At 43.1% G+C, this 121,896-nt stretch overlaps 2 protein-coding genes across 5 annotated transcripts; one reads left to right on the forward strand and one right to left on the reverse strand.

The window, feature by feature from the left end:
• Window positions 1–21,893: 21,893 nt before the first annotated feature.
• reep1 (receptor accessory protein 1) lies at window positions 21,894–98,729 on the forward strand. 3 transcript variants are annotated; one of them, XM_052041716.1, is made up of 8 exons: window positions 21,894–22,143; window positions 37,789–37,861; window positions 43,274–43,350; window positions 47,107–47,227; window positions 56,312–56,425; window positions 81,219–81,378; window positions 91,526–91,671; window positions 97,340–98,729. In XM_052041716.1, exons 1-8 carry the CDS (start codon window positions 22,112–22,114, stop codon window positions 97,409–97,411), a joined length of 795 nt encoding a protein of 264 aa, XP_051897676.1. In that variant the 5' UTR covers window positions 21,894–22,111; the 3' UTR covers window positions 97,412–98,729. The 3 variants fall into 3 exon arrangements, with proteins under 3 accessions (XP_051897676.1, XP_051897687.1, XP_051897698.1); XM_052041727.1 differs by lacking the exon at window positions 91,526–91,671; XM_052041738.1 differs by lacking the exon at window positions 97,340–98,729 and having other exon boundaries at window positions 91,504–91,635.
• Window positions 98,730–108,153: 9,424 nt separating this feature from the next.
• mrpl35 (mitochondrial ribosomal protein L35) lies at window positions 108,154–119,658 on the reverse strand. 2 transcript variants are annotated; one of them, XM_052010140.1, is made up of 4 exons: window positions 119,556–119,658; window positions 117,730–117,922; window positions 116,922–117,063; window positions 108,154–108,570 (listed from the first exon to the last, which is right to left on the reverse strand). In XM_052010140.1, exons 1-4 carry the CDS (start codon window positions 119,578–119,580, stop codon window positions 108,382–108,384), a joined length of 549 nt encoding a protein of 182 aa, XP_051866100.1. In that variant the 5' UTR covers window positions 119,581–119,658; the 3' UTR covers window positions 108,154–108,381. The 2 variants fall into 2 exon arrangements, with proteins under 2 accessions (XP_051866100.1, XP_051866099.1); XM_052010139.1 differs by having other exon boundaries at window positions 119,535–119,598.
• Between the last annotated feature and the right edge of the window lie 2,238 nt (window positions 119,659–121,896).

Below are 121,896 nucleotides of genomic sequence, written 5' to 3' on the forward strand. Positions count from 1 at the left end.
TCAGTTTGCTTGGTGAACAACTGCAAAGCTTTGCATAATCCATGCAATATTAACAAAGGCAGCAAATGATCTCCTAATTTATGAGAATTAACAGGCAGTCCCCTCCTTGATGCCGGGAAGTGTGAGGCTATAAATAGACAGCTTCTAGGTTGGGGTAATCCATACACACGCCAAATGGAGCCTGCAGCCTACAGAAGGTAAGGCAATAAATTTTTAAGATTACAAAAGAATGCAACAGTAAGAGCCTTGTCAACAATGAGCGCTCCAGGAGGAGATAAATCTCCTGTCAGTGGGAGGAACTCAGGTCATGAAAACTGTGAGATGCAAGGAACACTGCAATCGGCTCCAATGACAAATAAAATTGGTGTGCAGACTTCGCTGCAAGAATGCTCCGCCCAAGCAGAGAAGGAGGACACGAGCAGAGAGCAAAAGAAAAAGAAGAAAAGGGAGCCGAGAAAATGGCTGCAGAGACTGACTGAACTCCGACTCCATTTGGGCCCTTTCCCTCTTGCAGTGGTTTGTGGATTTTGAAGTCAATCCACTGAGGGACTGCTGAAAGTCAGCATGGACAATATAAAGTGAAACAGACTTAGTGCGGGGATAGAACATTGCAACGAATAAAAATTTTATAGCACCATTAACATCCAAGGCTGTGCACAATGATGTTGTCAAACAAAGTAGGACACCAAGTAACATATAGAGATAGTAAGACTAAAGCTTGTAGAATCATACAGTATTCAATAAAACTCCAATAATCTGCTATCTGACGATTCAAAATCACCCTCTGGCTCAGTGGGAGCTGATTCCTGGGCTCACTTTCACACATCACGTCCCTGGCTCCAATAATACAATATAATAATGATGGAGTTATACTCATAGAGTTGTACAGCACAGAAACAGACCCCTTGGCCCATCATGTCCATGCTGCCCATTTGTCTGTAGTAGATCCATGTCCTGCTGTGCCTTGCTGATTTAAGTGCCTGTCTAAGTGTCTCTTAAACATAGTAATTGTATCTGATTCCACCTCCTCCTCTGGCAGTACGTTCTGGATATCAACTACTGTCTGTGTGAAAAATTTTACCCACGGAACAAGCTGCCAGAGAAAGTGGATGAGGCAGGTACATTAACACATTAAAAAGACATTTGGATAAGTGCATGGATAGGAGAGGTTTAGAGGGATATGGGCCAAATGTGGGCAAATGAGACTAGCTTAGGTGGGCATCTTGATCAGCATGGACCAGTTGGGCTGAAGGGCCTGTTTCCGTGCTGTATTACTCTGTGACTCTATGACTCATATCCCCTTTAAAACTCCTTCCTCTCACTTTAAACTTATGGCCTCTTGTTTTTGATACCTCTACCATGAGAAAAACATTCTGACTATTGAGTCCACCTATGCCTCTTAGAATTTTATATACGCCTCTCTAGGTCACCCCTCCAGGGAAAACAAATTCAGCCTATCCAATTTTTCCCTGCAACTAGAGTCCTCCAATCCAGGCAACATCCTCTGCATTCACTCCTGAGCAACCACATCCCTCCTATATGACTAAAGCTGCACACAGTGCTCTAGTGTGGTTGAATCAATGTTTTACAACACAATGTCTTAACTTTTATACTCTATGCCCTGACCTGTGAAGGCAAGCATCCATACAGTATGCCTTCTTCACCACCCTATCTACCCATGTTGCCACTTTCAGAGAACTATGGACTTGAACCCCAAGGTCCCTCTGTTCATCAACATAATATGATGATACAGCACAGAAGGAGCCCATTTTGCTCATCATGTCTTAATGGAAGCAATGGCAGTAAAGTGTGAAGTGATACGTTTGATTAAAAAAGTAATAACTATACATTAAAAGAGCCATTTATTTAATACAATTTTCCCTCACTTTTCCCACGCCCATGGAAGTACTGGCGGCACGGTAGTGTAGTGGTTAGCATAATTCTATTACAGCGCCAGCGATCGGGGTTCAATTCCCATCTCTGTCTGTAAGGAGTTTGTATGTTCTCCCTGTGTCTGCGTGGGTTTCCTCTGGGTGCTCCGGTTTCCTCCCATATCCCAAAGACGTACGGGTTGGGAAGTTGTGGGCATGCTATGTTGGTGCCGGAAGCGTGGGGACACTTGCGGGCTGCCCCCAGAACACTGTACGCAAAAGATGCATTTCACTGTGCGTTTCGATGTACATGTGACTAATAAAGATATCTTATCTTACCTTATCTTATCTTATCTAATTCCCAAGCCTGATCAAGGTAGGTTAAAAGGTTTAAAGAGAAAGGAGATACATTGATGCCTCATTTTCACCACTTCCAGTTCTCCAGCCCTGACCACCTCACTTTCGCATGTCTTCATATCTTGACTCCATTCTGTCCCCCTTGGTTCAGTCCCTTCCTACCTATGTCTGTGATACTCTGCATGCTTTCCATCACTTCAATGACTTCCAGTTCCCCAGCCCTGACTGCCTCATTTTCACTAACCTGATGGCCTCAACATCGATTTCTCAAACTTCTGGTAACCTGACCCCTTTTTTTCTTCCCTTCGCGCCCCCCCCCCCCCACTCCTTTGTCTTTCCTTGTTCCTATGGCTCCCTTCCCCTACCTTGATGACCTGCCCATGTCCCTTCCCCCATTCTTTATTCCATAGTCCACCGCTTTCTCTTACCAGATTCTTCCTCCTTCAGTCCTTTGCCTCTTCTACCTATCACCTCTCAGCTTATTACATCTTCTTCCCCTTCCCCACCCACCTCCCATCCCCCTCTCACCTGGACTCGCCTATCACCTGATCTCACCTATCCCCTGTCTGCATGTGTTCCTCCCCCTCCCCCCACCTTCTTATTCTGGCTTCTGCCCTCTTCCTTTCCAGTCCTGATGAATGGTCATGGCCCGAAACGTCAACTGTTTATTTCCCTCCATGGATGCTGCCTGATCCTCCAGCATTTTGTGTGTGTTGCTCTAGATTCCAGCATCTGCAGAATTTTTTGTGTCTCAGTATTGACGCAGATTTGTGTATGGAGGGAAATTCATAGCTTAGGGGCTGAGTAGCTGAAAGCACAGCCACCGTGTTTGTTGAGAAGTCATTTGGGAAGTCATGGAGGGAAGACATGGAGTTTTCAAAGCTTTGCAAGGCTTGAGGTTGAATTCCCAATGGACTGGGAATAACAAAACATATACAGAAAGTAAGCTAAGGATGAAGACTAAATAAACTTTTTAAAGAATTGTAACACTACTTTAAAATAAACTTAAACAAAGCAGCACAGGTTCAAACATCAACCTCTACAACATGAATGTCAGAGAGCTTTTCACACCAAGGATGATTCAAGTAATACAATGGTAAGGCATTTGAAACCATTTAAGAAACAATTAAATAAGTGATTAGAAAAGTAGGTTCTTCCCAGGCGGATGACAAAGGATGGGCGAAATGATCTTCCTGGTGTGTTTCTAGTTATAAATTCTGGATATCGCTGGAGGACATTGATGGGTCCCGCAGGTGGCAGTGAGAGATTAGAACAAAGGAAAAAACTGGAGAGAAGGAGAGATAGCAGAATGGAAAAGCAGCCCAAATCAGTAAAAAGGAAGTGAATGTACACCAGTGAGAAGAAGCATACAGATAAAATAAAGGGAAGTCCAAAGTCGAGTTTATTGTCATATGCACAAGTACATGTGTGCACAGGTGCAAAGCAAAACTTACCTGCAGCAGCATCACAGGCACGTGGCATCATATAAGCAGCATTCACAAGAAAATCATAAATTAAACATAAATTATACACAATTTTTACAATGAAGAACACAATTAGAACAAAAAAAGTCAATTTCAGTGCAAAGTGATCCAAGTGGTCATAGTGCTGGTAAACTGTAGGGATTAGGGTTGTGCTGGTTGTTTCAAGATCCGAATGGTTGAAGGGAAGTAGCTGTTCTTGAACCTGGTGGTGTGGGACTTCAGGCTTCTGTACCTCCTGCCCAATGGTAGCTGTAAGAAGATGGCATGGCCCAGATGGTGGGGAACTTTGATGATGTATGTTGCCTTCTTGAGGCAATCCCTCTTGTAGCTACTACCGATGGAGAGGAGGAATGTGCCCATGGTGTATTGCCTGAGTTCACTACTCTCTGTAGCTTCTTACATTCCTGTGTATTCAAATTGCTGTACCAGACCAGTCGTCAAATTGCCATACCAAATGCAACCAGTCAGGATACTTTCAACATTACATCTGTAGAAGTTTGTTAGAGTGTTCGATGACAAGCTGATCTTCTTTAACCTCCTAAGACAATAAAGACACTGATGCGCCTTCCTTGTGATTGCATCTATGTGCTGGGCCCAGGACAGATCAACCGATTTGGTAACGCCCAAGAATTTAAAGCTGCCAACTCTCTCCACTGTTGATCCCACAATGTAGACTGGCGCATGTTCCCCCACCCCCCTTCCCCTTCCTGAGGTCAACAATCAGCTCTTTTGTTTTTCTGATGTTGAGCGAGCAGTTATTGTTGTGGCACCACTGAACCAGGTGTCCTATCTCACTCCTGTACGCTGACTCATCACCACCTGTGATTCATCCAACAACAGTGGTGTTGTCAGCAAATTTGTATATGGTAGTAGAGCTGTGTTTAGCCACACAGTTATGTGTGTATAGAGAGTAGAGCAGGGAGTTAAGCACATAGCCTTGAGGTGCACCTGTGTTGATGGTCAGCGAGGAGGAGATGTTGTTACCAATCCTCACTGATTGAGGTCTGCTGATGAGAAAGTCAAGTTTCCAGTTGCAGAGGGAGGTACAGAAGCTTGATAATGAGTTTGGATGGGATGACTGTGTTGAACGCCAAGCTGTAGTCGATGAACAGTAGCCTGTTGTATGAGTTCCTGTTGTCCAGATGGTCCAGAGCAGCGTGAAGAGCCGGAGAAATCGCATCTGCTGTTGACCTGTTGTGGCAGTAGGCAAATTGAAGCAGTTCCAGGTCATCTCTGAGGCAGGAGTTGATTTGCACCATAACCAACCTCTCGAAGCACTTCATTATGGTTGATGTAAGTGCTACCGGACGGTAGTCATTGAGGCAGGTCACCACGCTCTTCTTGGGCACCGGTACAATAGGTGCCTTTTTGAAGCAGGTGGGAACCTCAGACCGCAGAAGCCAGAAATTGAATATGTTCGTAAATACTCCAGCCAGTTGGTTCACACAGATCTGTAGTACTCGGGCAGGTACACCATCTGGACCAGGCGCCTTTTGTGGATTCATCCTCTTGAAGGATGTCCAGACGTTGGCCTCAGAGACTGAGATTACAGGGTCATCCAGTGATGTGGGAGCTCGTGTGGGTGTGTCATTGTTCTCTTTATCAAAGCGTGCATAAAAGGCATTGAGCCCACTTGGGAGCGATGGGCCATTGCCACCTATGCTAACCGACCTCGCCTTGTAGGAAGTAATATTGTGCAAGCCCTGTCACAGCTGTCGAGCATCCATCTGTGATTCCAGTTTATCCAAAATTGCCTCTTTGCATTCACAATAGCCTTCAGGTGGTCATACCTGGACTTCTTATGTAACTTTGGGTCACCAGCTCTAAACGTCATAGATCTAAACCTCAGGGAAGACTTGGAACATAGAACATAGAACATTACAGCACAGTACAGGCCCCTCGGCCCATGATGTTGTGCTGACATTTTATCTTGCTCTAAGATCGATCTAACCCTTCCCTCCCACATAGCCCTCCATTTCTCTATCATTCATGTGCCCACCTAAGAGTCTCTTAAATGTTTCTAATGTATCTGTCTCCAGCACCTCTGCTGGCAGTGCATTCCATGCACCCACCACTCTCTGTGTAAAAAAATTACCTCTGACATCCCCCTTATGCCTTCCTCCAATCACCTTAAAATTTCCCCGTCGTGTTAGCCATTTTCGCCCAGGGAAAAAGTCTCTGACTGTCCACTCGACTTATGCATCTTATCATCTTGTATCAACTCTATCAAGTCACCTCTCATCCTCCTTTTCTCCAAAGAGAAAAGCCCTAGCTCACTCAACCTTTCCTCATAAGACATGCTCTCCAATCCAGGCAACATTCTGGTAAATCTCCTCTGCACCATCTCTAAAGCTTCCACATCCTTCCTATAACGAGGTGACCAGAACCGAATACAGTACTCCAAGTGTAGTCTAACCAGAGTTTTATAGAGCTGCAACATTACCTCATGGCTCTTGAAATCAATACCTCGACTAATGAAGGCCAACACACCATATGCCTTCTTAACAACCCTATCAACCTGTGCGGCAACCTTGAGGGATCTAAGGACGTGGACCCCAAGATCCCTCTGTTTCTCCACACTGCTAAGGGTCCTGCCATTAACCATGTATTCTGCCTTCAAATTCGATCTTCCAAAGTGTATCACTTCATACTTTTCCAGGATGTTTTTCTGGAATGTTTTTGTGGGTACACACTCTTCCACGCATGTCCTTATGAAGTCACTAACAATTGTGGCATAGTCATTCGAGGCTGATCGTGCAATGTAAATAATGTTTAAATTCTATATTTTCAATGCATTTTATTTTTCCTCTTTGTACATAACACTGTCACTCCACAGGATCGTTGACCAGGTCAGCATTTATTGCTAGATCATTCAGGAAGCAGTAAAGAGTCTAAACACTGCTGTGGGTTTGAGCAACATGGAAGACAGATTGGGTAATAACAGCAGGTTTCCTTTCCTCAAGAACATTAGTGAACCAGATGGGCTTTTAGAACAATCTGGTCGCTTAATGGTTATAATTACTGACGATAATTCATTTAATTACATGAATTAAAATTCCCCAGCTGTTGCGGTGAGATTTGAACTCAAGGCTCCAGTTCAGTGGTCCAGTTCTGCTCGATACCGGTCTAATACCTTAACCATAATGCCACTGCAGTAGCTTTCTAAAGCCAAGAAACATTTAGGAAAAATTCATTTCCCATAGAAAAGATCCAAACATGATCTCAAACATTAATGAACAAAGCTGGTAAGGCTCAACTGATCATATTATTGAAATTTTGAATATGATACGGCCAAGTCAAAGATGATTTAAGATCAATTTTAACACTTGTTTTTCTCTCTCTCCACAGATGCTTCCTGACCTGTTGAGTTTGTCCAGATAGGATTGAGTAAAAATTCATTAAACAAGATTGTACTGTTGAATGAAAGGGCTTGACCCAAAACATCGACTGCCCATTCCCTTCTCTGGATGCTGCCTGATCTGCTGGGTTACTCTAGCAGTTTGTGTTTTTTCCCTCCAAATTCCAGCATCTGCAGTCTCTTGTACCTGCAAGAAATGATATGAGGTGGGTGGAGGAGTGAGGTAGAAGGTATCCAATCAGGACAGTACAGAGAGTGGGAATGTGGGACAGGCTTGATGGACCAGAAATAGAATCATGGCTGTTGAATACCACCATATTTGGATTGTGCTAGACCATTTTAATTTTGTTTTGACACCAAGTTCATGCCTACCATAAATTAGGAATCTGTAAAGTTCTTTTTCTGGCTACTAAAGTTGAATCCACATTGGGCACCTCTCCTCCATCAAGTTGCCTTCCTTGATGAAGGGGTCCAGATTCTAAATCATTATCAGGCATTAAACAAAGGTGATCACAAAGACTGATAGAATGTCAGATAGTGTCTTAAGGGGGCCAGGACACAAATGAAGAAGATTTTGCTTCTCTTCTAAAGAGCCGTGGTCTGACCTCATGTGAAAGCTTACTGTATGTGGGACTTAGAAGTGGGAGCAGCGCAGATCCATCAGAATCTTTGGAGAGAAGAAGGATGAGAGGAGACTTGATAGAGGTATACAAAATATTAAGAGGAATAGATAGCATAGACAGCCAGCACCTCTTTCCCAGGGCACTAATGCTCAATACAAGAGGACATGGCTTTAAAGTAATGGGTGGGAAGTTCAAGGGAGATATCAGAGGAAGGTTTTTCACCCAGAGAGTGGTTGGTGCATGAAATGCGCTGCCTGGGGTAGTGGTGGAGGCAGATATGTTGGTCAAGTTCAAGGGATTGTTAGATAAGCATATGGAGGAATTTAAAATAGGGGGATATGTGGGAGGAAGGGGTTAGATAGACTTAGGCATGGTTTAAAGGTCAGCACAACGTTGTGGGCCGAAGGGCCTGTATTGTGCTGTATTTTTCTATGGTTTCTATGGTAATAATACTGATGCGGATTATGCAGATGCATTGCATCAACATAGCTTGAGTAGGGAAAACTGAGGGTAATATGCTCAAGTTGGGGAGGGATTTCTTCAGCCAGATGGAGGTGAATCTGTAGAATTCATTGTCTCAGAGGGCTGTGGAGGCCAAGTCATTGGTTATACTTAAGGCAGAGATTGATAGGTTTTTGATTGGTAAGGGGTTTAAGGGTTACAGGGAGAAGGCAGGAGAATCGGGTTGAAAAAAAATCAGCTATGATTGAATGGTGGAGCAGATTTGATGGGCTGCATGGCCTAGTTCTGTTCCTATATCATATGGTCTTATGGTCTAAGGTGTTTCAAATGTGAAAAGGATTCAGTAGGGTGGATAAAGGGAAAAGAAGGAACAAGTGATTATAATGTTAACATTGGTATTTGACTATTAGGAGCAAAAGCTCCCTTATGTACAAAAAAGGTAGCAGAATTTTGATATGTGATGCCCAATGGACTGTGAATGCTGGGACAATTGAGGTACCTAAGATGGAGATTGGTAGATTTCAGCATGTAAGGATATTATGGAATTGGGAGCCGGGGTGAGGGAGGAATAATGGGGGTGGGAGTAAATGGTATTAAGATGTCAGTCAGCTTTGACCTAATTGAATCCAGATCAGGCTCGGAGGTCTGAATGACCATTCGCTGCTTCTTTGCCACCCTGAACATTCCCTCTTCTCCCTCTTCCCATTGGGCAGAAGATACAAAAGCTTGAAAGTACGTACCTCCAGGCTCAAGGACAGCTTCTATCCCACTGTTATAAGACCATTGAATGGTCCCTCAGTGCGATAAGGTGGACTCTTCACCTCACTATCTACTTCATTTTGGCCTTGCACCTTATAGTCTGCCTGCACAGCACTTTCTCTGTAACACTTTATTCTGCGTTCTGTTATTGCTTTCCCTTGTACTACCTCAATGCACTGTTTAATCAAGTGTTCTGTATCGACGGCATGCAAAACAAAGTTTTTCACCATACCTCGGTACACGTGACAACATAAACCGATTTACCAGTTTAATTCTAATGATGCATCACGTAATTTCTGGAAATTAAATTTGGTCCAATTTATATATTCCCTTTGTTCTGATGTTCTTCTTTTCTGCAAAATAGACAAAATGATGCCATGATGGTATATCTCAAAGCAAGATGAATTCATCTGGATTGTTGGTCTGTGTGTGAGGGAACATGCAGGGGGAACAAAATAATGCAAGGAAATGGAGAAATTTTAAAGCAACAAATGGAGCTGCAGTGCAAGTCTCAACAACTCGCACACTGCAACATATTATGGAGAATCCCTGTGGGAAATGAGACCATCAAGGTAAATTGATTTGAGCGCTGCAGCCGACACAAAGGTCAGCATTGAATCTCTGTGTGAAACTAAAGTAGTGTTCCAGAAAACTATAGGGTAAAAATAAAGGCAGCAAACAATAGCTGTATATCAACCCATGTAATAATCAAGAATGTTGCAACAAACTTCTCCTGAGATTTGGGAGCATCACAATGATCTCTGATCACAATGTCTATAAAACATACCAGTGCTGCATTAAATCACTGTAAAAATTGGCATAAAATAAACCTTTGGAATTTCCCCATGAGAAATGAAATCACATCAGTGAATCACTGAGGGGCTGAAGTAACTGTGATGTGGTGCAAGATGCAGGGATATAATGAAAAGAACATACAAGTGAGAAAGAACAAACTAAAACACCTTAATGAGCACCTAAATCATTGCAACTGGCAATTTCATGAAATGAAAGCATCAGAGAGAAGCATTGGGAATCTAAAACTTACAAGGGCAAAATAGTCTGCAGAAAGGAAGTAAAAAAATAAATGCAAAAAAAGCTGGAAATACTCAACAGGTTCAGCAGCATCTGTGGGGATCACTGATGAAAGGTCATTTTGGCTATTATGTTATCTCTTCAACATTTTTTGGGTTTTATTTACTGAGTCGACTCTAGATAAAGAAGGATGATAGAATGTTTTGGAAAATCTCAATCCAATCATTCTCCAAGACAAATGAGAACCCCACCAAGAGATGCAACTTAGGCTCTGGAAAAGGAGTTCCAAATTCCTTGAGAGTTCCAACCTTTATCTCAGCTTCCCTTATCTACCGTTCCTTAAATTCATAAACCTCCTGTCCTCCTTAAACTCTAACCTAGTTCCATTGTAGTTAAATCAGGATATGACCTCGTAGGGCCAAGCTATGAAAAAAGTACTTGGTGCAACCTGAGAGCCTGTAGATCATGTCTAAGGTAATTGAGGAGCTTGCCTCTATCTTAGTCCATGGCTCTCCCTCTTGGTGGCTATCCGCAGCCCAATGGCATGCAGTACCTGATGACTGAGGTCACCATCTGAAAGCTTCCATACCTGAGAAGAGGGGTTCCAAGGTCTGACCCTGGACCAAAGTAGAAATGGGATCTCCTATCGCCCTATTGTAATCATTGCAGTTTGCATGGAACTGCAGCCTGGTGCCATGTAAACTCAGCCTGCTGACATGTTGGCTCTGATTCTTCAGTTGGACGGTGGTTGAAGAGTGTCAACATTCTCACCTTGGTTATTGGGTGAGCTCACCAGAGGTCCAGGGACAGTAGTGTAGGGATCATGGAACAGGATCATACTGTTCACTCTCCAGACAGCAGCATGGCCAATCCTTTCCCTGCTATTCCATCATTGCCATTGTTTTTGAAGTCACCCAGGCAGCTGTCTGCCGAAGCTCATGCTGAGATGGGGCAGTTTCTGTCAATGCCAGCACTGTTCATAACCTCTTGAGGGCATCCAGGAGAGCATCCAAGTTACCCTCTTTAGATCATCAGCAGCCATTTAGCTCACTTGTTGCTGCCATTGGGGTTGGACTGCATGGAACCACGGGATTGCACAATAATATGTAGATAGCCATTAGGGTAAGCACCAAGGGAAATAATTCAATATTTATAAGTGCTCTGTTGAGTTTCGATTCCTTGTTTTTGATGTACACAAACAGTGACTGAGGTAAATAGGGAGAGGTGAAATTGGAGTTCTTTTTTTTTGATTGTGCTCTTCTTTGGGAAGAGGTTGAAAGGGTTGAGTGCAGAGAACGGATAGCCTGATGGATTCCAAGACATTGTAGACACATCATGTTGCAGGATTGCTCTAGAATATGATGGCAGAGCATTGTTCCCAAAACTGCTGTTCAATTAGATGGAAGTGAAAGCCTTCCCACATACTTCCCCTGGTCCTCCTACTCTTCTCCTCCTCATCCTCTTTGAATGCCTCTTGAACTTAACCTCTGTTACAAGAGCCGTGAATTCCCACTGGCCTGGGTACTGCAGGGTATCTCTTGATTGGTCAAACTCTAATCCAGGATCCTAATGGTCTGCTCCTAATAGCAGTTGGGGTCTCACTGTATGAGATATCAGCTGGTGTCTGGGGTTTGGAACATGGACACAAATGGCAAGATCCTTGTGAAGGTGGTGGTGAGCGGCATCTTGAATGGGAGGAATCAGAGATGGACCAAGTGAAGATGACAGCATAGCAACAAAAGCAATGATGGTTTTGAGTTGTCCATGAGTGCAGGAAGCAGTTGATGCACCAAAAACAGTTAAGGGAATGGGCTTGAGTAGGATCTGTGCTTATTTGTAGATATTTAGCATTGAGTTTCTGAAGGCTCTTAGCTCAAGTTTATTTAATTTGACACATAACTATTTCACCCATGTTTACTGTGCTTGCAATAAATACTTTTGATGAGCCTCTGGAACAACAAGTTATCAAATTCAGTATGTGTGAAGGGGAGCTCAAAGAGATGTCTAAATCTCACTTTGTTGCACTAATCTTCTTTTGGTTCATCCACTGATAAAATGGTCCATTGGAAAGATTTTGAACCAGTCAAGACCAATTTCGGAGTTATGAATTATTTCTTCAGAATGGAGCCAGGAAGAAAGTGGCAAGTTTAAACAGGTAAGTTTAGGTTGTAGAAGTAAATTAGCTCTGTTAAATAAAGAGAATGAAGATTGTAAATTAAGAAATATTACTGATTAAAAGGTGGTTTCATCTTATAATGAACTATCTCAGAGGTATATAAGAGGCTTCAACAGTGTGAGTTAAAATCTCTACGGAAAATGGTTATTAAAGAGAGCTCCTCATATTTCTACCAACCCAGGGATTAATTTTCTCAGGTTTACTGTACAATTGGAAGTTTCAATTTTATTTTCAGTGGATAACTTCAATAGACACAAAAAAAAGTCTGGCGTTTGCAGATAACAGCCTGGTATGTGAAATTGCCTGCTCTTCAACATCAGCTTCTTGAAAGCATTTTGCAATTTATGCATGGTCCCTTTGCACACATTAGGAACGGCAAAATCAATAAACTGATTTGTTTTCACATGGATGTCATGATTATACTATGTGAAATCAGTAAGCTATCTGTTTTGCTTTTCTCAGTCTGAGCTTTTATTTGTTCACAGTGTCAGGGAATTGTAAACTACAGTCAGATTAAGATGGCCATTAATGTACACAAGAACCAGCCTTCAAACTACTTCCACATGTAATTTGCAAGCACTAATTGGTTTTGAAATGAGAAGGGTAGCTACACAAACAAACATCATTGTCTGTGTAGGGAGCAGGCTATCAACTCACAGCAGAAGGCCATTTAAGAGATATGCTATGAAAATTGACAATATTTCGGACAGAAGGACTGCAGATGCTGGAATCTGCAGCAAAGAAACAAACTTCTGGAGGAGCAATGCACAAGAAGTGCTGGAGAAACTCAACGGCTCAAGCAGCGTCTGTGGAGGGAAAGGGATGGTTGGTCTTTTGGGTCTGAGAGTGTAGAGGGAAGATTGTCAGTATAAAGAGGTGAAAGGGAGGGGTGAAACAGGGGCTGGTGGGTGATAGGAGGGACCAAGTGTGGTGGGGGATGATAGGGAGATGGAACCAGGTGGGGGAGGGGGAGGGCCGAGTCCTGAGACGGAGGCTGACGGGTGATAGATAAGGGAGGGATTTTGGGTAGGTGGAACCAGATGGGAGAGTGAATAGGAAGAATAGGCCAAGGGAGGAGAAACCCAGGTAGATAGGTATGTGGGTAATGGGCAGATGGGACCAGGTGGGGAGGTTAACGAATCTAGGTTAGGGGAGGGGGTGGGGGGGGAAGATGAACAAAAGGACAGGGTATCTGGATGGACGGGAAGGAGTGGAAAAGGAACACTAAGGGTATGGGTTACTTGAAACTGGAAAATTCAATGTTCATGCCATTGGGTTGTAGGTTACTGAAGTGGAATATGATGTTTCGGAATGGGAATGGGAATTGAAAAGAGTTGCAACTGGGAGCCCGGAATGGCCTTGCAAACAGAGCGCAGGTGTTCCACAAAACAGTCACCTAGTCTGTGTTTGGCCACATCATGAACACTGTACGTTTTCACTGTGTCTGCGTGGGTTTCCTCCGGGTGCTCCGGTTTCCTCCCACATTCCAAAGACGTACGGGTTAGGAAGTTGTGGGTATGCTATGTTGGCGCCAGAAGCATGGCGACACTTGCGGGCTGCCTCCAGAACACTGCGCAAAAAGATGCATTTCACTGTGTGTTTCGATGTACGTGTGACTAATAAAAAATCTGGATGCAATAGATCAGGTTGGAAGAAGTGCACATGACTCTGTCTCACCTGGAAGGGCTGTTTAGGTCTCTGGATGGCGGTGAAGGAGGAGGCGTAGTGACACGTGTGGTGCCTCCTGTTGCAGGGGAAAGTGCCAGCAGACAGGAAGATGTGGGTGGAGAGCGATGAGCAGACCAGGGAGTCACGGAGAGAGTGGTCCCAGTGGAAAGCAGAAAGAGGTGGAGAGGGGAAGATGTGACTGGTGGTGGGATCACATTGCAGCTGGAGGAAATGGCAGATTGCAGAGGCTAGTGGGATGAAAGGTGGGGACTAGTGGAACTCTGTCTGTTCTGTCTGGGAGGTAGGGGGGATGAGAACAGACATCCAGGAAGTGGAGGAAATGCGAGTGAGGGCTCAATTAACTACAGTAGAGGGGAAGCCACGACAAGACTTAATCTCTCAACAGAACATGCATAAACAAAGCCAAACAAAAACAAAACAGAAATAAAAACAAAAACACATACATAAAGATATGTGTTAATTGGGAAAAAGCAAATGTGGCATAACCATGAGACATTTTAAATGCATTGGCCAAATGTACAGTCACCTTCCTGAGATAACAGAACTATGCTAATTGTACTGCATCAAAACTCCAAGCTATAACTATACTGAGAAACAATGTCCCTCTATAGGGGATACGATAGATAAAGGGGGCCTGAATCTCCAACCCCGAAATGAGATCAAGGGAGGTTCCAGAATGACTACTTTGGCACCTGGTACATCAAATATGTACTGTCAATCTTTATTTGGGGTACTTATGCATCCAAAGAACCACCCTCACAATACAGTGGTTAAAAAAGAAGGATGTTTTGGATGTATGGGTTTTGTACTGAGAAACTTTTAGACTATTGCCATGAACTACCTTGTCTCAACAAAGGTGTTTGAAAATTCAAACCTGATCTAGGGTTTCAATTCAAAACATCGATGATTCCTTTCTCCCCCAGATCCTGCTTGACCTGCTGAGTTCCCCCAGTATTATTGGTTGTTGAAAATTCAGAGTTAAGATGTGCTCCCATTTCAGATGGATAATTCTGCAGAACCATCTGTTCAAATCCAAAATATTGAGGTAAAGTAACCCACTGTAACTATTGAAAATGTATTTAATCACTTGTTATCGTCTTTGTACCTGAAAAGTATAAAAACATGTAGTATTTTGAGCTTCGGGGATTTTTCCACTGGGTCTCCACTGTTTGCTTGTGCTGAGTAAAGGCTCATTACATCCAAGGCACTGGATTCCATGTGGCTCTTCCAACCACAAAGCACAGAATATTTATTGCCCACAGATATTTGTACATTTTGCAAATTTGATATCACGTGTTGGTGTAAAAGGTTCAATTTTCCTGAAAAATATTGGGAAACTCATTTGATTTATGCATCATTCATTAAATTTTAGAGTAAATTTTCCAAGTGCTGATCCATAAATTAATTTAAATTTCATGTCTTGACATTGGGAATGGGGTTATGGGGGGGGGGGGAGGGGGATTTGAACACAAAACTTGTCAGTTGCTAAAAACAAAATTAAACTTAAAATAAAAAGAAAAGGGTGCTGGGGAAACTCAACAGGTCAAGTGTTGAGAGAGAAACAGAATGAATATTTCAGGGTAATTGAAAATCTCTTAGTTTCTTGTATTTTGGATAAAAGGCCATTGACTTAAAATATTAATTTTGTTGCCACGCAGAAGCTGTATGACCTGCTGAATTGTCCCATCATTTTTAGTCTATTCTATAACAACATGAGGGCCATAAACAAGGTGAAAGCACATAGTCTTTTTCCCAGGGAGGGGATGCTAAAAACAAGAGGGCATACTGTAGGTTTAAGATCTTCACACAAAGGATGGTGCATATTTGGAATGAGCTGCCTGAAATAGTGGTTGAGGCAGGCACATTAGCAACGTTTAAAAGCCATCTGGATAAGTACATGGATAGGAGAGGCTTAGAGGGCTATGGGCCAAATGTGGGCAGATGGGACTAGCTCACTGGGCAACACAGTCAGTGTGGATGAGTTGGGCTGAAGGACCTGTTTCCATGCTGTAGGACTTTATGACTCTATAACAATTCCTTTACTGTACCCAAAAGTCATTCTCTGAGAATGCCCAGGAGGGATTAGAGCATCTGAGACACTGCCTGGTTTTGACTTGTCTTATGTCTCGAATAACTGAACAATAACTTGATTTTTCTACCACTTCTGTTTCCCAGTGCCTAAGCCTGACACACCAAGTAGACATTTTCTGTCCTGACCTTGCCTTCTCTTATAAAGGTTCTGCGTCACACTGGTACCTTGTCATAAAGCACTTACAGACAGTCAGTGGGCCTTGGCCATTAGTTCCTCATGACGTATCACATTTCGGTCTGCCTCTGTCCTCACCTGCTGACCACACATAAGACTTCCCATCAGAAATCATCTGATGGCAATCAAGAGTGTAAACCTTTCAAAATTCAGGAATACAAAGGCAAATTCTGTGTTCTGTTTATTCTCTCCATAGCTTGGACTGGTTAACAGTAGGCGGACCAGGGGATTACTCAAGGAATTTCCCAGTCTGTGTGCCCAAACCTCATCCCACAAAATTTAAAAAACAAAATTCATGTTATGCAGAGGACTCCGGCAAGAAAATTTATAAATATGTAAATGGTAAATGCATTGACTTTAGAGTCATGGAGCAATACAGCATGGAAATAAGAAGATAAGAACATAAGAAGTAGGAGCAGGAGTAGGCCATCTGGCCCATCGAGCCTGCTCCGCCACTCAATAAGATCATGGCCGGTCTGGCCGTGGACTCAGCTCCACCTAGCTGCCTTTTCTCCATAATCCTTAATTCCCCCACTATGCACAAGTCTATCTAACTGTGTCTTAAATATATTTAATGAGGTAGCCTTACTGCTTCCCTGGGCAGAGAATTCCACAGATTCACTACTCTCTGGGAAAAGCAGTTCCTCCTCATCTCCATCCTAAATCTACTTCCCCAAATCTTGAGGCTATGTCCCCTAGTTCTAGTCTCAACTACCAGTGGAAACAACCTTCCTGCCTCTATCTTATCTATCCCTTTCATAATTTTATATGTTTCTATAAGATCCCCTCTCATTCTTCTGAATTCCAGCGAGTATAGTCCCAGGTGACTCAATCTCTCCTCATAGGCTAACGCTTCATCTCTGGAATCAACCTGGTAAACCTCCTCTGCACCATCTCCAAAGCCAGTACATGTTTCCTCAAGTAGGGAGACCAGAACTGCACGCAGTACTCCAGGTGCAACCTCACCAGTACCCTGCACAGTTGCAGCATAACCTCCCTGCTCTTAAATTCAATCCCTCCAGCAATGAAGGCCAACATTCCATTTGCCTTCTTGATAATCTGTTGCACCTGCAAACCAACATTTTGCGATCCATGCACCAGCACCCCCAAGTCCCTCTGCACAACAGCATGCTGCAATCTTTCACCATTTAAATAATAATCTGATCTTCTATTTTTCCTTCCAAAGTGGATGACCTCACAGTTACCAACATTGTCCTCCATCTGCCAGACCCTTGCCCACACACTAAACCTATCTATATCTCTCTGCATACTCTCTGCATCTTCTGCACAAACAGGCCGTTCAACCCACTGAGCCCATGCTGACCTTCAACCACCCTTTTACACTAATCCAACACTAATCCCATTTTTTATTCTCCCCACATTCTCGTCAAATCTCCGCAGATTCTGCCACTCACCTACAATTTACAGTGGTCAATTAGCCTACCAACCCACACATGTTTAGGATGTGGGAGGAAACCTGAGCACCTGTAGGAAACACACATAGTCACAGCAAGCGCCACTCAGACAGCGGCAGAGGTCAGGATTGAACCTGTGTCTCTGGCGCTGTGAGGTGGCAGCTCTACTAGCTGCACCATCATACCAATTTTGATGGAAGCCAATAGGCGGAGACCCATATTCCAATATATGCTGTGTGCTGATTGCTAAAATTGAATTACTTCAATCACATGACGGAATTCAGAGATCAGCAATTACTGTAGGCAGGAGTAAGATCACCACCTCAATATTGAAATAGATGGTATTTACAGTACTTGCAAGTTCATTAAGCGTAGCTCGCAATAAGCCCACCAGGGAGCTGTCTGGATTTTCCTGAGCTGTCAAATGTGCTCTTATACTGTAAGTGTTGCTCTTGTTTCTGTTGTTGTTACAGCTGAAACCTGGGGCTAGAAGAGTCTCGAGAGCAGCTGAGTGCAGAATTTCCCCGGTGCACTGTCCTTGAACTTGTGACGATGGTCCATCCTTTGCAATGTTCTTTGGCAAGGAATTCCAGAACCGGTAGTGTAAGGAAACTAGAAGATGTATCAGTAACCAGGTCTGTGTTGAATTAGGTAATCTCAGCTGGCATGAATCTAGGTAAAAGTTACAAGCCAAAGTGTCTGTGGATTAGCAAGAAGAAAATTCAAGCTTCTTTGATCTTTACCAAGTTATTGCTTGTGGTTATTGGAGGAGAAGAGGACATCTCCTCATTGGATGCTCACCTGTCTAAATTTTTCAATGATAGCATGTGAATAATGGTCGCTTACAAACATCTGATTTCAAACTAGGAGCAGACCACTCAGCCCCTTAAGCCTGCCCCACCATTTGGTTCTTCTGAGTATAATCTCAATTCCACATTCATGGCTACCTGCAGTAATCACTCACCTCCTCCCCACTCCCCTGCTCATCAAATATTTATGTACCTTTGTCTTAAAAATATCTGAAGGCTTTGCTTCCACTGCCCTACGAGGAAGAGAGTTCTAAAGGCTCACGATCTTCTGAGAGAAAAGTTTTACCTCATCTGAAACTTATCTTTAAGCAGTGATGCCTCGTCCTACAATGTCCCGCAACAGAAAACATCTTCTCCACATCCATCCTGTTGAGACCCCTAGGGATCTTATATGTTTCATAGAACATAGAACAGTACAGCACTGGACAGGCCATTCGGCCCACAATGTTGTGCCAATCTTGATGCCAATTTATACTAAGTGCCCTCTTTATATCATCCATATCCCTCCATTCCCTTTATAATTCACGTATCTATCTAAAAGCCTCTTAAACTCCACCAAACTGCCTACCCCTGCTAACCCACTCCAGGCACCTACCACTCTCTGCGTAAAAAAACTTGCCCCTCGCGTCGCCTTTACACTTCGCTCCTCTAACCTCAAGAGCATGTCCACTGGTGTTTGACATTTCTACCCTGGGGAAAAGATTCTGAGTCACCTCTTACTTTTCTAAACTCCAGCAGATGCCATATGCAGATCTGATAGAGGTGAATTCATGATGAAGTGCAAACTCTTGCCTCAGTGTCAGTAGACCAGGAAGGAGAAGATAAACACTACTTGTACCTGTCTTGCTGTTTTACACGTGCTGATTAACTCACCGTGCAGTAGCAGGACTTTCTATTTTGGAAAGATATCAGCTGCAGTGACATCATGAGACAAGACCTTATTTGTGGGTAGCACTGGCAGAGTAGGCATGGTGTTGTCAGGGCATCCGCACCAGGGACTAGGCTGAAGTTATTTTACTGTGAAGTGAAGGAGAAGGTCTGATTACAGCTTCTGGGAGTTTAGATTGAATGAATATGATAATTCCAGCCAGAAGGTGACAACTTAATGAAGCAGCAAGGAAAGGAGAGAAGTAGGAAAGCTGAAGTTGGTAAGTTAACTTATTTACTTATTTGCATTTATATGTATTTTGATCAATCATCGATGACTATGTTTAGGAATGAATTCAGATAGCCTTTTCTAATTGTGTCAGTATAACAACTGACCCTCCCTTACATTTTCAGAATATTTGGGTGCTGATTTTTGGAGAAGAGCATGCAATTCCCAAAAAAGGCCTGAATAAAGAGACCCAAACCATGCACAGTTTTCAGACTCATTTCAAATAACACCGCGGATTTCATGCATCAAACAGACGTTCTGTCTTGTTTCTCCAAAACATGACCTTCTTTGTGGTAAATGATACTCTTTGGATTTAATAATTGGAAACAACAGATCTGGGGGGGGATTCACCCAACACATCGATGACATAATCCTTAGATTTGATCATATAGATGTGCTGCTGACAAACTCAACAACATCAGAGATAGAGGAAAATAAATCAGAAAGGGCATCTTCCTCTTGAGGGTAACGAATTACTTCACCGTTAGAGTAGAAGGGTTAAAGAAATATTGCTGAAAGCCAGGATTTCTTCTATCCAGAATGGATAATTATTTTGCTTAATTTCAAGCCTCATTCCACTCTGTTATTTGTTGTACTAGGGACATTTTGAATTAGTAATTTTTATGCATTGCTTTAGTATCTTTGCTTCTTTTAGTTCCAGGAAATAGTTTGTCCTCTCTTATGACCTCTGGACAATGGCTCTGCACGGTAAAATGATATTTTCATGTCTCCCGTTTTATGCAAATTGGCAGGACCCAACCAATGTTGAGTGTGGGGGTTCACAACGTGACCAAGTGTCATGCATTTGACTGAAACATGAGTAAGATGTGCAAGGAACCAGGTAATGGGTGACCTGATCAAGGCAAGAGAAAGTATGCTTTGGCCTTTTTCAGAAAGTGCAATGAATAACTTATTTATTTAAATTAATTACAGATTTATTACTAATGCACAAGAATAGGCGTGAGGGCAACCTCCTGCAAGGACTTGAAGGTCCAAGCGATTTCCTTCTGTTCCATTAGTATTCCTGCCCCACATTCACACCGTCTGTACCGTCCTGACTGGACACCTTATACCCCCACCCCTCCACACACTCCATATCATTTCTTCTCTACCTCTCTCAGACCAATGGAAGCAGAGTGGGGAGGGGGGGTGGGTGGGCACATGATCCTGGTGTGCACAATGGGAGCACCACCGCTGGCAGGTTCCCCTCCGAGTCACACACCATCCAGAGTTGGAAGTATATTGCTGGTCCTTCTTCATAGCTGGGACTAAATCCCAGAACTCCCTCCCCAACAACACTGTGGGAGCACCTTCACAGAAGTACAGTGGCACCTCACCACCACGTTCTCAGTTAGCGATGGACATCAATTGCTAGCCTTCTCAGGGTCACCCACATCCTGTAAATGAACAGAAGAAAACATGTTAAACAGTGCACCTTCTTTATGATGTCACCAAGAACCAGTTCAGTTCCTCCCTGAAGTGATGTACAGAACCAGCACCCACTGATTCCAACCAACAGCACACTGCAGAGCCCCACTGCGCGCAGGGAGTGATAACCGCCTGACCTGCCAAGTTCAAGTTCAGGCCCGATCTGTCAACATAAATGTAAAAAAATACTTATAATGGGTCATAGAGTCACAGAGTCCTACAGCATGGAAACAGGCCCTTCGGCCCAACTCTTCCATGCTGACTGTGTTGCCCAGTGAGCTAGTCCCATCTGCCCACATTTGGCCCATAGCCCTCTATACCTCTCCTATCCGTGCACTTAGCTAGGTGGCTTTTAAATGTTGCTAATGTGCCCGCCTCAACCACTATTTCTGGCAGCTCATTCCAAATACGCCCCACCCTTTGTGTGAAGAAGCTGGGCCTGATGTCCCTTTTAAATCTCTCACCTCTGATCATAAAACGATGCCCTCTTGTTTTTAGCAGCCCCCTGGGAAAGGACTATGTGCCTTCACCCTGTCTATGCCCCTCATGATATTATATACTGTACCTCACAGAATGATACAGCACAACACACAAAGCACTGGAGGAACTCAGCAAGTTAGGCCGCATCTGTGGTGGGAAATAGTCAATGTTTTGGGTTGAGACCCTCCATCTCGACCTGTCGACTGTCCATTTCCTTCCACAGATGTCACACTGAGTTCCCCCAGCGCTTTGTGCGTTGCTCCAGATTCCAGCATCTTCCCTCTCGTGTCTCCAATGACACAGCACAGATGAGCTCCATTTGGCCCATCGCTATTGTGCTGGGAACAGGGTGACCATGCAACGTCCAGAAGTAACCATGACAAAGCACAAAGTGCCCTGGAGGTGAGCAGAAATTTATTCCAGTTTATCATCCCGGATGATCACCAGCGGGGAATTATAAACGCACAAACTGCTGGTTTATTCGCCTTTGACAGTTTGTTTGCCTTATATGGTGTCCTACAGAGCTGGAGCTCGGTTGCGAGGGAGGTGGTGTAGGGACGACCTTTCATCTCATGCAGTACCCGCTGCCCTGCGTGGTTAAAGAATAGTCCTTATCTCTCCGTTATCCCCTCGGAACACTTGGGCTTGTCGGTGGGGGTGACGAAACGTACAAATGGTCGAGCCCTGGATCCGTTAGAGAGGAAACTCCTCCCTCGCTCGCAGACAAACAAGCTCTTCCAAGCGCCATGGTCTCATGGATCATCTCTAGACTAGTCGTGTGAGTATTGCAGGTTTTAAGGTGTTTCATTTTCTCTCCAATGTTCGCGTTTCTTTCTTTTCCCGCTGTCGTTCGATACTGCAGCTGTCATGGATTGTTTGCAAAAATGCATTATACCACAGCTCATTAGATGCACACAGCGGCAGAAATACTCTCGCTTTCCTTATTTATTTAAAATGCTCTTTTCGATCCAACATCTAATCACACCCCCCCCCCCCCCCGCCCTAAAAGAAGGGTGCAATTCTTTGTATGTTTTAGGGATATCAGGGTGGGTGGAATTTGACAGGTTTATATATTATCAGTGAATGAGCGACGTCCTCGCGTTACCAAAGCCCCAAATGGAATAAATAAACCAGGGTCTCCTGTAAATAATGTTGCGAATTGTTTGGCTCAGGGTCTGAGGCAGGCAGTTCCGAGTTGACGGCAGCTTTGAAGGTGTGTCACGTCGACCGATGGTAATTTCTGCAAATCTGGGATTTCTTTCAATCCAGAGAAGGGACGGAGTGGTGCGTGTGAGCTGATTCATTAGTCGATAGCGGGGCTGGCTTTATAATAAGGGCTGCGGGCGTGAGATTGAAATCATTGCTGTCCAGAGAAAGACGAGCTGCTGGGGAGAGGACGCTGCCTCCCATATCTTGCAGGCAGGGTCTGGGGCTATGCACAGATCACAGCCGCATTAAACGGTATTTATAATTAGACCCACACCGATCGAGTTTCACTAGCGTGTTCGGTTAGGCCACCCTGGGTCACAACAGCAGCTGGTGAAGATGGAGGTTGTTGCTGAGGCTTGCACTCAGCTCCGACAACACCTACACGGTAGGTTAGAAGTGAAGTGGGGACATAACAAGCATTTTAAAAATCGGACCTCTTTTTAGCCCCGAGTCCTTTCTTCCAGTGCTCTGGGGGAATCTGTAACAGGCTTCTGCGTGTTCCTGATTTCATCTTTTGTCTTTGTCTTCAAAGAGACGTTTTGTGATCACCCCACCCCATCCACCACATTTTTTTATTTTGCAAACATGCGATTGGGAAAAAGAATCTCGCAATAAACAGGTTGCACGCAATCGCTGGGTCTGATCCAACTGGATTCATTGTTGGGTGTAAACTCAGCTGCTCTGCCGGCCCTGGATGTTTCTGTGTTATGGTTTTGTTTTATTCCGATAGTTTGCCAGTTTGCAGTGGGGAGTGTTTGCATTGCGGACCTCCGATCCCCGGGCGCTCACAGAACGTCCCTCCCAAAACTGGGAGTTATCCCAACATGAAATCTTGGGATGCGAATGATATTGGACTTGAAACCTAACCCTCCCTCTCTCTGCGGATGATGTCAGACCTGCTGAGTGTGAGATGTTGAGTCTCCACGTGAGATGTTTAGTCATCATCATAAATGCAACTCAAGACTGCTGGACATCACTGCTAAACATACCCCTACAACCCCAGCAGATCCCAACACAACACCAACTCCGGACATTCTCTCTTCTCCCCCCTCCCATCGGCAAAAGATACAAAAGCCTGAAAGCACATACCACCAGGCTCAAGGACAGCTTCTATCTCGCTGTTATAAGACTATTGAACGGTCCCCAGTACGATAAGATGGACTCTTGACCTCACAATCTACCTTATCATGGCCTTGCACCTATTGTCTGCCTGCACTGCACTTTCTCTGTAACTGCAACACTTTATTCTGCATTCTGTTATTGTTTTCCCTTGTACTACCTCAATGCAGTGTTGTAATGAAATGATCTGTATGGATGGCATGCAAAACAAAGTTTTTTTCTGTACCTGGGTACATGTGACAAAAATAAATTTACCAATTTACCTATTGAATCCTGACACAGCACAAACCCAGCAGATCCCAACAGCACAAACCCAGCAGATCCCAACACGGCATAAACCCACCAGACCCTAATGCAGCACAAATCCATCAGGTCCCAACACAGCACAAACCCATTAGGTTCCAACACAGCACAAAGCCAGCAGATCCCAACAGTACAAACCCATCAGGTCCCAACACAGCACAAACACACCAGATCCTAATGCAGCACAACCCCACTAGGTTCCAACACAGCACAAAGCCAGCAGATCCCAACAGTACAAATCCATCAGGTCCCAACACAGCACAAACACACCAGATCCTAATGCAGCACAACCCCACCAGGTTCTAACACAGCACAAACCCAGCAGATCTCAACACAGTACACACCCAGCAGATCCCAACAGAGCACACACCCACCAGATCCCAACACAGCACACACCCACCAGATCCCAACAGCACAAACCCAGGAGATCCCAACACAACACAAATCTACTAGGTCCCAACACAGTAACAACACATTGGATCCCAACACAGCATACCGCCACCTGATCACAACACAACACAAACCTACCAGATCCCAATATTACACAAACCCACCATTATAGTCCTTCTGGTGAAGGTACTCCCACAGTGTCATTAGAGAAGGAGCTCTAGGGTTAGACTATTATAACAGTAAATGTAAAGGGTATGGGATAAAATGGAGAAGTGCTGGTAAGTGAGCACTGGTGAGGTGTGTTAGAAGGCTCAGGCTTTGTGCCACTGAGTAAGCTAATGAGTAGGCAAGTGTACTGGACAGTAAACAAAGCAAATACAAAGTAAAGGAAGTTCCTCCACAGTGTTTTTTAGAAAGAAGTATCTATGAAGGACAGGAAACAGAACACTTGGATAAAGCTGAAGCAACTTCCCTCGTTAAAGGCAGGGTGCTTTCCCAGCCTATAAGTGGAGGATAGTTATGGACACAGAATTTGGAGCCATTTGCACTCAATTCTTGTACACAGATTACACTAGTGACCACTTTTGGGTGAAATCACAGCAGTCAGGGAATTATCCTGAGCAATTCTGTAGACAATTCACTCTGGCATTAATTAGGCACCTAATGAGATCACAGTCACACAGTACACATTTCCTTCCCCATTGGCAGAAATTGGAGTTTTTGGAGGCAAACTGCAACCATCACTAGTCATTCACAGAGAGACAAGGGGCACAATGCGCAGGGTTGGGAATGAGAGGGCAGTTCACGTGTCAGCACTGTGATATTGATGACCTGCGTACTGTGTCTCCCAGCCTCAGCACTCTGCGTACTGTCACTCCCAGCCATTAATCAGTGGCACTCCCTTCACCTGTCATGAGCCACATGCTGTGCTCAGCCTGCTTTGGGGTCACTTGTGGCAGAGGAGTAAATGAGGGCAGAGGATCACATGGGATGTGTGGAGGGGGAATGGGTGTGCCCAGATGGACTGGAAAATGCCACATCTTCTCCCCTCAGCATTTTCCCTCACCTTCATGGCAGCCTTTTCTGTGGTCTCTGTGGGGAGAGATCTTTAAGTGCTGACTCACCTCCCAGCAGTCAGTGCAACAGTGATGTGGCAGCTATGAGCTCTGGATTGAGGTCCTGATAGGAAGCCCACATGTTTTGCTTTAGCACATGATCAATGCTTTGAATAGGTTTTTGTCACTATCATAATATTTTGGGGGTAATCCAACTGTGCATTCAAGTTACATGAGCACAACTTTGGCACACCAAAAGAGGGTGAAATCCATTTTCTGGGCACATACGTGTGTAAGGTAAATCCCGCACTGCAGGAATGCTGCCTTGGAATTTCACAATCATGTCTACACCAGCTGGGATTGGTATTGCCATTATATGCATAAGAAATAGGAGCAGGGCAAGCCATTTACCCCCTTTACCCCGCTGCAGCACCCAGCAAGATCATGGCTGACCTACCTCAACAACAGTTTTCTGTAGTATCGCCACCTCCCTAGATTCCTACCATATCCACAAACCCATCAATCTCACTCAGTGACTGGAGACGCAAGAGACAGCAGATGTTGGTGTCCGGATGCGGGTCTAGTCCTGATGCGGGGTTTCGACCTGAAACGTCGACAATTCGCTTCCCCCCACGGATGCTGCTCGACCCGCTGAGTTCCTCCAGTTTGTCACTCAGTGACTGAACCTCCGGGGCCCTCGGGGGTAGAGAATGCCAAACATTCACCACCATCTGAGTTAATAAGTATCTCCTCATCTCTGTCCTCAAAGGACTATCCAGTGGAGCCTTCCACAAATGTTATATCTTTCAGTTTTAAACTCCAGAGAATACAGGCCTAGTCTTTTCAATCTCTCCTCATATGATAGACCTGCCATCCCAGAAACCCAAACCTTCTGGAACTCCCTCTGTAGTAAGAATATAGAACATAGAACAGTACAGCAGAGAACAGGCCCCCCGGCCCACAATGTTGTGCCGACATAGCTAATCCCTCCTACCTACAGAATGCCCATATCCCTCCATTTTGCTCTCATTCATGTGCCCATCCAAGCCCCTCCTAAAAGCCCCCAGTGAATTTGCCTCCACCACCCTATCAGGCAACGCATTCCAGGGATATACTACTTTATGTAAAGATGCCACAATATTTCAGGAGTGATCTCCACAATATAACTGCAGTAAGATGTGACCTGTTCTGGTCAGCAACATTGAATAATTCTACACTGTGCAATGTAAACGTTTTAAGTGGAGGGCTTGGCTTCATATACAGAGTCTGGTAATTCAGAGAGTACTAAGTGCAACGCGCAAATGATTGGATTTTTACCTGCGTGTGTTGTTTAATCACGAAAGCTGTGGGATGGAGAGAGGGCAAGGGACTGAGGGTTCAGTCACTCCGTTTGCTGCATCCGCTGATTCAGAGCGAGTCTGGGCTTGGACAGGCAGCTCATTGAACCAAGTGCCTCACCATGCACCTCTCCAAACCCAAAACCACCCCAATACTTCCCTAATAAAGAAAACAATACAAACATATCCTATGTTTCTAGAAAGAAACGAAATACCCTGGGGTAATGGTAGAGCTGAGAGGTGGAGATTTTAAACGAGCAAAATCAGGGCAAGACTAGATGTATTGATCGCTCGGTTCCCAGCTGTAGGCGTGAATACCAAGCACTAAGGAGAGATGAGGATGCGCCTGGAAGCCGGGCGTTGGCTTAAAGCAGATCACCCGGGCCGCTGGGGATTCCAGCTAAACTGCACCGCCTTATGAGGCACTTTCATTGACTGCCCAGCAGATGTTTAACTAGGAAGTCATTCTCTATTCAAATGTTTGCTTTCACTAAGTGCTAACAATAGACACATGGTGAGGCAGGAAGCGACAGTTCGCCTCCCTTCCCCATTCTCCCTCTTACTGGGATGTGAAGAGCCCGCCAGACACAGGAAAGGTGTGTCAAGATGCTCTCATCATGGCCTTCGGGATGGTGGCTGCTTCCTATATGCGGATGAGTACACTCAGATGGACGAAAGGCGGTAGTCAGGGCATGAGAAGTGGAAGCAGGTGTTTGTGAATGGTTGCTGGACCCTGTTGTACCATTCACAGAGCCAGTGTCCAGTTCTGAATGAACGTGGGCATGTGCAGTGAGTGTTCAGAGGGCAAATGGAACATTGGCCTTTCTTGGCAAGGAGGGGTTGGAGCTTACAAATACTTCAGAAGTCATCCAAATGGATGGACTGTCCAGCTTCCAATTTGACCTACTCAGTGCCAGTCACCTGCACTCCCATTCCTGCAACAGTGTCTCTGGCATCTCCTGAACTTCTCTCCTTGGCTCATTTCATTTCTAAACTGCACATCATCCAGAAACACAACCATAAGCTCCACATAAACACTGACAACATCCATTTCATGTTTCCTTATGACATAGTCTAAATCTGGAACTCCCTCTCTAACAGCACTGTCGGGGTACCTTCACCAGAAGGACTATAATGTTTCAAGAAGGAGGCTGACCACCAAATTCCAAATGGTGATAAATGCCGGCTCTGCCAGTGATGCCCAGATCCCGAAAATAAATTTGGGAAAAATGCACACGGCATCTAGTGGCTGTAATACACGACATTGGTCGGAGTACTTAAACTGTGTGATGGTGGAAACCCCAGGAAGTCTCCTCGAACACAGCAATCTTGACTAAGGACATGGTATGCAATGACAAGTGCCTTCCCTCAGAGGGGTCTTTTCTCACAGGTGGAGGTAAACTATCCCAGGTGGTATTTCAAAGAAGTACAAAGGAGTCCTGTTCACCATCTTGTCCTTGGTCACAATAAACACCAGGAAAATAAATTATCTGGTGATCCAATGTTATCTGATTCCTACTTATGGGAGCTTGCTGTGCACAAATTGTCTGCCATGGTTCCTATGTTGGAATGGTGACTCCATTTCATAAAGTACCTTATTGACTTTAAAGGGCTTCGGCAGCATCTGAGGTCATAAAAGTTGCTGTAGAACCACAGACCTTTCCTTTGGTGAAGGCAATGTGCTACCACTGTCACTCTGAGAGCGGACTTTCAGCAGTGCTTTTAGTTTGAGAACAAAGCAGAACAAGCTGCTGGCTGCTTTAGCACAGGCCGGTCGAAATGCTAAAAGAGGTTGAATTGTTGCTGTGTAACAGTTAGGTCACACAAGGTCATACCCTGCATGGACTGCTCACTGGGGTTCTGATTACCTCTGCATCAAGGTTATTACTAAAATAAAAATAATGTGGGAACGTCTTACTAAAATATTGGAAATACTCAATAGGTCAGGAAGCCTCTGGGGAGAGAGAGAAATAGAGTCAACTTTTCAGGTCAATGACCTTTCATCAATGTTGTTATTGATCTTGAAACAATAGGTAGAATTAAAGAAAAAGCATCTTACTCATTAACAATATCTACCACAAGGAAAATGAAGGAAATTGGAGAGGAAATGTGGCAACTTACTGCATGCTTTCAATTTAACAGACTGAAAATGGTTTAAAGGAGCAATGTTTGTACCTGTTTGATTGGACACTGACATTCAATATGGTTCAGTTTATTTTTCCACTGTTTGCTTTTAATTGCTAATTATCGTTGTACATTTTAACAAATGCTGATGGCCCTTTTATTCTGGTATGAGAATGGGCATCACTCACAATGCCAGGGTTTATTATCTGTGGTGAGTTGCCTTGTTGAACCACTGTCATGATGTGCTGGAACTGAGGTGACTGACCCACCTGCCAACAATTAAAACCTTCTTCCTATGTGCCAGTCAAGAGTTTTTCTTTTGATTACCATTGATTTCACATTAATTAGGGCTTCTTGCTACTACCCTAAGTCACATTTCTTTCTCTCACATACTTGTTATATTTCCTTATGGCTTAGATTTGGCGCCTTAAATCCATGCTGATCTCAGAGCAATCGCTGGCTTCACAGTAACCTATTCTCTCGCACGTGCCCCTCAACTTACCCCTTCCTTCCCAATTCTCCTGCCACCCACTACTCTAACAGCAATTCATCAGCACAACTGAATCCAGGTCATACTGAGTCATACAGCACGCGGGCTTGTGTCTGTTCTGACCAACAAGTCTACTTGCCAACACGTCAATTTGTGGTCTCTGCTCAATTCAAATCTGTGCTCATTCCATTAACTAGCACTTGGTCTGTGACCTACTATGTCTTAGTGATTCAAATGCTTGTCCAGTTATACTTCTTAAATGCAGTAAGAGTATCTGCCTCCACTCCCTTCTCAGGAAGCGCATTCCACATTGCAGCCACTGTTCGGGTGAGATCCCCTCTAAACCTCTTGCTCCTCAGCTGAAACCTCTGGTCGTAGACAGCTCTGGAGCTGGAGCTGTATCTCCTTTGATCCATTGGTTCATTAATGTCAAGGAGTTGAATTTGCATTTAATCTCTGGAATTCAGCAGTTTTGCCCGTGTTTGAACCAGGGTCTGGAACCTAGTGGTCCTTGGAAAACCCAAATTGAGCGTCAGTGAGCAGTTTACTTTAAGTGGCACTTGACACCACTGTCGACAATGCCGTCAGTCAACTTGCTGAAGATTGAGAGGAAAGTGATTGGGCAGTAATTTGCTGGAGTGGTTTTGTTCGGCTTCTTGTGGACCTGGCATTACCTGGGCAACCTTTCATTTCCTTTAGCAACACCAAAATAGTAAAAGCAGAGTGCAATAAGGTGCTCTGACAAAAACAAAAACAGTAAACCCCTCATAAAGCCATGACAATCCGGCACGTCCCTACAAACAGCTGTAGCCCGTTGTGAAGAATGTGAATTTGAGGAACCTCCAGGGAGGATGATCAGGGTCATAATCATAGTTATACAGCACAGAGACAGGCCTTCAGCTCAACTGTTCCATGCCGACCATGGTGCCCCATCCAACCTAGTCCCATTTGCCAGCTTTTGGCCCATAACCTTCTAAACCTTTCCAATCCATGTACCTGTCCAACTGCCTTTTAATAGTTGCTATTGTACCTGTCTCAACCACTGCCTCTGGCAGTTCACTCCACATATATACCATCCTTTGTGTAAAAAAAGTTGCCACTCAAGTTCCTATTAAATCTTTCCCCTCTCACCTTAAACCTATGCCCTCTATTTCTTGATTCCCCAACCCTGGGGAAAAAGACTGAGTGCACTCACCCTATCTACGCCCCTTGTGAAGATGGTCAATGTTTTGAGTCAAGACCCTGCATCAGGACTGGTTCTGGGAATATCAGAAAGGAACAATTGACATAGGGGCCCAGAAAAATGTCACACCACCTCAGTAATACTCTGTGCAGTGAATCTGACCCCTACCCCCAAAAAGCAGAGGTAAGACCTAATAGAAGTGGAGGCAAAACAAAAGAAGCTTGACACAGATCTAAGAACATTTATTATGCAAACAAATCCTACTCAGTTGTTACCTCTGATTGCAAGAACAACTGAAGATGCAGAACAATGCAGGCACAGTTGTGTAGCGGTTAGCGTAATGCTATTACAGCACCAGCGACACGGGTTCAATTCCCACCGCTGTCTGTAAGGAGTTTGTACGTTCTCCCCGTGTCTGCGTGGGTTTCCTCCGGGTGATCCGGTTTCCTCCCATATTCCAAAAGACGTACGGGTTAGGAAGTTGTGGGCGTGCTATGTTGGCGCCGGAAGTATGGCGACACTTGCGGGCTGCCCCCCAGAAGATTCTACGCAAAAGATGCATTTCACTGAGTGTTTTGATCTACATGTGACTAATAAAGATATCATATCTTAGATAGGAGTTAATGGCACATGACCATCCTGCATATACTGGCTATTGTGTTTGTCTAAAAGTAATACCTAGCACCTGCGTCACCTTAACCCCTTTAATACTATTGAAAGCATAATGCAGATATTAGTTAAAATTCTAATATCCAACTGAGCTTTTTTAATGTGCTGGTAAAAATCCCTTCTTCTGAAGTGGAGACGCATGAGACTGCAGATGTTGGAATCTGGAGCAAAAAAACAAACTGCTGGAGGAACTCAATGGGTTGAACAGCATCTATGGAGGCAAAGAGATGGTCAATGTTTTGGGTTGAGGCCCTGGTTCTGGGGAATATCAGAAAGAAATAGGTGGCATAAGGAAATGGAATTGAAATTTGTTTATTATTGTCACTTGTACCAAGGTACAGCGAAAAACTTGTCTTGCATACTGTCCATACAGATCAATTCATTACACAGTGCACTGAGGTAGTACAAGGTAAAACAATATAGAATGCAGAGTAAAGTGTCACAGCTACAGAGAAAGTACAGTGCAGGCAGAGAAGAAGGTGCAAGGTCATAATCAAGTCGATTGTGAGGTCAAGGGTCCATCTTGGCACAAAGCAGGAATGTTTGGAACAAGAGACTAAATGAGTCCAATAAAAAATCCAACAGAGCAGGAATTGTGATAATAACTGTCCTTGGATATATGCAGAGAGAATCATTTGGAGGGTAGGCGGTTGTTTCTGCCTTTTGCCATATGTATTGTTTCCTCTCCCAAATGCATCATTGCTGTCAGGATGCCTTAGGGCATACACTGAAAGGGTTTGGCTTACAATGTGTCTCTGTGTTACACAGAACACTGACCTTAAACTGGATTTTCAGTCTGCTTACACAGTCAAAAATGATGCAATGACACAAAGAGGAAAATTAAAAAAAAAGAAAGAATGAAAAGTCAGTGTTTTATGCAAGTTAGAGATATGTTGTAAGAAGATGATATCTAATGCACACAGAATGGGGTCCCCAGATCTATTATTTACCTTGTTGCTGATATTAGCACAAGCTTTGATTTATAGTATTCATCTACAATATTGGTAGTAAGAGAGAGGCTCAAAGGCTAAAGGTTCATGTCCCACTTTAGAAACTTGAGCACAATTTAGGATGACATGAGTGTTGCACTGATGCAGTTGCTGCTTTTTTTTAAAGAAACATTAAACTGAGGTCCTGTTTACTCTCCCAGGTGGGCATTAAAGATCCCAGGAAATAATTTCAAAGAAGTGCAGAATTATTGAGGGTATCCTGGTCAATTTCTTAACTGTTAATTTTCCTAAGTTAGTAAGCAAAATTAAAATAATTACAAATATTGGAGAACTCTTGAAAATAATTAAATATATCTTTAAATTTAATTAATCCTCCAAAAAATTAAACATCTGAAGCTTACTTCTCTCCCCCTCAGCTCTTCCTCTCCATTGAAATGCATGGAGTCACTGAGCCTAATTGCCCCTGAACTGAGGAGATAGTTAAGAGTCAACCATATCGTTGGGTCTAGAGTTACATATAGGCCAGACAAGTTAAGGGTGGCATATTTCTTCTCTGAAGGACATTAATGGACCAATTGGGTTTTTGATACAACCTTCATGGTTACAACTAATTGAGATAAGCATTAATTCCACAATTACTTAATTATTTGAATTTAAATTCCCCATCTGCCATGCTGGGATTCAAATTCATGACTTTGGATCCATGATCCAGAACTCTCGACTTAACCACCATGCTTCCATAAGTTGTCATTTGACCACTGCTGTCAAATAGGAACCAAGATTTCCTGGTCAGTGGTGAAGCACGGTGCTCAATGATGGCCTTGAAGTGAGCTTCCTACGAGGATGCACCAATTTCTCTTGTAGGCCAACATCAAATGTCACAGGTGTCATTTTAAGGTGATCCCTGGTACTCAACAGCTGTGATGCCAACAAGCTGGCTGACCAGCGAACCACATTAACAAGTTCTCATGGACAGCAAACCAGCAAGGGAAAAGTGCAACTTTCAATTGCTTTTTTTAAACACTGTACAGAGTGTTAAATAAAGTTTAGAGTATTTACAAGTAAGGTAAAAAACTGAGTACTTGATAAAAGGCATGGGCAGAGTGAGCCAGAGGGTCTGTTTCTGTGCTGTGGGACTCTTCGATCAACTCGTTCTAGAATTTCATCTCCATCTGGCAGCAGCAGTGAATTGTGGAAGCTGTGTGCAATGATAGTGCCACTGTTATTGCACTTAATGCTACCAACTGGGGTTTGAATTTCTAGGCCACTATGTTTTGAAATATTATGAGGGAATTGATATCCACATCATAACATTTATTTTTTCCAGAAAACTGATGAGTTTTCTAATCCTAGCTATATCTGGGCATGCCATTAGACCATATGCAACAAAGCAAAAGATTTCTAGGAAGTCCACTCTGTAAACACCCTAAGTTCATGAAGGTTCAGCTGATCCTCTCGATTCTGTTGGAGAGAGCGGCAAATAGCCCAGATAATAGAGGATGGCTGAAGTGTCTAAAGCCTGTCAGATTCCTGCCGTAAATTACACATGGACAGAAATAGAGATTTGCTCTGGTATGAAATTAAAACCTGACTCAAGCCCAACCCTACCTCTGCCAATCTGAACCCAGCCTGAGTCTGAGGTCTTGTCAATTTTTTTCCATAATCAACTTAGGGCCATTAACAGAGAAGCGGAAAGGGAGACTTGCTGTGCTCCACCTGTGTTGCTAATAATCAAGCAAGGATGGCATATCTGGTAACCTTAGGCAAATCCTCCCAATCCGGAGAAACCACTGGCTCGACCAAACCCAAACCTGAACGCTATAGCAGAATATACACCCAGCCCAACCCAAGCTGAAACCTGACACATGTACAATCCCTCCTGGAGTTACAAACGCCCGACCTATGTGACCCCGTATATAAGATAAGATAAGATAAGATAAGATATCTTTATTAGTCACATGTACATCGAAACACACAGTGAAATGCATCTTTTGCATAGAGTGTTCTGGGGGCAGCCCACAAGTGTCGCCACGCTTCCGGTGCCAACATAGCATGCCCACAACTTCCTAACCCGTACGTCTTTGGAATGTGGGAGGAGACCAGAGCACCTGGAGGAAACCCACACAAACATGGGGAGAACGTACAAACTCCTTACAGACAGTGGCAGGATTTGAATCTGGGTCGCTGGCACTGTAAAGCGTTATGCTAACCACTACACTACCGTGCCTGTGTATATACAGCCAAGTGTTTGGGAGGTCAGCGGGATGGATGGGGATGGATTTGCCAGCTGCTGTGGGGCTGAAGGCATCTTCTGCCAGGTGGGAATGGGGCATTTCCACATGCCTCCTCTCCTCTCTACACCCCCTCCCGAGCTACAACAATCAGGCTGGGCGAAGCCAAGCAGAGCTGGGAGCTCTGAGCAGACTCACTCGCTCACTCACTGTGTCAGTGAGGCCAGCTGGTGGCCACTCTTTGTGTGCCAGCTCGCTCTCCCATCACAGCTGTTTCCGTGATCCTCTCCCACACACTTTTTATTCACTTCCAATTTATGAGCAGTTAGGGTTACAAACAGTTTTAGGGAACGGAACCTGGGGACTTCCTACAGTCGGTTCCCATTGGGCTTGGGTCAAGCTGCCAGGCCTGAGGTGGAAATTCTGACGCTGCTGTATGGTTCACAATGTAATAACGGTGAACGCCACTCATCTCACCATTGGTACAACCACAAAATCCGTGCCAATGTTGAGACACAAATATGAATCGGTTGCTTCCCAGCAAGAATCGGTTAAATGAGGTTAGATAAGTCAGTTTTGTACTGTTGCTGAGATTGGATTTACTGGCTGTAATATAATCTTAAATAAAACTGAACATCAGGAGTATCATCTGATGATCAGCAAAATCTAATCTGCCTGATTATTGCCTCTGACCAAATCCAATGTAATTCCCCGCATCTTCAGGAAAGCTAAATGCCCAACAGCACTTAACAATGCCACAGAAAGTAACTACTGCAGCTATCAAGAAGTAATTTTACAGTTACCCTATAAAATTACCCTATACCCTGTAAAATTACCCTATACAGTTTAACAGTAGAAACTGACTGCATGCTTGTGCAGGTCTGAAACTTAATAAACTGCTGCTGACACCTTTACACCAGGATCCTCATCTAGACATTGCTGCATCCACAGACGCCAGTCCATTCTCAGCCCCGACTCTATCCTCAGGCCCCACTCCACCATCAGACCATCTCTGTCCTTAGACCAACTCCACTCTCAGACCAACTCCATCCTCAGATCAAATCCACTCTCAGACTAACTCCATCCTCAGATCCCACTCCACCCTCGGATCAACTCCATCCTCAAACCCCGCTCCACCCTCAGACCATTTCTGTCCTCAGACCCGACTCCACCCTCAGACCAACTCCACCATCAGACCAACTCCAATCTCAGATTAACTCCATCCTCAGATCCCACTCCATCTGCAGACCAACTCCACCCTCAGACCAATTCCACTTTCAGACTAACTCCATCCTCAGACCCAATTCCAGTCCCAGATTAGCTCTACCAACAGACCATCCTCCATCTTCAGAGTCTACTCAGTCTTAGGCCCTCTACATCATTAACTTCACTCTGCCCTCAGATCCTCTTTTTTTCCTTGAGGCTTTTCTTTCAGTGTTCTTTTCCTAACTTCTTTAGTTGCCCTTGGATATTTATCTTGATAAGATATTGGACCTGATGGGCATAAGCTGATTCTGCATCACATTAAGTTCCTTTTTGACTACTCACATTGATCTTCGGACATTTTATCCGTTAACAGATTTTTTTGAGTTCATTGTGGACCATTTCTGGCTGACTGTAAACTTTTAGTAGTAGTTTTACTTTCCCCTTATCAAACTGTTTGTTGAATACATCATATTATGATTTTTTATTAAATAAATATTTACACATTGTTAGTCTGTTAACAAAACATTACTTATTAATACATCTCATATGTCCTGACCCTTGTTGCTTTTGGGACATTTTGTTGTACCTTGTAATGATATAGTGCTTGAGTTTGATGGGAAGGTGGTTGTGTGGATGAGTGGATGGGTTGTATGGCCTGCTTCTATGCCAAAGACTTTATCTAATGACTCAAGGTAACAACTGAAACAGCAGAGAAGGCTTCAGTTTAACATTTCATCCACAGGTGGGCACCTTGAGCAGTATAGAACCCCCGCTTCATGGTGCATTGTTTTACCTGTGTTGTATTTCTTTGAGCTGTTGTCATGCGCACATGTGTATGGTATGGAAGAGGATTTGTCAATTCAGCATGCTTTGACGATACTTGCATAGGCTCCTGGCACCACTTGAAATGGATGGTCACCCTTTTTTCCAAGCTCTTGCTGTGTACCTCAGACCACCAGCCCCTGGAATTCCCATCCTGAGAACCTTTCAGACTCCTGTATGCTTCTGTAACACCTTAACCTGCTCACAAATTCATGAGTTCTTTCATGATGCCATAGTCTTTAGGTTTTTAAACCTCAAACTCAATGTGATTATCCCAACTTTCCAATCCAACTGTACTTTGCTACCCTTTTAAACTTGTAATATGGCCGTAGTCTTTCACTGCTTATCTCTATAAGGAATAATTCTCTACCTAATTTACTCTTGAGCCAACCAACCAAGTCTTACTAATCTCAGCCACTTGATACAATTCCTTTGAAAGAAAAGCTTGCCTTTAGATAGAGCCTCTCAGTATCCCTGGGCATTCCAAAGTACTTTGCAAGTAATTAATAACTTTTGAAGTGTAATTATTTTCGAGCATGGCCAGATTCCACACAGTAACATGTAGCATTGCGATAGGGGCCAGATTTATAAAGGTCCATGGGATTTAAAATGTACCAACATAAGCAGTAGGAGCAGGAATAGGCCATATAATCACTCAAACTTCCTATGCCTTTCAATGGTGTACCTGGTACTTCATCAACTTTCCTACCTGATCCCATAATCCTCTAGTTCCCAAGTGCCTGATAATCTATCGATCTCAGACTTAAACATCCACAGCCCTGAGATAGAGAATTACAATGATTAGTACCCTCTATGTAAACTATTTTCTTGTCATCTCATTTGTGAATGACCAATCACTTATCCTGAGATTATGCCCCCTAACCCTAGTCTCTGGATAATGGAAGCAGTCTCTCAATATCTTCCCTGTCAATTCCCCTCAAAATCATGTGTGGCTTGATGCAATCACCACTCATTCTTTTCATCAGAGAGTATAGAGCTATCCCTACCCAGGAGAAAAGAAGCCTCACTAGTTTTTCTTAAAAGTAGCATCATGGGATGCTTTATGCACTCCTGAGAAGGCAGATTAGGCCACAGTTTAATGTCTAATCTGAAAGACAGCATATCCAACAGTTCAATTTAATATCTGCTTGGACTTAGGGCTCACAGTTTTGGATAGGAACTTGAACCAGTCAGTTTAAAGGCAAGAAAGCCACCACAGCTAATATTTGGGGTCCTCCGCACTAGGGACATGCATCATTATTTGGGACTGCCTTTTCTGCTAATATATCAATGGTGTATGATGTGCGTTATCGTAATGGATGTCATCTTTTGCAGGCTGATTTTTGGCACACTTTACCCAGCGTACTCTTCATACAAGGCTGTAAAAACAAAGAATGTCAAAGAATACGTAAGTATTGACACTTATTATTAGTACACGAGTAATTCCCGCAGCAGTGGTCAGCATTCCTCCAGTAGCACCAAACCTCTGGAAAATCTCTTCCCAGTTCTCTTATGATTTCACCTTGGGACAATCTTCCTCACCACCCCTTACTCACCATCTTCACTAATCTGAATCAGCAGAGAAAGAGGCCATTTGTCCCATCATGCCTATGTTAGCTCTGTAAGCACTATCCAATTATTCCTACACCCTTATCTTGTAGATATTTGCTCCTGTTCAAGTTTATATTCAATACCCGTTTGAAAGTTACTATTGAAACTACTTCAGACAGCACATTCCAGATACTAGTAACTCACTGCATGAAAACATATTCTCCCAAGATCTCCCCTCGTTCTTCTGTGAAATTTCTTACATTTGTGTCTCTAGTTACCAGTCTGGTTGTGTAAATTTTATTAAGAAATTTGAACACCTCTCCCTACCGGGAGAGCCTGGGAATGATTCCAGTCTCCCATGTCCCTTCACATCCCTGGAATCCCTCTTCTTTTGATTAAGACAGTTGGGAAATGGGTGGGGCACAAAGTATAGGCAACCACCAAAGATCATAAAGGATAAGAGGAAACACAAGGTAAATCAGTGATTAGTAGTTTGACTATGACAAGCTTGAGTATCCATAAGTGGTAGGAGAAAAGAAACAAACTGAGAGGGATGAACTAATCATTACATCATAAATCACTGGTTTGGTTCTGGAGAGACGAGGGACTGTAGATGCTGGAAGCTGCAGCAAAAAACAAACTGCTGGAGGGACTCAGCGGGTCAGACAGCATCTGTGGAGGGAAACGGACAGTTGACGTTTCAGGTCCAAGACCCTTCATCTGGAACCTAGTCGTTTCTCAAGGTCTGTGGTTTAATGGCTGCAATAGACTGCTTGGCGTGGAACTCGCTAATGCAAGAGATGTACAGGCTAGCTCATTAGAAGCACTTAAACTGGAAGTAGATAATTTTTTAAAGATCAGTGATTGAGAGCTCTGGGGACCTGGTACACGGGAGGAGTTGAGGCCTGGTGTAGATCAGCCATGATCATATTGAACGGCAGTGAAAACTTGAAGGCCCTGGTGGTCTATCCCTGCTCCTATTTTCATGTGTTCTTGTGGGAGAATTGCAAATTCATTTCCTCATCTGTGTTTAAGTGATCACAGTGACTCTCTGACTGGTCTCTTTATTCCTGGGCCCAAGTTCACACAGGGTTTCCTACATCAGGTGACTCACCAGTGACCCTTGAGTGGGCCAGGTAAAGATTGGATCATTTGTGGGAGTATTGCTCCCCACAGTCCAAAAGAAATCTGCCTGGTCCTGACTGCCACAGTTCACATGTGGAAAATTGTGAACTGGGAAAATTGTGCATTGTGAACTGGGAAAACCAGGAAATAGGAGCAGGGGTAGGCCACCAAGCCTGCCCCACCATTCAATGTGATCATGGCCGATCCACGGCGGCTTCAACTCCTCTTCTGGGCCCGTTCTCCATAACCCTCAATTCTTCAATCTTCCAAATATTTATCGATCTCCACTGTAAATATATCTAATGATCCAGCCTCCACCACCCCTGGGCCATAGAATTCCAGAGTTCACTGCCCTCTTGAGAAGAAATTCTACACATTTCAGTTTTAAATGACTACTCCTTTATGCCATAACTCTGTCCCCTCATTCGAGTCTCTCCCATAATTGGAGACATCTCAACATCTACCCTTTCATGCCTCCTTAGGATCTTACATGTTTCAATAATATCACCCTTCATTCTTCCAAACTCCGAAGAACCCAGATCTAACTGTTTTAGCTACTCATGATTGGGTTTCTACGTACCTCAATTTTAAATGACTGGCCCGTTATTTTGCAGCTCTATCCCCTTGTTTATGATTCTCCCACTAGTGAAAACATGTCAACATCTACCCTGTCAAGTCCCCTTAGGATCTGAAGTTTGAATAAGGTCACCCATTCTTCTCAACTCCAAGGAATACAGACCCAACCTGTCTCACCTTTTTTTGATTGAACAACCCTCTCATCCTAGGAATTAGCCTGCAACCCCTTTGGACTACCTCCAAAGCTACTATATCCATTTATTAGATAAGAGGACCAAAACTGTGCACAGTATTCTAGGTGTGACCTAGCAAACACCCTGTACAACTGCAGCAAAACCACCCCATTCTTAAACTCCAACTCCTTTGCAATAAAGGACAACATGTTGTTCGCCTTTCTAACTACTTGTTGGAGCTACACTACAAAACCTAGATCCCCCAAACCTCTGGATGGGATAATGGACTGGTGGTAAAAGCACAAGAGGAGAAAAGAAAATTGAAAAGAAAGGAAGGAAGTTTGCAGAGGATAAACTGTCCCTTCAATGCCTGTGGAAGTTTTGATAATGTGAATTCAGTTCCATTTCAGCTTTTTAATGCTGATATTGCAACTTGTTTTTAATATACTCAGTCTCTGTTACTCTTATTTTACAGTATTCAGGAGGTTGAAAATTCATCCTCTGTTGTATGCACTAAATGTTTGATGTTACAAATGTGCATTGAACTCAGCTGCTCAAAGTTCAGTTCCATCGACTTCAAAATGTTTTTATATTTTATGTGCACAATGACACACAACAGAGAATGAATTCCAATTACTTTTTGGGTTCTATATAAAAGGATATTGCACACAGTTGTTCTCGTAAATGTGCATGATATTTGAATGCAGATACACGAAGTGAAATTTAACTGAAGCTACCATTATATCCTATGTATAGATCACACCTGTGCATTGAACTCCATCTTATGTGGCTGCCTTATACTTTATGACAGTGTAGAATAAAGTATCCTGTATTTAGTCAATGAATGGGAGGACTTGTATTGTGCTGGCAAAGTGCAGTCTAATTTTATTTGGTGACCAGTGAATCTTTTAAGCTCTAAATCATCATCTATTTCTACTCACTGGAGGTTTTGTTTAAAGTCAGGGTCTATTGAGTTGATAAGGTGCCACATGATAGGCTAGTGCACAATATTAGAGCTCATGGTATTGGGAGAAGTAACATGGATTGAGGACTGGTTATTACATAGAAGACACAGAGTCAGCATATGTGTATCTTTTATAGACTGGAAAACTAGTGTTGTGCCCCAAGGATCAGTCTTTGGCCCTCGATTATTTACTATGTATATTAATGAGTTGCAGAAGGAGAAAGGAGAGTGTATGGTGCCTACGTCTGCTGATGATGCAAAAATAGACGGGAGGGCATGTTGCAGTGAATATATTTAGATTCTCCAACAGGATATATATCGGTGTATGAGAGTGCAAAAACATGGCAAATAGAGTTTAATGTAGGAACATGTGAGGTCATGCAAAAAGCAGACTATCCTCTGAATGGAGAGAGACGGCACGTAAGTGGAGTACAGAGGGATCTAGATGTTCTGGTGCACCAATCACAAAACACTGGCAGGCAGGTGCAGCAAATAATTAAGACGACAAAAGGCATATTGGTCTTTGTTGCCAGAGGGTTGAAGTTTAAAAATAGAGAAGGACTGTTACAATTGTATTGGGTACTAACGAATACTGTGTGCACTTTTGGAATTCATATTTAAGAAAGGATGTAATAACAGAAGAGAATCTCTAGGCTAATTTATGGGATGAGAGGGTTGTCCAATCACAAATAGCTAAAAATATTCGATCTGTATTCTTTAGAGTCTGGAAGAATGAGGGGTGATATTATTGAAACATGTCAGATCCTAAGGCGGATCCTGAGATGTTTCTACTTATGGGAGAGTCCCAGATGAGGTAAGATGAGATTTCTTTATTAGTCACATGTACATCGAAACACACAGTGAAATACATCTTTTGCGTAGAGTGTTCTGGGGGCAGCCCGCAAGTGTCGCCACACTTCTGGCACCAACATAGCATGCCCACAACTTCCTAACCTGTACATCTTTTGGAATGTGGGAGGAAACCGAAGCACCCGGAGGAAACCCATGCAGACACGGGGAGAATGTACAAACTCCTTACAGACAGAGGCCGGAATTGAACCCGGGTCAATGGCACTGTAAAGCGTTACACTAACTGCTATACTACTGTGCCTGCCCTTAAACATGCTGAAAACAATTATTTTATATAAAAATATTTGTCTCCAGTTTAGAAGGTGGACATAGAAATTGGTTTTAGTCCTTTCATTTTACTGAACTGGTGTCCACATCTTGAGGGGTCAGGGTTACGAGATAAGGGAGCAGTCATTGAAAACAGAAGGATTTCTTCTCACCTAGTGTAGTGAATCTCTGGAATTCCCTGCTCCAGAGAGTTCAAGTTCAAGTTTCAAGTTCAAGTTTATTGTCATCGGCATACAAACCCAGAGAATAAATGCCATGAAAATTAGCATTTTGCAGCAGCGGTACAGTATGTTACAAACATGAACAACATAAGTTAACATAAACTTAAATTAACATAAATTATACATAACACGCGATAACATAAACAAAATGAACATAACAACATTAGTGCAAGTTGAGGGAGAGAAAAGGAGAAATATAGTTCGAGGTAGTATTAGGGTTTTTGAGGTTGGTTGAAGAACCTGATGGCGGTGGGGAAGAAGCTGTTGTTGAACCCCGAGGTGTGGGTCTTCAGGCTCCTGTACTTCCTGCCTGATGGCAGCAATGAGAAGAGGGCATTGCCCAGATAGTAGGGGTCCTTAATGATGGATGTCACCTTCACCTCTTGTAGATATCTTCAGTAGTGGGGAGAGCTGTAGCCATGATTGAACTGGCTGAGTCCACTACTGTCTTTTGCCTCTGGTGTTCCTGTGCATTGGAGTTTCCATATCAGGGCATTGTGCAACCAGTCAAAATGCTTTCCGTTGTACATCTGTGGAAGTTTGTCAGCTGTGGAGGTCAGGTCATTGTATGTACTTAAAGTGGAGGCAGCTAAATTTTTGAAAGATCAGTGGATTGAGAGTGATGAGGATTTGGCACAGAGGCGGAGTTGAGGCCTGGGGCAGATCATATTGAATAGTGGGGCAGGTTTGAGGGACCTGTTGGCCGACCCCTGCTCCTATTTTCTTGTATTCTTGTGAAAAGTATGGGTGCACTTAAGTGGTTAAAATACAGAGAACAGCCTGTTCCCTAGAGAAATGCATCTGGCTGTTCCCAGCACAACTAACGAGTGACTGGAAGATGTGGACACCGGTTCAGTAAAATGAAAGAACTAAAACCAATTTCTGTGTCCAGCTTCTAAGCTGGAGACAAATATTTTTTATATAAAGTAATTTTTTTCAGCATGTTTAAGTCATGGAACAGCTTATTTATTATTATTCAAAATCAATTTGATGCACAGTTTGTACCTTGCTTTCATTTCTTTAGTCAGATGTAGTTGAATCAAATCATGTTTTAAATTTGTTTTTTAAACCAGGTAAAATGGATGATGTACTGGATCATATTTGCACTGTTCACTACAGCGGAAACATTCACAGACCTATTTCTTCCATGGTAAGTCTCAGTCTTGTATTATTTTAATTGCATCCCAGCATAGATTCTGAACTTAATGTCAACTCCATTGTTGATGGTAAAGTGCGGTGAACAGGCACTAATGATAAATCCACCGCTCTAAACATCCTTCAAGTTCCGTTGACTGAATGCTTTAAGTTAAGGATGTATAGAGATGCATCCAAATTACATTGAAGGGATATAATCCATGTCTAAAGTAGTTGCAATACAGACAGATAGCAAAGGTTCAAGCTGGAAAATACCTTCAATACTCTTACCTCAACTGAGACAAATAAGCTTGATTTTCCTGGGCCATGTACCTTTTGCACAGGCTTAATCTGTTGTGGCCGCTTTCATTTCTTTCATCTAATAAGGGCCATTCAATTTTTTTAAGCTGTGGGCTTTTTATGAAAATACTAAAATTTTGGAAACAGAGTGAACCGCAGTACTCTTGCACTATTCTGTTTTTTGCCATTGTCGTTGTATTTATTGTTGTACATTATTACCATGTATACTGTTTACTCTGTGAGCTTCAACGAGGGAAGAATTTCATTGCACCCTGGTGTATATGACAATAAACTAATCTGATCTGATCTCTAGAATTTCCAGCAGAGCAACAGAACATGCATCCAAATTGGTCAATGACAGTGTTTATTCTCACAGCAGCCTCCCCCCACTCAAGTGCTCATCATTATTCAGTCACTGTGAAATAACTACACATTGCATTCCATGGAATAGAATGGTTACATTGTTAACAGTGATGTGCCAGGAATACTCAATGTAAAGGTAATTGCCCCCCAGCATTGATTAGAACATTGGCACAATGTTTTTGGTTGTGCTGTACCACCAACTGAATGTTCACAAGTATCATTCTGCTCTAACTGATGCTCTATCCACTGTCAACCACCATGACTTTTTCAAAGTTCCTTTAAATTTGTTTTTCTTGCTAAATAAATTTTAAAAATTAGTGGTATAACTCCTGCAGATTATAGAATCAGATTCTGGGAGTTTGGTGGCACAGTACGTTAAAACTGGCCTCTGTTCTTAGCAGAATCATAGAGATTTATGGCACAGGAAGAGATATTTGGACTGTTCTGAGCTAATCCCACTTCCAATCCTCCCGGGGGCTTTGTTTCAAGTAGAGCACACAATAACGGCATGAAGATTTGCTGGATGTGGGACTCCCTTGTGAAATAAATTTGGACAGTGCCAGTCAGATATTAGTGGGGCTCTGCAGACTATTGGCACTTATTGGCAAAGTAATTTGGAAGGGCTTAGGCTTGGTGAAAGTGCTAAATGGAAAATATTATGCTGTGGAGGGAGCTTTGTTATACAGCTGTATCTGCTGTACTTAGTAAGAACATCAGAATTAGATTGACGGTGATGTGTCCTCGACTCTGCTCTGCACTTAGCAACATTGTGTTCCATCTCAGCTCAACTCTTCCAGCATGTCCCCTTTTCTTTGATTTCCAAACTGAAGTGGAAAATGTTCCAATCACTCAGAGGAACATGGAGAAACAGATTTAAAAGCAACTCATACCCATTGTTCCGGAGATTCAATTTGCTCACGGTCAGGCATGATTTCATCCTCTAATTGACCTAATTGTTTGATCAATACACACCCATTATTGGTGGAAGGTGGTTAAGGATGCATGACGGCTCTTAATTCCACACACCTTAACTAGCTTTTTGAAAGATGGATCCAACTAATCCTATTACCCTGACCTTTCCACAGAGCATACAAGCTCAAGTATATTCAAGTATATTCAATTCCCTTTTGAAAATCAGCGCTGGAATAGCTGCTTGTGTTGAACATGCTGAGTCCTAACATAAAAGAAGTTCTTTTAAGGATATCACATGAATTTGATCACAACCACTGGCAATTATTTTCTTCTTTTAATTATTTTCCCCCTTTTATCAAAACCGTCACTGTCTTAAGTAGGTCTGTCAGTCCCCCCCCTTAACCTTCTCTGTTGTAACGATGAGCCCCACTATCTTTAAGTGTATCCTTAAACTCACAGCTTTTCATCCATAGCACTGAATCTGTTTTATACCATCTCTATGCCCTTCACAAGGATGTTACTGGGACTGGAGGGTTTCAGTTATAAGAAGAGGCTGGATAGGTTAGGACTTTTTTCCCTGGAGCACCGGGTGATCTCACAGATGTTTATAAAATCATGAGGGACATAGATAAAGTGAATAGCCTTAGTCTTTTCCCAAGGGTAGGGAGGTCCAAAACTTAGAGGGCATAGGTTTAAACTGAGAGGGGAAACATTTAAGAGGGACCTGAGAAGTAACTTTTTCACACAGAGGTGTGAAACAAGCTGCCAGAGGAAGTGGTAGAGTAGTGAGTGGCAGTGGCTACAGTCGCGACATTTAAAAGACAATTGAATAGGAAAGGTTTAGAGGGATATGGGCCAAATTCAGGCGAATGGGACTAGCTCAGTATGGACGAGTTGGGCCGAAGGGCCTGTTTTCTCTGCTATGTACCTCTGTGATTCTGTGATTCTATGGCCTGTATCTGTAAAACCTACAATCAACCCTGTACATTTTTAACAGCTGTACCAATTTGTCATCCCATGTTCAAAACTTTCTCTATCTCAGAGTCTCTCTTTTCTTATATTCCCTGCGAATTTTTCCATTTGGTTTATATTTCTATTTCCTTCTAAAATGTGGCATCTAATACTACCGAATTAAATTTCATCTGGCATCTAACCATGCAGTCCAATAACCACATCCTTCTGATGTTGCTTACAACCTTATTCACAGTTTCCTCTTGTTCTATATTATTTCTTGATACTAAAGTTTGCATTATTTTACATTAGGGATATAATCTACATATAGAATATCAACGCACACAATGTATGTATATATCTATATAATTTCCTCAAAATATCTCTGCCAAGCTTATCAAACAATTTGTGCCTTTTACAAATCTGTTCAAAATGAGTTTTGTATGGGCAACTAACAGAGAACGTTGTATGGGAGTGTGCGTATATGTTTGTATGTCTATGTGTGTATATGCATGTGTGTGCGGAGTCATAGATTCACAGAGTCGTACAGCACAGAAACAGGCCCTGCGGCCCACCATGCCCATGCTAACCTTTTTGCCCATCTACACCAATCCCATTCGCCCATATTTGGACCATACCCTTCTATGCCGTGTCTATTTAAGTGTGCGTCTAAATGCCTTGTGTCATAATTATATCTGATTCCACCATCTCCTCTGGCAGAGCATTCCAGGTATCAGCTGCTCTTTGTGAGAAAAACTTAATCAGATCCCCTTTAAAACTCCTTCCCCTCACCTTAAACCTTTGCCTTCTTGTTTTTGATACCCCTGCCATGGGAAAAAGATTCTGACTATCTATCCTATCTGTGCCTTTTATAGCCTTATATACCTCTATCAGGTCACCCCTCAGCTTCCTTCGCTCCAGGGAAAACAAACCAATCCTATCCAATCTTTCTCTATAACTAAAGTCTTCCATCCAGGTAAACATTCTCTCTGCACTCTCTCCAACACAATGTGCAGGTGTACATATGTATTTGTGTGTGCACATTTAACTACGTGTGTATTGTGTGTGCTTGTGTGTGCGTGTGTGTGTGTGTGTGTGTGTGTGTGTGTGTGTGTGTGTACATCAGTGGTGAAAAGGGCTCACAGATTTTAACTTGAAGACCTTCTGTACTCTTCTTCTATAAGGACAGCTGATTTATCCGTGTCTGGATGGTATTTCATAGAAGCATCTCTTCTTGTTTCCTCAGGTTTCCGTTTTACTATGAACTTAAGATCGCTTTCGTAATTTGGCTGCTCTCCCCCTACACGAAAGGCTCTAGTGTCCTCTACAGGAAATTTGTGCACCCAACACTCTCTTCGAAAGAGCAGGTGAGACAGGTTATGAAGTAACTGTAATATTCCAGTACAATTAGTAACTACAGTTAGTAAACTGGGACTCTGAAGTACATCTGCTCACTAACACAGGTTGTCCATTAAGCCCGTTGGTACTAAGATAAGATATCTATTAGTCACATGTACATCAAAACACACAGTGAAATGTATCTTTTGCCTAGAGGGTTCTGGGGGCAGCCCGCAAGTGTCACCATGCTTCCGGCGCCAACATAGCATGCTCACAGCTCCTAACCCGTACATCTTTGGAATGTGGGAGGAAACCGGAGCACCCGAAGGAAACCCACGCAGACACAGGGAGAACGTACAAGCTCCTTATAGACAGTGGCGGGGAATTGAACCCAGGTTGCTGGCACTGTAATAGCGTTATGCTAACCGCTACACTACCGTGCCTGCCCATACCACCATTCCCTGAGATCAAGGCTGATTGGTATCTTTTTAATCTATTTATCTTGGTCCTACAAGCATTAATGCCACTAGCTTAAAATTTCCACTTAAATCCCTGCCAGAACAATATTTTATGAGAGAGAATTGCAAAATTCCTCCCCACATTGAAGGTGCTTTCTGATACCGTCCTTGAGCAGCCACACTCTTACTTCAGCTTTAAGCAGATACTCCTTTCTTCTGGATTCTCCCTTCCCAGGAATCTGTCTCCCTCTATCTACCTGATCAAATCCTTACCCTTAAAATGGTGTACTGTTGGAGTGGATCATGTGAGCACCTTGAATGTTCTTGGTGGACATGTGCGCAGTTTATTGGGAGTGGAGATTGGGGGTTAGCCTCCCAACTTGCACATGTCCTGTTACACCTCCTGTGAGCAGACCATGCCATTTGAGCCCGGACATGAGAATCGTGGGTTGCATGTTCCAAGATTATTATTTTGCCTTCCATGCAAATGCACCTTAGAATCATAAAATTGTTCTTTTGTTATCGCACAGGAGGAAGTTGTTTGACTCTTCAAGTTTACACCAGCTCCATATGGAGCAATCCCATCAATCCCATTCCCTCACTCTTTCCCCATTGTCCCGCAAACACTTTTTTTCAGAAATGTCCATTCAATTCCCTTTTGAAGGTCCCAGTTGATTCTGTTCTGTCACCCCTGCAGGCAGTGAGTTCCAGATCCTAGCTTCTCCAGATTTTCCTCACATCCTCTGTATTTTTTCCCTTAAGTTTTAAATCTGTATCCCTTGGTCCTTGAACCATCAGCTAGTAGGAACAGCATTCCATTTTTATCCTATCTAAATCTAAGGTTGCATGGATTATTCTAAATCAGTCAAGATCTTGTAGCAATTCAAACACAGATTTGTGATGTAACAGATCAGACTCTCACACAGCATTGAAAAGTGCCTCTTGCCTCCTAAAGCAGAGAAATTGTTCTGTTGTTAAATAGTATAACCTTTCATATCTTTTATTAAATTGTGCTCTCATATTCTTATAGCATTGGGCCACCTTGTATTAAAGATTAATTCTTAGCTGGCGAGGAAGATTGTGCAAAGCAGCTTGTTCATCTGTCAGTGTGGGTGCAGATGGTTTGTTCTGAAGTCTTTGTCTGTGTGAAAGGATAAAGTAAGATGCAATTTAAATGGTATTCCCACAATCTTGCTAATAAATTTAGAACCAAGCCAAAGAAGATTGTAACAGAATTTATTCATACTTAAAATGTGTACAGAATTTTAAGAATTATATAAACAGAGGGGAATAATGAGGTAAAAATGTAGCAAAGGACAGGCCCCTCTTTTCACAGAGTCTTTCGGAAAACTGAAAACAGAAAGTGAAAATACTCATCTGGCCTTTGCCTTTCACTTTTTCAAAAGTATGAGTTTTTTTATTCTTGCATTTGGTCAAAATTTCTGCCATCAGTTAACAAGGCCCACCAAATCCCTTAATTTCCTCTTCTGCTCTCCTGCAGAAGGACCTGACAATAACTGGCTGCTTTGGAGTCTTTCTTTGCCCGGAATTTCATACTAACCATGGGTAACAGGAATAATCAGAGCCGGTCCTTCAGGCTTCTCCATCTAGTTTAATCCATTGTGTTCACTAACCAGTACACAAAATATATCCAGGATGGGATAAGTGGCTCTTCTTTAGATGGTGATGTCTCATGCCAACTTTCCCTAAATATTCAGGGTGATATTTATCAAAGTTGATTCTGTCAAGGGGCATTCAGCAGCATTGTCAGAAACCATAGCATGCTTCCTGCATGACTGTGGTTAATGTGGTTTCTAAATCTTACGTTTCTTTCTAAGTCTTGTTGATATCTTGGCTGGCAACGTAAGGAGATAAAGTAAAGCTGTATCTGCAGAAGCACGTGTCAGAGGTGGGACATTGTGAAGTGCAGAAATCCTTTAAGACACAAGGTTCCATTAAGAGATTAAAAACAAAAACTGCTTGAAATACTCAGCTCAGACTGAATTTACAGGGACAGAAAAAGTTAGCGTTTCTAATTGAAATTCATCAACCTAAAAGGTTAGCTCTGCTTCTCTCTTTACGGATGCTGCCCAACCTGCTGAGTATTTCCCACGTTTACTGTTTTTATTTCAGACTTCCAGCATCTGCAGCATTTTGCTTTCCTTAAAGAGATGATGTGATTACATTGCTATCGTCTCCCTCTAGTGGTTGGATGATAACAGTAAGGAGGCAATCCACACAGAAACACGTTGTTACTTGATGTTTGCTTGGACATAAAGGTGCTATAAAAATAATTGGTGACAGAGGATGAAAGGAGATTAAACAGGTTGAGTATTGCTTTGTTGATTTTAGTTATTTTTTTTCTCCAAGGCTGTGGAGCAACCTGTTAAACTGAAACCAAATACAAGCAGAAAATGCTGGAAACACTCAGCTGGTCAGGCAGTGGAAAGACCAACGAAGTTAACAGTTCAGCTCAAAGACCTGTTATTGTTTCAGATTTCCAGCATCTGTGGTTTTATTGATTTCTGTTGGCTCAGACCACGCTGGATATCATGGCCCTACCCATGACTCCGATGAAACACCACGCAAGTCACAAGCGCCACAATTTGTCATCTAGTCATACAGAGTTATAGAGTCACAGAGCACGGAAACAGGTCCACACCAACCATCAACCAATTTACACTAATCCTACTTTATTCTCTGCATATTTCAAGTTCAAGTTATACTTTATTGTCATTTATATGCTATAAAAACACATGGAGGAACGAAATGTCATTTCCCCCAGACTCACACAACAGAGGACGTACGTAGAAAGAGGACATACAATAAATGCAAACAAAAAAATTGTGCAAGTACATAGTGCAAAAAACGGTATATACAGAATACAAAATTAGTGCAGGGTTAGTGCAAAACCGAGCTGGACAAAGAAAATACAGAACTCAGTGTGTTGCACTAATTATATAAACATGTTCAGCAGCAGCCAGAGTTCTTATACGCCGTTGTGCAAACCAGGGCTTTTGACGCGGCATTTGTCTGAAACTGCCTCCAGGGTATTCAGGAGCCTGACAGCCTGGGGGGAAAAAGCTGTTGTACAGTCTAGTAGTTCTGGCCCCGATGCTCCGGTACCGCTTGCCAAACGGCAGTGGGACAAATAGGTCGTAGAGGGATGAGAGGGGTCATCTATGATTCTGTAGACCTTGCGTGTGCATCATGTGTTGTAGATATCCAGGATATCTTCCCTCTAAGAGGTACTCCAATGATCTTTCCAGCTGTACTCGCAATTCTCTGCAAAGTCTTACGGTCGGAGATGTTACAGTTACTGTACCAGGCAGAGATGCAGCTGGTCCCATCAACTCCCCCCAGATTCTACCACTCAACTACATACCAATGCCAATTTACAATGGCCAATTAACCTCCTAACTAGCACACTAGCACATGGATGTGGGAAGAAACTGGAGCACCTGGAGGAAATCCACGCAGTCACAGGGAGAACGTGCAAACTCCACACAGACAGTATCAGAGATCAGGATTAACCCTGGTCTCTGGAGCTGTGATTCAGCAGCTCTACTAGCTACAGCACTGTGCTGCCTTAATTCTTTCAATGATTCCATCAAAGTCATGAATTGTGTACATGGTAAAGATGGAACCATGGAATTGGTATTGCCAATGCAAGTAAGAAACCCATCTTGCTTTCAGCTAAAAGTGCTAAGGCAAGCAAGTTAATGAAAACACTACTTGTTCCAGTTAAAACCAGGAACAAGATATTTGACAAAGTTGGTTCAGCTAGTTAAACAACAAGTGCCCCAGTCCCCCGTCCTATAATTCAACAGTTGGATGAAACTGCTGGAAACTGCATCCAGTTGACACTGCTGCAGACTTTGTGGCAGCTTTGAGATGGATCACTGAACACTGTGAGTATGCTACAGCTTTGGAGCAGATGTAGCAGGATCATAGAGTGTGTGAATCCAAGATGTGTGCAGTCAAAATAGTGTTTTCATTAACTTGTTTGCCTTAGCACTTCTAGCTGAAAGCAAGATGTGTTTCTTACTTGCATTGGCAATACCATTTGCATGAAGCTACTCATTGAGAAGAAGCCGAATTCCAAGCAGACGTTGGACATTACCCGGGTAGCAGTCAAACGAGCACCACAAAGGCTCCAAATGTTAGTGTCCTGGGGCCAAACTTTGCAGCATCTTCAGGAAAGTGGAAGAATTGTCTGAAGAGACCATGGAAGTGTTGTGGCAGTGCATGACATTGGGCTAATGTGTGTGGACGTAAAGAGCCCATCTGCCTTATCTGTGATAGCAAGGGACAGTTGTCAGCAGTTTATTTGGATAGAAAGCAAAACTATGGCAACCTCAAGCAATCAAACAGCATGAAGCCTATTGGAAAGAACATTAAGCAGCATCATACGCATGACCAGGTGAAGAAGGTGGTGATTCAGGTGGATCATGTAGACTTTTATACTAAGATAGAATTCTAGTGTGTTCCAAGAGTCAAAGCAGTTTGCAGGTTCTTGTTCAGTTTGATCCATCAAAGCTGTTGCTGCTGTCTTGTGACGCATTGCCTTATGGCATTAATGTCGTTTGGTCAAGATTGTAATAACAGCCCAGTTATGGATAAGAAATTCACTTTGCTCTCAGGCACAGGTGCAAACAAGACAAACAAATTAATGAAAACTTTACTGGCTCCAGCTGAACTCAGGAACAAGGCATTTGAAAAGTTGGTTCAACAAGTTAAACAAGTGCTCATTTTGCATTAAGGTCCCTTTCCAAAGCAGAGAAACAATACAATTCCACCATCTCTTAAAGGAACCTCTTCTCTTAAAGGATTACCATAGAACCATAGAAAACTACAGCACAGAAAACAGGCCATTTGGCCCTTCTAGTCTGTGCCGAAACGTTATTCTGCTAGTCCCATTTACCTGCCCCCAGCCCATACCCTCCAGACCTCTCTTGTCCATGTATCTATCCAATTTACTCTTAAAAGTTAAGAGTGTGCCCGCATTTACCACATCAGATGGCAGCCCATTCCACACTCCCACCACTCTTTGAGTGAAGAAGTTCCCTCTAATGTTCCCCCTAAACCTTTCCCCTTTCACCTTAAAGCCATGTCCTCTCGTACTTATCTCTCCTAATCTAGGTGGAAAGAGCCTACTTGCATTAACTCTGTCTATGCCCCTCATCATTTTGTAAACCTCTATCATATCTCCCCTCATTCTTCTCCGCTCCAAGGAATAAAGTCCTAACATGCTCAATCTTTCCCTGTAACTCAACTCCTGAAGACCCGGCAACGTTCTAGTAAATCTCCTCTGCACTCTTTCAATCTTACTGACATCCTTCCTGTAGTTCGGCGACCAGAATTGCACACAATATTCCAAATTTGGTCTCACCAATGACTTATACAACCTCACCAAAACATTCCAACTCCTATACTCAATACTTTGATTTATAAATGCCAGGATGCCAAAAGCCTTCTTTACAACCCTGTCTACCTGTGACGCCACTTTCAGGGAATTATGTATCTGAACTCCCAGATCCCTTTGTTCCTCCGCACTCCTCAGTGCCCTACCATTTACTGTGTATGTCCTCCCTTGATTTGTCCTTCCAAAATGCAACACCTCACACTTGTCTGCATTAAATTCCATCTGCCATTTTCTGGACCATTTTTCCATTTGGTCCGGATCCCTCTGCAAGCTTTGAAAGCCTTCCTCACTGTCCACTACATCTCCAATCTTAGTGTCATCCGCAAACTTACTAATCCAATTTACCACATTATCGTCTAGATCACTGATATATACAACAAACAACAATGGCCCCAGCACAGATCCCTGAGGCACACCACTGGTCACAGGTTAAGAAGGCAAATGAGTGACCCTGTTTATAGAAAGGACTCAGACCACAGCTCAGCGCCGAGCACAATCCAAGGTTATGTGCAAACTGGTTACTAGTCTAGATGTATTTAGAAACACCGATCAAAAATCGTTGCCGGAGCCCCAAGATCCTGAGGGGTCTTGACAAGGTGGATGTGGAGAGGATGTGTCCTCTTGTGGGATAATCTAAAACCAGGGTCACTGTTAAAAAATAAGGGGTCATAGAGTCATCCATTTAAAAAAGAAATGAGGCAATTATTTTCCTCAGTGCGTCATGGGTCTTTGGAAATCTCTTCCTCTAAGGTCTGTGGAAACAAAGTCTTGGAGTATTTGAATCTTTTAAGATCAGAATTGGGTAGATTCTTGATAAGTAAAAGCGTGTAAGATTGCCATGGGTAGATGAGAATGCGGAATTGAGGTTACGGTCAGATCAACCATGATTTTATTAAATGGCGAATCAGGCTTGTGGGGCAGGATGGCCTACTGCCCCTGGTCCATATGATCCTGTGTTAAAGTGGCGCTCAACCTGACGCTCAAAGCGGCTGTGCAGGTTGACTCTGTGGTTAAGAAGGCATACGGTGTATTGTCCTTCATCAATCGGGGAATTGAATTTAGGAGCCATGAGGTGTTGTTGTAGCTATATAGGTCCCTGGTCAGACCCCACTTGGAGTATTGTGCTCAGTTCTGGTCGCCTCACTACAGGAAAGATGTGGAAGTCATAGAGAGGGTGCAGAGGAGATTTACAAGGATGCTGCCTGGAATGCGGAGCATGCCTTATGAAAGCAGGTTGAGGGAACTCGGCCTTTTCTCCTTGGAGAGACGGAGGATGAGGGGGGACCTGATTGTATAAGATGATGAGAGGTATTGATAGGGTAGATAGTCAGAGGCTTTTCCCCAGGGCTGAGTTGGTGGCCACAAGAGGACATAGGTTTAAGGTGCTGGGGAGTAGGTATAGAGAAGATGTCAGGGGTAAGTTTTTTTACTCAGAGAGTGGTGAGTGCGTGGAATGGGCTGCCGGAAACGGGGGTGGAGGCTGATACGATAGGGTCTTTCAAGAGACTGTTAGGCAGGTATATGGAGCTGAGTAAGATAGAGGGCTATGGGTAAGCCTAGTAATTTCTAGGGTAGGGACATGTTCGGCACAACTTTGTGGGCTGAAGGGCCTGAATTGTGCTGTAATTGTTCTATGTTCTATGTTTAGGCAACCATCTGGCCTATTTAAATGAGGCCCTGACCATAGCAGTGGCCTCATTGCCCAACAGAGTAGGCACAGCCCTCCACCCTGTTAAATTGGTCATAATGGTGACTGATTCAAAACCAGCCACTATAGTGGTATATTAGATCCCTCTTGTTCCTCAGTGTGGTGAGCTGGTTGATGTTAACAGCTCTACGAAGATAAATCTGTCTCCCTTTAGAACACCAGCGCCGTGATCTTGTAAAGACTCAAGCCTGTTTACCATCTGTTTTCAACACATTGGCACAAAGCCATGGTTGGGCAAGGTTAAAAAATGTCATGGTAGTTCTGGATAGCACTATAAATTGTTGACAGTTGCTGAAAGTTATGTGTATTGACGTTAGGTTGCCAAACCTAAAGTTAGTTTGAAGAAGCATCAGTAGAAGATTGCAAAGCCTTTTGTTGAGAGGAAAATTGTTGAATACACAATTTTGATTATTGAATAAGCAAGTTGGTTTATTTTATAAACTAGTTAAGTTAGTCACCCAGCACCGATACTGTGACCTGCTTGGAATGAGTCCTGTTCCCTTCGATGCCACACCTGTGCCAAACATTCCAGTGTAACTTAAAGGCCCCAGATAAAGTGACTTGGATTATTGCCTCTGATTAACTACAACATGTGCTGTGTGCCTGTTGTAAACCTCCCGTGACTGAATTGAGTAATAGCTACTCTGCAGCTTAATTAATTTTTATTTTGCTCTGTATTAACAGTAAAGTACTGCAGGGCAACAAAATGCCTCTGCTGGGGAAAACAGCTTCATTTCTCACTAACGCCTTTCTAAAATAAGCATTCACTTCCCATACTGAGAGTCATGCTGTGGCGATTATTGTTTTAGAAGACAGCGGACAGTCAGGAAATACTATGCCATGAAATTTGACTATAGAATTTCTGGAAGTTATGCCATTTATGTGGTTTCTCTGAATTCTCCTCATTGGATTGGGCACATACTATGGGGTTTGATTTTCCATTTGGTGTACAGCTTGACTGCCCATTTCGTTATGCTTCTGCTCCTCATGGGTTGATTGGATGGGGGCTTTGATACTTCACGTGAGTGAGACACGCAAGTGACAAATGGATGAAAGATCTGATTATTCTTCATACACGAGTGAGTTGTGCTTTCTGTTCTTCATGTGGTGAGTGGAAGGGAGATTTGATGATTCTTTACACGTGAGTGGGTCAAAGTCTTGATTCTCCATGCTACAAGTGATTTGAAACGTTGAGTCTTCAAGGGGCAAACCCTTACGTCAAGTGAGACTGTGTCTGAGTTCAGTCTATTGGTGAACTGAGCAGGTCCACAGGTGGTTGTTGGCTACAGAATGGGCTACAGATGGCAAAAATCAAAGAATTACCCTTCTGATCATTTTTTTGCAGAAAGGCTACCACAGTAGAGTTGGGCCTGGTGAAAAACTGGTAGACCGGGATAGGTTGCGTTGTTTTAGTTGGGAGAGGGATGCAGCACCATTTACTTCCGTACTCACTGAATCTGCCGGAGGTGTGGCCCACCCCAGTAGGGAACCCCTTCTCACACTTTGCTCGTTTTCCTCACAGGAAATCGACGAATACTTGAGCCAGGCGAAGGATCGGAGCTACGAAGCAGTGGTGCAGTTCGGAAGGCGTGGGCTGAATGTGGCGGCAACTGCTGCTGTCACGGCTGCTGCCAAGGTAACCGCCGCAGAACCCGTTCCTCGCTACCTGACCGTGAGACCTCCGTGCCTCACTGAAGGGGAGCGTCGGCATTGGAGTCATTGCTCATGGGTAGAATGCGATCCCTGAAACCATTTAATTAAAACGGTATTTGACTTCCCGCTTTCCCTGTTACAACCTGCTAGCATGTAACAAAAATATTTTAAAATTCGTTCCTCGTTCAGCAACAAGAGGTACTTGCAAACAAAGAAGGCACTGTGCACGTGTCGAAAGTTTTAAAAAGCTACTTTATTAGAGTTATTTAAAGACTACTCATTAACCATGTCACTAAAATACAGAAGGAAAGAATACTTATCAACCAATCAATCAATAAACCAATCTTATATAATGGCAAAGGGAACCCCATGTGTCCAACAGCCTCTTCCACAGTTTTCTTACTCTGTCTCTCTCTCTGCCTTGTATAAGTCTGTCTCTTAGCACTGGTCGTGACTCCAGCCTAAAGCGAGATTCCAATTTGCACAAAGAAGTAGCCCCTTTTTAATACCAAAATACCCTAGAATTTTTCCATCCCTTGTGATCTTCAGCCCAGGCACATAACATAGTCTGAATACAGGAAGGAGATAGAGAGCTTAGTGACATGGTGTCATGACAACAACCTTTCCCTCAATGTCAACAAAACAAAAGAGCTGGTCATTGACTTCAGAAAAGGGGGGTGGTGCACGTGCACCCGTCTACATCAATGGTGCTGAGGTCGAGAGGGTTGAGGGCTTCAAGTTCCTGGGTGTGAACATCACCAACAGTCTGTCCTGGTTCAACTACGTAGACACCACTGCCAAGAAAGCTCACCAGTGCCTCTGCTTCCTCAGGAGGCTAAAGAAATTTGTCATGTCCCCTTTGACACTCACCAACTTTTATTGATGCATCATAGAAAGCATCCTATCTGGATGCATCACAGCTTGGTATGAAAACTGCTCTGCCCAGGACCGCAAGAAACTGCAGAGAGTTGTGGACAAGCTCAGCACATTACGGAAACCAGCCTCCCCTCCAGAGACTCTGTTTATAATTCTCGCTTCCTCGGTAAAGCAGCCAACATAATCAAAGACCCCACCCACACCAGACGTTCTCTCTTCTCCCCTCTCCCATCAGGCAAAAGATACAAAAGCCTGAAAGCACATACCACCAGGCTCAAGGACAGCTTCTATCCCGCTGTTATAAGACTATTGAATGGTTCCCTAGTACAATAAGATGGACTCTTGACCTCACAATCTACCTCGTTATGACCTTGGACCTTATTGTCTACCTACACTGCACTTTCTCTGAAGCTGTGACACTTCAGTATTCCATTAGCAGTAGGGATACTGAGGAGCAGATTGGGAGGCAGTGTTTGGAAAGATGCAAAAATAACAGGGTTATTATAATGGGAGACTTCAACTTTCCAAATATTGATTGGCACCTACTTAGTGCCAAAGGTTTAGATGGGGCGGAGTTTGTTAAGTGTGTCCAGTATGGATTCCTGACACAGTATGTTGACAGGCCGACTAGAGGGAATGCCATATTAGATCTAGTTTTAGGTAATGAACCAAGACAGGTGACAGATAGTGACCATTGCTCCATAACCTTTAGAATTGTCATAGAGAGGGATAGGAGCCAAGAGGACGGGAAGATATTTAATTAGGGAAAGGCGAATTATGAGGCTATAAGGTGAGAACTTGGGAGTGTAAATTGATATGACATTTTTGAAGGGAAATGTACTATGGAGATGTGGTCGATGTTCAGGGATCTTTTGCAGGATGTTAGGGATAAATTTGTCCCGCTGAGGCAGAGAAGGAATGGCAGGGTGAAGGAACCGTGGGTGATGAGAGAGGTGGAACAACTAGTTAGGAAGAAGAAGGCGCATACATAAGGTGTAAGCAGCAAGGATCAGTCAGGGCTCGTGAGGAATATAGAGTAGCAAGGAAGGAACTTAAGAAAGGGCTGAGGAGAGCGGGAAGGGGACATGAAAAGGCTTTGTTGAGTAGGGTTAAGGAGAATCCCAAGGCTTTTTTCTCGTACGTGAAGAGCAGAAGGATGGCTAGAGTAAAGGTCGGTCCGATTAAAGACAAAGGTGGGAACAAAGGTGCCTGGAAGCTGTGGAAGTGGGTGAGGTTCTCAATGAATACTTCTCTTCAGTATTCACCAAGGAGAGGGGTCTTGATGATGCTGAGGACAGTGTAGGTGAGGGTAATGTTCTAGAGTATGTAGATATCAAGAGAGAGGATGTGTTGGAGCTGTTAGAAAATATTAGGATAGATAAGTCCCTGGGGCCTGACGGGATTTTCCCCAGGCTGCTTTGTGAGGCAAGGGAGGAGACTGCTGAACCGTTGGTTAGGATCTTTGAGTCCTCGTTGTCCACGGGGATGGTACCGGAGGATTGGAGGGTGGCAAATGTTGTCCCCTTATTCAAAAAAGGTAGCAGGGATAGTCCAGGGAATTACAGACCAGTGAGCCTTATGTCTGTGGTGGGTAAGCTGTTAGAAAGGATTCTTAGAGATAGGATCTATGAGCATTTAGAGAATCATAGATTAGGGACAGCCAGCATGGCTTTGTGAAGGGAAGATCTTGCCTCACAAGCCTGATAGGGTTCTTTGAGGAGGTGACCAGGAAGATTGATGAGGGTAGTGCAGTGGATGTGGTCTACATGGATTTTAGTAAGGCGTTTGATAAGGTTCCGCATGGTAGGCTTCTTCAGAAGGTCAGAGGCCAAAGGATCCAGGGAGGCTTGGCAGTGTGGATTCAGAATTGGCTTTCCTGTAGAAAGCAGAGGGTTGTGGTGGAGGGAGTGCATTCGGATTGGAGGGCTGTGACTAGCGGTGTCCTACAGGCATCGGTTCTGGGACCTCTACTTTTTGTGATATTTATTAATGACTTAGATGAGGGGGTGGTAGGGTGGGTTAGCAAGTTTACAGATGACACAAAGATCAGTGGTGTTGTGGATAGTGTGGAGGGCTGTCGAAGCTTACAGAGGGATATTGATAGGATGCAGAGCTGGGCTGACAAGTGGCAGATGGAGTTCAATCCAGAGAAGTGTGAGGTGGTACACTTAGGAAGGACAAACTCCAAGGTAGAGTACAAGGTAAATGGCAGGATTCTGAGCAGCGTAGAGGAGCAGAGAAATCTGGGAGTTCATATCCACAGATCACTGAAAGTCGCCTCACAGGTGGATAGGGTAGTTAAGAAAGCTTATGGGATGTCAGCTTTCATAAGTCGTGGGATCGAGTTTAAGAGCCGTGAAGTAATGATGCAACTCTGGTTAGGCCACACTTAGAGTACTGTGTCCAGTTCTGGTCGCCTCATTATAGGAAGGATGTGGAGGCGTTGGAAAGGGTGCAGAGGAGATTTACCAGGATGCTGCCTGGATTGGAGAGTATGGATTACAAGGAGAGACTAAAGGAGCTAGGGCTGTTCTCGTTGGAGAGAAGGAGGATGAGGGGAGACATGATAGAGGTATACAAAATATTAAGAGGAATAGATAGAGTGGACAGCCAGCACCTCTTTCCCAGGGCACCAATGCTCAAAACAAGAGGACATGGCTTTAAAGTAATGGGTGTGAAATTCAAGGGAGACGTCAGAGGGAGGTTTTTCACCCAGAGAGTGGTTGGTGCATGGAATGCACTGCCTGGGGTTGTGGTGGAGGCTGATACGTTGGTCAAATTCAAGAGATTGTTAGATAAGCATATGGAGAAATTTAAGATAGAGGGATATGTGGGAGGAAGGGGTTAGATAGTCTTAGGTGTGGTTTGAAGGGTGGCACAAAATGGTGGATCGAAGGGCCTGTATTGTGCAGTATTGTTCTATGGTTCTATGGTTCTTGTATTGCATTCTGTATTTTACCTTGTACTACTTCAATGCACTATTGTAATGAATTGATCTGTGCGAACGGTATGCAAGGCAAATTTTTCACTGTACCTCGGTACAAGTGACAATGATAAACTAATTCCAATAACTTAAAGACAGAGAGAGCATGTTTTGCAGAAAAGCATGTTTTTTATGGTTATCTACTCTCAAGGCTGTGTACCAGTACTCCGGTACATTTCAAAACATTCCCTCATTCCAAGCTGACACCATTTTGCCTTATAACCACCATTTTGTGTTACACACTTTTCCACATACTGAGGAGGAATCAAATATGACTTCTGGAAAATTTAATTCTCTCCTTACGGAGTATCACAGATCAGAAGCCTTAATACCCCAGTAAAAATTACAGCATTTAACAAATCCTGTAGTGATTAAAGGTCAGTTTGATGAAAATCTCTGCTTATGTTATCAAGTCATAGTGTCCTAAGGTGTGGAAACAGGCCTTTCGGCCCACTGTGTTCGTGCTGAATTTCAGGTACCTATTTTCCAGCCCACCTTCTATCCCATGGTGCTTCAAGTGCTCATCTAAATTCTTCTTAACTGTGACAGAACTTCCCTCCACCACACCTAGGCAGTGCATTCCAGATTTCAAACACCCTTGAGATGAAAACATTCTTCCTCAAATTCGTACACCTGACTTAAAACTAAGCCCTCTGGTTATAGATACCTTTACTAGGGGGATAGGTTTCTCACTAACTACTCTATCTATGCCCCTCATAATTTTGTATACCTCAATTAGGCTATCCCTCAGACCTGCTCTGCTCCGAGGAAAACAAACCCAGCCTCTCTAGTATCTCCTCATGGTTGAAATGCACCACCCCAGGCAACATCCTGGTGAATCTCCTCTGCACCCTCTCCAGTGCAATCACACCAGAGAATCATAGAAACATACAGCACAGTAACAGGCCCTTTTTGGTCTACCTCATCCGTGCAAACTGTGATGCCTATCTGCGCTAGTTGCCTTTGCCCCTGTTAGAGCGTATCCTTCTACACCTTTCCTATCCAAGTACCTGTCCAAATGCCTTTTAAATGTTGTAATTGTATCTGCCTCTACCTCTACCTCTGGCAGCTCGTTCCAGATATTCACAACACTCTGTGTGAAAAACCTACCTCTCAGATTCTCCTCTCTCGCCTTAAACCTGTGCCCTCTAGTTCTAGACACCCCTGCCCTGGGAAAAAGACTCTATCTGTCCTATCTCTGCCCCCCATAATTTTATAAACAATATAAGCTTACCTCTCAGCCTCCTACACTTCAGTGAGAATAAACCCAGCCTATTCAATCTCTCCTTATAACTACAGTTCCTATCCTTCCTATAGTGTGGTTACCAGAACTTAAAAATGTTAATGATATGTGTCCAAGTACGACTGAGTTCATGAAGGGAAGTCAGTGTGTAATTTATAAAGCAATATCTACTAAATTATGGAAACATAGGATCATCACAGCATAGAAGGCGGCTATTCAGCCCAATGAGTCCCTGTCAGCTCTTTGCAGAATAGTTCAGTCAGTCCCACTCCCCTGATTTTTCTTGTAGCCCTGTAAATTATTTTACATCAGGTACCTTTCCAATTTCCATTTGAAGCCCTTTAGACTCCTCCTTCATCATCCTTACAGGTGCTGTATTCTAAGTTGCATCCACTCTGCATGTCAAAGGTTTTCCCCACATCTCCTCCATTATTTGGTTCCATGGTCCACCTTCCCTTCCTATCAGATTCCATCATCTGCAGCCCTCTGATGCCTCCCACCCTCTGGCGCAGTTTCCACTCTTCCCTCCTCCATCCGCCTATCACCCCTCCTCACCTCGATCCCTATCGCTTACTATATTGCTCCCATCCCCCTCCCCTCCCCTCTTTATACTGGCTATCTCCCCTCTATCTTTCAGTCCAGATGAAGGGTCTCTACCTGAGGCGTCAACTGTCCATTTCCCCCCACAGATGCTGCCCGACCTGCTGAGTTCCTCCGGCAGTTTGCTTTATGCTTCATATTCCAGCATCTGCAGTCTCTTGTGTCTCCTCCATGTCTTTTGCTTTTTTACCTCTTAGTGACTGAGGGATGTCCATTGGCTTTAATATAGTCACAAACAATCTGCTGGAGGAACTCAGCGGGTCGAGCAGCATCTGTGGGGGGGGAAGGAAATGTTGACATTTCAGGTCGAAATCCTGCATCAAGGCTGGATTAGGGAACAGTTTCATGGAGTTAAATTACAGGATTAACAATCTCAAGGTGTGGACCAACTGCAGTTGTGAAGCTCAAATTCAGTCAGTTGGAAAATCTGGAGTTAAAGTGGTAGGAAGAGTAACGTGAGCATGCAAGTACTGCATCTTGTTGTAGAACCTCATCTGATTCAGTAACATCCTTTGCATTGGGGTAGGGGCAACCTACCGTCCTTGCCCGACTTAAATGTGACTCCAGCCCTTTGTGTGTACTTCTTAACTGTCCTGCAATGACCTAACAAGCCCCACAGTGTTTTGGTGGAGGTATCTTCTTGCTCTTCTTTAGGTTCACTCATGTGGTATGTCATCCGTTACTGGGACTGAGCACACACAACCTGAACCCAGGCTTTGGCAGGCACAGCTCTGTCGGACCCCCATCCGCCCAGGATGTATGAAGTGACATGAGCCTGCTCTGTGGGCCTGAGATGGAGACATGCTCTAGTTTCACTCCCTGCGACACCAGTGCACCACGTTTGGGACAAACAGAGGAAACGGAATTGACAAAATAGTAAAATTGACAGCAATATGGCCAACATCTTCTTTCATTTCGCCCATGAGATGTGGCTGCAATTCCATAGAGTTATACAGTGCAGAAACAGGCCCTTCAGCTCAACTTGTCCATGCTGACCAAGTTGTCTACTGGAGCTAGTCCTATTTGCCTGAATTTGGCTCCTATTCCTCTAAACCTTTCCTATCCATGTCCCTGTTCCAAACATCCTTTAAACATTGTAATTGTACCCACCTCTACCATTTCCTCTGGCATCTTATTCCGCATACCCACCACCCTCGGTGTGAAAAAGTTGGCCCTCAGGTCCCTTTTGAACCTTCTCCCTCTCAATTTAAAACTCCCAAGATTCACCCATGGATGTGCAAGTCCTCAGTATCTGCATATTGAATGTAGGAAGACTATAGATTGGGGCTGAAATTAAAGCTCTAGTTGGAGTGGTGAGCCAGGTGGAAGTTGAGCAATGTTTCATTTCTGTCCTGTTAATCTAAACCACCCTCTCCTTAGAAAGAGTGGATGTCGAGAAGACTGACAGTAGATGGAAGAAACTAAATGCGTTTTCATTGGAGGAAGTAGTTTTGGAGGTTGAGTTGAGGGGATATGATCTGGAAAGCGTAAGGGAAAGGATTCAATTGGTCCTTCAAAAGTAACGAATGACAGAGATGACGGCATACATTTTTGCACGTTGCAGCAAGATAGATAATATTCCATGTGGAATTGCCTGCATTTAACCCTGCAAGTTTCAGGACTAGTGGGAGCACAGCAGTACCTACCTTGCTGTCCAATCTCAGCCTCTGTGCTCTTTCACCGGACTCTTTATGTGGCTGTACGGGGATTCCCCAGCAAATAGGCCTGGGAATCTGCTTTGGGATCCTGTGCCCGGTGCTGGCACAGAATCCATGAGCACATTTATTCCAGAGGCAATTACATGGCTGATGGAAGGAAGAGAGGGATAAAGTAAGTCTAACTTATTTTAATTATTTGTATTTACTTTCATTTTTATGTTATTATGTTTCCAGGAGATTGTGTTTTTTCTTTTTTTTAATTATCTTACTCTTTCAAAAATTGCTTATTTCATTTTTAAAAGCATTTAAATATTTCTTTGTGGGAAGAACAGGGAAAAAAACATGTTTCAGATAGCAGAGGTGGGTGTGAACATTCTTATCTGCAAAAGCTAAGAGGAGTTTGTGGCAATACACAAAAAGTGCTGGAGGAACTCAGCAGGTCAGGCAGCATCCATGGAGGGAAATAAACAGTCGACGTTTCAGGCCGAGACCCTTCGTCAGGACTTTTGTTCCTCTGTGTATTGCTCCAGATTCCAGCATCTGTAGAATTTCTTGTGTCTCAGGAGTTTTGTGGGTGAGGCTTGTTCTGGCCCACCTTTGCTCTTCAGGTACATTGTTCCATGCCTGTGCACCACTCGGGGTGTTACTGCTGGGCACCAAGGCTTTCTCAGCCAGCAAAATTAGCCATTTGGATCCGAATTAGGTAAGTTTGGTGCAGTGGGGTTGCGGGTGCCCCTCAGTAAAATCTGGGACAGTGGGGATGAAACCAGGGAAAAGATGTATAAATAAGTTGATGGAATTATTATTGTCCTTTTACATGAACAACCAAAGGTGAAGTCATTCCCTTTTACCATTTTTAAAGACTTGAATAAAGAGTAGACAAGGATAACTCTTTGTGGGCACTTTATTCTCAGGGAGATTGAATGCCAGTCCAATGCATAAATGTTGGAACTAATACGTTATTCAGTATATGTCAAAAATGTGAAAGAAGCTTGGGAATTGTGGAAGTATAACCAGATTGGCCAGGAAATAGGGGATGGATTAGATGGTATTCTGTAATGAGGATAGAGGGCTGCAGAGTTCATTGCAGTTAATGTTGATGTTCAGAATGGCCCTTTCACACTCTGCTGTTCTTATATTCTTAATCCAACACAACCGAAATGAAATTTGACTTTAGTTACTGTAAACCAGTGATGTTCTTCCTCAGTCTAAATGTTGCCATCAATTAAGATAAGATAAGATATCTTTATTAGTCACATGTACATCGAAACACACAGTGAAATGCATCTTTTGCATTGAGTGTTCTAAGGGCAGCCCGTATGTGTCACCATACCTCCAATGCCAACCTAGCATGCTTACAACTTCCTAACCTGTACGTCTTTGGAATGTGGGAGGAAACTGGAGCACCCGGAGGAAACCCACGCAGACACGAGGAGAACGTACAAACTCCTTACAGACAGCGGTGGGAATTGAACCCGGGTTGCTGGCACTGTAATAGCGTTACACTAACTTACCTCAACACAATAATACGATGGATGGGGTGGGGGGAGTGGCGGTGGGTGAAACAGTGAGTCATAGTTGCTGGCATTAGGCTAAATAATTAATGGCTTTGCTTAATTGTCTCGATAGTGATGTTTATTGGTGAATGATCCCATCCTGGGGCCCGTAAAGTAATTAAAACACAAAAAAAAATCAAAGATTGCAACTTAATCCTGTTCACTGAAAGAACTGTTTCAAAAGGCAAAGAAACTGGACTTCTACCATCAGCATTTCACTGTTAGAATGAGGTAATTTAGAGAAAAACATAATCAAATATGAATTTAAATCTCTCCTATGAAGATGGATGGTGACTGGACACCCCTGATCAAGTACAGACCATAAGACCATAAGACCATAAGATATAGGAGCAGAATTAGGCCATTTGACCCAACATTATTCAATCATCATTACCCGGATGACCCTCAGTAATCAGCCATCATCATACAGCTCAGCCATCGTTTCCTGGATGACACTGGGGCAGACTCAGTGTCACTCCCACCCTTCCCACTGATCTGAAGGAAGGTGGTTGCGTTTTTTGTTATCTGCTTCACCGCAGGTTCTCGGCGACCACATTAGTGGGTCTGGAGTGACATTCAGGCCAAACTAGGTAAGGAAGGCATACTTCCTTCCCCGAAGGACATGGGTTGTTACAGCAATCTGGTAATTTTAAATTTGCTGAGATGAAATTTTTTAAATTCCAGATCTTTGTAACTTTTCTCATTGTTTGCAGTTAAATTCCCCTTGATGGGTACAAACTCAAATCTCTGGATCAATAATCTAAAATGCTGGCTGCAGGTCCAGTAACGTGATTAGTATGCTACCATAACCAACCAGCACCTATTGGTACTGCACTGGTGTATCCAAGGGAAAAGCAAAATGGTTGTCAGGAGATCCTGAGTGCCAATAATTGCTTAATATTGATTTTGCCTTTTAATTTTTATTGCCAGCTGAAAACCCAACGAATTTAAAAGTGCAAAAGAAAATCCATAAAGGCCAAGTTTCCTTTCACATTACACAGTGTGTAAGCATACTCAGCTTCTGTACGAAAGGCCAAGGGACTCAAATTGGGTACATAAGACCATAAGATGTAGGAGCAGAATTAGGCCATTTGGCCCATTGAGTCTGCTCCGCCATTCGATCATGGCTGATTTATTTTTCCCTCTTGACTCCATTCTCCTGCCTTCTCCCCGTAACCTTTGATGCCCTTACTAATCAAGAACCTATCAACCTCCGCTTTAAATATACCCAATGACTTGGCCTCCACAGCCGTCTGTGGCAATGAATTCCACAGATTCACCACCCTCTGGCAAAAGAAATTCCTCTTCGTCTCAATTCTAAAGGGACGTCCTTTTATTCTGAGGCTGTGCCCTCTGGTCCTAGACTCCCCCACTACTGGAAACATCCTCTCCATGTCCACTCTATCCAGGCCTTTCAATATTTGGCAGGTTTCAATGAGATCCCCCCTCATCCTTCTGAACTCCAGTGAGTACATGCCCAGAGCCATCAAAGGCTCCACATGTTAACCCTTTCATTCCTGGGATCATTCTCGTAAACCTCCTATAGACCCTCTCCAATACCAGCACATCCTTCCTTAGATATGGGGCCCAAAACTGCTCACAATACTCCAAATGCGGTCCGACCAATGCCTTATAAATGCCTTATAAAGTGCACGACTGTACACTTCCCTACACTGTATTCCACCTGCCACTTCTTTGCCCATTCTCCCAACCTGTCCAAGTCCTTCTGCAGACTCCCTACTTCCTCAACACTACCTGCCCCTTCACCTATCTTTGTATCATCCACAAACTTGGCCACAAAACCATCAATTCTGTCATCCAGATCATTAACATATAATGGGAAAAGTAGCGGACCCAACACTGACCCCTGCGGAACACCACTACTCACCGGCAGCCAACCAGAAAAGGCCCCCTTTATTCCTACTCTTTGCCTTCTGCCAGTCAGCCAATCTTCTATCCATGCTAGTACCTTTCCTGTAATACCATGGGCTTCTATCTTGTTCTGCAGCCTAATGTGCGGCACCTTGTTGGGCCTTCTGAAAATCCAAGTAAACAACATTTTCTGACTCTCCTTTGTGCATGGAGCAGTTAAGTTGGTAAATTGGTAAATTGATTTATTACTGTCACATGTATCGAGGTACAGTGAAAAACTTTGTTTTGCATGCCGCCCATACTAATCATTTCATCACATCTGTACATTGAGGTAGTACAAGGGAAAAGCAATAGCAGAATGCAGAATAAAGTGTTACAGTCACAGGGAATGTGCAATGCAGGCAGGTAATTAGGTGCAAGGCCATGACGAGGTAGCTTGTGAGGACAAAAGTCCATCTTAATGTACAAGAGGTCTATTCAGTAGTTTTATAGCAGAGGAATAGAAGCTGTCCTTGAGCCTGGTGGTACGTGCTTTCAGGGTATTGTATCTTCTGTCTGATGGGAGAGGGGAGAAGAGAGGGTGTCCGGGGTGAGTGGGGTCTTTGATTATGTTGGCTGCTTTACTGAGGCAGCGAGAAGTGTAGACAGAGTCCATGGAGGGGAGGCTGGATTTTGTCAAGTGATGAGTTGTGTCCACAACTCTCTGCAGTTTCCTGTGGTCTTGGGCAAAGCAGTTGTCATACCAAGCTGAAATGCATCTGGATAGGATGCTTCCAGTGGTACATCTATAAAAATTGGTGAGTGTCAAAGGGGACATGCCAAATTTCTTTAGCCTCCTGAGGAAGTAGAGGTGCTGGTGAGCTTTCTTAGCCATGGCATCAATGTGGTTGGACCAAGACAGGCTATTGGTGATGTTTACTCCTAGGAACTTGAAGCTCTCAACCATCTTGACCTCAGGACCATTAATGTAAACAGGAACGTATGCACTACCCCACTTCCTGAAGTCAATGACCAGCTCTTTTGTTTTGCTGACATTGAGGGAAAGGTTGTTGTCATGACACCATGTCACTAGGCTCTCTATCTCCTTCCTGTATTCTGAATCATCGTTATTTGATATTCAGCCCGCTAAGGTGGTGTCACCTGCAAAATTGTAGAAGGAGTTAGAGCAGAATCTGGTTAGATTCACTACAGTAAGACTCACAACACTCCACCCCGAAATAAATAGCTGAGGGTTCCTCTCACTTAACACTGAACTTCCAATGGTACAGACAGGTGACAAAGGAGATGGTGGGTGATTATAAGTTTTCAGGTGAAGGGGGAGATCTGGAGAGAGGATTGCACTCAGGAATGAATCACTAGAGTATGCATCAATCTGAGGATTCACAAGTCTTGGTGGATATGGTCCTAGAACTTGCATCACATGACCTCCTCTCATCAATCGACCTATCCTAGACTACCTGCATCAGTCACCCAACACATCCTTTCTCTTTCCTACTAATCGGAAAGCAAGTAAACTCTTTGTTACCTGGCTGGATGATTCTCAGCAGTCCAATTAGCTGCGATCAGTAATGCCCCACCAATAAGGTGTTAGGTTAGCTGGTCAGAGCCAGGACCATGGTGGCAAAATCACAGCTGTATCTGTGCATGGCTGGAAGTAAAGGTGCCATTGCCACTGCCAGAAAGTATTTCTCTAGGGATCAACATACTGTCCCCAACATCAGCCTTTGTAGAGGATTAAGTGGAAAGAATTGAGGCAGTTTTAAAAATTACTTAACAATATTAAAAACAAAAAGGAAAACAAATGGGAGTTGAAGGATTAAAATGTAAAACATGTGAGGGTGGGGTACATGAGTAGCGGATAAACTTAGAAGGAGATATGCAATAAAGAAAATATGGGGGCCTCTGCATCACGAGATCTGTTTCAATTGGTCACCTGCTGCCTACATGACAACAGTCTATCGTTTCAGCTTTTCAATGACAGATTTCCCCAGTGTGGAACAATAAGCGGTGATGTCTATTGAGACCACCCCCCCCCCAACCCCGCATGTCATTTCATACTCTTGTCTACTCCCAGACAAATGTGAAAGCACAAACTAAAATAAGACTCAAACAATTACCGATTAAACTAATTTCACAATTAACACATTTCTCAACTTTTAATTCAAAAACCTAAAAAAAGGACTAGTGAAATACCATGAAAATGCTGAAATCCAGAAAACATATGGTATGACTTTAATATATTTTATTTATAATTTTGTTTTAATGCATTGTTTCTTTTGACCAGCTTAAACAATGGCTGTATTATTTTCTTCATAATGCATTTACAAAGAAGCTAAAATAATACAGTCATTCAAGAAGGCAGCTGCACCACCACCTTCTCAAGGGCAATTTGGAATGGGCAATAGATGCTGGGCTTGGCAGCATTGCCCAGATCCTGAAAAATGAATCAAAAATGTTATGCAAGTTGCATTATTAGTTACAGAGTTAGTAAATTTCTATCGTCTGTTTGAACATGTGTTCATGCTAATAAAGAAAGAGCTATACAAAGGAGCACAACATGAGATTTCTCCAGTATAGATTTTGTTCTTTATGTTCTAGATTTTGAGTTGCTTGTGTCTCTAACTGAGCTATATTTCCACACACACAAAAAAGGATAAGTAAATCAAATATTGTTACATTACCAGTCCTGATGAAGGGTCTCGACCCGAAATGCCAATTGTGCACTTATCTCCACAGATGCTGCCTGACCCGCTGAGTTCTTCCAGCACTTTGTGTGTTGCTCCAGATATCCAGCATCTGCAGTCTCTTGTGTCTCTTGCTATATTGTTGATGTTACACGATGTCTCCCATGTACCATCAGGTGCAGGCGTAGAACAGTTTAGAAGCACCTACATTATCTGGGTGCCTGATTAAGATTAAGAGTAAAGGAACCAAGGGTGAGCCAGATGCCCACAGATAAGACACATTCAGTGGCTTAGAGTTTGTTGAATGGATTTCAGCATCTCGAGCAAAAAATATTAACTGCTTGAATAATATAAGGCATTGGTGAGACCTGATCTGGAGTACTGTGTACGGCATTGGTCTCCTTTCAGGAAGGATGTTAATGTACTGGAAGCAGTCCAGTAAATTTTCTCTGAACTAATGCTAGGAATCAGTGGGCTGTCTTAAGAGGAAAGGTTGGTCAGGCGAGGCTTGTATCCCTGGAGTTTAGACGTGTGATGGGGGACTTAGTTGAAACACAGTAAGATCCTGAAAGGTCTTGACAGGATAGATATGGATAAAGAGTTTCTTATTTTATTAAATGGTACAGCAGGCATGAAAGACTAAGTGACTGACTCCTGCTTCCATTTCGTATGTTTGCTTTGTGTTCACTTAAGGCAGAAATGGAAATAAAATGAGGCAAAGAGATCGCTGCAATACTTCCAGCAAAAGAATGTATTTATAGCACATTTTCAACTTGCCCACAGGAATCAGACAGATTTCAGTGTCAGTTGGACCAATATTAGACAATGTGACTCCCCCTCCAATCTGTCCCTCCTCACAGCGTCCACCTCTCCTCGATCTCCCTCTGCACTGCACCCAAACTTCACTCCATTTGTGTTGTGAATTGAAACTTTGTTCATCTTTTTGCAAAGTATTCCAAGGAGAAAGAAAGTAGATCACTTGCCTTTAACTAGTGCTTTGCTTAACTAGATTACAGTATTAGGAGCTTGAGTTCTTTGCAAATACATCAACTAGTTGTTCAGGCTCACACCTGTTTTTAATAGGATTCAGCATGTTCAGCTCCAGACCTAACCCTGAAACTGTTTGTATTCAAATTAAACAAACCCAGTTACCAATAATTTAGCTTGATTTGAGTAATTCTGTTCGCCCAGCTCTCCGTATCTCCAGATTCACTGGAGCTACGTAAAACCTCCACAGAAGCGCAGCTGTCAAACAGCTGAGTTCAGAGTCAGACCCCAGATCAACAAACCCATGGAACTAACCCCTGATTGAAAAACAAAGAAGAGTAATCCCACAATAAATACCAAAATTAACTGATAAGGAATTTTCCTTATGCACAGCAAGGTTTGAACGAACACATTATTAGCATCCAGGCCGACCTTGGGCTGGAGGTATGAAGATCTGTGCTTATCTGTGCTGTATGTTTCTATTCTTGCCACATTTGGCCCCTATTCTTGCTAGCCAGATATAATTCACCAAACTTCACTGTCACATGGCATATTCCCAAAGGCAATCGTGTTGACATGATCCCTGTATGTCTGTTTCAATCACAAAAGTAAGACAATTTTTGGACGTGGTACCAATGGACAGGCAAGTGTGAGGTGATGCACTTTGGAAAGTCAGATCAGCGTAGGACTTATTCTAGGAATGGTAGGGCACTAGGGAGTGTAATGGAACAGAAGGACCTAGGAGTACAAGTGCATATTCATTGAAAGCAGCGTCACAGGTAGACGGGATGGTGAAAAGAGCATTTACCACACTGGCCTTCATCAGTCAGGGCACTGAGTATAGGAGTTGGGACATTATGTTGCATTAGTGTAAGCCATTGGTGAGGGCGCGCTTGGAGTACTGTATACAGTTTTAGTCAGTTATAGGAAAGACGTGGTTAAACTGGAAAGAGTGCAGAGAAGATTTATGAGGATGTTGCCAGGACTAGAGGCCCTGAGTTACAGGGAGAGGTTGGCCAGGCTAGGTCTTCATTCCTTGAAAGATAGGAGAATGAGGGGCGACCTTATAGAAGTGTTTAAAATTATGAGAGGCATAGATAAGGTGGACAGTAACAGTATTTTCCCCAGGGTAGGGGAGTCCAAAACGAGAGGGCATAGCTTTAGGATGAGAGGGGAAAGATTTAAAAGGGACCTGAGGGGCGACTTTTTCATGCAGAGGGTGGTGAGTGTATGGTACGAGCTGCCAGAAGAAGTTAAGGCAGGTACAGTAGTATCTTTTAAGAAGCACTTGGATAGGTACATGGGGGGCAGGGTTTGGAGGGATATGGGCAGAACACAGGAAAATGGGACTAGCTACGTGGACACCATGGTCAGCATGGACTGGTTGGGCCGAAGGGTCCATATCCTTGCTGTATTGCTCTAGGACTCTATGGCAAGTTGACTAATCTGCTATGAAATTCCAGCCTTATAGGTGATTTATTTTCCCCTGTTTTTGCACCCTTGCTAGATTTATTTTCCAGGTTCTGAGATCACAGGTAATCGCTGATTTAATATGATGTGTTTTTGAATAAGGCATCGTCTCCACATGCAGGAGCTGAACACATAGCCTCAACTGTCCCCAAAGTCCCAAGTCACTTCACAGGAGTGCGATTAGATGGGACCACATGTGGATAATAAGGACAGGTGACAAAAGGCTTGGTCAACGAGGTGGGTTTTTACACAATCATATGATTCCAATGTGGAAGATAGCCTTTTATTGGGACCAAGATCATGGAAGGGTTTGGATGAAGATTTTATTGAGACTCTGTGGCACCTTGGCACCAACTGCTGACCTATGTTATTGACACCAAAAAGTAAGTGTTGGGTCATCAAGTCTGCACCTGCTGCCAAAGATCTTGAACTTCTGTATGAGATTACCAAATAATGAACAGTGAATTTTGGGCTGATTTTGTCTTCACTATGGCTCCTGAGAGGCAAAACAAGCAGCCTGGTGAATTGAAATCACATTCTAGTGGCAAAGGGCTCATTGTACAATCCTCTTGTCATTGCCATCATCTGGTTGCCTGAGGTTTAAGTCACTAGCTCATATCTGAGGCCAGTGCTTGATCTATCTCCATTTATGTTACAGGCCTGAAATTCTTTTGTTTTCCACTCTCTAACTTTAATTGGCAGTAGGCTGTACGAGTGGTGGTAGTAGAGGGTTGTATTCAAATTGGAAGCCTGTGACCAGTAGTGTGCCACAGGGATAGGTGCTGGGTCCACTGTTGTTCATCATCTATATTAACATTTTGGATGAGAATGTAGTTAGTATAGTTAGTAAGATTGTGTATGACACCAAAATTGGTGGTATAGTGGGCAGTCAAGAAAGTTATCTAAGATTACAACAGGATCTAGATCAACTGGGAAAGAGGGCCAAGGAATGGCAGATGGAATTTAACTTGGACAAATGTGAATTGTGCATTCTGTTAAGTTATATCAGACACGAGTTACGTGGTAAATGGCAGGGCCTTGGAGAGTGCTATAGAACAGAGAGAGCTATGGGTACAAGTACATAATTCCCTGAAAATGGTGACACAGGTATACAGGGTGGTGAATAAGGTATTTGGAAAGCTTGCCTGCATTGGTCAGGGCACGGAGTACAAGAGATGGGATGTCATCTAACTGCTCCAGATGTTGGCATGATTACACTTGGAGTATGGTGTACAGTTCTGGTTGCCTGGCTAAAGGAAGGATGTCATTCAGCTGGAAAGGGTGCGTAAAGATTCACAAGGATGTTTCTGGGACTTGAGGGCTTGAATTATAAGGAGAGACTGGATAGGCTGGGACTTTTTCCATGATGAGGGGTGATCTTATAGAGGTATATAAGATCATGAGGGGCATAGATAAGGTGGATAGTCACAGCCTTTTTCCCAGGGTAGGGGAGTCTAAAACTGGAAGGTATATGTTTAAGATGAGAGAAGAAAGATTTAAAGGGGAACTGATGGGCAATTTTTCACAGACGGTGGTGGAAATGTGGAATGAGCTGCCCGATGAAGTGGTAGAGGTGGGTATGGTCAAAGTCAAAGTTAAGCTTATTGTAATATGCACAAGTACATGTATGCACAGGGGCAATGAAAAACTTACTTGCAGCAGCATCACAGGCACATAGCATCAGAGACACAACATTCACAAGAATTAAACATAAATTATGCAAAATTATTCAAGAGAGAACACAATTAGAACAAAAGGGAAGGAAAGTCAAAGTGGTCAAAGTGGTCGTGGTGTTGCTATACTGAGGTATTGATTAAGGTTGTGCACGTTGGTTCAAGAACTGAATGGTTGAAGTAGCCATTCTTGAACCTGGTGGTGTGGGACAACGTTTAAAAGACTTTGGACCGGTACATGGATAGAAAAGGAGAGGGGCATTGTGTAAAAGGGACCTGAGGGGCAATTTTTTCACACAGGAGGTGCTGGGCATATGGACCGAGCTACCAGAGGAAGTGGTAGAGGCGGGTACAGTTTCAATGTGTAAAAGACATTTTGGACCGGTACATGGAGGGGAAAGGTTTAGAGGGAAATGGATCAATCACAGACAAATGGGACTAACTCAGGTAGCAACTAGGTCAGCATGGACAGGTTGGGCTGAAGGGCCTGTTTTCTTGATGTATGCCTCTAATACTCTATGACCCTAGACTCCTAGTAGAAATGTTAATGATTTCACAATGCTAACATGATGAATATGCTCTGTTCACATTCATCCGGTTGTTATCAACGAGGGGGGAGAAAGTCAACTGATTGATATAAAGAGCAACATCTCTTCCCCAGAGCACAAAATAAGCTTTAGTATTGGTAAAAACCTATTAAATGCTTCATTATCAAAGAAATCTGAATAATGTAATTGCCCTGCTATATTGCTATTATGGCAATACTAATAATGCTGAAAAGGCAATTAAAACATTTTGATTCCATGTAGCTGACATCGTGTTATTCAGATCAGTTCATAAAACATAAAATATAGTCTCATTCCATTGAAATTAATAGAATAGTTCATTTACATTTCATTTCTCAATTCCTGCTGGAATCGTATACCAGCTTTCAGACTGCTATGACTATATTATAATTCTGACATTTGTACAGTGGCAATCCTTGTCTGTGTTGCATTGTTAGAGGTGGTGTCTGTAGGAAGAAGTTTGAACTCTTGTGGGAATATCAACAGCCAGTTGTACTCAGCTCTGTGCATTCAGTTTGATTGAAGTCAATGGAACTGATTGCATGAGGTTGGATACAAGTGACAGCCAATACACCCATTCAATGTGAGCAACTTGTGATAAGTCTTCCTCCTTCCATGTACCTGTGTCAGCTTTTCTTAACTGCTTTTTCTGCAATAGGTACCTCACCTTCTCAACCTAATCCTTTATATGGAGCTAAAAGAGGGGAAGGTAATTTGGATTGTGCAGCTACTAACCCTGTACTGGTAAACCTTGTTGAATTAAGATTTCTTGCATTTTGCCATTTGTTGGTTGCTGCACCCATTGCCTTTAACGCTCAGGTGGATGGAAGCCTAATTTGGACGCCCACAGACGAGTAACACTGATGAGTAGTCCAAGGTCCTGAGAAACCTGTGACTTCTGATCTGAGCAGTAAAAATGAAGTCAACCATATTAGTTATGAGCAAAGGTGGGCAATAAACCTACAAAGGTTCCCTGTATTTGGATGTGCTTTGTAGTTTTGGTGTGATAAAGAGAATTAATTATAAATGCAAAGTGAACAATGGCTTCAGAAATTTAGGTCCGTAAATTAACCTTCTCTGAAAACATTATACTTTGAGGGTATGATTGAAGAGACTTAAGCCTAGAGATGTCACTGTGAGCTATCCGTGTAGTTTTCAGTACCTGCATAAAATTCCTATCCAATATTGCAACACAGGCATCTGTCTAAATACTCCAAATGGGTCAAACCCTTCATTAAAATGAAGGATAAAATAACTACATGGATGTATTAAATGTTTGATGTCAATTTGAAGACTTATTTAAGTCACACTGCTTTGCCTCCTGCTTCCCAAGCATTGGTATATTTATAATCCCCAATTATGTTCTCTTTTAATACATCTGAGTGCACGGGCAATGGGGAAACATTTCTCCTATAACTTCATGGGGAGAGGTTACCTCGCATGGAAACTGGAACTCTGTGGAATGAGCAAACTGTATGTCATTGTACTTTAGCTTCTTATAACCCATGTTGATCAAATAATCCCAATATTTCCTAACATGCTGAGTGTTGGCACAGAGTGTGTTAACTGGTGGTGAGTGCAACTCTCGCAGAGCTCAGTCTGTATAACTGCATGAAGTGTACAGATCGGACTACCCTGTGTGTTTTCTGGTTTGTCACACATTCCATTCTGTTGGGAGACCATTAACTACATGAGTTATGGTAATGCACCAAGAAACTTTGAGTGCTCTCAACCTGTCATTGTGCTTTGGCAGGGTTTCTTGTGAGTCACATCGAGATTGGCAGAAATCAATGGGTTTTTTTCAAAGCCTGAAATCTAGAAGAGAAACCGAAGAAGCAGTTGATTTGTCAATTTCTAAAAGAGAAAATTCAGTTAATTTTGGAAGAGATTTGTAAAATTTTAACAGACGTTTTTTAAGATAGTGTTCATTTAGAGTCATAGAATTATAAAGCAGGGAAACAGGCCCTTCAGCCCAACACATCCATGCTGACAATGTTGCTTACTTGAGCTAATCCCATTTGGCTGCATTTGGCCCATATCCCTCTAAACCTTTCCTATCTATGTACCTGTCCAAAAGTATTTTAAACATTGTAAATGTAAATTGCTAAATTGGTTTATTATTGTCACATGTACCAAGGTACAGTGAAAAACTTTGTTTTGCATGCCATCCATACAGATCATTTCATCACATCAGTGCCTACAAGGCCGCCTCGACCACTTCCTCTGGCAGCTTGTTCTATATACCCACCACCCTCTATGTGAAAAAGTTGCCCCTCAGTTCCCCTTTAATTCTTTCCCCTCTCACCCTAAACCTATGCACTATAGTTCTAGACGGCCCTACCCTGGGAAAAAGGCTGTGACCATCCACCTGATCAAGACAAGACAAGACATATTTATTAGTCACATGTACATCGAAACACACAGTGACATGCATCTTTTGCGTAGAGTGTTCTACACGCAGTCATGGGGAGGATGTACAAACTCCTTACAAATGGTGGCCGGAATTGAACCCGGGTCCTGCCGCTATAATAGTGTTACGCTAACCGCTACTGTGCCTGCCCTTAGGAATAGTAAAGGGAAAAAATAACTGGTGGGAGTTGTCTCTAAGCCACCAAATAATATTACAGTGGCACAGGCAATAAACCAAGAAGTAGATATAGCAGAGGATGCAGAGAGTCTACAGAGAGATATGGATAGGTTAAGTGAGTGGACAACGGTCTGGCAGATGGAGTACAATGTTGGTAAATGCGAGGTCATCCACTTTGGATTTTATAAATCCTCATGATTTTATAAACCTCCGTCTCTCCAGGGAGAATGGTCCAGGCTATCCAGTCTCTCCATTTAACTCAAGCCCTCCAGTCCTGGCAACATCCTCGTGAATCTTTTCTGCAACCTTAATCACATCCTTCCTGTAGCATGGTCCCTCTGTTCTATAACACTCCCCAGGGTCCTGCCATTCACTGTGTATGTCCAGGCCTGGCTGAACTTACCAAAATGCAACACTTCACGCTTGTCCAAATTAAATTTCATCTGCCATTCTTTTGCCTGCTTTCCCTGTTGATCTAGATTCTGTTGAAACCCTAGACAACCTTCCTCACTATCCACCACACCACCAATTTTGGTGTCATCGACAAATTTACTAATCTTGCCACCTACATTCTCAACCAAATTGTTAATATATGTGACCATAGTAGGGAACCCAGCACCGATCCCTGCACAACACCACTGGTCACAGACGTCCAATCTGAAAAACAACCCTCTACTACCACCCTCTGACTCCTACCAAATCAAAAGACAGCATCTGTGGGAAGATAAACAGTCAGTGTTCCAGGTCCGCAACCCTTCTCCTTGCTGCCTGTCTTGCTGAGTTTTTCCAGCATTTTTTGCTTTTACTTTACACTCATTTTTTTGTGGCATGGTGACACAATAAAATCCAAAAAAGAAGAGCTGCATGAATCTCTTCTGATAGTTAGGCTATCGTCAAATTTCATAGAGTTGTAGAATCATACAGCACAGAAATAGGCCCTCAGCCCACCATGTCTGTGCTGACCATCGATCGACTTTCAATACTAATCCTATTTACCAGCGCTTGGTCTGTAGCCATGCACGTGCAGATGCTTCTTAAATTTTGTGAGAGTCTCTGCCTTTACCACCCCCTCAGACAGTGTGTTCCAGACTGCAATCACCCTTTTGGTGAGAAAATATCGTGCTCAGATCCTCTCTAAACCTCCTACTCCTCACCTTTAACTTATGCTCTCTGGTCTTGGTCACCTCTGCATGGGGAAAGGTTTCTCACTACCTACCCTATCTATGCCTCTCATACTTTTGTACACCTCTGTCAGCTCCCCCCCACCCCCTCAGCCTCCTCTGCTCCAAGGAGAACCAATCCAGTCCATCCCATCTCTCTTCATAACTGAAACACTCTATCCCAGGCAACATCCTGGTGAATCTTCTCCGCACTCTTTCCAGAACTGCACACAATATTACAGCTGTGAATCATTATCACGAACTGAGAAGTGTTGCAATGTTTACAATGGAATTATTGACCGTTACGTCATAGATAACCAATGAATCAAAGTTCTGACATGTCCCACCCTGTTAGGACGGGTGGGGGACAATGAGAGGAGGAGCCGTGGACATCCCCACCTTCATCAATGGTGAAGCCCAGCACGTGAGTGCTGAAGGCAAATTCAAAGTATCGGCAACCATCTTCAACCAGATGTGCTGAATGGATAATTCATCTCCTCCTATGTCCCACCATAACAGAAGCCAATCTTCAGCCAGTTGGATTAATCCCGCATGATAGCATGCAACAACTGAGTCCACTGAATATAAACCAAATAATGGAAGTATATCACTGTACTTTCATTTACATTGGGTCTAAATCCTGGATCTCCCTACTACAGAGCACTGTGAAAGTTTTCTTTATATTCATTTATGGGCTCTGGACATAACTAGCAAAGCCGGCAATTATTTCCACCCCTTGAGAAGATGGAATTAAGCTGCTAGCTTGAGTCACAATAGTCCTAGGTGATAAGACTATTGAACGGTTTCCTTATACGATGAGATGGACTCTTGACCTCACAATCTACCTTGTTATGACCTTGCACCTTATTGTCAACCTGCAATGCACTTCCCTGTAGCTGTGACACTTTACTCTGTATTCTGTTATTGTTTTTACCCCATACTACTTCAATGCTCTCTGTACTACCTCAATGCACTGTGTAATGAATTGATCTGTATAAGCGGTATGCAAGACAGGTTTTTCACTGTACCTCGGTACAAGTGACAATAATAAACCAATACCAATACCTCCTGGTGAAGGTACTCCCACAATGCTGTTACATATGGAGTTCCAGGACTTAGACAAAGCGAGGATGAAGGACAGGCTGGTTTTCATTGTGATCATTTCCTGTCTAAAACCCTTCCTGCTAATGTTGTCCTGATTTGTTGCCTTATGTTAACTGGTTTGTGGTCACAATTCCACACCAAAGTGCTGAGAGCAAGAGAGAGAGAGTGAGAGTGAGAGAGGGAGAGGGAGAGAGAGACAGAGAGAGACCCTGATATTTACATCCAGGAAATGAGTGAGCACATCAGCAGCTGGGGAAGCCAGAGGTACTGGGTGTGTGGATAGTTGGGATATTTTTACCTCGCAGATGAGATTTAGTCAACTGTGTGCCAGGAAAGCAGCAGAGGAGGGTCCTTGACAATGGAGTAGATGGGGGTCATTGAGAGGTTGAAGGTGGTGAAGGCTTGAATGAACATAGAACAGTACAGCACAGAACAGGCCCTTCGGCTCACAATGTTGTGCCGACATATCTATTCCCTCCTACCTACAGAATGCCCATATCCCTCTATTTTCCTCTCATTCATGTGCCCATCCAAGCCCCTCTTAAAAGCCCCCAATGAATTTGCCTCCGCCACCCTATCAGGCAACGCATTCCAGGCATCCACCACTCTCTCAGTAAAATACTTACCCCTCACGTCTGTCCTGAACTTACCCCCTCTCACCTTAAATGCATGCCCTTTGGTATTAGATCTCTCAATAATGGGAAAAAGATATTGCTTGTCCACCCTATCTATGCCCCCCATAATTTTATACACTTCCAACAGATCACCCCTCAGCCTCCGCCACTCCAGAGAGAAGAGACCAAGTTTGTCCAGCCTCTCCTGATAGCGCATGCCCTCTAATCCAGGCAGCATCCCAGTAAACCTCCTCTGCACCCTCTATAAAGCCTCGACATCCTTCCTGTAGTGAGGTGACCAGAATTTCATGCAATTCTCTAAATGTGGCCTAACCAGAGTTCTATAATGCTGTGGAGAGAGTGCATACCATTTTTGTGGTTGGGTCTAATTTAAATAGTTAGCGAGATCTTAATCTTGCCCCACTATTGACAGCCCACTGAAGCTGTAAATGTAGTGGTGCTGTTGATATTTTAAACCAGCCAACAGTCTCCTAAAGGGAATCCTCTTTTTGAAGGGATATTCTGCAGAGGTGGGTACCGTGAAATCAACCCGACTGATGGACCCACATGAAGGAACTCTTCCAGAAGGGTCTTCAGTACCTTTTACAGCCACCGCTGGCACATATTAATGCAAACAGAATGTCATCTAAATTTCCCAGGATTTCTTTAAATATTGCTGGAAATCGCCTCCCATTAACTTCCATGGATAGTGAGTGGCCAGACGGCTTGGTTTGGTTGATTGATTGAAGTTTGGTTAATTAAGAGATTTTTATTGGTAACTCTCCTGTCCTTCATTAGAGTAGTCCTAGTGATCTTTTACATCCACTTGGCACAGCAGTTTAACATCTCCTCTGAAAAATGTTACCGCTGACCATGTTGCACTCCCTTAGTAGCATACTGGCATGTCAGTCTAGATTGTTTGTGTTGAACTTACAAACTTGTCACTCCAAGCCAAGATTGCTGCCAACTAAAGCTCAGCTTACTCAATATCCCTGCTAGTTTTGATGGTTTTGTTACTTAAATGGAGCAGTAGTATGTGTACGATATACACAGAGTGCACCCCCCCCCCGACACACACACACACAAATGTCTGTACAATGGTCACAAGTCATGTGATGAAAATAACCTTTCCCTCTGCTACAGGGACAAGGAGCTCTCTCGGAGAGGCTAAGAAGCTTCAGTATGCAAGACCTGACGATGATTCGAGGAGAAAGCATTGATGATCCCACTGAACAGATAAGCAACGCACAGACCCAAGCCCAGAGTACACCACGGAACATCACAGAGACAGTCGATAACTCGGGTAAGCTTTGGTTCGAAGAACCTTCACACTTACTGGAAGATTTTAAATATAAGACAATCTCCAATAAATCCAATGAGGAAATCAGGAGAAAGCTAAATCAAAGGGTACTGAGAATATGGAACATGTTATATTGCGGATAACTTGCGTTGACTGGGGAACCTAGATAAACACGAGGAAAGGAAAACAAAAGGATATGTTTGGTCAGTAAGGTGGGAGGCAATGTACTTGGAGGTATTACTGGGCATGGAACTGTTGGGCTAAGTAGACTGATTTTTGGGCTGTCCATATGAAATAGTGCAATAATCCTACACATCCAGTCAGAAAACCCCTCGGACAGGGAGTCAGTAGAAGAAAAAAGACCACATCATCCCTTTAAAAATTTGGCATCCTTAAACAGAAACTTTATTATCATCTTTACAACTTTTTTTGTTACTTTACCCTCGTGGTTGAATGCTTTGCCAGTTTTTCCTTTGCAGACCCTGTTGGCTTTGCTTTTGTTAATCATTTTCCCAATAAACTCGTTATTGCCCACTTCCACTGTTAGATGTTACAACCACAGTTCTGAAGTCCTGACTGTTAATCTTCTCTCTCGCTGTTTATGTGGGAAGGTGAGGAAGACTGAGGTAGGCACTAAAGGAAGGTGCCCATGGCAGTCTTGTCATGTTCCATCCACATGAGTAAAGATGGACAAGGGACATCAACCTACATGTTGCTGAAGAGATTATCTTCTTCCGTGTACAGTTCACCGGAGAAGAAATTTGCAGAAACCTCCCAGGCCTTGTGCAAGCTTTTCATTTCCATTCCAGGATAGGGAAAGCTTAACCCTTGCACATTCCTTGAACATCCAGACTTCTATGTCTAGAAATTGAATGGCAGCTTTTATGATGTGCTAAATCATTGATCCATGTAGTAGTATCAGGTCCCCCAAAAAGATTGTGAGATTGGTTAAGAACAAGTGTGCTACAGCATCAGTGCAGTTTCCACCTCGAAGGGTACATTGAATGACAATTTGTGCAGGTCCTAATGGCAGCAGTATCATTGTAGCGCTGTGCAGCACTTGGAAAGGATCATCAGCCCTTAAAGGTACAAACCCTATGGCAGTTGACATTGGTATCACTCAGGCTACCCTGGGGAAGAGGGAGGCTGCGGGGAAGAGGGAGGCTACAGGCAAGTTGCGTTTCTCTGCCCCCTCTCCCAGGGTCAGCTGCCCTCCAGATCTGCTTGTCACACCAAGCCGCATCCTTGGTGCTGCCTGCAGGATGATCATTGAGACAAACATATCATTGGACCTCATTAGTTACATTCTTCAGTAACCAGTTGTTACTCGGAGCACAGGGTGACCTCCATAGATTCTGTATGAGCAGCCTCCAATGAGTTTTGTAGCTGCCTTGTGACGTTTCCTAATGTCAGCAGAGATGCAGTGTGTTGTACTTCCTGTTTATGTGACTGTTCAACATCGGCCATTTTCTGACATGGGGTCTCCAGCTCTTGGTATAAGGGACTGAAATGTGTATTGCATGATAAATTTCGCCATTGGGTGCACACCTGACCCTGGGAACACGTATGTAATCCTGGAAATCAGAATCTAGTGCTGAAGGTTTTGCTTTTTTTTCCATAACATGTTATTGTATCATTATAAATTACCCCAAATGGCATCACATTAACATACTCCTTTGAAAACGCATTCACAATTGTTATGTAGAAAAATCTCCTGGCACCTACGTACCGAGATCCCCACATCCAGCAATGATTTGAACGACCAGTTAATCTCTCGGCTGGCAACATTTTGCTACTTGTGTTTGGTTTTGATTTATGGTTCTTTGCTGATCGGGTGATGGTTTAATTTTGATTGTTGTACATTTTTCGATTGCTGTTCCTTTTTTCCCCAGTTTTTAAAAATGGCATCATATTCAATATAATAACAGGTGAGTCATAAACTGTTGGGAATAAGGCAGCGGAGCTCATCCTGGGCGCATACAGCGGGTCTGAGCCATTAATTGTGCTGACTAACTTGTTGGCTATAAGGGTGTTGGACTGAAGGATGAATTGCTATGGTAAAGCTAACACTAACATGGCCTTAGATCCTTCCAGCGCCTTTCCATTGGTGAAATAACTTTCCTGATGGCTCCACTGTAAAATGCATTGCCTAGGGTTCCCATAGGTTATAAGGCATGGGCTTGATTTCTAACCTGTGCAGAACTTATGTAATTTGAGCAGAGTTTATTTCATTTGTTTTAACTGTCCATTCACACACTCTGCTTACTCATGGAATCATACAGTAGAGAGGGAGGCCATCAACCCATTGTACTTCTGCTGGGAGTAGAAATTATCCACCTCACTGTCCTAAGCATATAACCCTGCCTTTTTTCTGTGCAAGTTTTTTATCTAATTTCATTTTGAAAATTCCAACAGAATAATGCATTCTAGATCACAGAAACTCACAGCAGAAAAACATTTGTCCTCTTCTCCTTGTGTAGATTGGTCACCAAGGGACATCAAATGAGGACATCCAAATAGAGCCCTCAGTGATTAAATAAACTGCCTTGTGTGGACTTACTTATGAAAGTGGCTACTACACAGGCAGAGAGTGGCAGATACTTCTGGGGTTGTATCTGCCAGTGGAATGATACAGGTGGAAATTGAAGGAAACAAAATAAAGCTCAGTGGTCTAGACGCTAAACTGGGACTGCCGCTATCGAAGTGTATTTGGGGAAAGAGCCAAGATCCTGAATTAGGTCTGTGTTGTAGAGCAGAAGGTGGTGTTCTAGTAACTTGTACCAGCTGATATGCAGAGAGGAACATTTGCAATAAACCCTATTCCCAGCTCTCATTATGGAGGAACAGGTATCAGTTTAAGATGGACTGACCTCTTTCTCAATCATGTTAAGACTTTCAACAACACAAGAGGAGGTGACCACTGCTTCTGTCAGAGGTTGCAAGTAACTTTCAGTGAGGTACAGGTCTGATTTAAGGTCAGAAATTAGACTCAATATTGTCAGGGAGGACATTCCAATAGAGAATGTTAGTGACATCCTGTTGTACATACGAGGCTGAAAATAGCACTTGAACCAAAAAACAGCAGATGCTGGAAACCGGAAACAAAAACACAGGTGTCTTTGACCTCCTACATTCAAGGATGGGCTCCTTCTGGCCAGGCATACTGCAGCCCTTGGGACATAGTATTGAGTTTAGCAATTTCAAGGAACCCATTTTTGTGGTTGTTCCTTTTTTTCAATTTGTCTTGTTTTAATTGGTCTCTGTATTATTTTGTCCCACCCACTTGTTTTTAACATAATTATTACCTTGATAACTGTTGTCTGCACCCTGTTATGGACATTCCTTCCACAACCCTCTACAACTTGGCGGCATGAACTTTGAGTTCTCCAGCTTCTAGTAAACCACTCCCCCTCTGTCTCTTTTCTCGCTCCTCCTGATCTACCCAGCCCCCATCTCTTTCCCCTCCTCCACCCGCTGAACCTGCCCATCACACACACACTCCTCCTAGTGGTTCCCCCCACCACTCCCCTCTGCCCTCCCCATCTCTCTCCCTCGATACCATGCTCCACCTTCCCCTCCTATCAGGTTCCATTTTCTTCAGCCCTTTGTCGCTCCCACCTATCATCTTCCAGCTTCTGGCACTATTCCCACTCTCCCTCCCCCATCTGCCTATCATCCCCTCTCACCTGAATCCACCTATCGCCTGCCAGCTCTTGTCCCACCCTTCCTTTCACCTTTTTTACACTGCTACCTTCCCTCGATCTTTCAGTCCAGATGAAGGGTCTTGACCCGAAACGTCAACCATCCATTTCCCTCCCTTGATGCCGCCTGATTCGTTGAGATCCTCCAACCTTTTGTGCATTGCTCCAGATTTCAGCATCTGCAGTCTCTTGTGACACCATTCCCTCTGTTTTCTCACTTTACCAGTTCTGATGAAGGGTCTTTGACTCAAAAGATCAACTCTATTTCCCATTGATGTTGCCTGACCTGCTGAGTGCTTCCAGCATTTTCTTTCTGGAAAGAGTATGCTGAGTCAGTGTATTAGCAGTAGCCAGTCCCCAAACATCTGCAGCATTTTCTGTAGTTTAATTTTACAAGATCCCCTTCCATTTCCAGAGCGTTACCATTTCTCAGATCAACCTCACTCTGTCACCATGAGTTTTGGAAGGAAATAAATTCTAGTGGAAAGTCCTGGTGCAGTTTAATTCACAAGTAGAATGTAAAGGGAGGAATAGGCATCAAATCACTGCTCTGCATAGAGACTGGGGAAGGAGAGGCAGCTGCTGAATTCAGAGCAGAGCCTTGTAAAAGCGAAGTGACATAGGAAGTCCATTATTAGCTGACTTCCAGGAGGAAGACAATGGAGACACTTGGCGTTAGCAACTGTGGGTAGTATAACAGGAAACAGCCAGTGGTACCAGTCCTGTCTGTCAAAGGGGCATGGGGAGGTTGGGGGAATTAATTTGGGGTGCTCTTCATGGTTGAATGTCCTGCCTAATGGTGAGTACACACTAAATGACTGCAGTGCCAAAATTAATGCATAGGAGAACCGTGTTAAATGTCCTCTTAGGATGTGACGGCCATGGGGGGAGCACTTGTCGTACCCTGGGAGGCACTGCACAGGTCCTGCAGGCAAAGAACATCAGCTGATGGACATGCCGGCTCTGTCATTGGAAAGATGGGAGGAGATGGGCATGGCGTGGGGGGGGGGGGGATGTTGAGCAGTGGTCAGCTGAGGCCTGGAGCCCAGGAGAAGCACGCTGTATGACATAGAAACATTGAAAACCTACAGGACAATACAGGCCCTTCATCCCACAAAGTTATACCGAACATGTCCCTACCTTAGAAATTACTAGGCTTACCCATAGCCTTCTATTTTTCTAAGCTCCATGTACCTATCCAAAAGTCTCTTAAAAGACTCTATCGTATCTGCCTCCACCACCGTTGCTGGCAGCCCATTCCATGCAATCACCACGCTCTGAGTAAAAATCTTATCCCTGACATCTCCTCTGTACCTTCTCCCCAGCACCTTAAACCTGTATCCTCTTGTGGCAACCATTTCAGCCCTGGAAAAAAGCCTCTGACTATCCACACGATCAATGCCTCTTATCATCTTATACACCTCTATCAGGTCACCTCTCATCCTCTGTCGCTCCAAGGAGGAAAGGCCGAGTTCACTCAACCTGTTTTCATAAGGCATGCTCCCCAATCCAGGCAACATCCTTGTAAATCTCTTCTGCACCCTTTCTATGTCATCCACATCCTTCCTGTAGTGAGGTGACCAGAACTGAGCACATTACTCCAAGTGGGGTCTGACCAGGGTCCTGTATAGATGCAATATGACAGCCTCCTGTAACTCCTGGTCTGGCCTGCATGACTAACACCGAGTTGCAAACAGATATGGGAGAGGCTCCTGGAACTGGTATTAGGCCTTGGTATCAGGAAATGGGACTGATCATTTCTGGGAAGGGGGCAGTTGGTCTCAACAATTGGCAAGGAGCATTCTGCTGAAGTAGAGTGGGTGCACTAGAGAACAACAGTTCTTGGAGTCTTGGTATTGCTATTGGTATTGGTTTATTATTGTCACTTGTACCGAGGTACAGTGAAAAACTTGGCTTGCGTACCGATCATACGGGTCAATTCATTACACAGTGCAGTTACATTGCGTTAGTACAGAGTGCTTTGAGGTAAAAGTGTAGAACAATTATAGTAAGGGTAATGAGTAGATCTGTAGAGAGCAGCTTGCAACGAGTCGCCACGCTCTTTGGCATCTGCACCATAACTGGTGAATGATCCAATCTTGAGGTATAATCGGGTCTCAAGGTTACACAGCAAGAGGTTTTGCATTGTTTCTCAGCTATAAATCTTGAACTACACAAGCATTATTCATAATTTTCATATTCATATTTTCTCATGCAGCCATTCAGCCTATCGAGTCCATGTATGTCTCAGACAAGTGACATCAGTTCCATCCCCTCCACTAATTTCCCTGTAACATTTTCCCTCTCACATTCCCATCAGCTGCAGACAGATTCTCCTACCATGCTAGGTAATTTACAGTGACCAATTAACCTACAAATCAGCATATCTTTGGGAGGTGGGAGGAAACTGGAGGCTCTTGAGTACGCCCACGCAGACACAGGGAGAATGTGGGAAATCCACAACAGACAGCATCGGAGGTCGGGATTGAACCTGGAGCTGTGAGGGAACAGGACTAATCACTGCACCACGATACCGCCCAAGCATGAAGCAGCCTGTGATGGAGTTAACAACTACTTGCTGACAAGATTGAAATTAATTGACTGCTGATGTGTGCTTGCATTATAGATTTTAACAAGTGCTCACATAATGGTGTTTATTAATAAATGGTCAAGGCAAATGAAGTTTCTCAATGAACTGATTCACAGTCCCTTTTTTTCAATTAGTAGGTTGGATTGAAGAATTGATTCTCAAATAGTTGTAAAGAATCAAGTGATGTTTGAAGGATAATCTCCTCTTTTCAGTTAACTTTATAATCTTTGGATTAATCTTAAAATATTCCAAAGCCCAACATCTGATTTTCAATGTAATTTCTGGGGTTTGGGCTTTAGTGAGTCCACATTGGAAGTAGCCCAACAGATGAAGTTATGGCTGTGTGTTTCCTTTAAACCTAACACCATCCTCTTGGATGATCCTACAGCTTTCTCCCTCTCTGTTTTCAGTTCCACCTTTCCGACTTCAGTTTCAGATTTGCTTCCATTCCACCCTGCTTTCACCTCAATATTAGATCTTTTCATGTTCCACCCATAACATCTTCTCCATCCCATAATTTTAAGCAGAAGCCTTTGACCTTGTATTTTTATAAAGAAAATACTCTGCACCGTTTAGTCGTTGCTGTGTGACCTTCTTCTCATGTTGACCAACTAAACTCATCGCTCTTTCCCCTGAGGGACATGGTGTATTGGTTTACTGCTTATAGCAGGATTGGCATTCAGACAGGCCCCTGAGCCACTACATGACTGCTCTGACCCCACTGCATGAGTGACATAGAGGCATAGACATCAAGAGATGTGCCTCAAATTCTGAACATTCAACTTTCGGTTTTCCAAGAATGGTACCCCTTCTATCCATTGATACTGGCCTGTTGTAAACAAATTTAAAGAATTATTCAACTTCTGTTTTGATTTTTCACCCAGCCTTTTAGTTTTTATTTTTAAACGTAAGAGTTTTAGGAAGATTCATCCATGAAGGACACAGCTTGTCTCCCTTGAGACCTGAATAAATGGCACTGGGATGTCCCTAAATCCTTCAGAATAGAAGACCCCAAAAGCCCACCCTGATTTGTGCTGAGATATGGAGCCTTGGTGATGTATGGAGCACTACAATTAAAATGGCCACCCCAGGGAGAGGGAAGGGAGAACCAAACAGAGCTATTGAATGCTGACAGATTTGGTGTCTGGGGGTCTTGTACTGGAAAATTAATCACAACGTGTGTAACCAAACTGCAACAAGGAGTTGGTGGACCTGGAGTTTGGAATATTTATTGCAAATGTAATTACATCATTTAACGGCTTTCTTTTCTTCTGCCTGTTTATTTTGTCTGTTCATTCTTCATCAACGTGCTGGAACGTTGTGTAAGTTCTTCCAGTCTGCATGAACTGCCTTTAGTTCAATAGACATAAAAGTAGATTCTTAACGTCTACTATGCTGGATAGCTGCTGAGTGTTACTGCTTGTGTGTTGCTGTTGAGCAGGATTAGTGCTACAGTGGTTGCAATAGTGCAATGCTTAAGAAATGGTGATGCAACAATTTCATTTTCATTTCCTTGCTTGTGGCACTGTGCTGCCAATATTATATTCTATGACATACTTTTAAAATTTATAGTCTTGATGGATAATCCAATACCATCTCAAGCTATTTGTGAGTGATTTTTAGAAGTATTTTTAGAACAGTGATTAAATGATGTTCTGTTAATCTGTACACAGAATGTTCCAGTCATTATCAAGACATTACTCTATAAATTCATTGTGTCTTTATCAGACTCTTTCAAGAACATGACCTTAATTTGTGCAATGGAATAAACATCCTTGCAGCTTGCTGTGACTATATTTGCTGTGACCAGCCATGCACACTGTTGTCATTGATGCTTATGCAGTCAGCTTGGATTAAAATCCTCCCTGCTTGTGCAGCAAGCTGAGCAGAGTTGTGTGTTTACAGTTGCAGCCGACCCAGTGCTTAATTATGTGTCTGATTAGGCAAAGCTACCATTCCCTGTGCTTGAATAAATTTCTTGGTTGAATTGTTGTTTTCTTGAGGTTGGGCATCTTGTGCCATTTTCTTCTCATCCCTCTTAAAGCAAGAATGATTTTTTAAAGTTTGCTCACACAAAGCTGGAAAGAGAATGGCACTGTAAAGTATACATACTTTACAGTGAATAAAAACATGAGTAAAGGAACATGTAGCCCCTCACACCTGTTCACCTTTCAGTAAGATCATAACAGGCCTTCTACATCAAGGTGAAAAATCCATTGATCTTAGCCTTAAAAAATTCAATGATTGAGCATCCAGAGTGCTCTGAGACAGAGAATTCCAAAGATTCACGAGCATCTGAGTAATTGGAATTGATTTATTATTGTCATGTGAACCAAGATACAGTGAAAAGCCTTTGTTTTGCGTGTCATGCAGACAGATCATGCACTGAGGAAGTAAAAAGGAAAACAGAATGCAGAATACAGTGTTGCAGTTACAGAGAAAGTGGAGTTTATAAGTAAAATTCAAGGGCTACGGTGAGGTAGATTGGGGGATCAAGAGTTCATCTTTTAGTGTATGAGAGGTCCATTCAAGAGTCTGATAACGATGGGATAGAAGCTGCCCTTGAGTCCGATGGTTCGTTCTCTTATGTTTTTGTATCTTCTTCGCATTCAAGTCTATTCAAGGCCAATCTCTTATCCTAAAAGTAGACTGCCATTTACTTAAGCAATTTAAAGGCAAAGGATATTTTGTTGAATTGTTGCATAATATGAAATGATATGGCATACAATTTCAATATCTATTGTAGGCACTAAATACAAAAAAAAGTAAAGAATACATTATGTCCAAACTTTGCTTCTATTTTAGACAAGACAACCAGATTTCAGAAGTAGTCTTCAATATATCGTGTGTTTGGTGCCCACAACAGAGGACAATTTTGTTTTGTAAAGTAATTTTATCTTATCTGGGTGTCTGGATTCATTCACCATTTTCAGATGTTTTACAAGGAGGCCTGAGGAGATTAAGAAACAATTGGGTTAATTTGGGGTATCAAGGTTCTAGGCTTTGAAAAAAGGTTAAGAAAATTGGGTTTGGAAAAGATCCTGAGTGGTGCGTTAGTTGATCTTGCAGTGGCAGAAGAAACTGATTCCGTTTCTGACCCAGTATCCTGGGACTCTTGCTGCAACACTTTGAAATGGTGCAATAGATTTGTATCCTTTTGATGTGGTTACTGGGGAATGTTTTCCAACATTTAAAATGGTCTTAGGTTGCTGCTGGGGAAGATAAAATAAAAGCAATATGATTACCTCTATGAACCCAATTTCTTTATAGGTCCTCCCCAGATTATGAACTCCTGACTTATCTACAGCCCATACATACGAACAAGCATTTGAAGGACGGGCGGGATGTATTTGCCGGCTGCTGTGGGGCCACAGGCATTTTCTGCCGTGTGGGAACTCGGTTCGTGGCTGCATTTCTGACTTGCGAACTGTTCGTGTTACGGATAGTTCACAGGAAGGGAACCTTGCCGTAACCTGGGGAGGACCTGTACATCTCAGTTTTGTCAACATTGCTTTTAGCTTTGCCTGGGACTTACAGAACCCAAACAGCCAATCAGCATAGCTACACCATGGCAGTGTCAAAACTCTACACCAGCCTTTTTCTTCTCACTCTATTGCCTTTATCATAATAATAAGAATTTCCACAGTATGTGTCAGTTCTAGAATTTAAATCTTCACTCGTTTCCCCTGAAGGATGTCATGTGTGGAGAGCTTGCAGCTTTTGTGTTTCAATGTAATGCTACTGAGTGTGCTTTGCTTTGGTCGCTAACAGCACTCCCTTAAAGTGAGCAAATAGTTCCTTTGTTTCATTTTTGTATTACTTTTCTTCATCCCTTAGCTGGTTAACTGGACATTAAAAGGTGATGAAGTAAATATTGATCAGGGTCCGAGGTCAGATGAAGAGCAGTATAAGACTAAAGCAGTAGAACATTCTGATGATGAAATAACAGGACGCATGCTCCAAAACTCCTCTAAACTACTTAGAAAGAAAAGGCAACAAAGTGAGGTAAGTTATGGGACCTGTTTGCTGAGATCGTACTCTCGAGTGAGTGAGCAAAATCGAGCCAATCGAGGTTCATCTTTCAAGGGGTCTTATGAGGGGTTTTATGACATGCTTTATCTTTCTCCAATAATTCAGCTATCTAAAATAAATTAAGCTCTGCTAAACACAAAAGTGAAGCTATGCTTTTATTTTGTCAAAATGATCCACTCAAAAGAAACTGGAAGCTCTTCGTCCAGTGAAACCTGACCGTACCCTGCCACTTAAATCCCCTCTCTTCCCCTCCCTTTCCCCATCTTCCCTTCCCTCCTCTCACACCTCTTCACCTCCCACCTACCCTTCCCCAACCTACCTGTTCCACAATTCCCACCCTACCACTTCCCACTTTCCCTTGCTCCCCATCCCTCTTCCCCTTCCTTCATAGAGGTAATGATTTAACGATATAAGTAGGGAATTGGATTGATGGGGTTGTTCTGAGAGCCGGCATAGACTCAATGGGCCAAATGGCCTCCTGCTATGCCGTGAGAAATGATGACATCAGCTGGCAGATGTGGTTACTTTTATTGATGAAGTCAGGGAAATGTACATATTTATGAAGATCCAACTGAATGCTGCTCATGTGATTCCATGTGCCTGTGATGCTGCTGCAAGTAAGTTTTTCATTGCACCTGTGCACACATGTACTTGTGCACATGACAATAAACTCGACTATGACTTTGACTTTGACCTTGTTCAATTGAACAGCAATCCTGTAAGTTACAATTAAGGGAAATCTATTAGTTGCTGAGTTGCACCTTAAATTCGCAATGTAGCTGCCAGAGTACTGATTCTAAAATACAGCCTTAAAATGAAATTGCTCAGTTAAGCCAAGCCTAAGAAAAGAATTACATATTTTAAATAACTATAAGAGGGCCACGTATGATCAACAAAGACTATAAAAAATTACTGACTGTAACCTATTTAATCACTGGGGACAGTCTGATCTCAAAGTGACTCAAAGGGTACCTGACCACAAGGATTGCTCCTGTATGGTCAATGACTGTGTGGTTCAAGAGCAGTTTCTTTAAGACAATGTCAAACTTGCCTTCTTTAGGTCAACTCCTTTCTCAAAGGAACAATCGAGGCCAGGAGTAATAAATGAAAGTCAACAAACTGCAGATGGTGGGAAACGGAAATAAAAACAGTACGAGAGGACATGGCTTTAGGGTGAAAGGGGAAAGGTTTAGGGGGAACATTAGAGGGAACTTCTTCACTCAAAGAGTGATGGGAGTGTGGAACGGGCTGCCATCTGATGTGGTAAATGCGGGCTTGCTCTTTACTTTTAAGAGTAAATTGGATAGATACATGGACGAGAGAGGTCTGGAGGGTATGGGCTGGGGGCAGGTAAATGGGACTAGCAGAATAATGTTTCGGCACAGACTAGAAGGGCCAAATGGCCTGTTTTCTGTGCTGTAGTTTTCTATGGTTCTACAGAAGGTGCTGGAAACATTCATCAGGTCAGTCAGCATCTGTGGAAAGAGAAACAGAGTTAACATTTCTGACAAAGGGTCTCTGGCCTGAAACATTAACCCTGTCTCTTTCTCCACAGATGCTGCCTTACTTGCTGAGTGTTTGCAGCATTTCCTCTTCTTATTTCAGGCCGTGAACAGTTTGGTGGTTTGGGGGGGTGGGGGGGGGGTCATGGTTACGGTTCTCCAGGTGGCAGGCTGACACCCCAACCAAGTGACCAAACATAAATTCAGAAGGTGAGCATTAGCAGTCAGTTTGGCCAGCGGGAGTGATTAGCACATCTGAGCCCAACTGGTGCTCAGTCTGTCACAGAGAGGCATGTAACTTCTCTTGATTATTGGACAGTAAGTTATATTGGTAAATTATTATTGTCGTGTGTACCGAGGTACAGTGAAAAACTTTGTTTTGCATTCCATTCCATGCAGCTCATTTCATCACATCAGTCCATCGAGGTAGTACAAGGGAAAAGCAATAACAGAATGCAGAATATAGTGTGACAGTTACAGAGAAAGTGCAGTGCAGGCAGCCAATAAGTTGCAAGGTCATGACGAGGTAGATTGTGAAGTCAAGAGTCCATCTTATTGTACAAGAGGTCCGTTCAATAGTCTTATAACAGCAGGATAGAAGCTGTCCTTGATCCTGGTGCTACATGCATTCAGGTTTTTGTATCTTCTGCTTGATGATCAAGTTGCAGTTTTATGAAACTTTGGTTAGGCTGCATGAAGTATTGCGTGAAGTTCTGGTTGTCCCATTACAGGAAGGATGTGGAGGCTTTGGAGAGGATGCAGAAGAGGTTTACAAGGAAGCTGCCTGGATTAGAGGGTATGAGCTTTAAGGAGAGGTCGGACAAACTTGGATTGTTTTCTCTGGAGCGTCAGAGGCTGAGGGGAGACCTGATAAGAGTTTATAAAATTATGAGAGGCAGAGGTAAGGCAGACAGCCAGAATCTTTTTTCCAGGGTAGAAAATGTTGAATACTAGAGAGCAACACACACAAAATGCTGGAGGAACTCAGCAGGTCAGACAGCATCTATGGAGGGAAATAAACAGTCGAAGTTTTGGGTTGAGACCCTTCATCAGGACTGGGAAGGAAGAGGGCAGAAGCCAGAATAAAAAGGGAGGGGGAGGAGCACAAGCTGGCAGGTGATAGGTCAGTCCAGGTGAGAGGGGGATCTTCACTCCATCCGCTGCAACAGCCAGGATCTCCCGGTGGTCAACCACTATAATTCCACTTCCCATTCCCATACTGACATGTCTGTCCACGGCCTCCTCTACTGCCACATTGAGACCAGACACAGATTGGAGGAGCAAGACCTCATATTCCACCTTGGTAGTCTCCAATCTGACGGCATCAACATCGATTTCTCTACCTTCTGGTAATCCCTCCCCTCTGTTTACCCTCCTTTCCCCGTTTGTCTTCCCTCATTCCTGTAGCCTCCCTCACCCCTTCTCTTTCCCCTTCACCACCCACTACCTCCCTCCTATTCCCCACCTCCTTCCCTTCATTCCACGGTCTACTGCCCTCTCCTACCAGATTCCTCCTCCTTCAGCCCTTTGCCCCTTCCACACATCACCTCTCAGCTTCTTTCATCACTCCCTTTCATCCCCCCTCCCCCACCCACCTACCTTCCCCTCTCACCTGGACTCACCTATCACCTGCCTGTGTGTGCTCCTCCTCCTCCCCCTCCCCCACCTTCTTATTCTGGCTTCTGCCCTCTTCCTTTCCGGTCCTAGTGAAGGGTCGCGACCCAAAACATCGACTGTTTATTTCCCTCCATGGATGCTGCCTGACCTGCTGAGTTATTCCGGCATTTTGTGTGTGTTGCTCCAGATTCTAGCATCTGCAGAATCTCGTGTGTCTCCAAATACTAGAGAAGGGAAAAGTTTAAAGGGGTTGTGTGGGGCAAGTTTATTACACAGATTGGTTGGTGCCTGGAACGGGCTATCAGGGGTGATAGTGGAAGCAGATATGACAGAGGCATTTAAGAGGATCTTAGGTAGGTACATAAATACGCAGGGAATGGGGGGATGTGGATCGTGTGCAGGCAGAAGGGATTAGTTTATTTTTGCATCATGCTCAGCACAGACATGGTGGGCCGAAAGGCCTGTTACTGTGCTGTACTGTTCTGTGTTCTGTACAAGGAAACAAGCCTTGCCTTATTTTTGATAATCCAAGGTCATTTTAGCTGGCCAGCTAAGGTTAACTGCCTCAGCATGGATTGGGGATTGAACCTGGAACCATCCTTTTCTTATCTCCCACTTGCACATTGGGCCTAACTGCTGAACAATGAGTGGAGCAGCTGTGTGTCTATTGGTCAGTTTAGTGGTTGAATGTAGAGTCATAGAGTCATACAGCATGGAAACAGGCCCTTCGGCCCAACTGGTCCATGCCAACCAAGATGCCCATCCAAGCTAGTCCCATTTGCCAGCGTTTGGCCCAAATCCTTCTAAACCTTTCCAATCCATGTACCTGTCCAATTGCCTTTTAAAAGTTGTTATTGTACCTGCCTCAACCACTTCCTCTGGCAGCGGATTCCACATACATACCACCCTTTGTGTAAAGAAAGTTGCCCCTCAAGTTCCTCTTAAACCTTTCTCCTCTCACCTTAAACCTATGCCCTCTAGTTCTTGATACCCCGACTCTGGGAAAAAGACTGAGCGCATTCACCATATCTATGCCTCTCATGATTTTATGCATCTCTATAAGATCACCTCTCAGTCTTCTATGTTCTAAGGATTAAAATTCTAGCCTGTCCAACCTCTCCCCATAACTCAGTCCCTTAAGTCCAGGCAGCATCCTTGTAAATCTTTTTTGCACTCTTTCCAGTTTAATAACATCTTTCCTATAGCAGGGTGACCAAAACTGAACACAGTACTCCATGTGGGGCCTCACCAGTGTGCTGTATGACCTCCCAACTTTTATACTCAATGCCCTGACTTATGAAGGCCAGTGTGCCAAAAGCTGCCTTCTTCACCCTTTCTACCTGTGAGTCCACATTCAGTGAACCATGTACTTGTACTTCAAGGTCCCTCTGTTCTACAACACTCCCCAGGTCCCTGCCATTCACTGTGAAAGTCCTACTTGGATTTGACTTTCCAAAATGCAACACCTCTCACTTATCCAAATTAAACTCCATTTGCCATTCCTCGGCCCACTTGCTCAGCTGATCAAGATCCTCCTGTAATTTTTGATTCTTCGTTGTCCACTATACCACCTATTATAGTGTAACCTGCAAACTTACTGACCATGCCTTGTACATTCTTATCCAAATCATTGATTTAGATGACAAACAATAATGGGCCCAGCACCAACCCCTGAGGCACACCATTAGTCCCTGGCCTCCAGTCCGAGAAACAACCTTCTACTATCACCCCCTGCTTTCTGCCATCAAGCCAATTATGTATCCAATTACCATCCAGCTCTCCCTGGATTCCATGCGATCTAACCTTCCAGAGCAGCCTACCATGTGAAACCTTATCAAAGACCTTAATGAAGTCCATATAAACCACATCTACTACCCTGCTGTCATTAGCTTTCTTGGTCACCTCATCAAAAACCTCAATCAAGTTCGCAAGACATGATCTTCCATGCATAAAGCCATGCTGACTACCTCTAATCAACCCCTTTCTTTCCAGATGTACGTATATCTTATCCCTCAGAATCCTCTCCAGTAACTTACTGACCACAGATGTTAGATTTACTGGCCTATAGTTCCCAGGTTTTTCTTTGCCGCCATTCTTAAATAAAGGTACAACATTCGCTACCCTCCAGTCTACCGGCACCTCAGCCATGGCTGACGATGACGCAAATATCTCAGCCAGGGCTCCCACAATTTCTTCTCTAGCTTCCCAGTGTTCTTGGATTACCTGGTCAGGTCCTGGAGACTTGTCTACCTTCATACCTTTTAAGACATCCAGCATCTCCTCTACTGTAATGTGGATGGATTATCCCCAAGACCTTCCCAAGTCTTCATGTCTTTCTCCATGGTAAAAACAGAGGAGAAATATTCATTAAGGACCTTGCCCATCTTCTGTGGCTCCACACAAAGGTGTCCCCTTTGGACTTTGAGAGGCCCTATTCTCTCTTTAGTTACTCTTTTCCCCTTAGCATACTTATAAGTTCCCTTAATATACTTATATATATATGTATGTGTTTGTTTTTATAGGCAGAGCAAAGGCACCCTAATCCACCACCCAGGAGAAGAAGTACCTCAGGCTGTAACAGTGAATCCATGTGACGCTAAGGAGCCATCTGACTGGAGTGACCTGGATTTGACCTCCTGTTTTACTGTCCTGCCTTCACGAGCCAAGCAACAAGTGACACACAGGGAACTGCAGAGAAACCACTGGCTAGAAAGTGCTTCACATTTTCTGCAGATGCCTTCAGCGACTATCCATGAGTATAATCTGCATCGTAACGTTTCTGTTTTATCTTTGTCAGCTTTCAAAATTTACATGCGGTTGTGAAACAAAATTTCAGAGTGATGCTGAAGCGATTGAAATGCTTGTAGATCCAAGATTTATGTAAGAACATTCCAACACATAGTGTTTTTGCTTTGGAGCAATTCAGAAACAAAAATTGAAAAGATTGATCAAACTCTTATTTATGTAAACAGGGATATCTACTCTACTATACACAGGTACATCTGTTCCACTACACACAGGGATATCTGTTCTTCAATATATAGGCACTTATGCTATTCTGTGTACAAGGATTTCTGTCACAGCCTGTACACAAATGCATTATGCTGAGCACTGGTGTATGTGATGTATGTATGTGTTGTACTATGCACAGGTATATATAATGTTTTGTGCACAGTATGTGCTGTCCTCTACAGAGGTATGTCAATTGCATCATTTGTAGGTGTGTCTGCTGACCTCTACACAAGTGTGTCTGCTGTGTTGTACATAAATACATTTAATGTATGATTTGAATCTCTAATCACATTGTGCACAACATTACAACAATGAGAAGACTGACCAGTCTACCAGGATGGATCTCTTTTGAATTTGCACTGTCGATGACGACAGTCAACATTTTATTTTTGCACCAAAACAGCTTTTACATTTCTTTTTCTGGATCCATTGGATTAAACAATCATTCTGCAATTCTCTACTTGCTGCTGTGTTATATTCGAGACAACACTATTCATTCAGGAAGCTTAAAGGGCTGATTTCCTCTCACTGCTTCTTCCAGTGTTTCTCCTTTGAGACAATTTGCTGGGTAGAACTGTCATTTATTGTGAAAGCATTATGTGCTCAAGCAAGGATGGAGACTGAACTGATGGAGGAACATGACTGGAGGCCATTCAGCCCCTTGAGCCTGTTCCACCATTTAGCTAGGTTATGGCTGGTCTGGCCCCTCAAGTACATTGGCCTGCCTTTGCTCCATTTTTCAATCTCAAAATGAAATTTAATATATTCCTTCCTTCGAAAATCAAGATCCGAGCTGGTAATTCCCATAACTGACTTGTCAGTTAGTTGAAGGAGCCCAGAGGGATATTATTGAATATATGTAAGTCAATATAAAGAATGCACCAATGAGTGGCATGTGTATTTCTGGGAGGGGGAGGGGAGGGGTGGGTATTGTATTTCTGTATTTTCATGCATATTTATTACATCACATTTTCTTGTGCATCTCTAATAGTGAAAATGATTGTGTGATATGGGTAACCCAGATATGGTTAACCCATCGTAACTGCTTCTCTGTAAAATTGAATAAACCTATTTTCACATCCCTGTGAACAGCATTGTTAGAGTCAGCTATTGCCATGAAAGGAAATATTGGAAAATATGAGGCAAGTGAAGCCACAGCGGGGAAGTTACATCAGGCAGCATTATTGTACAGATGTTCAATGGATTCCCATCAGCTGGTTAGTGCTTTCAGCAGCAGAATTAGGTACCATTTTGGCAAGTGATCTTCCTACTGATATTATACGGCATGCATCATTCAACATTAAAACGCAATCCTGGAAACTTCTTGGCTGCTTAAGAAAATGTATTTTCATTCCCCTTTTCACTTAAGGTATCCCTTCCCTCTGTGACGTGCATTAGTCTCTGAGCAGATGTGAAGGAAGGGGAGTTTTCAGCTGTGGCTCAGTTTATAGCAGCCATGCCTTTTAGTCAGAAGGTTGTGGATTCAAGTCCCACAGCAGGGGCTTGGCTGTGAAATTTAGGCTGAAATTCCAGTAGAGTACTGAGTGTGCTGAACTTTGGGAAGTGCTAAATTCCAGAGGAGATGTTAAATCATTGAGGTCTCTGGGGTCTAGCACAGAGGAAGGGCTGGGGCCTGGGGCAGGTCAGCCAGGATCATATTGTATGGTGTGGCAAACTTGACGGACCAGTTGGCCTATTCCCGCCTTTATTCTTGTGCTGACCTCCAAGGGAGATGTTAAACTGGGGTTTGATCTCCCTTTAAGACTATTCTGAAGAAGACCAGATGAGCTTTTCCTAGGGTTCAGACCAGTAATAATCATCCAACATCATAAGAAGTACGAGCAGGAATAGATGTTATGGCCTCTCCGGTCTCTTTGTCATCTGAAAAGATCATGCCTGATTCCCATAACCTTGGATTCACAAAAACAGGTTGTCAGGTCATTATCCCATTGATGCTGGTGGAAGCTTGCTCTGTGAAGAATTGACCACCACGTTTCTTTGAGCAACTACACTTTGAATCATCATCGGCTGTTTAAGCGCTTTGGGTTGTGCAACCGCATGGTAAGTTTCTGGGTTAATCTTTGCTCCTCACAGCCTTGCTCACAATTCGCCTTGGTGGGGAGTGGTGACAGTGGCTGAGAGGACCTATGTGCCCTCCTCTTGTTCTACAGTGCTTCAGTCCTCCAGTAAAAACTCTGATTTCTAATTCAGTATTGATTAATTATAGGGAGAAACAAAATTAAGCAAGTGAGCATTTTTATTATGATTTTGGTGCAAATGTGTTGCTGAAGTCCTCCAGATGTTTGAATCTAGAAGAGGTCCGTGAAATGATGTAAGGGTGTACTTGAGAGTGTGTTTTCCATCACATAATGTCTGAGGCATGTATTAAACCCCAGCAGGCAAGAGTATGGTTGGTGTGAAAACTGGATTTTGGCACAAATGCCCAAACCAGGCCTAAGTGGAGATGGAATACTGAAATTGAGGGTGAAGTAGGTATCCATCTGGCTTGGAGAGTTACGTATGTGTCAAAAGGTGGCTTTGAAGTCAAACCAGTGCTTTCTTTCTCAGGCTCAGATCTTTTCAAAATGAACATAATTCTATTAAGTCGCTGATGAGGATGTAAATCAGAAACAGTAATCTTACATTCAAGTGATTGAGGCAGATGAATGAATGGCAGAGTGTATCCCTGAAATGCCTCAATGGTTCCATTTCCATTGTGGATAACAATAGGCTCCAAGGAGGCAAGACAATGGACAAGGACCCTGAGCCCATGATTGATGATGTACAAGTACGCGGAAGGATAAGATTATCATTAGCGATAGTGTGTTGTACGCAGTACATTTGGTACTTTGTGGTCTTTAAAGCTTTGGAATAGCCTGACTTTGCAGTGATTTTAAAAGTTCCTACACTTGGTTGGGCCTTGACAAGTAGTTGTAGCATTTTTGAGACAGTTTTTATTACAAAGTGGTTTGTGAAAAAAAACAAAATATTTAATTAACCCTTTCCTTGCATGCTTTCCATTCAAATTTCTAATTCTCAAATTGTATGGAGCAAAAGTAAATTTGTGGAGGTTTACACTAAGTATGGGGTTTCTTATTTGGGGATGTGTTTAGTTGCTAGAACCTCCTTATATCAGGCATGGTAGTGTTTGATTAGGACTGCTTGCTTGCGTTGAATCGAGTGTACTTTAGAATTTTATTAGCTTGTCACTTAGTGACTCATTAGTTAGCTTTCGGGCAGGTTGGTGTCTTTCACGTGAGTTGGTAAAACCAAGACCCTGTCTGCTCTCCTAGGCAAAGATACTATTTGGAAATAGAGGGGGAAGTCCCCTTCTCCAATATTAACCACTCACTCAACACCCAAAAGAGATTATCTGGTCAACGTCACATTCTAATGTGCTAATTTGCTGCCACAATAATTATTTTGAAAATTAATTCATTGACGTTAAAGCACATTGGGATATCCTAATGCTGTGAAATGCACCATATAAATGCAAGTCTTTACTTCCTGGAGCAAGTGTGATCCGATCCTATAGCCAAACTCCAGGTCAAATCGCCAGCTGCTTCAGGTCTCTTGCATCTTAACCCCACATTAAAGCTTAAAACCTTTTCTCCCTTAACCTTCTGCTGGGCATCAGTTATAAGTTATGAACATATTTCCTATTTAGTAATATTGGGAGTGGTTTTCTTATCTCACTGTAAGTAGTTGAATAGTGCCATTAGGAATGACAAGTATACAAAAGACAATTTATTTGTGATAAGTATATGATTTGAATTAATTCTAATATTGCTGGTTGATTTCATATCTGGAAACCCAAGTGAAGGGCTGAGACCAGGGATGAAAAGTGGGAATCCTAAAGCTAAATCCCAAAACTCCAAGCACGAGTCTTTGGAAAAAGGTAAAGATTGTCTGCTTGTCAAGTAGGCTATATGTGTCAGTGCTAATCCCTTTGATGTAGGAAGCTTTTTCACATAATGCTGGTGATCTGCTGACCAGTTTTTGCTGTTGAGCGTGAAAGAAGCATGAAAGAAGCAGAATTCCAAGCTTGCTGTGAGGCAGAATCGTGTGCAACATAGGGAGTGGTAGAAGCTGGGGGTCTTAAAATGTCTTATGTCTTTCTATCCAATTCAATATTGTAGAAAACTGTTCATTTAAATTGTGATCTCCTTTTCTGTAACTTTCCACCAAAATGCCATAGAAAATAGCTGTTCATTAACAGCAATACCTCCTCTGTAAAACTAATCTTAAACTGGTGGATATTTTCTATTCTCTTTTGGGATGTCAGCATTTATTGCATCCATAATTGTCACTGATGCTGCCTTAAACCATTGGGGTAAAGGTACTCCCAACAATGTTGTTATGAGGCGAGTTAGCCCAGCAACAATGAAGGAATAGCACTATGTTCCCAAGTCAAGATGGTGTTAACTTGGAGGGGAAGCCTGCAAGTAGTGGCATTCCATGTGTCAATCTATTATCTTTTTAGATGCTAGAGGTCACAAATTTGACAGGTGCTGTTAAGGAAAATATCAGTAAAGGGATTAATCTTATGTTGAATCATAGTTTTGTGGAACTTCTGCTTTCTCCAACTTTACAAAAAGTAAATTGGAATTTCTTAGCCCATGCACTTTAAGAGCTGTTGTTTAGGATCCCCAATACCTGGATGTGCCAATCAGTGTCTCTGTATTGCAAGCACCTAATTGGACAATCAAACATAATGATCCAGGAGTGAAAAGAGCTCCGGAGCTGGCTATCAACATTGAAATGAGTTGTACATTTCTCAGGAGGCTGCCAAAACACTGGGATGAGAGTGATGAAAATAAGAAGGTGTAAAGACATTACTCTGATGAGAAATCATGCAAAGGAGCAAAATCATTGTGCTATGAGGATCTAAAAAAATTTAACATACTATCTAACATGGCCTTGAAGAGTTATTTATAAATCATCCTTTGTCTCAAATATGGCTTTAATTAATCAATTTGGTTTTTCTTACAGCAGCTTTAATGTGAGCCTTCCTCACTTTCTTAGCAACAACTATCACAGCTGCTTTGGTAGAGCTTTTTGTTGTCAGTTTCTGGTGTGTGATTATTTCTTTGCTTTTTCCTTTGATGTTCCATTTTTTTCTGTCTTGGTGTTTCTCCTTTGCCTACTTTTTGGCCTCTTGCATACACTTGTTGAGCTTGCCACAGACAAGATCACCATTTCTTGTTATGCCTTACAAATGACTGCAACCCTGAACTTATTCTCTGCTTAAGTGCACATTTTACAGTATGGATAGTGTTGTAATCAATGATATCAAGGTCCAAGGAAGCAACTCATTACAGCAAATATGCCTTTGTAAACTTAACTCACCATAAGTTCAACCTTGCTTCCTTTTCAACCTGAGGCCAATATTTGCATGAAAATTTCTAACTACAAGGTCATGGCTCTCAAATCCTCCCTGAGTGAACACATTTGAGGTGATTGTTGGCAAGTGTTTCATGTACCTTAAATTGACGTGATATCCATCAGTAAGGGGGTCCAATGTGGACAAGCACTTCAGAAGTTTGTTATCAATGAGCAGCTTGTCCAGCGTGCTTTCAGCAGAGCATGTGTATGCATATTTTGACTCTTGCAGGAACTGTTTGATGACTTGATCAAATTTTGACATTCTAATTATGTTCTTGGCACCCTGTGTATCTTTCCAACTTATCTTTCATGGTCTTCTCTTCCTTTATATCCAATTCTATGAACTGTTTGCTGGTGTTGGATCCACTAACGAACTTCAGCTTCAGAAGGCATGTTAAGGATCTCCTGACTATATTGATCTGCTCATCATTCAGCTTATGAACCACTGGCACTATAACCTCAAAGAGACGTACACAGTCCTCTTATCATAGGAAGTACATTAGCATAGGACTAGCTGGAGGACCAGCGTAATCAATTTCTGCGAAAAAAACTTCAGTAGAATTCTTGTTACACTCTTTTATTTCCCATTGGAGCCATATTCTTTTTGTATAGTTCCTTCTTTACATTGCTTTGGACTTCGGTTAGATATTAGGTGTCAAAATGCAGATTCCTATTTGATAAAGAAATGGATGGTAGAAGACGGTGTAAGCATCCAGCAACCAAAGTGTATAAACAGTGACATCAAGCACTGACAACCAACCAGTGCTTATATAGCATTAAACCATGTTACAGTTCACCCCAAAATATCGGGAAATCAAGCTCAAGAACTCGTGCAGATTTGTTGACATGATATTCAGTGGGGAAGGCAATGGCTTGCACAGCTTCTTATGTGCATTGTGAATGTGCTGACGTGAATCAACATCCAGAACATGTAGTTCTTTTACTCTGAAAGAGCATTCCCAAACACTTCTTGAAGCCCTTCGTAACATCGTCTACATCCATTGAGAAAGATGTGCTTGGTTAACTAGTTTATCAAACAAGGGTTCAGTGTTTAGCCTTTCCTGGGTCTGATGAAAACTAGCTAGCTCAACTCTTAAGTTCTCTGTGGTAACTTGCTTCATCACTGTAGAGCGAGAAGAATATTGCGTGTAAGCCTACAATAAATGTCTCCTGGAAGAATTTCTCGGTGCCAAGCCATATTTTCTACGACGCTGATGAGCTATCTATGAAAATTCACTGGATGCCATCTGATCATTAAAACTTCAATGCTCATTGGTGCCATGGTAAAAGGCAAGAAAAACGAGAAGCCTGGTGTCAAATTTTGTTCTCTGATCTTTAATTGTACAGCTGAGTTTGATGGAGATGAAGGAGCTGATACTCAGCCTTGAAGAATGAATGCATGACTTATGGTTGATCGTTCAGAGTTTGCTTGTGATTTTACAGTTGGCCAGCTGTGACCTGATGCAACAAAAACATTATCATTTTAGTTTCAATGCCCTGCTGCTGTTCCTGGGTCCAGTTTAGAGATAGGCAGCATGTCCTTGGTTCAAGGTTAGACATTGCCAGCTCACCTCTGAGTTCAGGCTAGATACTGGCATCCCACCCCTGGGCCCAGGCAAGAGACAGACAGCACACACCTTCCCTGGGGCCAGGTTAGACAGTCAGAAATTTCTCAGCCCTGTAAAATAGCCTCCCTCCTCCCCTGACAAATTTACTTATGGCCTGAACTCTCCCAATGCCTTTACTTCTAGGTCCTGTGGGATGTTTCTGGAAGCAGGAGCTCTGTATAGATTTTGTGAATTTGATAACAAGTTAGTGAGGCACCCTTAATGCCTTCCGTGCAATGTTGTAATCAGATTGAAGATGCTATGAAGAATATTTAATATTTTGAAGAATTATTGCATAGTCCAAGATAGAGTATTATAAAGTATGTAATAAAAATTAGAACAAATTTTATGAAGCATACGGGGAGAAAACAGGAATGTAATACTAGGGTAGATTCATCCAATGTGAATCAAACATTTGTACAGGTCCAAGAGACAAAATGTCCTCTGTGTTTGAATTTGTAAAATTTATTCCAGATGCAATGGAATCAATCTAGCCAAGCAGAGAGGTAACATTTGATTTTGAAATTACATTGTCGAAGGTTTGTACCAATAGATCATGGAAGGATAATATGTTTCCTTCCATCTCAATGAATTGGAATTTAACCATAATTTTAATACTGGTTCCCTATTTACTGCATGTTTGGAAATCTCAGTGCAAATATTCAAACAACCAGGGTTTGATTTGAATGCACATTATCTGAATTACTTGTCAAATAACATGATTACCATATCACATACTTTAATAAAGACAAAATGGAAAACAAAATACTAACCTCATTGATACCTCATAGAACTAGAACCTGACATTAGGCTAAACCATGGCCCAAATGCAAGGGGTAGTGATTCAAAGTGAATGTTTGGGCAGAGATGAAGGAATATTTTAAGCTCATCCCCATGGAATGGATGTTGAAATAGAGAAGTAGACATTTAAAATAAGGCTGGAAGAAATGTACATTTTTTTTGGATGGATGAATCTTTTCTTATCCTTTTTCTGATCAAACAGGTTTCCTCACTGATATAGATTTCTTTTCAACAGTTTAAAAAGATACTGACTTTAGATTCCAATATGCTTCTAATTAGCAAACTAAGATGTAACTGCAATTTTGCAGTCACCTATGCGTCAGGAGGATTTGTGTGGTATTAAGTGACAGGTGCAGATAAATAATTTTAAAACACGTTGTAGAAGAGATTTCAGTAGCTTCTTAATTTTCAATGGTCCATGAAAGAATGGAGAGGTTCTTGCAACTCACAATTTAATTTAATATTCACTTTGTGCCTAAATCACTCTATGGTTTCACCCTTCCTAATCTCTAAATTCCTCCAGGCTCTCCCACTTTTGAATCCAGTCTTTTGTGCTTCCCCCTTAAATCTCTTTCTCCCACCAATGGCAAATGTGAATTCAGCTCTGGGTCCTCTAACCACTGAGCTTCTCCACTTCCTTTAACAAGACACAGCTCCTTTGATAGGATCCATTTCCTTTCCCTATATTGAAAACACTAAATGAATGCAGGTTGTGGCAAAATACTCAATATTAGCGCTTCCTTTGTTCATAGCAGAATTATTTCTCCCAAAATGTTGTTTCTCTAAACTTCAAATTTATTACAGATCTGGATTGCATTGACTTAAATAGTGGTGAAGACCGATTCAGTAGTAACATTGAAAAGGAAGACTGAAATGTACTTGAAAGAGAAACATTTTAAATACATGAACAATGTGGTTGGAGTAATTGGGTAGCTATTTCAAAGAGCCAGCACAATCATGATAGGGTGCACTACCTCCATTGGAGTGATTTGATAACATACTTGGCTCAGCCCAATCTCACAGCCCCCTGGAGACATATGTCATATCACTATATTATAATCCCTATATTAGATTTGAGAGACCCAACCATATGTCTTTACGTGTACAATTATCTCCCATTATTCAAAGGTTTTAAAAATAGCTTCAGTAGAATTTCTGAAGGATAGTCTCTTTTTGTGAGTGGTGATGCAATTATTGTCTCATACATTCTTCATGTAAGCTGGACAACAAAACTTTAAATAGGGAGATAAGCTAGAAAATATACACTGGTGTTACATGTCAAGCACATGCCTATTAACTAATTTTACATTGCACTGCAATAGCAGGCAATGGCAGAGATGTGTGCTGCCTTATCGGAGTACTAAACCACTGTGCTAGCTTGTTCACATTTAGACACAATGAATGCAAATGTAAAAATAATTACATGTTTTTGTAACAATTATATTGACTTAACAAATGCAGACTATGCTGTACACCATTGTAAAACTATACCGGGATAATGTACAGGTCAAAATACTTGTATTTTCCCATGCATTTTCAGCTGCATATATTGAAGCAGATTTACTTGCAACATGCACTGGTTTTTAAATACCTTTCACAATAGATCGGTCTAAGTAAAGATGGTGATTGTCTTAATTTGTACTATTGTATTTTTTTCCCTTCTGGTGTGCAAGAACCTTTTTATTTCCTTAAATTTGCAACAAATAACTGCAGATCTGGCAGGCCAGAGCACTTTACTGTTGTATTCATTCACGTTTGTGTTCCCCGACTACAAAAGTTAATTGTATATAGAGAAATTGTTGTTGCTGTTACACTGGTTGCATTCAGAGTACTGCATGAATTACGGGATTGTTGTCTTACATTTGTCACAGAACTCTTGGAATTGTAATAAAAGACTTAAAGATTGTAACGGGAATGGCTTCATTTTTATGCTTTACACAGACACTTTGCATAGTATTTTCTTCTCAAGGGACTAGGGCAGTGCATTTGATCTCCACTGTATTATAGATTGGTGGGATATTCGTTCACACATGATCTTGTTATGCATTTCAAGATACATCACAGTACAGAGGCACCAGATTGAGACAAGATACTTCATAAGGGAGGAGGGCAAGCTTTCAACTCTAATATTTTTTGGAAGCTGACAAGAGCTTGTATTTACATGGTGCCTTTAATATAGTGAAGTATTCAAAGATGATTCACATGAGCATAATCATACAAAATTAAAATAGCACCCAGCTAAAGGAGAAGACATTGACTAAGTCTTTGTTAGCTTGCCAGGGTGTCAGACGTTGAGGAGGACATTCAAGAAATACAAGCAAGAAGGTTGAGGGAATCTGAACATTAGGGCTCGGAAAGCTGAGGGCCCACTTGCCCATGTACTTTCAGCCCTGATTTCTTTGTGACTAAGCAACCAGACGTGGAATGCCAAGACCTCAGCACAAATCTCCTGCTGCTTTTGTCAGGGAATGTCCAAAAGAGGCTTAAAGTGCCTCATCCAAAAAAACAATACAAATTAAATTCAGGAGAAATTACATTGTTGGGAAATTTTATTAAGTTATATTAAACACAGACATGCATGTAAGAAATAGTACAGGCAAAAGGACCATCTTTGCCAGTTGTTCAATATTCACAATGTCAATGGTTATAAAGTTGGTCACCATCAAGCTCCAACCAAGTATGCCTGGTGCAAAAGCTGTTAATTCTGTTCCTGGATCAAAGCAATGAACTGCAGATTTTGCCAGAACTGTCATAGATACTCAAACCTTCAGGTTTGTTCGATCATGGTACATCTGGTATGGATCATTCACATACCAGTTCCGCCTTTTCCAGAACTTCGTGGTCATTTTATCCAGCATTTTGCTTTGGGTTTTGTTGCAGAAGACATGTTGTCTGAGTCGCCTTTTTCTATCAGATCTCTTTTTCCAAAGCTTTTTCTTATAACCCGCCTGAAATAAAAGGGACCATTGTGGAGGATCTGAATAGCATAACTCATGTGCATTCTTGGTTCAAACACTAAAGGCACTGCCTGTTCATTCTCAACAAGAAAGCAGGTTTGAGTGAAAAATTCATGCTTCTTGCAACTTCCTTTCACTTGTTAGAAAATCCAAAGTAACATGACAGAAATAGGTTTAGAAAACGATTACTGAATATTAGCTTTACATGCTTGCACATATATTTCATAGGCTTACTTATTTACTATAGATTTACTTATAGGTTTGCCATAAGTAGGAAGAGCAGTTGTAGATCAAGTTTGCTCCACTATTCAATAGGATCATGGTTGATCTGGCATTCGTCCCCTTTCCCCATAACCCTCAATCCCCCTACTGATTAGAAATCTATCTATCTTAATCTTAAATAAGCGAGGGCTCTGCCCCAAAAGCTCTTTCAACAAAGACTCTCAACCCTCAGAAGAAATTCTTTTCTCAACTTGGAGTCCTCTAATTCAGAGACTATGCCCTCTGATTTTGGACTCCCCTATGAGAGGTAATATTCTCTCAGCATGTACCCTGCCCAGCCCCCTAAGAATCTGATATCTTTCAAGAAGATCACCTTTCAGTCCTTTAAAGTAAAATGAGCAGAGTTCAGATCTGTTTAACATTTCACCATAAGCACAATCCCTTCAAATCTGGGATCATCCTCATGAACTTACTCTGAACTGACTTCAATGAGATAATACCTTCCCTTAAACAGGGGTACCAAAAGAGTTCACAGTACTCTAGATCAGGTGTTAATAATGCCTCGTACAATTGATGTTAAGGTTTCCCTACTTTTATACTCCAACCCCTTTGAAGTAAGGGCCAAGGCTCCATAGTCTTCCCTATTATTTGCTGCACATGCCTGCTATCTGTGTCCTGTGAACAAGGAGCTCCCAAAATCTGTTAGATTCATAGCGTTATATTGCAAGGAAACAGGCCCTTTGGCCCAACTTGTCCATGCTGTAGCTTTCAGTTTTTCTCCATTTAAATAATGCTCAGTTCTTTTGTTCTTCCTTCCAAAATGAACTTCACATTTTCCCCACGTTATCATCCATTGGTTGACTTCTTACCCTCTTACATAACCACCAATATCTCCCCGCATGTTGCTTGTATCCTGCTTACAACTCACCTTCCCAACTATTTTTGTGTCGTCTGCATATTTGCTGTACATTTGTTTTCTGGCTCCAAGTTGTTAATATAATCTTTAATAAATTATATTTAATTGGGGGAGAGCAAATTATGATGGTATTAGGCAGGAACTTGGGAGCGTAAATTGGGAACAGATGTTCTCTGGTAAATGCACTGCAGAAGTGTGGAGATTATTTAGGGAACACTTGCATGGGGTTCTAGATAGGTTTGTCCCATTGAGACAAAGAAAGGATGGTAGGGTGAAGGAACCATGGTTAACAAGAGAGGCGGAAGGTTTAGTCAAGAGGAAGAAGGAAGCTTAATAAAGGTTGAGAAAGCAAGAATCAGTCAGGGCTCTTGAGAGTTACAAGGCAGCCAGGAAGGAGCTTAAGGGACTTAGGAGAACTAGAAGGGGGCATGAGAAGCCCTTGGCAAGTAGGGTTAAGGAAAACCCTAAAGCATTCTGCACGTGAGGAACAAGAGGTTGACTAGGGCAAGGGTAGGACCGCTCAGGGATGAGGGGTTTGGAGACAGAGGAAGTAAGGAAGGCCCGTAATGAATACTTTGCTTCATTGTTCACCAGGGAGAGGACTTAGATGAAGGGGAGGTTAGCGTAGATCAGGCAAATGTGTTGGAGCACGTCAAGGTTAAGAAAGCAATGTTGGAGCTACTAAAAAGCATTAGGATAGATAAGTCCCCGGAGTCGGATAGGATATACTGCAGGGTACCACGAGAAGTGAGGGAAGAGATTGCTGGAGCGTTAATGATGATCTTTGAGTCCTCCCTGGCCACAGGAGTGGTACCAGAGGATTGAAGGATGGCTAATGTTGTTCCATTGTTTACGAAAGTTAAAAGGGATAGTCCTGGGAATTATAGACCAGTTAGTCTTATGTCAGTGGTGGGCAAGCTATTGGAGAGGATTCTTAGGGACAAGATTTATGAGCATTTGGAGATGCATAGTCTTATAAAGGATAGTGAACATGGCCTTGTGAAAGGCAGGTCGTGCCTCACGAGCCTAATAGAATTTTTCGAGGAAGTGACAAGACGGATTGATGAAGGTAGAGCAATGGATGTGGTATATGTGGATTTTAGCAGGCATTTGACAAGGTTCCCCATGGTAGGCCCATTCAGAAAGTCATGAGTTAAGGGATCCATGGAAAATTGGCTGAGTGGATTCGGAATTGGCTTGCCCACAGAAGGCAGAGGGTGGTTGTAGAAGGGGAGTATTCGACCTGGAGGTCATTGACTAGTGGTGTTCTGCAGGGACCTGTTCTGGGACCCCTGCACTTTGTGATTTTTATAAATGACTTGGATGAAGAAGTGAAAGGGTGGATTGGCAAGTTTGCAGATGACATGATGGTTGATGGTGTAGTAGATAGTGCAAAAGGTTGTTGTAGGTTGCAACAGGATATTGACAGGATGCAGAGCTGGGCAGAGAAGTGTCGGATGACGTTCAATCCGCAGAAGACTGAAGTGATACACTTTGGAAAATTCAACTTGAAGGCAGAGTATATGGTTAATGACAGGATTCATTGCAGTGTGGAGGAACAGAGGGATCTTGGGTCTAGCACATAGATCCCTCAAAGCTGTCGTGCAAGTTGATAAGGTGGTTAAAATGGCATATGGTGTGCTGGCCTTCATTAGCCAGGGGATTGAGTTCAAGAGCAGAGAGGTAATGTTACAGCTCTAGAAGACCCTGGTTAGACCACATCTGGAATATTGTGTTCAGTTCTGGTCACCACATTAAGATAAGATTTCTTTATCAGTCACATGTACATCAAAACACACAGTGAAATGCATCTTTGCGTAGAGTGTTCTGGGGGCAGCCTGCAAGTGTCGCCACACTTCCGGTGCCAATATAGCATGCCCACAACTTCCTAAACTGTACGCCTTTGGAGGAGACCGGAGCACCCGGAGGAAACACATGCAGACACGGGGAGAATGTACAAACTCCTTACAGACAGCGGCTGGAATTGAACCTGGGTTGCTGGCGCTGTAGAGTGTTATGCTAACCGCTACACTACTGTGCCTGCATTATAGGAAGGATGTGGAAGCTTTAGAGACAGTGCAGAGAAGATTTACAAGAATGCTGCCTGGATTGGAGAACATCTCTTATGAGGAGAGGCTGAGCAAATTAGGGCTTTTCTCCTTGGAGAGACGTGACAGAGGTATATAAGATTATGAGAGGCACAGACAGAGTGGATAGCCAGCATCTTTTCCCCAGGGCAGTAATGACCAATACCAGAGGTCACCCGTTTAAGGTGCATGGAGGAAAGTGCGGGGGGGGGGGGGGGGGGGTGGGATATGTCAAAGGTAGGTTTTTTGTTTTTTTTAAATGCAGAGAGTGGTGAGTGCCTGGAATGCACTGCCGGTGGGATGGTGTTGGTGGTAGGGGCCGATACGATACGGTCATATAAAGAGACTCTTAGATAGACACAAGGATGAACGAAAAATAGAGGGTTATGGGAGGTGAAGTAGAGAGGGGAATAGATAGAATGTGGATAAGGTTTATATAGGTTGGCACAACATCATGGGCCAAAAGGCCCGTATTGTGCTATACTGTTCTATATATTGTAAATCATAGCTGTCCCAGCACTGATCCCTGCAATCCCCACTGGTAACATTACAAGTCTGAAAATGAACCCCATTTCCTTCCTTGCTGCTCCCGGCTGTTCACCAATACTCTATAAATGCCATTTTATTACCTCTAACACCATGGGATCTAGTTACTTTAATGTTTTGTGAGGCACCTTGTCAAATACCTTCTGGAAATACATTTACTGGCTGCCGTCTATCCACTCTGGTTGAGACTTCAAAGAATTCTGATAAATTTGTCAGACATGATTCCTCCTTCATGAAGTCATGCTGACTCCGCCTGATTAGATTACAATTTCCCAAATGTGTTGCTATTACTTCCTTAATAATTGACTCCAACATTTTCCCAACCTGGCTAATTTTCATATAGCTACCCTTTTTTTTTTACCTTGTTGCCCTTTCCTCTGGCACTTTTCCAGATTCTAAGGAATTTTTGGAAGATTACAACCAGTGCATCCACTATGTTGGTTGCTACTTCTTTTGGGATCCTAGAGAGCAAGCCATCTGGGCTACGGGACATAAGTTTTTATCCTCAATAGTTTGCCTAATACTAGTGATGGTGATGATTTTTAATTCCTCCCTGGCATTAGTCATAGAATAGAGGCACAAGGCATGGAAACAGGCCACTTGGCCCACCATGTCCATGCCGACCACTGGGCACCCATCCGTATTAATCACATCTTCCAGCAATTGGCCCATAACTTTCTACGCCTGCGTGATTTAAGTGTTCCTCTCGGCACTTCTTAAATGCTCTCAGTGACTCTGTTTCAACCACTCTCCCTGACAATGTGTTCCATGTACTCACCACTCTCCAGGTGAAAAAGGTCCCCCTCAGATCCCCTTTAAACCTCTTACCCCTTACCCTAAATCTATGTGCTCCATTTTTATTCATCTATAATAAGGGGAAACTTTTCTGCAGTCTACTCTATCTAGACCCATAATTTTATATACCTTAAATCATTTCCCCTCTGAACCTCCACCATTCCAGGGAAAACAGACCTCTGCTCTCCAGTCTTTCCTCATAACTCAAATGCTCCATCCCAGGCAACACCTTGGTAGATCTCCTCTGCATCCTCACCAGCTCTATCACATCCTTCCTATGGTGTAGTGACCAGAACCACGTGCAGTACTCTAGCTGAGGTTTGACCAATGTTTTATAAAGATGGAGCATGATCTCCCTGATCTTGTATTCAGTGAATAATGGCCAGTATCCTATATGCCTTCTTAAATACATTATTTAACTATGCTGCCTCCTTCAAGTATCTTGGAACTTGCATGCCAAGATCCCTCTGTTCCTCAAGAGTCCCTAGGACTACCATTCATGTGTATGTCCTAGCCTCATTGAACGTGCAAAATGTATCACCTCACACTTATCAGGATTAAACTCCATTCTGCCATTTCTCAGCCCAATTCACCAATACACATCACCCTGTAACCCAAGACTACCCTCTACACTATCAACAACTCCACCAACCTCTGGGTCATCTGCAAACTTACAGATCACTACATCCACATCAAATCATTTACATATATTAGCAACAGCAAGGGACCCAGCACCATTCCCCGTGGTTCAATCAAAAAAAACAGCTCTCTACCTGTTTCCTATTGTCAAGCATATTTTGGATCCAATTTGCTCTGGATCTCATGGGTCCTAACCTTATCGATCAGTTTTGCTCAGTTCCTGCCTAAGTGATGATTAATTCTATCCTTCAGAATTTTTTCCAATAACTCCCCTACTACTGATGTGAGGGTCACAGGTCTGTAATTGCCAGGCTTTTCTCTGCTACCCTTCTTGAAAAGTATTCAGTATTCATGGGATGTTCGTAGCATCTTCGACCATAAAAACTGATGCAATGCATCTGTTTAACTCCTCTGCCCTTTTCCCCATAACTATTTCCCCACCCTCATTCTCTAGATGGCCAATGTTCACTTGGACCTCTATCTTCCACATTATATACTTAAAGAAACTCTTTGTGGCTGTTTTGATATTTCTTGTTGGTTTGCCCTCATTTTTTATTTTCTAAATTTTTGTTTCCTCCATCTTTGTTGGATTCTGAATTTATCTCAGTCTTCCAATCTGCAGCTAATTTTCTCCTTCTCATACGTTTTCTCTTTCAACATAATAAACTTTTTGATTTTGTTGGTCAGCTGTGGTTGGTTCATCCTTCTCTCAAATCTTTCCTCTTACTGGGATCAATTTTTGCTGACTGTTGTGAAGTGCCTCCTTAAAATGTCTGTCACTGTTTGCCTATCATCTTTCCTGCTAATCTATCTACTGAATCCACTTCAGCTAACTCTATTCTCATACTATTGTAATTCTCTTTATTTAAGTTAAGTTTTTTCCTCTCAAACTGAATACGAAATTCTATCATGCGATGATCTCTACTTCCTTGGGGAAATTTTACTCTGAGATCATTTATTAGACCTGCCTCATTACCAGATCTAAGAAAGCCTGATTCTTCGTTGGCATTACTCTAGGAAACAATCCTGAATTATTTTTTTAAATTTCTTTTAATTTACAGCGTGGTAACAGGCCCTTCCGGCCCAACAAGTCCACGCTGCCCATTTTTTTTTAAAACCCAAATTAACCTACCCGTACGTCTTTGGAATGTGGGAGGAAACCGGAGCATCCGGAGGAAACCCTCACAGACATGGGAGAATGTACAAACTCCTTACAGACAGCAACGGGAATTGAACCCTGATTGCTGGCACTGTAATAGCATCGCACTCACCGCTACGCTACCGTGCCACCCCTATGAATGTTTTCTCATTGGAAAAGGTAGCTACTAGATTAGCACAATCACAGTCTACAGCTCAGTACATCACAGAAACCAGTCTCCCCTCCATGGGCTTTGTCTACACTTCTCGCTGCCTCAGTAAAGCAGCCAACATAATCAAAGACCCCTCGCACATTCTCTCTTCTCCTCCCTCCCATCGGTTAGAAGATACGAAAGCCTGAAGGCATGTTCCACCAGGCTCAGGGACAGCTTTGATCCCTCTGCTATAAGACCACTGAACTGGCCTCTTGTATTATATATAAAAAAAGAGGGGCAGGCTCGGTAGTATAGCAGTTAGCGTTACGCTATTACAGTGCCAGTGATCCGGGTTCAATTCCGGCCACTGTCTGTAAGGAGTTTGTATGTTCTCCCCGTGTCTGTGTGGGTTTCCTCCGGGTGCTCCGGTTTCCTCCCACATTTCAAAGATGTACGGGTTAGGAAGTTGTGGGCATGCTATGTTGGCACCAGAAGCATGGTGACACTTGTGGGCTGCCCGCAGAACACTCTACGCAAAAGATGCATTTCACTGTGTGTTTCGACGTACATGAACTAATAAAGATATCTTATCTTCTCTATTTCCCAAGCCTGATCAAGATAGGTTAAAAGGTTTAAAGAGAAAGGAGATACATTGATGCCTAATTTTCACCACTTCCAGTTCCCCAGCCCTGACCACTCTACGCAAAAGATGCATTTCACTGTGTGTTTCGATGTACATGTACCTAGTCATGGCCTTGCACCTTATTGTCTGCCTGCACTTTCTCTGTAACTGTAACACTATATTCTGCATTCTGTTATTACTTTTCCCTTGTACTACCTCAATGTACTGATGTGATGAAATGATCTATATGGATAGCATGCAAAACAAATGTTTTTCACTGTAGCTTGGCGCATGTGACAATAATAAACCAATTCGATACATAAAGGTTAAAGTCTCACATAATTATTGCACTGATCTTTTCACATATCCACAATATTTCTTGACTTATTACTGTTGTAGAGTCATACAGTACAGATACAGGCCTTCAAACCACCATGTCAATGTCAGGCATTAATTACTCATCTATACTAATTGTTCTTACTGTGTGACTACTCTTTGGGATCTTATTCACTACTACTATCAGTACCTTCTTTCCCTTGATAGCCTTTCTTTTCCACCTCCACTCATACGGGCTGAACATCTTGAGCTAGATTCTCTCTCACAACCATTTCATCCCTTAATAAAAACGCTACCTCACCACCTTTCCCTTCCTGACTGTCCTTCCTAAAAGTCAAATATCCCTGAATATTAAATTCCCAGCTGATCCCTTGCAATCATGTCTATTTGATCACACCCATTTACCTCTAATTGCATTGTTAGTTCATCGACCTTATTATGAATACTTCTTGCATTATGATACAGAGCATTTATGCTTGCCTTTTTCTCATCCCAGGAATTAACAGGGTGAATCTGCTTTGGACTATCTCTAATGCTACTATATATTTTCTTAGATAAGGGGACCAAAACTGTGCACAGTTTTCCAGGTGTGGACTCAAAAATATCCTGTAACAAAATAATTGTAACAAAACTTTCCTATTTCTGAACTCCAACATCTTTGCAATAAAGGCCAATATGCCTGTTAATTCTTAACTACTTGCTGCAATGACCTTGCATTGCCACTTGCTCCACTAACTGTAAAGTGAAATTTCTTTGGGATTCTGTTCCAACATGACCCTACACCTATTCTGTCCACAAAAAATCCAGCTATGCAAATTTGTCTGGTAGGTTATTAGCTCATGCTGTGGTAGTTCCTTTAGAATGTGCAGAATGCTGGGAGTACATACCTTCCTTCGCACCCAGAGTCCACAGTGCAGCCGCAGGAATCGCTTGACAACGGCTTTTACTGTCTTACGCTTCCCTTTGCGAATGCTACAATAGGTTAGGGTTCTTGCAGGCTGTTGAAAACTGGGAGCCTGAGGAGTCATACTATGCACAATAAAAATATTGTGGACATCAATGCACAACTTAACAAATGCAATCATTCTTTGTATACATCCAATCTATCAAGTTTGTCATCGTAGATGTCCCACTTATTTCTATCCTTCTATTAACAGAATCTAATTTTCAGTTTCAGTAAATCTTTTTTTCCTTTATCAAGGATGCAAGAAGGTGAAAAAAACAAAAACCACAGTGGAATTTGACATTGCTAGATCATTTATACTGAGGCACGCTATAGATATATAAGACAGCCTGAGAAAACAACAGACCAGTTGGGAAGTCTATAAATGGGACATCAATTAAAAACCCTGGCTGTTAAACTACTACTTATTTCCTCTTTTGGGCATTAACATGGAGATCTTGTTGGAAACAAAGACGAAAATGCTGATAATAATTACTGCAATGCATGTTTAGTACAAACACAGAGGGTGAACTCCTACCCTTCAGTATCTAAACAATACAAAATTAAGTTGAAGAACAAAGTAGTTACATGAACTTATGAAAAATTGACAGGCTCATTCCACTATTGCCAATAGTAAAATAAAAGTGGAAATGAATAAACATAGCAATGATTAGAGAATCGGTCATCTGAACTATTAAAGTGCATCAAAATTCACTTCTCCCTGATTGTTAAACCCTTGCTTTAAAACTTACCTTTTGAGAGCAGCAAGTTTATGTGCACAAGTAAATCTATACTCCATAGATGATCCCAATTTGGTTACTGTAGAAATGGTCGGAGATGAAACATGGCAAAGGTTGAAGGTGGTAAACCTGGAGACCAGCTGCATAACGGAGGAGCTTCCTGAAACATTATTCTGGGCTATAGGAAGGAGGAGCCTCAATGTTCCTTAAAATACAAGAAGAACAGTTTGAAAACAATACTCTTTTACTTCGCTTTCTCTTGTAAAATAAAGTTTTCTGTTACCTACCAGTATATAAATCAATTACTTAGAATGGCCTGAATAATTAGGTGCTAATTGGGACATAGAAATACTCACGCTGACTGATTATTTAACATGTCTGAAAGCAAAAAAACACTGGGAACACTGGGCAAAGAAACAGAGGCTACATTGCAGGTGATGGGGCCTTCACCCGCATCTCCTCTCTTTTGCATACTTCTGCTCTAACCCCACCTACCCCCATGCAAAAAAGGGATAGATTTCGCCCGGTCCTTTCACCCCAACTGTCGACACATCCAGCACATCATTCTTTGACATTCCTAGCTGCTACAATGTGATCCCATCACCAGTCACATCTTCCCCTCCCAATCCCTTTCTGCTTTCCACAGAGACCGCTCTCTCTGTGACTCCCTGGTTCGCTCATCCCTCCCCAGCCATCCCTCCCCTTCCCAGCAACACCACGAAGTTAACTGTCCCTACGCCTCCTCCCTCACTACCATCCACATATCTAAACAGCCTTCCTCATGCTGTACAATTCTATGACTCTCCTTTCAAAAAGTAGGGGTCGGACCCCAGGGGTGGGGTGGTGGGGGTGTGTGTAGGGGTCGGAGCCCGGGGGTGCGGGGGGGTGTAGGGGTCGGAGCCCGGGGGTGGGGTGGTGGTGGGGTGTGTAGGGGTCGGAGCCTGGGGGTGGGGGTCGTGTAGGGGTCGGGGCCCGGGGGTGGGGGTCGTGTAGGGGTCGGGGCCCGGGGGGGGGTGTAGGGGTCGGAGCCCGGGGGTGCAGGGGGGTGTAGGGGTCGGAGCCCGGGGATGGGGGTTGTGTAGGAGTCGGAGCCCAGGGGTGGTGGGAGGGGGTTGTGTAGGGGTCGGAGCCCGGGGGTGTGGGGTGTAGGGGTTGGAGCCCGGGGGTGGGGTGGTGGGGGGGTGTGTAGGGGTCGGAGCCCGGGGGTGGGGTTGTGTAGGGGTCGGAGCCCGGGGGTGCGGGGGGGGTTGTGTAGGGGTCGGACCCCGGGGGTGAGGGGGGGGGGTTGTGTAGGAGTCGGACCCCGGGGGTGGGGGGGGGGGGTTGTGTAGGAGTCGGACCCCGGGGGTGGGGGGGGGGTTGTGTAGGAGTCGGACCCCGGGGGTGGGGGGGGGGGGGTTGTGTAGGAGTCGGACCCCGGGGGTGAGGGGGGTGTGTGTAGGGGTCGGAGCCCGGGGGTGGAAGGGGAGTTGTAGGGGAGCCAAGGAGTCGGCGGGGAGGGGTGTAGGGATCAGAGCCCGGGGCTGGGGGGGGGGGGGGTGTAGGGGGTCGTAACCCAGAGGCCGAGCTCTGGGGGAGCCCGAGGGTGGAGGGAGGGATCGGAGCCCGGGGGTCGGGGGGAACGGAATTGCGCCTTGCGTAGAGTGAATGGTGGTGGTTGGGGGGGGTGGGGTGGGGTGGATCGGGGAGCTGCTGGAGCTCAGCCTGGACACACGCAGTGAATCTCCCTCCCTCCGGCCGCTCCCGGCTCCCAGCCGCCCGCCGCCGTGACCACCCGCCGGTAATTCCGCTCCCAGCCCCCCGCCGCCGCCACCCACCGGTAATTCCGCCCAACCCACCGAGCCCGCTCCTCAGCGCCGCCATCTTGACATTTCACCTGAGGCTCCCACCCACGGTGGCTCCGCGCAGTCAAACCTCCCGACCCGCGTAATCCAAAATTTTACACCAGCTCTCTAGTTTGGAGAATTGTTCAGGTTGTGCTTATCGTTTAAATTAAGCCACTTCCCAACAAATATCTCAATAAATCGCATGAGAGCATTTTAAATTTTCTTGCAATAAGTTATTTGGGTAAAAGGAGAGCAGAGTACAAATGTATTTCAACCTTGTCTTTAAAGTTACATATGGGATGAGTAGAGCTTGGTGTTTGAAGGTTGGCATGGGCATGGGAGAGGGTTCAAAGAGCCTTTTTTTGCTCAGCATGACTCTATAAATATGTTTTCTTTGGATAGTAAACAAACAGATTGACGCAAATGTATTCATGAGTTTTAAAATGTATTATCATTTAATTTTTAATCTAACCAATTTATTCTGCAATAATTGAACAATATACATTATTGTACATTCATATAGGGCCAAATCTTGCTGGTTCCAACTGACAGTTCCAAAATCAGCAACTTATGTTCAGCCATTCAAACTGAAGTCTAGACTTGCACCCATACCTTACTTCAATAACGGATGATGCCACATGTCTCATACTCTGTTGCTTGAATTCCATGACAAAGGTCAGTCCTGATAAGATTCCCCATTGTTACAAAAAGGGAATTGGCACTCTGATCCTGCACGATCTGAGACCACTAAATTCTATGTCTGTTGATTAGGAATACAAGGTAAGGTAATCTAAAAAAATATTGTTTTAGTTTAATAATTTCTAGGTCCTTCTGAGTTGTATTAAATGATATGCTTAATTTTCAATGGTATTAAATGTCTTTGAATATAAGAGACATTTAAAAACTATTAAAATCCTTTATATCTTTAACAGAGGACAAAGCTCCATGTCGGATTTGCATTCTCTCAAAGCATGCCAGCATGTTCTGGAGTAGGAGTCTCTGCATAATTCCCTACAATCCATAGTTTCCCTCTGGACCCTCCTGCTTGGCCCAAGTGTTGGGGGGCCAGCAAAGATGGCCCTCTGCATCCAGCCCAGGTAAGTATAGACATGTGGGGACTGCAGATGACATTTCCACAAGGTGGCTGAGTACAGTATGACATGATTCAGTATTTAATTTTCTACATCTTTTTCTTCAGCAGTCCCCTGGGATGGAGGGGGACTTACTTACGCTTTGGCTTTGTGTTTTCTAAGGTGGTTGATGAGGCCAATGTGGGAATTTGTGAGGTGGCATACTCCTTCTACGTATTTCTGATGTATGGAGTCGAGGTTCTGTATTCCATTCTGAATTCTCCATCTCCACTTTCAGCAGTCAGGGGCCAGAGGTTCTCAGGAGTCAGTGGAGATGTTTCATTTCTTCAAGAAGACTTTAAGAACACCCTTGAAACTTTTTCTCTGGTTGCCTGGTAATCTCTTCCCATTGACAGAGCTCAGAATACAGTGGTCTTCACCTAGGAAGAGACAGGTATTCTAGGGGACCTCAGAGGTGCTGTAATTGTGACCAGCTTCTAGATATGAGACAAGTCTGACTGTGATAATTACTTCCTGCCACTGCGAAAGTCATTGCCAGGGTCTTCCTCAACTGTTTCCTCCCAAGAGACTGAAGAGCTGCTCCCATATCACAGTGTGGGATTTCATGCATCCAGGAGTACAGTGGATATTGACCTTTCTATATCTACTTATTCTGTAATTGATGTAATGTTATTCCTTAAACATCCAAAGAAAGCACTTTGAGTAAAAGTACTCATTAGATCTAAATAAGATGTTGACCATTCTTCTAGACTGGGCAACTCATCGGTTACTGTCTCCACCTTCACCCTTCCCTCCCCTCACTTGGCTCCATCTGTCTTTTTTTTAGTCTGCCCCCATCTATCACCCACCTGCCTCTGTTTCCCAACTCCACCCATTGCCCTCTCCTACATGGCTTGATTTGCCTGTTATCTTTCACCCTCCTCGGTCCACCAATCATCCACTGGCCTGTCTCACCTCTCCTCCTCCTCATTAAACTGGCTATCTTCCCTCTCCACCCTCAGTCCCGATGCAGGGTTTTGAGTAGAAACGTTGACAATTCTTTCCCACCCACAGTTGCTGCTCAAACTGCTGAGTTCCTCCAGCAGAATGTTTGATGCCCAGGTTCCAGAATCTGCAGTCTCTTGTGTCTCAGGTACTGACTCAAGCCTAGAAATTGGATTTAATCTCCATCCAGTGTTCTAACTCCATCGATTGTTCCAGGAAAAATGCAAATTGTTTTAGGGAATTGCTTTGGTGTTTTTTTCCCATTTAGCATAAGGACA

This window comes from Pristis pectinata, chromosome 2 (genome assembly GCF_009764475.1).
Source record: "Pristis pectinata isolate sPriPec2 chromosome 2, sPriPec2.1.pri, whole genome shotgun sequence".
In the NCBI taxonomy this organism is placed as follows: Eukaryota; Metazoa; Chordata; class Chondrichthyes; order Rhinopristiformes; family Pristidae; genus Pristis; species Pristis pectinata.

Coding starts and splice junctions, on each gene's coding strand:
- reep1 (XM_052041716.1), top strand. CDS start 22,112: ATGGTCTCATGGATCATCTCTAGACTAGTCGT. Junction 37,862..43,273: donor CAAAGAATGTCAAAGAATAC/GTAAGTATTGAC, acceptor TTTTTAAACCAG/GTAAAATGGATGATGTACTG. Junction 91,672..97,339: donor AGAAAAGGCAACAAAGTGAG/GTAAGTTATGGG, acceptor TTGTTTTTATAG/GCAGAGCAAAGGCACCCTAA.
- mrpl35 (XM_052010139.1), bottom strand. CDS start 119,580: ATGGCGGCGCTGAGGAGCGGGCTCGGTGGGTTGGGCGGAATTACCG. Junction 117,064..117,729: donor AAACTTGCTGCTCTCAAAAG/GTAAGTTTTAAA, acceptor TATTGTGCATAG/TATGACTCCTCAGGCTCCCA. Junction 108,571..116,921: donor GACTCTGGGTGCGAAGGAAG/GTATGTACTCCC, acceptor CTTTTATTTCAG/GCGGGTTATAAGAAAAAGCT.